The 122,371-nt window shown below is 40.1% G+C and overlaps 1 protein-coding gene across 11 annotated transcripts; it reads right to left on the bottom strand.

The window, feature by feature from the left end:
- Positions 1-16,896: 16,896 nt before the first annotated feature.
- Positions 16,897-117,297, bottom strand: RIC8B (RIC8 guanine nucleotide exchange factor B). Of its 11 annotated transcripts, XR_004286645.1 has the most exons (13): positions 116,727-117,296; positions 108,417-108,464; positions 80,283-80,891; positions 68,487-68,581; positions 58,401-58,629; positions 57,430-57,525; positions 51,910-52,054; positions 42,197-42,341; positions 34,682-34,801; positions 30,371-30,452; positions 27,107-27,245; positions 26,288-26,464; positions 20,243-20,343 (listed from the first exon to the last, which is right to left on the bottom strand). XR_004286645.1 is itself a non-coding variant. In XM_032346501.1 (11 exons), exons 1-10 carry the CDS (start codon positions 116,808-116,810, stop codon positions 31,513-31,515), a joined length of 1,611 nt encoding a protein of 536 aa, XP_032202392.1. In that variant the 5' UTR covers positions 116,811-117,295; the 3' UTR covers positions 20,237-20,343; positions 31,469-31,512. The 11 variants fall into 11 exon arrangements, 6 of the variants coding, with proteins under 6 accessions (XP_032202389.1, XP_032202394.1, XP_032202392.1 ...); XR_004286646.1 differs by lacking the exon at positions 26,288-26,464 and having other exon boundaries at positions 20,235-20,343; XR_004286644.1 differs by having other exon boundaries at positions 26,288-27,245.
- Between the last annotated feature and the right edge of the window lie 5,074 nt (positions 117,298-122,371).

Consider the following 122,371-nt stretch of genomic DNA (forward strand, 5'->3'; position numbering starts at 1 on the left):
AATACATAATCATGTGACCCTTTGCTAGGGTTTTCTCAGGCCCTTAAAGGGGCCCAGAAGCTTAATCTTCTTTGAGTTCAAGGTAAGCCTGCCTCTCTCAGGTATCAGCTACATCTCCACCTCCTCCAAGAAGCCCTCTCTGAATGGTCTCACTGAACCCATTTTTCCCTCCCTCACTGCGTCGATCACATGGTACTGTATCTGTGGGTTTTACTCCTCTGTGTCCTCTTGCCAGGTCCCTGAAGGCAAGGACCCTTGCCTCCCTAGAACCTAACACTGTATTAAGTTAGATGCTAAAGTGTGGAATTCATGGACATGCATTTGTGCCATATACAAAGTCCTGCCCTAATTACTATCTACTATTACCATTATAAAAATTTTTTAATCAGACCTGATTCTTCCCTCAAGCACATTTCGAGGGACACTAGATTACATAAAAATATACTTAAAAATTAGCTTATTACAAACTATTTCCTGTTACATATCCAGTCGGTTGCTTTTTTAAAAGAAAAGCTTTGAGGCAATTGTAGATTCACATATAGTTACAAGAAATAAGACATCTTGCATAACTATAATACCATATCACAATCTGATATTGATATTGGTATGACCCATTGAATTTACAGAGTTCACCAGTTTTGCATACATTTGTATGTATTTTTAGCTCTGTGCAATTTTGTCACATGTATAGGAGTTGCTTTTTAAAATTTCTTAATGTTTAAATATTTTTAGAAAATATTACAAGGTAATCATAAGTTGATTTGAAACAACACTGAATAAAGGTGCTTATAATCTTTTACTCTGAAGGCAGGAAAGACCCACTACAACGGTTAGAATGTACGTTTTTGAAAACTGTGTCCACATCGTACGAGATGGGCCAGTTAAAGGGGGCTACCTGTCAGACAGGGACTGTTGGCCACCTGCAGTGTTTGACGCCTCATTGAATGTATGGGCGAAGCACTGGGAGAAGACACCTGCCCCGACCTGCACCTTACTAGGCCCCGCCCTCCTACCATCAGGCCCCGCCCACTCCGCAGCCCAGCCAGGCGTTCCTCAGTTGGCCTGGGCCCACCACACTTGGCGGATTTGTGGAAGCTGCAACACTTAGTAGTTAAGAAAGCCATAAGCTGGGGCACCTGAGTGGCTCAGTGGTTTAAAGCCTCTGCCTTCAGCTCAGGTCATGATCCCAGGATCCTGGGATCAAGTCCCACATAGGCTCTCTGCTCAGCGGGGAGCCTGCTTCCTCCTGTCTCTATGCCTGCCTTTCTGTCTACTTGTGATCTCAGTCAAATAAATAAATAAATCTTAGAAAGCCATAAGCTCTGTAGGCAACTCCTAAGGGCGATTGTCAAACAGAAGGCTGTCCTCCTGCCCTGTGCCTGACGGACCCTTTGCTTGGGAGCTGCTTCCCAATGGTGGCTGTGGCCTCGTGTTTACCGGGAGTGGGTTTCTCTCTCTGCAGTGAAAGGGGATGAGCCCCGGGGCGCCGCCTGGGGTCACAGGTTTACAGGGGCGACCGAGATCCCAGGCGGGCTGTAATGGACCTCCAGTTCTTCCCCGCCTGGGTCCTCCATGGCCGGCAGGTGGCAGAGGGGCCAGTCTGGGACCTGGACAGCAACGGCAAAGGGGAGTGGGACCCAGGCAGCCTAGCCCAGGGGACTGGTTGGTATTGTGTACTCCGAGTGCCGGTACCTGCGCATCCAGCAGGACAAGGTGGAGGGCGGAGCCTGGCAGGGAGTGGGTGGGACCGTGTGTAAATGGGTGGGGCCTTGTGGTCGGTGGGCGGGGCTCACCTGTTGGCCTCTGGAGGCTGAACCAGAATTTGCTGAGACCTTCCTGAGAGCCAAGCCCTGAGAGTGGGAGCAAAAACGCTGACAGCCGGGGAGGCAGACAGTAAACACATACTCACAAGCATGTAATCATGTAATTACAAGTTGTGAGAAGAGTTGTGAAAGGAAAAAACAAGGGACTTTGTGAGTCTCCTGGGGTCCTGGGGAGACTTCCTTCCAGAAGCTTCTTAGAATTCTGGCTTTGTCACTGATAAGCTGGGTGGGCAAGGCTGGCCATGGACTTTTGGGTCAGAAATGAGGCTTGACTCTAAAGCTTTGTGTAAACTGCTCCCAGGGACTCACGAAAGAGTTGTCCAGAAAGGTTGGGAGCCTTGGCAGTTTCTTGGAATATGTGTTTATATTGATTTATATAGCTCCGTCTGTGCCCCCTATGCTATGGTCTGAATTGTGCCCCCCCCCCCCCGGCCCCAATTTCATATGTTGAAATCCTAATGCTCAATGTGATGGTCTTAGGAAGACTTAGGAAGTGGGCCTTTGGGCGGTGATTGGGTCATGAGGGTAGAACTCTCACCAGTGAGATTAGCGCCCTGATAAAGGGAGCCAGAGCTCCCTTGCCCCTTCCAGCAGCTGAGAGTACACGGGAAAGTCCACAGCCTGGAAGAGCGCCCTCACCTGCCCATGCTGCCCCTCTGATTTTGGACTTTGGTCACCGCAGGTGTGAGAAATACATTTCTGTGGGTCATAAACCGTCCAGTCTGTGGTATTTCTATGGCAGCCTGAACAGAGGCGGACCTCTTCCTTGGAGGTATTTTTTAACCTATCCCAGAAGCTGGATTGGACTGGACTGGAGTGCTGGACAGAAGGCATACTGGTGAAGAAGGCAGTTTTTTGGTTTGGTTTTTTGCTTTTGCTTTTAATCCACTCTTCACATCAGACATCTAGAGGCACGAACTCTAAAGAAGAGGGTGGTTTGCGTGCCTCTCAGGGATGTGCTAGATGATCTCAGGAGGTGTGGGAGGAAAATATTGGAATTTCTATTTTTAATTTTTAATCTTACCCTTTAAACATTTCTATTTTGGTCTGAAGTTTAGAACAGCACTGTCCAATAGAACTTTTTGTGATGGTGGAAATGTTTTATATCAGCACTTGAAATGTAGCCCTGTCCAACCAAGGAACTGAATTTTTAAGTTTTTTAAAATTTAAAGTAAGTTACCACTATATTGGATGGCACAGGTGATAGTGTGTGTTAGTACCGTCGTTTCTGTGCATGCATTGGTACATAAATAAGAAAACATTTACGCGGAGCTCAGCTTGTTGGTGGAGGCGTATGCAATCAAAAATGTTTACAAAGCACGGGGCCAGAGATCAAAATTAAAATCTAGAGCTGGAACAAAAGGACTGAAAAACCACAAAGCTGGGGTAGCCACAAGGGATTAGGCAGAGATGTGTCCAAATTTAAAACCTCTGAATTGAAAGGGATCTTGTATGTAGCTCTTTAGTTTTCCCGACGAAAGTAAGCCTTGGGCCAAGAAAGGAGGACTGAGACAGCTTCAGTCTTCGGCACGTGGTCGTCCCAGTCCAGCCTTTCTGTGTCCACCTCCTACCTCTTTGCTCGATTCTTCTCTCCAGAGCTCTTTTCCAATTTGTGATGACACAACTATGTTCACCTGCACATCGGCGGTCTCCTCCCGACAGCTGGACTGTGAGGCCCACGCTGTGTCTCTCGTGTGCCGGGACCCCGGGTATGCGATGGGTGTTCAAAGTGCATTTCCTCAATAACTGATTCGGGAGGTGGGTGCGGGGGAACCCCCGCTGGGAATACTGAGCGAGCAGGCTAAACAGATATTGGGACGTGGGGACAGAGATTGGAGACTTTGAGCAGTCAGCGCCGTGGGGCCAGCCTGGCAGTCCACACCTGGGGTCGGTAACTGTTAGTTAATGGTGGCAAGTCCAATGAACCTGGCTTAGAATTCCGGTCCTGTCACTTACAGTAGCGTGACCTTAGGGAATCTACTCAACTTTTCTAAGTATTTCATCTCTGCAGCTGTAAAGTGAGGAAAATAACAATACTGTTTCTTAGAGTTGTGAGTTGGAGTAAAGACTATAAGGTATAGATCTCAAGCACTAGTACATGGACTGTACATACACAGACCGTCTAGTGCATAGTAAAGATTCTTTGTAGTTTTTATTCAATGTCCATTAAATGAATGAATCACCTGAGCGATACCATGTGCACACGCAGGGTGAGGAAAGAGCCATGGAATCAAAGGACTGATATTCTTTGATGAAACACATTGTCAGAGCGTCGGCCGTAACAAGTCAGGTAGAAATGTGATGGTCCTTTAGAAGATATAGCGTTACTTACTGGAAAGCAGTTTGGTTGCAACAAAAGTCTTAGGAATGCTTCTTCCTTGTTTCCAGTAACTCCAGCTCTAGGAGTCTACACTAAGCAAGTTTTAAGAAATGCAGAGATTTTCTTACAGAGCCATTCACTGAGGCCATTACAATAAGGCCCAAATAATCAAGGCCGAAATAGTAAGCAACCTCATTCGTCAGCCATGGTCAGGGGCGGTGGGGGGGTGCTTAAGGGGAGTAGAGCCCTGTGAGGCAATATTATGCAAGTGACTAGAAAACCAAGTGTTTCAGAATGTGCTGTCACAGAAAAGGGGGTCATGTGATTAATAATAAGTGAAAAAAGTAGGTAAAATTCCATGCAATATGATCACAATTGTAAAATATATTTAAAAAAAAAAAAAGACGAGGAAGACATGCTAAACACTTAGCTACGATTATCTTTGGTGGGTAGGTCAGTGGCAGTGGGGTCAGTCCACTGAGGTTCCCATCCCCGTCTTGGCTCCTTGGTGCCATTGAGCCGGCCACAAGGGTACCCTCAGGGTCAGCTCTCAGATGCACTCTTGAGACTGGAAGGGACTTCTGCCAAACCACAGCGTGATTCTTCCAGAAGAAGGCTCATGCTGAGGATGGCAGCTTGGGGGAGAGGGCACAACACTTGGGAGTTTAGAGAATCTAAATTTAATCTCTGGCTTGTCCGCAAAATAGCAGTGGGATTCGGGCAACTTCCTGTAGCTCTCTGTACCTTGTTTTCATCATCAGGAAACTAGGAGTGGACTGAGGTGGTCTCCAAGGTGACTTCAGGCTTTGACGCTCTGCTTTCCTTTCATCGGACAAGTATTTGTTGAACTTTCCCTCTGTGCCAAACACTGTTCCAGAGACTGGGGATAAATAGGGACCAAAGCAAAGGTCTGTCCTCTTTCTAGTAAACTCTATACATCATAATAGAGGGTGAGCAATATTTTTTGACTCATCACTTCCTAAAATGAGATTTTTAAGCGCTCCTGCCTCCCCTTCAGCTGTCTTCTCCTCACTTTCACTTTTCAAACTTTCATTCTTGTATTGCCAAGATGGAAACATCTAAATTCTGTTGGGTAATGATACTTTCGGCTTCTCTACTTTATCTATGTATCGATTCTAAAAATTTGGAATCAATAACTATTCTTCATCAAGTCAAGTCCTTGCCTGTGATTACATTTCCTTTTGTGTATAGCTTTTCATTTCCTGAAGTTTCCGATTGGCTTTTTTTTTTTTCTGATACAATTTGCCTGTCTCATATGTTCATTTTTTTTTTTTTAAGATTTTGTTAATTTATTTGACACTCAGAGAGAGATCACAAGTAGACAGAGAGGCAGGCAGAGAGACGGGGGAAGCAGGCTCCCACCGAGCAGAGAGCCAGATGCGGGGCTCGATCCCAGGACCCTGAGATCACCACCCGAGCCAAAGGCAGAGGCTTTAACCCACTGAGCCACCGAGGCGCCTTCATATGTTCATTTTAAAAAGAAAACAAACAAAACAAAAAACTACTTCCTCGTGGCAGGTATGGCCGTTAGGGTTGAGGAGGGAGCAGAAGCTCTGTTCAGGGCATGCGAGACAGGATTTGTTATAGAAGCTGCGCCACATTCTATCTCCACCATGTGGGAAAGCTGCCTCCCATGCATGTACACACCCTAAATGTCTCTCAAATTCCTCCAGCTCCTGCATCCTCCAAGACCTACAGCCTTCTACTCGAAGTATGGTCTGCAGACCAGCTTCACTGGCTACACCTGGGACATTGTTAGAAACGTAGAGCACCAGCTCACTCAGTCCCATGGAATCAGTATCTGCATTTTAGCCAGGGTCCCCGGCATTTGTGTGTGCAGCGAAGTTGGAGAAGCGCTGGTCTGTGTCACTTTGTGGATTCTGCCATTTTCCTCCTGAATGCGCCAGTTCATTGCAAAGAAGTCCCCTGTCACCAGTGGCCCTAAAACTGTTAACTTTACTGCTGAGGGCCCAGGATAGATACTGTGCCTGTTGTTGTGATCAATGATGATGATAACAATAATACTAATAGATACCATCTATTGATTACTTACTGTGTGCCTGGTGTTGTGCTATGCATTTTATTTTTTATTTTTTAAAATTTTTAATTTTTTAATTAACAAATAATGTATTATTAGCCCCAGGTCTGTGAATCGCCAGGCTTACACACTTCCCGGCACGCACCATAGCACATACCTTCTCCAATGTCCTAACCCCAGCCCCCTCTTCCTACCCCCTATGCATTTTACTTTTTAAAGTAGGCTCTATGCTGGGCTCCAACACAAGGTTCAAACTCACAACACTGAGATTAGAGTCCAATGCCCAACGAACTGAGCCACCCAGACGCCCCCGTGCTATTCATTTTCTATGCATTTTCTCATTTCACATGAGCCTCTATGACATGACTATTATAATTATCCCCAGATACTAGATGAAAAAATGAGGTTTAAGAGGTGAAGTCATGGGACGCCTGGGTGGCTCAGTTGGTTGGACGACTGCCTTCGGCTCAGGTCATGATCCTGGAGTCCCAGGATCGAGTCCCACATCGGGCTCCCAGCTCCATGGGGAGTCTGTTTAGTTCTCTGACCTTCTCCTAACTCATGCTCTCTCTCACTGTCTCTCTCTCAAATAAATAAATAAAATCTTTAAAAAAAAAAAAAAAAGAGGTGAAGTCACTGGCCCCAAGTCACACTGCAAGTTAATTGATGCATGAAGGATTCAGTTCCAAGCTTGTATGATTCTAGAATCTGTATCTTTAAACCAGGAGGACACAATGTACACACAGGCCTGCACACATCTCATGAATACAGCTGCTCCTCCATGGAAACGAGCCCTTTTCATGCTCCCTTCCAGGCACTAGCCTTGCAAGAGGACTAGTGACTGCTGCGTGTCTCCGTGGATAGATTACCCGTCTGGTTTTGCACTTTATATACATGGATATTGTTTTATATGTACACAGAATATTCTTTTGTCACAATAGAACTGCTGAGTCAGCCCCTTGGAGTTCCAATTTTTGTGAGGTTCTACACTCCCTGGCTTCTTTTGTGTATGAGATTCACATACATTGCTGCATGTGATAGGGGCTGCCCGTTCTCTTTGTTGTGTGAGTTCACCACAACTGCCTACCTGGTCCAGTGCTGATGGGCATTTGGGCGCCTTCCCAGTTTCATGCACTTAGGAATACAAGAATGTTCTAGGGCATGTCTTATGGGGAACATCTGGGTATATTTCTAGGAGTAGCGTTGGTGCATAACACAGCACCTATTGTTATACCCACGTTTTCGAGTCCAAGAGACCACCAAGGAGCTAATACTGATGCAATCACATGAGGGTTTATTCGACAAGCTTAAGCTTGGGCCCAAGTATACCCGACACAGTGGAGTAGGGACTTGGACCCTGAGCTTAGTTAAGGCAGGGGTATTTATGGGTTCCTGTTACTAAGGCAGGGTTGGGGGGGGTCTCTGGAACCAAAGCAGGGTGGGAGTTCTTGTTACTAAAGCAGGGTGGGGGTCCTTAGAACTAAAGTAAAGTAGGGGAAAGTTCAGCCCTTGGGCACAGGGGTCTGAGATGGCTGCCAGAGCTAAGATGGCTGTACTTATGCTAAGGCTAAACCTGAGGTGGGATGGCCTTCATTTTTCTTGGCCTCCACACTATGCATTCAGCTTCAGTAAAGACTGGAGTGGAGGTACCATGTAACCACCGTCAGGGGCATATGAGCGATCTGGTCGCTTCTCTCTTTTGCCAACTTACTTGGTCTTCTGGCACTTTTCATCTTTTTCATTTCCGCCATTCTGGTGGCTGGAGAGTCAAAGCCCGTGGATTTCTTAGACCTCTTTAGTGGATGTATTTGTTTAGTGGTCACTCCTGGCTGCCTACCCCGAATTCACTTTCATCTCCTTTCCAACAGAACCCTGTTTTTTTCTCCTGTCTCCCCTCCTTACCCTGGGCTCCAGAGGAAGCTGATCTTAGCCCTGATTACATGTCTAGGCTTTATTTAACTAAGGGCAACTCCTCTCCCTTTAATAATGTCAGTTCAAAGATGGGCAGGTGATCTGATTCCATTCAAAGAGTCTTGAGGAGGTTTATTGGAAGGATTTGGGAAGTCCCTTGAGAGGGAGGCACGGGGCTAGATGACCTCAGATACAGTCACGTCTGCGTGTGACACCTGGGATGTCTGTCATCTTGCTACTAACTTGAGGTGAAGCGATGTTCTTTTTAACATCATGGAGCTGCTGAATCACACACTTCGAATTTCAGTTTGGGTGCGGTAATCCAGGAAACCTCATTTAAAATGGAGTCGGAGCCCTGAAGGGGGCGCTCTGAGGCAGGTGCTCCCCCATAGCCTGCGTCACCAGCGGGAAGAAGGAAGGTCGTTATTTTGACCAGGGAGCACATTTTCCACATAGGGATTTCATTTTCTGCCTTTTTTTTTTTTTTTAAGATTTTATTTATTTATTTGCGTGAGAGAGAGAGCGAGAGAGCGAGCGAGCACAAGCAGGGGAAGGGCAGAGGGAGAAGCAGACTCCCTGCTAACAGGAAGCCCAATTCAGGGGCTCAGTCCCAGGACCCTGACATCATGACCTGAGCCAAAGTCAGACGCTTAACTGAGTCATCCAGGCTCCCCTCATCTTCTGCTTTTAAGAAAAAGAAGGACGATCCCTCCTTGCCCAGCAACAACACATCACCCACCGCTGGCCGCCAGCAAGAAATCACTGCAACCTCCAAGTCTTTTCCCACGAACTTTTATGCAACGCCCCCACCTCCCCAACCAAGTTTCCTCCAACAACCTAATAAAAGCTGACCTTCTCTCTCTCTTCACAACAGCCTGTGGTTCACCATAGCTCGCTTGTCCCAAGTGCAACGCCTCTGCTCTTCTCAAACTCGGTTTGCTAGTAAAATAACTGGTTAATTTATTTTTAACCAGTTAACTTAAGCCAGAGTGAGGAGACCTTTCTGTACCCTGACTGCTAACGGACACGACTTGTTTTAACGTTAGAGCCCATCAGCATCAGCCCAGAGCCCGGGGGCCCAGAAAACGCAGGCCCCTCTGGGCGGCTGCCGGGGAGGGAAACTTGGGTCCTCCCGCGGAGGCGAGCTGCCTCGGAGGCTGGTAGGAACCAAGAGAAAGAGCAGGAGCTTCGGAGCCCGGGGCTCCTGGACGGAGGCGAATCTCTGCTTTGTCCACCTGGTAGAGGGTGACCCTCGCCGGCGCTCCGGGAGCCCTAGTTCTTTTGCCCGTCAGTTGGGGGCTGGGAATCCCGGAGGGCCTCCCCGGGTGTGGGTTGGAATGAGATCTTAGTAGGCAGAGTAGTAGGCTGCTCCCGCAGACCTGCTTCTCCCCAAGCCTGCCGAGGGGTGCGGGTGGGGGGCGCTGAGCCGGGACGCCCTGCCCCTGCGTTCTCCTGACCCCCCAGTGCGATGTTTTCTTTATCCTAACGTGACTCAGCCTCTCCGCCGCCCTGCGGAGGGATCGGCTCCTCTTTCCCGGACGTTTCCCTACATGCAAGGCTTAAGTGGGTCCTGAAGGAGATCTGGGTCCGAGTTTCCTGGGTCATTTCTCTCCACCGGTGTCCCCCACCGCACTCCTCCGGGGGCGGGGCTCCCGCGAGCCCAGCTCTGTGCCGGGCTCCTGCGGGCCCTGCCGGTGGCCGCCCGGGCCTTTGTTCGGCCGCACAGCCTCCTCGCCTCTGGCCACTTTTGCCTATTTCTGTGGGCTGCCTAGCTGCAGAGAAAGGCCTTTGGGGGCCCTTCTCTTTTCAGCCAGCCTTTATTGAATTTCACCTCCATTTTGTCCCGTTGCCAAACAGGGACATCATTTATCTTGGACTTCACGTTGCAGAGGTCTCCAAGAGCTCTCGCTTTCCCAGCGACGATTGTTGACACACAGTCAATCTGCTGCTTTCCTCCCTTCCTCCCCCTCCCCTCCCCCCCAGCAGGCCATAAAGTGTCCACAGCTGTGCCCTTGATTACCCCGCCCTTTCTGTGCCCGCACCGGCGAGGGGACGAGCTGCAGCAGAGCACAGCCATTACCGCCGACGAAAAAGGACAATTTTCAAACATTTTTCTTTTCATCAGGGAACCCGACGGCACAAAGAAAGTGCATCATTTTATTCTAAATGCTTTTTAAATATGGGTCACTTGGCCATAATCAGCCCCAAAGGATGGAGAAGTTCAAAGCCTGAAAGCAATCACACAGATCGGCAGGTTTTTGTTTTGTTTTGTTTTGTTTTTCTCCCTTGTAAATTATGTGACTTGACACCAGGAAGAAACGGGGGGGGGGGGGGCGTCTGTCTCCAACCAACCCACGCCCCACCTGCACCTCCCTCCTCGCCCTACAGTGAGCGGGGAGCAGGAGCTCTTTGCCCAGCCAGGAATGGCGGCCTGCAGGCCAGGAGTGTCTTTTCACTTTTTGCTCCTGTTTCGGGAAGTATTAGGATCAGGGGGCTTGAGGTCCGGTCCTTCCGGACCGGGTGGCTTTTCCCGCCTGGGTGGAAAGGAAGCCCTCGCAGTGTTTGCAGAAGAGTCGCGGTGGGGGCGGGAGGTAAGTCCCCAGGGCTGTGTCCCGCCGGGGCAGGGAGTGCACCGGAGAGCGGGCGCGCGCGCGGAATGGGGGCTCCTCCGCCGGCTGCGGGCCCCCCGCCCCCGCCCTCTTAGAGGCTTGGCCCCGCGGGGACAGTGGTTGGGGAGGAGACCCGCAACCGGAGGCCTGCGCTCCGGTCCCCTCCTGGCCCAATCCGGGCCCGAGGGAGCGCGCAAGAGGGGACTGGGGCGGCCTCCGCGGTCCAGGAGAGAGGTGGCCGGAACTGACCCCGAACCCGGAGGTGGCCCCAGGAGGGCACCTGGGCTCCATGAGGGCTGGTCAGTTTCCCAAGACATTCAGACTGGAAACTAGGGATGGTATCAAGGGGCGCTCAGCAAGCCTGTCTAGAGATGCGAGAAGAAGAGGCGGCTCCCTTTGATGGTTCCCTTGGACTGTGCAGGGCTTAGGGTCTGCCCCTGTGCCCTTGAGACCTTTTGGGCTGCCAGCAAGCTAAGTAACCTAACCTTTGACTCCCATCTCCCCTCTGTAAATTAGGAGTCAAAACAGTGGCTATGCCTTAACATGGTCCTGAGGACGGTAGTGGGAATGATTGAAGCTAGGTGCATCTCTGTTGGTTCAGTTGGAAGAAGGAGCCTTAGAGGTCATCTCTCTCCCCCCAGGCACGCTGGGCCAACTGAGGACCCTGTAGGAACACAACCCCACTAGCTTGCAAGTCAAGGTATTTTTCAAATTCCAAGTCTCTTGAGATGGAAAGGACCTCTGCGGGACCAGACCAGGTGGCACTGGAGCACAGATCAACAGTGAACCCCTTCTCTGGGGACCCTAGCTCCAAATTTTGCTCTTAAAAGCCCGCTCTTGGAAGTTATTAGGGAACTGGGGACTTTGGAGCATTGGCTCCCTTTCTCCTGGGTGGGGACAACCAGTAAAGAGCCTGTCTTTCTTCCCTGCCAAATCTGGGTGTCTGTTCTTACTGGTTTGCACGTATAGGGTGGGCCTACTGGTTGGGTCCCTTTGGGTGATCTTACAAATCATAGCGTCCTAAAGTGAGTGCTTACTGCACTTAGTCTACAGTATTGCTGAGCATTTAGAGGTGACAAACGGAGATCGGGAAATGGTGGCTTCCCTTCCCTCTTCTTTCCTTCCTTCCCTCTTCTTTCCTTCCTTCCTGCCTCCCTGACACACGCAGGGAAGACTGGTGAGAACTTAAAAAATCCACCTGTTGAAGAACTGGGGCAAACCACGTGCCGACAAACACAGGGAGTGTCAGAAGCCTGAAACCCAGGGGCCTCCGTGTCCCCACCCAGTCCCGACCCTGTGCCGCTGGCTTGCTCGCGCTCCAGTGTCCCCCACCCCCACCCGAAGGCGTCGTGTGCGCTGCGTCCAGGCCCCGCATACCGCTGGGGTCTTCGAGAGACCCAGCCACACTGAAGGGCCAAGCCTCTCGCCACCGAGCTTCCCGCTTATCAGTTGATTCTACCTTGTTGTCTTGTTCTGCTCCAGATTTATTATTTATTTTGGGTTATTGCGTAATCTCTATTCTGATAACGGAGTTGAAGTCTGTAATGATAATTCATCATAGTCTGCAGGAGTTTTCTGGGCGCCCCGCTTTTGTGTTTGTTTTGGTCTGTTTCCCATGTGAGGGTTTCCTCCAGTATCTATTGTCCCTCGACTGTCCCTTCCTATTTCCGAGCAAGTCCATGAGCACCAGCTGCGGGCTCCGCCTGAGCTCGCTGTGCGCCCTGGAAGGCCTCGGAGCTCTGGCCTCATGGTCTCTCGGACTCTCGCCTTTCTCTCTGCTGCCCGCTGGATGTGTTGTTGCTTTGAGGCTCCGCGCTGGCTGTTCCCACTGCCTGGAGAGACGTCCACCCCCCCCCCCACCACGACCCCCCTCTTTTCACTTCTTTCAGGTCTCTGCTCAAATAACCCTTTACCACAGAGGCCCTCCCTGCTGCCCTGTGAGAAGGGCAGTGACCTTCTACGTGACCTACCTGTGCTTTAGTTAACGCACCTCGTAGGGTGCTGTTGCGGGGGGTGGGGGTGGGGGGGGCGTTTCCTGTGATGCTGTAGTTGTCTGTCTGTTTTCATCCAGAGGCGGCACAGTCCATGCAGTCAAGGTCTTTATTTTGTTCACTGTGTGTCTCTGCTCGTGAAGCAGCCCGGGGCACATTAGTAAGTATCAAATGCAAGTTTGATGCAGGCAGGAAGGAGAGGTGTCTTCACTGAGCGTGGAAGGGCCAGGATCTGGCCATTTTCCTGGAAGAGCCCTAACCTTCAGTCTCTTTAGATCCTTTTTGCGGGTTTGTTCCTTCAGCTGCGGGAGTCCTCGTTGCCGGTGTCCTTGGAGTTGACTAGGAGAAGGTCCTTTTTCGGATCCTCCTGTTTACAGCAAAGTACCCCAAAGTACTTCCAAGCTGCATTACCTTACCCTGGGAGCTAGAATAGCGACCGCCTGGTTGTGTATGTATATAGGGGCACAGGTGGGGGAGAGGAGCCCGACTGACGCCAGTTTTAAGCCCTACCCACACCCATATCTCAGAAGTGCCCTGCATCTCGGAGTCCTAAACCGTCTGGGGTTTATCACAAGCACGTGCTGGTAACCGTTTCATTGGCTCACCAGGGAGGAAAGCCCTGGCGTGCAGTGTTGGCTCATTGTCATGGTGTAAGTCCTCCCACCGTAACTGAACTTAGGCTACCGCCATGACATCAGTGAACATGGACTTGGGAAGAAATGTGCGGTCGGGCACCAGTGTCACACCTTCTAGACACAATAGATGTGAATGACTTCAAGAGGGTAGATGGTAAGACCTAGTCCCTAGTAACATAAGGGGGAGGTGAAGACTTTTGAACAGCTCTTACCTTTGTTTTATTAAATGTTTGAAGTTTACATCATTTTTAATGATGGTTCTTTTTAACCAGCTTGTAAATTTCCTTAAAATTTGATAGCTCTAGTGCGCTGCCGAAAGCTGGTTCTAGCATACATCATCATGCTTTTGGGTTCCCCTACCCTTGCACGTTTTAGTTTTTTGGTCTCCGGTATCTCCTTTCTATGTCAGTGATCCCTGGTTCATCTGATTTCCAGTTTCTAAAATTTTGTGAGTGGCTCTTTTCTGCTTGTCCTCTTCTGGACTTCAATCTTACTGTCCTAAGCCTTCCTGAAAAACATCCTTTTACTTGCAATTTCAGTGGTTTTCAGAATGTGGTCAAGGTAAATGCAGGTGTTCAAAGTGCTTTGTTTAACCCGAAAGGTCTGCAGTTAGAATCACTTTGAACTTACTGCACATGCAAGTTTAAAATTTGACTATGTTCTTTGGTTTATATGGACTCTCTCTTTTTTTGGCTGTTGAATAGTTAGTAACCTTATATGGCTCACATGGACTTTTAGGATGGAATCTACTTTATTTAATTTCCATTGCTTACTGAGCTTTCGGTATGAAAATGGATCCCTTACAATACCACGGGAGTAACTTTTCTCTTAACCACCTAGAAATCAGACATTAATCCATAGTCAAGATTTTGGTTTCAGGGGTCTTTGTTTTGGGTAAAATGAGGTAGTGTTTTTTAAAAAAATCTGTCAACGTTTGTTTTTCTTTCCTGAGTTTGACTCTATTCCCAGCAAGCTTATCTATCTGGAGGGAGAGGGTGGAAGAGGAGGGAATTAGAATTGTTACAGCAGGAAAGAAGGAAATTCATGTTGAGGTTTTCTCACTTTGAAGACAAAATAATAGGCTTAAAAGTCACTTACTGTGAAAAAAGGATTTTATAAATTCCTTTATCTCCTCCTGCGCTATAACAAGACTCGGATGTCGGTTGTTACTGAAACGCGACTTCATCTCTGTTCTCTGCACAGCTTTGTTGTTTATGGCTCCTTCCTTTAACAGAAAAATACCCTCGTGTTCTTCCACTACGAAGCTAGTTTGACTTTCTGTTATGTGTTGCTAAGAGTTCTAAGTCTTTTCAGTTACGAGAATTTTTTTTTAAAGTCTGAACCTTGTGGATCTCCGTTCCCCATGATGGCTGTTTTATCAGCAGTCTGTCTGGTCTCACTTCCTGCTGTCCGTCCCTCTCCAAGCCGAGCTCTGTACTGCAGGTGTTTCTCGCTGTGTTCTCCCCTTGCCTGAAATGTTGCTACTCCCCGTGTCCCGCCGGGGTACTTTTGTTTCAGTCCTGCTTAGCCTATGTGTCCTGCAAACACGTCCTGTGCCTTTTGCTTATGACCTTTCGTTTGAACCAGTTCTTCCGGCTACAGCAGTGTCCTCCTATACATGACAAGCTCGTGTTCAGCTCAGACGTCACCTATGAGATTTCGTCAGTCAACCCCCACAAGCCTCCTGGGCCGTGACAGCCATACCTTTTCCAGGAATCCTGCAAGCACTTGAGCACAGGCTCTGGTGATGGACTTCTCGGAATGCAGGCACCATGGGGAAAGGAACAGTCATGTTCGTATCTCCAAGCGCCGTAGTGCCTGGTACATAGCAGATGCCCAGTAAATGCTTCCTGAACAAACTGGTGTGGGTTGGTATGCTTATGAGGATAGGTCTCTTGCAGACTAGATCCTGAAGAGGAGTCCATGTGTTTTACTATAAAGCCATAGAAATGGAACAAGAAAAACATGTTAAAATTATTTTCTCAGGTCTGGGTTTTTTTTTTTTTCCCCATTTCAGTCTCTTTTGACATTTTTTCCCTCCCAATAAGGCTTTATTTCGTCTGATTGCAAAAGCAGCACATATCCTGGTATTTACATGGACATCAGACAGACTCACATTCAAATTTTGCTACTTAGTAGCTGTGTGCTTGATCTCTGTATGCCTTCGTTTTCTCCTCTGAATAGCGGAGATTATTATGATAGTTCTTCCTGAGATGGTCACGAGGATGAACTTAGTGTCCGTAAAGTGCTTAGCGGGGCACCTGGCGCAGTGATGTTTCCCTAAACATGCGCAGCTGAAATTCTGGCCCGCGCAGGAAAGGTGGTCTGAGAGCGGGGGTACAGCCGGACTCCTTGGTCCAGGATCGTCACCGCGGTGCTTTAAGAGAAAACCTAAATCTGACTCCAGAAGCCTTGCATTAGAGTCCATTCTTTTTTTTTTTTTTTTTTTTTTAAAGATTTTATTTATTTTATTTATTTACTTGAGAGAGAGACAGTGAGAGAGAGCATGAACGAGGAGAAGGTCAGAGAGAGAAGCAGACTCCCCATGGAGCTGGGAGCCCGATGCGGGACTCGATCCTGGGACTCCAGGATCATGACCTGAGCCGAAGGCAGTCGTCCAACCAACTGAGCCACCCAGGCATCCCTAGAGTCCATTCTTTAGGCCGATCTTTCTCAGCCATGGTTCATGTGAGCCACAAAGCTCAAAACAGCCAAATGACTCCTCTCTCCCCCGAGGATGCACGTATGGACACCATTCCGGGTGCCCGGGACTGCTGGCTGGCGGTCCGCAGTGCTTGATGGAGGACACTGGGGCGCGGGCCTCTCCCTACCCCTTCCAGAAAGGCTGCTCCGCTGCTTCTTGAAGAGCCGGGGCAGGGCTCAGAGGTACTGCCCGTCTTCCCTGAAAACCTCACTTTCTCCCGCCTTCTAAGGACCGCGGATAAAACTCTCTCCCTCCCTCACCCACGCAACCTGTCCCTCCAACAGCTTTCCCTGGCTCTTACTGGGTGCCGCGCTCACCACATAGCCTGTACTTCTGACAGCTGTCCCCGTCTCTTGAAAGAAGAACGCGTGTCTCCCCACCCTCGTGCGCCCCTCTTTCCTCCAGGATCGCGGCGAAGAGTATTGCCAAGAAATGTATGTCATGCCTGGACTCTACAGCAGGGAACACTGACATTTTTTCCTTCACACACAGACTTGTGAAAAGTCCTCTGGGAACCTTGCTACTGCCAAATGCTTCTCTTCCACAAAAACTATAGAATTCTCTGGGCACTTAATCTAGGCGTGTCATGATTGGTGCTGCTGAGGCTTCTAAAGATCGGTGCTGTATGGCAGAGCAAATCTGTGCCTCTTGGAGCCATTCCTATGTCCTGTCACTCTTCAGTGCTGACGAAGGTCTTGCGGCCTCCCAGGAAGGCAGCAGACACCTTCTTGCAGGGGGCAGGGGGTGGGGACATGATATCTTCTGTGTTAACAAGGAGGAGTAACACTGGGTAGGCAACTAGCAGTGTCTACCGCAATCCATATAATGGAATATCATGTAGCCATTACTTTTTGAAGAATATTTATTGACATGGGAAAATGCTCACAATATATTAAAGAAGAAAGCAGGATACAAATCTGTAAATACAGTATGATCCCAGTCTTGTAATAAAATAAATTATATATGCATAGAAAAAATACAGGACAGAAATACACTAAAACATTAACAGTGATTATCTCGGTGGTGGGATTTGGGAGAATTAACTTTTTCTACATTTTCCAAACTTTTCATAAGGAACACATATTCATCTATTACTTTCATCATGGTGGGGGGGAGACGTCCATACTGGTGACACGTGACCCCTAGTATTGGGAGGCAGTGAGACCGACGTGGTGTTAAGGGGATGCTCAGTACGTGTGCCACCTCAGTTGGTGTCCCCATTTATAAACAGGGCAGATAAGCCTTGTCTGCCCACCTCCCTGGACCACAGGTGTGGGGAAGGGGCCCCAAGTGTCTTCCTGTTACTCTGCAGCAGCAGCTCGGGTGCCTGGTCGTAGGATGCCGGCACGCCCTGCGTCAGAGGACGGGAGGGCTGCGGACACCCGGGCCCTCAGTGCACGGATGGCCACGGTGTCCTCCTCATCCTGCTGCGGGCCATCGCGGCGGGCACCTGTCCGGGGGAGGCCTGCAGCCCTGGTCTCTGACCTCAGGGATTCCAGGTCCTTGTTTGCAACCCAGTCCTGAGCAAGTCTACTCACAGATCACTCCGGGTCACCTCCCTGCTTATAAAGGTTCTTCAACTGGTTCTGCTGAAATGGTTATTGCTTAGAACGGCCCGAGAAGGCCTGCCCTGCAGCGCTGCAGAGTCCTGGGAGGCCTGGCGAGGACCCAGGTGGTCAGGGTGGCGAGGGGAGGGAGGTAGGTGTTGGGAGTCAGGCCAGCCAGACTTGGACTCCTGTTTGCTGTGTCACTGGGAAACCGAGGCCTGCCAGGGATGGTCTCTAACAAGAGATGTGATGAGGTTACTTGCGACGAGAGACATGGAAAGCCCAGCACGTAGTAAGCACTCAGCAGATGTTAATTTTCTTTCCAGGGGCAGAATGAGGTCCTTCCTCTCCCCCTGCAAATGCTCTCTTCAAAAACAAAGCTTAGTGGCTAGTGCCCAGCGCAGGGAAACTCAGTCAGACAAACTCCTTGAGAGCACAAGAGCACAGCTACTTAAGCAGGACTGAATAGCAGATGCTATTTCAGTAAACATGTCTTCATTTAGGTAAGCGAACACGCATGCCAAAGCTATTTGATTGTAGAAATTATAAAAATACTTTAAAAATGCATTTGTAGAATGAAGTAACAAAAATACTTTTTCTAAACTTTTTTCACATCATCTAAATTTATGAATTGCTGAGTTTCATTTTATTTACTATTAAAACATGGGTCATGTTTTAATGTCTAACTATCTGGATGAAAATCCTGAAGCGTACTGTATTCTTCCTAGCCTTTTATTCTGGAGTATTCTGGACTTACTCAGTTTTGTAAAATAAAGTCCAGGTCCTCTCTCTGAGAATCTGTCTATGGGCCATACTGTTGGTACAGACCTTTCTGGGTTTACCAGTGTCCTTTGGGAAACAGACCGTCCCAGACTTGCGAAGCCTGGTGTAGACTTCCTCCTTCCTGCCTTCCTATCTGGGTTTCAGCCGGCCTTCAGCAGTTTTCTGTCCACCTGCCTTCTATGGAGCAGCCGCCTGATCTGCCTTTCTTTTTTTTTTTTTCCTTTTAAATGGGCTTGAAAGACAGACAGACAGACTCAATCTGTTAGAAATGTATGCAAATTTTAGTAAAGGGGTAAAAGGAGAGATTCTTGAGGATCTCTCCTCTGAGTAAATTACAAGAAACTCTAATGATCTCTTTGGCAGCTCAAAGGCCTTTAAAAACTCCATCCTTGAACCGTTGTTTTGGCAGAGAAGGGATATCTGGATAAATGACATTTTCCACCAATACATGTACTTTACCTATCTTTAGAAGGGGATTATGGTGAGATAATGGATGTGAATACACTTTAAAAATGCATGAACTCTGAAATATTGTTTGCCCCATGTATCTATAAAGAAACACACACAGATGGCTAAATTGAATCAACCCCAATGTTTTATTTAATTTAAAGTTTTAAAAGGCAGTGGTTAAGCACATTATCTACGTGTATATATGTATGCATGTATGTACGTACGAATGTGTACATACATGCGTACATATACACAAGGAAACCAACCCCTTTCAGCTTTAGCCACTGAAAACTAGGCCCACTGTCTATTGCAGGATTCATATTCTACTTCTTCGTATGACCAATTCTAAAAGTAAAAATAAACAGCCTTAATCAGTTTAACAGTAACTATTTGTGTTTCTTTTTTTTAAATAAATAAAGTTACCATTAAACTGATCACATATGGTAGAAAGGTCGAACACACAAGCGCACACACAGTCCCCAATGTACAACCTGTGACCTATGAATGACCTATATGTACAAATGGGTGCCGCTGACCCCCTCCAGCCCCAGCAGAGGCCGCTCCCAGCACGCTGGGAGTCCCCCCCGCTCTGCTGGGTTGGAGGACGTGTGTCCCTGGCACCCCGAGTTAGACCTCAGAATGCATGCTCCCATGCAATGATACAGATGGGGTTCAGTTCTCTGGTACTAGTGTTAAGGTACATAAGGAAGAAACAGGCATCTGTAGCTGCCTCAGAACTAAACCATCATTTATAACCCTTTATAGGGAGAAATGTATTCTGAAGTTCTCGATAAGGGACCTACAAACTTTTAGAGTGTAATCAGTTTGCAGGCCTGGGGCTGTGCGTGTGTGGGTTTGTGTGTGCATTTCCACGTATTTGTACAAAACTGAAATGAAGAGTGGGACTAGGTTTATGGAGCAGCTGCTCGGCTTCCATGTAGTCAGTCCTGATCTAGCAAGTCACTTGCCTCAGCCCTTACAAGGAGGCTTGTTCTGCTTCTCCCGGGCCTCCTTCTGCTGGAGAGATTTGAAGAGGCAGCTTTCACAGGCGAGAGGAAGGCCACGATTAAATCTTCCAAGAACCTTGGCGAGCAGAACGGCCGGATTCAGCCAGGGCTGCTTGATCAGATGAAGTCCTTCAGTTCCATCCTGATGAAACGGAGCTCCTCTCTGTCCGCGGTCAGCCCCTGCCGCTCCGTCCGAGTGCAGCTCTGGACGAATGCCTCGGTCTCGCGAAAACACAGGATCACCTCTCAGATAAGCTGGATTCTCAATGAGTAAACCAGTTAATGTGTTTCTAGCCAAAGCAAGGGCATAAATGTTTTAGAGAAAAGACTCCCCTGGAGCTACAGAGAAAAGATGCTGATAAAAGCAATATTGAGTTGGGCAGGTGACGCTTTTAGTCTGTGTCAGAGCTGGTCTCTTCGATGACAGAGTACTGGTTGAGTGCTTCCTCCAAAGGCGTTATTGTCCCATCAGGTTTTAGTCCCATTGGTTTAAGCAACTCCTCTCTGGAAAAAGAGATAAAAGAGAGAAAAAAAAAGTATTCACCAGCATCACACACACACCCCTCCCCCCCGCCCAAATCCACATCCTTTTAAAAAGAAAAGTCTTTAAAAACCAAAGTATTTTTCCTCAAGCTCTCTGTGTGTTTGTAACAGGAAAGATGAAAGGGGCATGGAAAGAAAAAGAGGGAGATAAAAGACTTCATTCACACAGGCCAAACCTACTAAGCCAATTAAAAGTATGAAAAGTCAAGGTCTAAATGGGCTCAGGACAAGGAGCAGGTCTCTTCTGTTTTAAATAATTAACTTTTTTTTTTCCTTTTGTGGATTCATTGTTTTAGTGAAGTTGAAGCTGCCAAAACTTCATGGGTCCCAGTGGGCCCAGCGTACAATCAAGTGGCTGATTTGATCCGTATGGATTTCGTTCAGTGGAATAAATCTGTCAGATTTGGTTTCACCTCTCCAGCCTCTAGGGATACATAAGTACTTCTCAATTCAATCCAAGTCAACTGGCCTTCCCCAACTTTCTCCCGCCCTTTGATTTCCTTCTCTCTCTCTCTTTCCTTCTTCTTTTCTTTTCTTTTTTTTTTCTTTTTTAAACACCCCTGCTTTTGTTTGTGGCAGTTTAATTACGGGATTGACAGCCATTTTAATCTCTTCAAAGCTCCCCAACTGCCTCTTTTCAGCTAATCCAATTACATCTACTCCACAAGTTACAGCCTCATCTAAAGATGATTAATTATTGATTAAGTCAATCAAAAAGCATTAGGAAAGATTTATTTACTCTTTGCATAGGCTCTTACTTATTACATGGAGATTATGGCAAATGTACCTGTTGAGTTGCTGACTCCAGTCCTCCCACCCCCAAAATGTCAGCGGTGGACTTTAAGAGTAGCCTCAAAGGGGCACAGGAGCTGCTTAAAATTCATTTCTCAAGGAAACGGGCATCACCCCCCGAGAACAGGTCTATAACCAGGGACCCGCACGGCGGCAGCTGTGATGCGGTGGGATCTGGAGTGAAGGGCTGTAGGGGAACAGTAAAGCTGCTTTCCCTCTACCTCCCTGCTGTTGTCCCCGAGGACAGCACAAAGAAGGGCTCCCTCCGGGAGGCCTGGCCACACAGTAGTGTGAGGTTAGGGGCACCCCTGGGAGGGGTAAGAACAGCTCAGTGGCCCCTGGATATACCTAAGCAAGCAGCTCTGGCGAGCACCAAGACTATGTGAGTAATGGGAGGGCTGCCGGGCTGTGCTGAGGCTCCTGAGTTACAGAGGAGGCGATGTGGCTCCTGGTCCAAGAAATGGGGTCCGAATCACGGAACTTGAAAGGGCCTCAGAGATCATTTAGTCCAACACCCTTGTTTACTAAATGAGACTGAGTGACTTACCCAAGGTCACACACCTAGTGCCAAGCAGGGCCTGGGACACAGGTCTCCTGCATCCCAGGCTAGTGCTCTTTGCAGTGTACCACATCTGGATTAACTGCTCTAACTGCCCCGCAGGAGCGCACTGAGTTCAGCGGTTCAGAGTCCGCTCAACACCTACATGCCAGAAGCTAGGTCGTACCCGAGGCAGGGAAGGGAAGAGGGGGCACGGTGGTCCTCGAGGAGCAGGTGAAACACATGAAAAATAACTCAGAACATAACGGGGTAAATGCTGTCACAGAATCATGAACAAAGAGCTGGCAGCTCCGAAGATGAAGCACAGACCGAACTGCCTGGGGAGGGAGCGACGGCATCACGAAGGAGGTACCCGATGCCGGGCAAAGGAGGCACAGAGCCTTTGAGGCTAAGGAGACCGTGTAAAGGGCTCTGCATGGACCCACCTACTTGTGTGTTTTGCATCTTGTTTTGGGTTATGTCCATTTCGCTGTGCTCCCATGAAGCTGTGAAAGGGCCCAGTGTGTGGAGAGTGGTGAGGTTCAATGAAGGAGGGACAGGAGGGTAAGGCTCAAGGGTAATTTGGGGTCTAGCAGGTAAGTGTCTTAAAGGTAAGAGTCAAGGTGAGGAGTTTGGGTTTTTCTCTGTAAGGGATGTCCCTTCTGTTTTATAGGGCAGGGTCTCTGGCAGCAATGTAGAAGGCGCACTGGACCAGGGAGAACCTGGTGGCAGAGAGCCCAGTCATGAGGATGGCACCGTACAGTGTGGATGGGATAAGAGAGGGGATAGTGGGCTTGTGGGGCTGTGACCCACTGGCAGGGAGAGGGCCGGTGAAGGAGAGACGGGGGTTGGGGCCGTGGGTAGAATGTCCCTGTGGCCTCCGGCTCAGATGACCAAGAGGATGGCGATACAATTCACTGGAGCAAGAACACAGCAGATGAAGCAGATTGTGGTGGGGAGATGTGGACATCTCTCAGGACACAAAGAGCCTGAGGCCCTTGCCTGAGAACCAGGTAGAAATGTTTAGTTGAAAGCTATAAACAACCCGTTTCCATGAAAACTTCCCTCTAGCACTGATATATCTCCCTTACCTACATTTTTACAACATAGTTGCCTACTGCTAAGTGCGTGTGCTGAAGGATTTTGTGATACTAGACGCTACTCCCTAATGACGTAAAAGGACAAGGGGGTAACCTGCTGGGAATAAAACACTGATGCATAAGAAAGTTGGAAGGTCTAAAGGGGCCTGTGGAAGAGGGTATAGTAAGATGGGGTAGGGAGTGAAGGGTCGGGGTAGATGGAAGAAGGACCCTGGATGGGACTAGAGACGCCATGAGACGCTGGGTGGATAGGCCCCCACCCCACCCCGCCACCAACACAACTCCGTGTCTGTGATAACAGGACGATGCTGGGCTAGCTACCAGCTGTACAAAGTAGCTCTCACCTTCTCCAGACCTAGGAGGAATATTTTCAATCAAGTCCATTGGTTTCATCCCCTGCTCCAGTTTCATGATGGAAATAATTAAGAACATTACAGAAGTCCCATGGCCAAGTTATAGGAACTTGTCTATGGGATAAAGGGGCCCATATTTTAATTCTCAACTGCAAACTATTCTTCTCAAGCATTTAATTTTTGGGCCCTTTGTATCACCCTCTGAGGGCACCACAGGATACCTGGACTTAACGGAAACCTCTGTAGGAGAGGTGGCAGTGATAACTGGCCCTATGACCATATGCATTTGTGCAAGTGACATAAGACAGCGATGTGATACACTGTACAAAAAAATATCTGGAGTCAAAACGTCTGTTTGGAACCTTGTCTCTTCACTTACCAGTTGTGTGATCTTGGGCAAGTCTGAGTCTCAGTTTTCCCATCTGTGAAATGGGGATAATGCTAATACTAGTTCTCCCTACTTCCTAGTGATGATGTGAGGAGTAACATCATGATAACAGAACCATAACAGAACCAGTGGTGGTAGCAATAAAAACAGTGATGCAGATCAAAGAGTTCTATGAACTGCAAATATGTCCTAAATATTAGTTGTTGTTGTTACTGTGGTACAGTGAAAGGTGCATTATAGATTCTGGAGTCGGGCAGACCTAGGTTCTAGTCCTGGGTCCACCAGTCACTAACAGTAAGACCTAGAACTCTCTGAACTTCAATTTCCTTATCTGTAGAAATGGGATAGAAATACCCACCTCACTGAATTGTCATGAAAAGGTCACTATACATATAAACCGGAATGTAATGGCCGGAATGTAGGTGGAACTGCGGGTTGCATTTCCTGTCTTTATGTGCTATGGGAGGCTTCCCCAAGCCGGGTGCCAGCACTCTGGGAGTAAGGCGGGGGAGAATATGTAGAGGCAAATAAAAGACATGGTCCCTGTCCTCAAGAAGCTTTTAGTCAGTTCAGAAGATAAAACACACACACATTAAACAATATTAAAAGAATTACAGAACAGCAGATCAACAAGCTCGAGATGATTAACAGGCAGAGCCCTGCTTTCCCTACCTTGACAGTTTACCAATATACTCTCATTGTAATTAAAACACGTTTAAAGAAAATTTCTTGCCCTGTTTGGGAGTGGAAGGAGAGAGGATGTCTCACAGCTATGTGACTGTTTTTTTCTGCAGGACTCCAGGCTTACTTGTCACATTCCCATCTCAACGTTTCTAATCTTCCCTCTGTCATGCAACTAACAGCCCACAAATACCCAAATGAAATCTTTGGTATAGAGACTCACTCCTAAAAGGTCTGATGAATGACCTGGTTATACTAGACTGTTTCACTGAACTTATTGACTGAGGAAGATATTGTATCTAGATATCTAGATCAGCAAGATGTGGACGGAGAATGGGAAGCATTAATGAATACCACAGAAATGTTTTCCCACCATCCTCTGGGTTATGTACATGTGGGAGGGACACAGGAGGAGGACAGGATGCTGATCACAGGCTCCTTGCAGGATATGGACTCAGGGCCAGACTGTAATGGCAGGGATGGACATGGATTCATGGGGAGAAAGGCATCCTAGGAGCAGAAGAATTAGTCAAGCAAAGGCACAGAAGCAAGAGTTAGTTGTGTGCAGAGATTGGCAAGCAGGCTGGTTTGGCTGAGGTAAGGGAAAAAGAAAGCTCAAAACAGATCTGGGGTACAAAAGAGGATCTGAATGGAGACTTTGAAATCCTAGGTTGACAAGTCTGGATTATAGTTACAGAGGTGTTTTTGTCTTCTATTTCAAGGGCCCCACATCTAAGAATACTTATTAAAATAATTCTCATTACAAAGTTTGAAAGCTATGAAACCGTATTGCCCTGACATTAAAAAGAAAATGTTCTATGCTATAAGTATTCAATTTTCATATTCTTATGTGTCTAGCACAGCACCTTGCCAATAGCGGGTCCTTCATAAGTGTTTATGGACTAAACTCAATTGCAGTTGATGTTATCTTGTTTTTTTATCTTGTTATCTTGTTTTTTATCTTGTTATACAAGATGTTATCTTGTATTTTATGGGGCTCCTAATAAATAAACCATGATCATGAGAAAAGCTAGATCTTTAAGTAGAAAATTCATTTTCATCATCAAGCTCGACAAAGTTAGGAAAGACAGCAGCATTCTACAGGAAGTTCTGCATAATGCTTTCCAGGGATTTCTTGTTCTCTGCTAAACCATGAGCAACTTGAGGGCAGAGTCCATGTCTTATCTGGCTGTGATGTGCACTATCTAGTATAGTCTGGGGGCACACAGTAAGTGCTCAGTAAATGCTTATTAAGAAGCTATAATACATGGGTCATGGCAAAAATGGAGAATGGTAGAGAACCATTTGTCAAGAATACTTATATTATTTTAATTATGATTTCCCTGATGAGTCTATGTCATTAGACATTCTGACAGCGCAGCAGAAGTCAGGCCCCCTTTGTACCACACAGCCTGGAATTCCCAACCACTAACTAGTGCAGACTCAGCTTCTTACATATGTGGCATTGGGAGGTCTAGATTCTAGTCTCAGATCTCCCTCTAACTTGCTGGGTGTCCTTGGGCAAGTCATTTCCTTCTCAGGGCTTGAGTCTACCCATCTATAAAATGAAGGGGTTGGACAAGATGATCCCCAAGATTCTATTCTAAGAACCAAAATATAGGCTACTAATTAATTTTCTTCCATTTAAAAAGCTGCTAGGTGTTTAAGACACTAAAAGTCAATGCTGCTAAGCCTTTGTTTCTAATCAAGATATATATTCTAAGCCTAAGAGTCAAACACAGCATCCTACCTGTAACTGACCGATACCAAGATGAGAAATCCTTTCTGCAAAACTACTGGCAGATGATTAGAATGATTACAAAAGTAAATCAAAGCAATGGCAAGTGTTACAAGGAAGGATCTAAATTCAATCATGGCCCTCAGTAAACAGGCCATTTCATGAAGAGCTACTGGCCCTAAATATGAAGGTCACATCTAAAAAGGATGGCTAGGTGTCAGATAATATGTACATTATGGTTAAACGGAGATACTATATATTGAAATGTGCATCAGGATTAAGATATTCACATAGCAACAGCTCCTTCATACTTACCTTCAATGCTATACACAGGCCTTAACACAAGTTAAGACTGCCCTCGTTATCATCAAAAAGTACAGTGATGTCTACTGGATAAAGAGCCCATTCTAGGCACTGTGACAGTATCATGGCGGGCTTCTCATCTGATCAGGCATCTGGCCAGGGAAGAGATAAGCCTCCAAGAATGTTCAACTGGAACGAAACATCATTTAGAAATTTGATCTTACTAAACGATAAGGAACCATAATCTATAAGGGCTTGGCCAGGCACGAGGACATAGATAAAACACGTCCAAGGAAGGAAACCCTATTTTGCCCAGCCTAACCCTTGGGGCTGCTAATAGAAACCAAAAAATACTTCTTAGATTTGGGGGTGGGGTGGGAGATTATGGAATTTATACCATATTTAAATTTTTCATTTTTTTTTTCTTCCCCCAGAAATATATTAACATTTTCCTGAGCCACCATTTCCCTGTAAGGATGGTCCTCTGCAATGCCTGGGCTTACATAATTTCTCAGAACCGAAGGTTCTATTTCTTAGGGCTTCTGGTCCTATATAAGTCTTTCCCCCAGAAATGACAGTGCAATATTGGGGCTCAGACACTAACATACCCAATCGCACACTACAGAATAGGCCAGATGTGTATGTGTATAAAACACCTTACTTGACCTGGAAGCAAGAGAATACTCTTGCCCACAGCACATGTTTTTGTGCAATACAAACAAAGCATTCAATTCAAGTGTACTTGTTGAAAACCAGGACATAATTAAGCAGTTGGTAAAATGCATTCTTGTTTCCCACTTGCAGATCTCCCAAGAGTCCCTTCGAATTTACCTATACGAGTTTCAGCTTCCCGCTTGCCACTTAGCTTGATAACGACTCAAAAATCATTCCCTTGTTTTCAAGGGCTCTTCTTTCTTGTCTGCTCTGTGTACTACAGGGCAGTATTGACACATGGAATTAATGACAGGGTCTGTAATGAAACAACAGTCATGCAAACACCAGTCTGCTCTTTTGATAAAACAGCATGTTAGAGACCTATTCACCTCCCTCTAATTGAGTACTGCATAATAGTTCCGATCCTTTTATGTAATATATTTTGTTCTATGATTAGAAAAGAAGAAAGGGGGAAACCTGTGAGGCATTGCTTCCTTCAATCGCCCCCTGATTAATTCTCTGTTTCTAATGAGGGTGGCTGCTATTTAGGCAGGTTCTGTTACATACTTGTTTTGTTGACTTCTGTACAATGTATAACAAAACCCACGATGGGATAATTGGGAACCATTTCTGTGGTACAGGGACTCCTGCTCTTAATGTCAGGTCGGCTTGGAAAAAAAGAACCCTGACATTTAAAATTAGCCATTTCATAGTTAATTCCTTTTCACATTTGAAAGATAGGATGAGAAACTGGTAAATAAAGAAAACATTTTTAATGAACACAGAGCTTTTCCAAAAATGCCTGCTAGAGTGGAGCCTGTGCTAGCCCAGAGAAAGCAGCTCTGTAATCTTTGCTCTAATTCCAAGTCTGAGAGTGCATCTTATTTCAAGATTTCGGCGTTCCCGCAACAGTTCATAATCCACCAAAGTACAGTGGACTGCCTAATAACCTGTTGATATGCTTACAAGTGTTTATAACCCCTTTTTCTCTTAGAAAAATATTGTAACTTTGGCCATTGCTTAACAAGTTGAGTTACATGCTGGGCAAGAATGTCCTTTGGGCTTGGACCCTGATCCTTCAACTTTTGTGATTTTCCATCTAATGGCTTCCTAGTGCCGACTGGGTGCACTGATCTTTCACTAAGGCACGAACCCAGTACATTTGAAGGGGTATGGTGGCTTTTCCATAGCAAATTTGAGGTCTTCAGGCTGCTTCTTTCAAAATAATTCTGAGATCTTCCCTCAGACCACACCATTGTGCTTTGGGACTGGGTGCAATTAGGAAGGTAAATATGTCGCATAAAAATATTTCCATGACAAATGAGTGTGGCATAATGTCCACTACTTTGGACTACTTTCTGCTTTACAAAGGAAATTAGGAGTTGCCTAAATAGTCCCAATGGAAAGCCTTTTTAAAGTTAGAGTTTCTTAATGTGATTGTAGTAAGAATGTTAGAATACCTGTAATCATTCTCTTTTTAAAATAATTAAAATAACTTACATTAACATAGAATCACAGCAATTTTACTGGTTTCCTTCATATAAAGGGGTGTGTGTGTGTGTGTGTGTGTGTGTGTGTGTGTGTTTGATATCAACTATTTATTTTAGCACCTCAACTGAGAAGACCTCAACTGTGGAATGAGAAAGCAGGAATACACGTCTTCCAAATCTTAATCCTCTTCTCAGGTAAAGATGCTTACTATCGGTCTTTGTGCTTTGCATTTACTTAAAATTTAGACCATCTTATTTAAAATCAGACTGACACACTTCTGATTTTCAAAATAACCTAAGTTCTAGCGTCATAAGACTGAGAACGGAGTCCTGACTATGTCATTAATCAGGTGCCTGATCATGGGTCAGTCACTTACTGATTGGTCCCATTTATTCTTCAGTGAAATCCTCCTTGCCCTATCTAATTCAGAGGGCTGCTTCATGATCATTGGAGATCATATATATGGAACTACTTTTTAAACTTGAAAGCACTAAATAAATATTAGTTTTTTATCCTCATTTCTGTTAGAAGATCACATGCAAAGCTTCTAAAAATCTGTTACCTACCTCACATTAAATAGCATGGTTAAAAAAAAATATGTAGAAAGAGATTTAGGGACAGTGCTAAAGAATCAAATTTAGTTTTATTCTTAAGTGAGGGTATTCTTTTTTCTTGGGAATTTCTCTATAGAATCTTTCTATCGTGTTGTCCAAATTAGCAAAATAAATATTAATAAGAGGTCAGCATGCCAAGTGACACTGCTGAATAAAGCAGGAGAAAAAGGAGTTCTTACATGCTTTCCCCAATTAGAAAGACTTAAAAGTTGAAGGAGGGTAACTAAGAGCACTAACAGCCAGGGACATTCTTACGTGATGTTTCTCTAATAGATAGAAGCTGTTTCAGCTAGTGCTTAAACCAAGAGCTCAAAGTAGTCATTCCCACTACTGAGGTTGAAGGACAGTGATTACCAACTTGCAGTACAAAGGTCACATGAAATCCTACCTGGAGGTGCCTAGCCGGTGGAAGGGCCCTCTATAACCTAAAGATACATAATATCAAGTTTCTCAAATCAATGTTTCCTTTCCACTTTAAGGGTCTATTAATTTTTTTTTTTAATTTTTTATAAGGGTCTATTAATTTAACTGGGTCCAAGTTCCCTTGATGGAACTTCCAGGCAACCTTACAGTGTATTTTAATGAGGTAGAATAGTGCTGCCACACGTAAATATAATGAAAGCTACAAATGCAAGCCATATATGTAGTTTTAACTGTAGCCGCATTGAAAAAGATAGGTAAAATTGATTTCCATATATTTGGCTAACACAGTATATTAAAAATATTATTTCAACATAAAATCCATATTAAACAATTGAGATATTTACATTTCTCTTTTTATACTGAGTTTTCGAAAGCCTGAGTTTTTAACCCTATTGGACATCCCAGTTCAGACTACCCACATTTCAAGTGCTTAGTACTCCTATATGGCTTGTGGTTACTATATTGGACAGCACAGATCAAAAAGATTTTCTGGTATACACAATTAAGATCTGTACATTTTTGTACTTACACTATATCTCACAATGCTTAAAAAATAGGATGTTTTGGAAACATACCTGAAAAACATGTCCCTGACTAACTTATCATAAAGGTGGATATAATCACAATTGTTGATATTTTTGTAAGCAGAGTAACTTATTCATAGGGAAAAAAAATAGATATTACTTTTCAGTTAGCCCATCCCAGCTTTAATAAGTCTAAAAATTATCTCTGGATTAAAGAGAACTATTCCCATATTTGGAACCTACATTTATTAAGAAAGCCATTCCCAAATACTGCACAATGGCTGGCAAATATATATATATATATATATAAAATATATAAGAAAGAAACGGGAAAACAATTATTTAAATTTTAGATTCTGATAGAATATGTAAGCAAAATGGCAATGCACCTTGTTAAATGTGACTGGGGCGGGGCTGGGGGACAGCAATAGATTAATCCGCGCCTGGTTCCAATTAAGGAAGTGAAGGGGCCTAGAAAAGTCAAAAGAAAATTGAAACTTGAAATATTTTTTCCTTTGGTTAGTTTGAGCTTAAGCCAATCAATCCTCTCTCCCTTCTTCTGGAGGAGGCTGTGTGACTGTACGCGAGCTGTATGCTGTAGCTAAGGTGAACGCAATTGTATTAGCCGCCCTGGACTTGCTTAACCACACAGTCCCCATTCTAATCTCCCACTTAAGTTGTGGGGGCTTATTTTCTTTTTTTCCAATTCAAAGAAGGAAAGAGGAGGTGGAGAGGAAGGCAAATTTCATCCCCCTTTTCACCTCTGCTCTCATATAGAAAGCTTCATTTAACATTTTTAATGTCATGCTTCAGGACTTAATGTTTATGATATACATTACAGTGATCACTTTAAAGAAATTATGTACCCTAATATTTAAATGAGTCAGTCGTAGGCCAATGTACTTTTATGGAATTCCTTTCCAGTCCTGAATTTTATCATATCTGGCCAAGAAATGGAAATGACAAAGGTGTTAAACCATGTAGGCTATTTTATAGAGCAAAAAACTGGTCTACAGATTTGGGGATCAGCTGTGCTCATTATTTCATCATCACACACTAGGGGAACCACAGGGTACAAGGCACTGTACTAGCTAGACATGATGGGATTTATAGGGTTCAGATTATTTTCAAACTCTTAAGACCTCTAGGTCCACAGCCAATCCCCTTACCTACATCTGTCACAAATACAATCCTTAAACACACACACACACACACACACACACACACACACACACACAGAATACTACTGAGTCAGTTGGTATTTAATGGGAAGAAAATGTTTGAGCATGAATTTCTCCAGTGTCCTTGGAAATATAGTTATAATAAAGCTGCCGAGGTAGTGAGCTGCTTGCAGTGGTCGCTGTGTCCAGCATGGAGGCAAAGTGGAAATGTAACTTTAATTTTTGCATTGGTGGTTTTGTAGTTTTGGGAGTGGGTGACATCTATACCCTACACCAGGCTCAGTAACAGTACTTGGCATGACCAACCTTAGTCATCACTTTGGTAAGTGCTTTGGCACGGGCCACTGTTGCTAACCACCATCCTGGTGCAGGTCCTTCACATCTGCTCTCCTATGGATGGAAAAAAGGAAGTGTCTAGTGTCCATTCATTGGCCACGTCACCTCCAACCTAGCCTTTACTCACATGCCTTTCAATTCAGGCCCAGGAGAAAATGATTGCATTTTTGAGAAGAAAAGTTAATCCGACAAAGCTACAGTACACTCTTGGCACAATAAAGACTTGGTGGGATGAAGAACATCCTCAGAGGACAGTTGAGGGAACTAACTGGTAGCACAATGCTGAAGAGGATGATCAGGAAGTGTTCTGGCAAACACTGACTCTAACAGACAGACACAGTAGCACAGTGGACAGAGCAAAGGTCTTGAGTTCTGGAAAATGAAGTTCCTAGTCTCACTTTGGTATGAAGCTAGAAAGAGAATGTACGTGGAAGTGTTTTGTAAACTGTTAAAAGGAAATGGATTATCACGGCATTAGCTTGGAAATATTTGGGGCAATTCTTTGGGTCTTCCCCCAATTAGAAATCTGGTAACAGATTATATTAATCAAATAATGACAAAACAACCTGAGCTTTTTGGAAGAAAGATGCAGTATGTGAATACCAAAGTTTATCTTATCAACAAGAGTAGATTTCCCTCTACCTGGAATGAATGGTCAGTTCTCCACATATCTGTTAAATACATTTTAAGCTTCAAGAATCAGCACAAATGCTATCTTCCTTGTGAAATCATCCCTGATTCATCCAGACAGAATGAACTGCTCCTTTTCCTGGGTGTTTACAGTTCAACATAGACCTTATTTGTCATCATTTTCCATCTACCTTGTATTTTAGAACAGATTATAGCCATTTCCTTCACTAGAATGTGAGTTCTAGGCGGAGCCTGTCACATTCTCTGAATCTCCCTCATCTTCCTAGCACAGTGCCTTGCACAGAGTAACTGCTTAATAAACGTTCCCTGAATTATACTGAACTTAGTCTACTTTGGCTCTATGCCATATCTTCTACCTCAAAAAAAAAACCAAAAACCAAAAATCAACAGTGAAGAGAGAGAAGAAACTTAAGACAAACATACAAGACGCATAAAGAATGGCTTCATTCTTTGCATTCCTGCTTCGGAATGCCCACTGCTGGTCTCCGTGCAGTGTTGTCATTGATTATTAGTGAGAGCAAATGTTAGAAAGCACACACACAAAGGCAGACAATGTAAAAAACCCACCACACGTCATGCAAAATATCAATGATTTAGGACTATTTTTAAAGTTGCCTTTCGCTTCCATTTTAATGGCAAAATTGGTCCTATCAAAGCCAACACAAGACATACTTGCTCTGTTTTATACATGTGAAATCAGTATCACCTTCAGATTGAGCTGGGCATCTGCTGGGTGTTTCTGGGTGAGTACACATCTTCTTTGAGGCATAGTTTAAATCAAGTGGAAGCTTGGATATTTCAAACTTGACATTTGTGTATTTATTTGTTGGCAGCTTCTAGAATATGTGGATTCCCTTGGGATTAAAAGGAGAAGGACCTAGCACCGTTTTCTGTCCCTTGTATAGGGATGTCTTATGAAATGACCTTGTCTCTTTCAGTAAGTCAAGTAGTTGGATTATACTGTCTTATTTTAGGCAGTCTTTTTCCCATCTCCACTTTCCTCATTTGGAGTTTACTCATTCAGGGTATATAGGCAGTTGAACAACATCTGTGTTCTCTGAAAGACTCAGATTATTGGAGTGAAATGTATGAAACTTGCTTACTATCCTAACCCACTGATGGGCTCCACATAGGTCCTCATTAACACTTCCCTCTCCAGCTTCTACTAGATGGATCTGTTGGTTCTCATCCTAACTTCTGTACTTATACCACTGTTTCATTAGCTACATCAGATCCTTTCAGAAGTAGCCAAGCAAAAATCTCATGTTTAACTACTCATTCAGAGCAGTTATTTTCCTTCCTGTAGGTTTGCCTACAGGATCTTCTCTGATTCTAATTCCTTTGTTAAAGGAACATGTCGGCTCTACATAAAGGTATGAAGAATGTCATTTGCAAACAGAGGTTGTGAGCATAGTTCGCTGTAGATTCTAACCTCTTTGGGCAAAGATGGAAATTTAAAAGGACTAGCTGGAAGATACTGAATTCTAGTCATACTAGCTTTGTAGATGTGATCGAGATGACGAAGTTGTTTATTTCTATATAACTACTACCACATTACCAGCATCATCAGACTCTGCAGTTCTCCCATATGTCACACTTCCCATGTCAGTCAGCCTCCTGCTCTGCCTTCACCTCTACTTGCTTCTTTGTTACACCTTCTGGCTTTCCCTGGATTCCAGCTGCTACTTCTGACTGAGGGGTACTGGCCTTTACATATAGTTGCTGTGAAAAAGGAGATGACCGGAAGAAATACACCTGTAAGTGGCGGCTGCCACTGACACACAGAAGCACTCACTCAAGATGGCTTAAAGGAGACAGTGACTCAATGTATGACTAGAAAATAGAGCAATTCAGGCAAGTGTGAAAGGAATTAATATTTCCCAGTATTCCTCAAAGATGACTAGTTGCTGATTAGTATATATTTGACTTAAGAATTTTCAAGACTGGCTATTTTGGGAAGGGAAGGCGGTGTGAAGCAAGAAGGGAAGGGCAGATTGTCTTTAGAACCCCTAATTAATATAAGCACTTGCTTTCAGAAAACCCTTAATTTGAGCTATTCCTTTTCACTTTTTCCTGGGTGCATGACATTTTACAATTCTCGGTTTCAGCAGCAACCCAAAAAGACAGAATTGCCAACTTGCACATCAAAAATGAGGGGGGAAAAAAAACATAATGATTTGGAACAAAAACCAAAACAGACTAAAACAAAAAATACAAGAAGCAGCAAAATCATTGAACCTAACTCATCGCATCTTTTTGAAGACAGGGAGGTTAGTTGGTTAAATATCACAATGATCTAGTAGTTACTGTCCTAGCTCTGAGAGTTTAAATGTTTAAGAATGCACATCCAGAAGCGGCACATGTAGAAAAACCATGGTAGCCAAGAGAGATCTGAACTACTGCTGCCCAGGCCACCCTGTTCCAATTAACATGGATTTCCAGAGTTGCTGTTCCATGATAACTCTCAGTAAGAGAGACAAAGAAATAGAACATTTTTAGAAACCAAGCAGAAAATGGATGGGAATACAATACCTGGAAAGTTTATCAAGCATGTTGACAAGTTTCATGGCTTCATATTCTTTTTGTTCTTCTGTCATTTCATCTATGGGGTTTGGCATTGGTTCCTCTAAATGACCAGTGATAAGATTAATGCTACAAAAAGAAGAAAAAGTTATGCTGTATGTTTTAAAATTATGCTCTTTCTATACTTTCTGGTCCAAGTTGTAAGTTATAATAAGAAAGAGTATAATAGCCAAAAATGGGCAATAATAGCAATTTTGTAGTATAGAACTACTACAGGAATTTTTAAAAATTTACTTTTTCTATTAATTTGCTTTGGGAAACGGGTGGTAGTTTTACTTAAAAAAACAAAAACAAAAACAAAAACAAAAACCAATAGCTGACTTGCCAACTTTTTGTTTTTTTAAAGGCATGGCTGCTTTTAAAAAATGTGAAATTTGATTGGTGCCGTTAGGATAAATATCCTTGGATGCATAGTTTATTAATATAAGGGGACAAATGATTTCAGAGTAGGAGAAATCCATTTTGTGATACAGCATAAAACAAATGTGTCAAAAAAAAAAAAAAAACCGGAAAAATGATGGCAGAGAGGCTGAAATCTGAAAATGAAAGCATGCCGATTTATCATCTCAGGAAATTAGTCCATTAGTGAGACCACAGAAGGCAGTGAGTGTTCAAATAATAAAAGATAAAGCAGAAGAACAATTTTAATTAGATTTGATGTGACCTAGATTTAAAAGAAAAAAGAATGAAATCTAACCTACCAAGAGACAGGTATACACCATTTGACTTTCTAGAGAAATAATAAAGTACTTAAAATGTGTATGTCCCATAAACTTTGTAAGAAGTTCTAATACCAAACAAGCTACCCTCTTAGGTGAAAGCCACACTTTTTTTTTTTTTTTTTAAAGGAGATGAAGAAAATTCTTCAATGGCTGCTAAGTTATCTATAATTTAAACATCTTTCTAGAAAAGCAGACAAGAGGTTACGGTATTTTGTTTCAGCCAAGTATGGACAATTTGCAGGGATATTTCATTCAATCATTAAAAACAAAGAGCAAATTGCTAATAAATTGCTTTCTAGGGTCTACAAACACAAATGCTTTCAGTGGCCAGGTCTGTAGGATAAGCAAATGAGTGAACTGGTCAGCTATGAACAGTGGGGAGTGTTGGGGACTGAGGTAAACTTGAGGACAGTGCCAGTCTAAAGTGGCAGGAGGTACAATCCTGTAGGCCAAAACAAAGGCCCTGTGATCAATTAGGTCCTCTGGAAGCTAGCTTGCAAACCCTGCTTTAGACTTTGACTTGGGCAGGTTAACAGGGATTTCTCATTTGAGTAGTAAAAGGGCTAGGCCACTAGGTACTATTATCTATTACTAAAAGATTTCCTTCTGTTTTTCTATATTCCTCAGAGGGCACATGATATTCAGATTCTTGTGGAAGGACTCAGTGCTCAGCATTCTCAAAAACCAGATCTAAAACATCTGTTTTAACAGTCTTTCTTAAGACCTACACCTACAGCTATGATTAAAAACTTTTTTTCCCCTTCAGAGCAATGGATCCATCACCAAACGCCCCCTGCCTTTTTTGGAAACAAATGAAATCTACACAGAAAGCCATATATAAAATAGACAAAGTGGAACTAATCAAGCAGAAGAGGGGATGGGGGGCCAAGCAGAGTGGAGGCCTAAAGCCTCTCCTGTTTGTCTATACTTACTTGTTTACTCTTAAGTTTGCCCCTGAGACAATTTTAGGAACTCTGGGACATAGTTTGAAAACTCCTGGGCTTGTCAGTCATTCTCAGCTTTGGCTGCACATTAGAATCACTTGGTAAACTTTAAAGAAAAGGCTTAGGCCTCGACTGAGAGGAACTAAATCTATGTATTTTATTTTCCTGGTGATTCAGATACACAATGAGGTTAAAAACCACACAGGGCTAGAGTGCCAACTTCAGACACTTCACTGTGTGCTACTATTCCCTCTTTTTTTTTTTTTTTTTTTTTTTAAGGTGCTCATAATAGAAGAGAAAAAGTCCTCTAGTTAGTGGTCATTTATAAAAAAACACTGAACTAGGGTCATCAGAGTCCCCAAAAGTCAAGAACAAAGGGGACCCAGACAAGGCTTCAGAGAACTACAGCGTTTTTAAGATGTATCCAGATGCCACACTGAAAATGTGACTCCACCACCCATCTATTATTTGCTTAAGCTTGTAACAACAGAATGTTTCCACTGGTTTCTTTTCTGCCACATGCTAAATTAGAAAACAACGAGTCTTATAAATAAATTAGTAAAGGTACTTATTATACAGCACATACTACTTCCCAAGCAGACAAAGGAAATCAGGCATTAGAAGGAAGTACAACGAAGGTAGACGGATTAACTATGTAAAACACGTTCGAGATTTGTCTCTAGAGAGAAGGCTCCTCTTCTCAAGTTCAATGGAGGAGTGATTTAAGAAATCAGATCCCCAGACTGCTGTATTCTATAATGACATTAGCACAAGCCATCATTTGCCTCGGGGGTAAAACGTGTCAGGAGGATGCACTGGTAAGCTCTGTTGTATCCACAACGTAAAGTCAGGACATGAATTCCTGAATCAGGGCACATTTGATTCTTTTTTTGGGTTCTTTTAAGGGCTTAATAGAAATGACGTCCATTTTCCACAAGCTGACCTCAAGTCCTCTGCTGCTAAAATGATTTAATGGCTTGCTCTGAAATTAGCTACTAAAGTCACAAAATCCTTTCTTTGCTCAAGGAGCATAAAAGCAATAGGCAGAAATTCATTCTTACAGAGTAAGAATTTATCATCCTTTACTGAAGCAATAACCCCCACCCCCAGTACACAGAAGAATGTACGCAATATCACAGAAAACACAACTTAGGGCACCAAACTGTGCCATTCTCATAGGAAAAATGCCAATGTGCTCGGGGTCAGGAGGCAGACTTGGACATGGTCTCCCCTCCTGCTCCCCACTTGAAACAAGACTCCTTTGGTTTCCCTTCCCAGAGAGGAAAACAAATTGTCACTGTAACAATGATGTGAGGTTTCATAAAAGAGATTATTTTCAGTTGAACATCCACTTGCTACCTTTACAGAACCTCAGATAATACAGTCTAAGACTTAATTTTGTAGGTTTTAGGATCTTGACACTGAAATTCTGGGGTTAGTTTTATCTTGTTCTAAGACTGAGTCTTAAGATGTTTAAGGTACACTAATTGTGGCAGATACTATACTGGGTCATTTTCTCACCCTGTCTGCTCCCCTACCCCATCTTTCCAGCATTCCAATTCTGTGATTATATATGTCTTGCAGTTAGGTGACAAGAATTATTTAAACTCATTTGTAGTATCATTGAACATGTATTATATATAAGGTCATTATATGAACTGACCACAGTTATGAACCTGGTGATGAAGGGATTAAGACATAAAAAGGTATAGACCTATGAATATATATGCAAAAGCTGAAATATATTTCAAGACTTTTGCTTTTCAGATTGTTGCTACACTTGGCCAACATCAACAGTACTAGGTCACTTAACAAAAAAGCTATTAAAATTTCTCTGAGCTATATTAAAGTTAACGTCAGTCTCTAAAAAGTAGGGATTGAATTTTACTCAAACCATTCTGGTTAAAGGAGGGCCTGGGAGGGCAAATCACTACAGGGGCTAAGCAGGTAAGAATGAAAAGGATCCACTGTCAAACCAGAGGAGCTTATGCCTGGCATGACGGGGACCACGGCCACTCAGCTCCATCCGCCAGTTGTCTGCCATGTGAAAATGCAGGCTTCATGTTATTAGAGCTTATTGAAAAGAAGTCTGAAATCCAAATTTGCATCTGAAATATCTGAATTCTAAATGTTGGCAACTAATTAAGAAGTACTATGTAAAACAGAAAATAAAAACACAGAACTAAATAATCGACGATGCAACACAAGAACTAAATAACCAACGATCCAACAAGCCCAGCAGCAGCTAACTGTGGGCTAAGTCGAGCCTCTGGGTGGACAGTCTGCAACCTCTGAAAATAGAGGGATCAGGGTTTTCAGGAAAAGGCACTTGTGAGCCCAGAACCAGGATAGGGGGAGATGGGGTGGAAAAGCCTATGCAAATAAGGCTAGAAATGTCTTTCCAGGAAAAACTCCCCAGAATACTTGATCCCCAACAAAACAATAAAAAGAACAGTAGAAAGTTACTATACCCTTGTTCATTTACTTCAAGAAATATTAAAAATAAAGGTTTTCTTGGGGGGTACATCTTCAATATATGGTGACAATTACAAAGAGACTTAAAGCAACAAAACAAAATCTTGACGAAGAAAAAAAGTCTCTTGTCTCATGCTGGAGAAATTATACAATCGCTGCCACAGCTACTCCTAAGAGTAATACGGCTGAGAAGGAAACACCCGAGTTGCTTTTGCAATGATTTTAAGCTTCTGTATGTGATTATGAACTAGTGTAGGGTATGAAGAATCTAAGTAGGTGTCCTCGAGTTCTGCCTACCTTGGCTATCCCCTCCTCCTGCCCTCCATTTAGCAGCCCTTTAAAGACACTCCCTGGACTCCTAGGTTCCTATACACTCAGCCTGACAGCCACTGGTCTAAAATGAGCCAAATGCCATTAGGTACACGTCTTTCGATTGCTGTTCGGAATGATGTACAAAACCACATTAGTCAGTTATACTTTACCCTCCTATACACGCAAGGGGCCTCCATGCTCAGAGGCACAAAAGAAACTGGTATAAAAGTTAGAATTTAGAAATTTTTCTCTTTGATTCAGGACCAAAGTTTATCTGAAAACTTTAAACAAGCATGGCTTAGATTTACACCAAAACCCTGTGTGGCATGTAACTTGATTCTATAAGTATATTTCTGCTAATTGCGGAAAGCCATTTCCAGTCCATTAAATACACTTACTTTGACACAAAAAAGATTGTTGTGAAATTAACGGTCTCCCATAGCCTGAATGTAAGCTCCACACAATGTTGGTTTCAGATTCCACTAAAGGATTATAGGTTACCTTGGTGCATCAATCAGAATCCACTTACATTTTTGACAACGGGACTAGGGCCAACTGGATAAAGGGTAATTTCTCTGCTTCTGCCAATACTAGCAACTGTTGTGAATAAATGCATCATAAGAAAAGCATACTGTGATCTTGAGAACACTGATGATGAAGGGTCATCAGAGAGTAGGGGAAAAAGCAATTCTTTCAGGGCTGAGTTTATAAGCTTGACTAGATTGGTAAAGAGTTTTCATAATTTTTAGGGAAAAAGTTCTTCGAGCATTATCGATCACTCCCCAGAGCACAAAGGGTTCTCTTGCTTGTAAAGTACTTTGTTTCCCACTACTTCCACAAGGACCATTTGAATAAGCATTTCTTTTTTTTAAAGTAGGCTCCACACCCAACATGGGGCTTGAACTCACAGCCCTGAGATGAAGAGTCGCAGGCTCCGATAACTGAGCCAGCCAGGCGCCCCATGAATAAGTATTTTAAATTAACAAATATCCCACTAGTGTTTTACCTGAAGGAGGGAAGATATAAGAAAAAAAACATGCAAGTATATCTGAAGGGGAAGACGTAATGCTGTGTGAGAAACACATATTTATATCTGTCACGAGTAATATTTAAGAAACAAAAAGATTTCACAATGGTGACTATTCTGATGACACTAACACACCATTCCTATGAACAATATAGGCCAGGTCCAAAGCTGATGAAAATTCCAACTAGGGATGTCACAAGGTCTAATATAGAAACTTCCTAGCCAAGACTACAACAATACCAAACATCATGGTCCTCGATGCAAACAAAAGGTGCTCTCCTGAAATCTAAAATCACTTTCATAATCTAACACATTTCTATTTCCCATTCTATTAGGAGAGACCCAATGTTCTTATATTTTCTCCAAGCAATTTCTTGTTATAGTAGCATTCCGGTGCTTATAAGATATGTGATCATTACCACTGGTAGAAGTCATCTGTCAAGCAAAATCAACAATATACACCGAGGTATAAGGATATCAACCACCCGCGAGTATTTAAGAGTTTGTTTGTTTGTTTGTTTTAAAATCTTAGTTGATGTGTCCACATAACTTGGGACACAATGAATGCCTAAAGTAATTTCTACTTTCATTTAAAAATATGAAGGTATACCTCAAGTGGTATTCTTTAATGTCTCAAATGGAGGGAGAGAAAATACTAAACTGATGAAAATATAGTTCATGAAATAGAAAAGTCAAGAGCTAGTAAAACTAATTAGAATGATGACTTCTATAATACGGAAAGGTTAAAGTATGATTCCTCTAAGCTTCAATTAGATGACCGAGCTGCCGATTTATAGCATCTAAATGGTGGCAGTCTTAAGAATTGCTTAGAGTCACTGCTAGCTTTTTTTCCCCAAAAGTCTTTTTTTTCTAGGACACACTCTACAAGATCCTGCTGAGGCTGAACTGGAAATACTAAAAGTAATGCTATTTACCCAGGCCCAATTTGCCAAGGAATACAGGCCAAATAAGTCTTGTCTAATTAGGAAATGATCTTTGCTTTTACCTTCTGATAACCTAGTACTTTCATGTTAACAGGGCACGATTTATCCTTTAAAAAAAAAAAAGCCCAATTCTGAAGATAATGATTTTCTGTCCTTCATCAACTACCACATGTTCCTCACTACATTCTAGAAAATGTCAATAGAAAAACTAGCATGTCAACATCATTGGCAATGCCAAAAGGAAAGGGCATACCCTTTTAACATTTAGTAATGGAAATGAGAAAATTGAGCTCATATAACTTCTAATAAGTGGAACTAAGAAATTTACCTGGGATATGGGGGGTTAAGAAGGGGACGAAAAGGATGAGGAGGAAATAGAAGGAAGTAGAGGTGGTTTGTTTTGGGATAAGAGAAGAATTAGTGTCTTTGATTTCTAAGCACTGATTCAGGCAAGACTTGATAAGAGTCTCTGGTCTGCCTCAGTGCAATAACACATCTGTTAAAAGATTCTTACCCAAGTGTTGGATTGAAATTTACTGTGGAGCTATACTTCTTTCTTTTTGCTAATAAGGTACCATTTTACTGACTCATAATGGCTTTTATGCAAGAGGGAAGATCAGAATTCACGGAACGTATGTTTAGATTTCTGAGAAAAACTGAAGCATGAAATAACCAAATTAAATACTTGTTCTTAGTTATACCCTATAAAATCTCAACCTTATGGAAAAGAAAGCAAAAATTGGGCAATACTACTTTTTAAGTATATGATGGCATATATCTAAAAATACCATCTCTCCTTCGGAGAGGGTCAGGAGCATGCAGCAGAATATTTCTTGCAATATTATCCTTCCTCAATCACCTGAAGTCACTCTTTAAGCCACTAGCTATGAAACTGCCTCTGAAAACACTATTAAACGGAAAGCTTCCAAATCCACAAAAGAAAAGAAACACTTGGAAAATGAGAGACGAAGGAAGTGAGAGGCAAATAACCAAATCAAAGGCACAGACATAGTTAGGTGAAAAGAAACTTGATACTATACTTTGGTTTTGCATTTTTGTATTCTTCAGTGTCTGTGTCCTCATCCTCTGAGTACCAGTTATCGCCTCTTCCTCCAGCCAAGAGGCCCCTGGCCGCCAACAGTCCTGCAGCATTCCCATAGCCAGTGTATTTCAGCAGGCTGTCCACTGCAAAAACAGAAGAGGTGTTTAGAGGAATCCGTGGGTACTCACTGTCATTACCGACTATTCCCCAGCACAGGGAAGTGGGGAGATTCATACCATGGCAGTAAACCTTAAAACTGAGAGGTTTTCAAAGTATGCTAGAGGTTTTACTGAACTACCTACAAATTCTCCTACATGCTCTGAGGACCAAAAGTCTTTTCTTCAGGCATCAGAAAGTCAAGTGGAGCTGTTTGGAATATACTCTGTGGAGTGGAGCCTCTGTGACCACAATGCTGTTGGTAAGGGTGGTGTTTTAAGTTTCTGGTCACAAAGCTTTTTATCCAGTTTTAGAGAAATCATGACTAAAAACGAGAATTAATGAAACCCAGATTGGAATTTTACTAACACAGTCATTATCTAAAATCTTTCTGGTACACTTCATAGGAATGATAGGGAAAGAGTACCAGAAATCACAAAACTTAAGGATGTTTGCAAAAAGGATAGCTAAGTCACTACTTATTCCAAAAAGTCAGCAACAGTACATAAGCGCATGATACCCACTTTAAAGGTAAGGTCCAAGAGTTAAGACTGGCTGGATTTTATTAATGGTTCTACCACCTAACTAGCTGGTTGACTTGGGAAAGTTATCTTACAGCTCTGTACCCTACTTTTTCTAGTCTAGAGAATTGGAATAATAATCTACTTCACAACTTAATACATGCAAAATGTTTAGAAAAGTATCTGGCACACAGTAAATACTCTTTCTTTTTCCCTGGTAATATTAGGTCAACTGAGCACGGTAGACTTCTCTTAGTCAACAACAATAGCAACAGACCAATGAACCATTTGGTGCAGGTCAGTATTACCCTGTCATCAGTGCAAGGTGATAAGTCTAAGATAAGCAGACACATAAAACTTTTGCAGGGTAACTGGAAACTACAGGAATTCTTTGTGTGTCTGTGTGATTTGTAAGAACCTTTAAGGAAGATATTAAACAATTGTTAGCTTTATTTAAGAGCACTTCCTTTTCTTGAGGTACAGTTTCAAGGTAAACACTAACATATTCAATCTAAAGATAAAAATTTTATTTAAGGCTTTCAACAAATGTCATCCTAAAGGCAACTATAGGAAACAACACTATTTTTTTTCATGTATAAAGTTTTAGTAAAACCTACATCTTGAAATACTGTTGTAATTCAGAGCATTTACCTCGAAAAAGACAAAATAAAGTTGAAGAAGATTCAGAGAAGGGCAATTAAAGTGACTTTGGGGTCTGAAAGGGGCAGCAGATAGGGAAATAGGGTAGGGAAAGGGGATATATGTGATCGGAGTATGAAATCATTAAAGGCATCAACAGGATGAATAGTCCAGGAGTGAATTGTTCATTAAATTTTTCAAGTTCTTGAACTAGAGGGTACCTTCCTTGACACTGAAAATAGGTACTTTGGGGACAAATAAAAGGAAGTCCTACTTTCAACAGATATGGCAAATTGGTGACATCTGTGCAAAAGGAAACATGGATTAAATAATAAAGTAGATTAAAGTTTATTCTCTTTCAACCATTTTCTACCTTAAAACCTATTGGTAACTGCTGTCTCTTTGGTAATAATTCTCAGTAGATGCTAGATAGAATCATATTAGAATTTAATGAGGGGTCAGTGTGGTATACTTTGAAAGCCCTTGGAATAAATCTGAATATGCTCCCTCTTACTCTCAGTGCCTCTGCAAGACTGGAAAGGTTTACCTAAATTAATGAATTCTTAATGGATAATTAGAGAAGTGAATATCCAGTGCATACAGGACATTTTTAATATTCATGGGGATCAGACATGACTTTAAAGATTTTATATTTATTTGAGAGGGAAAGAGAGGGCATGTAAGTGGGAAGAGGAGCAGAGGGAGAGGGAGAAGCAGACTCCCTGCTGAGTAGGAAGCCTGATGTGGGGCTTGATCCCAGGACCCTGAGATCATGACTTGAGCCAAAGGCAGACACTTGACTAAGCCACCCAGGTGCCCCCAGACATGACTTTAATGACATGGTCAGACACAAAGTCAGTGAGGCGAAGGATCATAATCAGAATGCACATGGCACTGATACTCTCACTGTAAGCATTTTTGATAAGGCTTTTAAAAAAATATATTTTATTTATTTATTCAACAGAGAGAGAGAGTGTGTACAAGCAGAGGGAATGGCAGGCAGAGGGAGAAGCAGGCACCCTGCTGGGCAGGGAGCCAGATGTGGGGCTCGATCGCAGGACCCTGGGACTGTGACCTGAGCTGAAGGCAGATGCTTAACTGACTGAGTCACCCAAGCACCCCGCTGATAAGGCTTATTTTTTAACAAATAAAGAGGTTTAGTAGTTCCAGGAAAAAAAAATTCACTAAAATTACAAATGTCTAAGTTGAGATACGAATATACTTAAAAAATAACAATAATAAAAAAGACATAAAATATAAATAACCACCTCAATGGCTAAACATTAAAATAGTTGAAGAATGCAGAGTTTATGAAAGGCCAAAATAGGTTAAAAAGAAGTAAACAGAATATTAAATAGTCTGCTTTCTTAATCACACAATCCTCTTAGAAGCTAGTTAATAGTAAAAAACACCTAGCACTTTCATGAAAATAATACTTACTGTTCATTCACAGGAACAAATGTGTCAACTCTGTGACAGTTTGGGTTACAAAGGCTATTTAAGACACATTTTGCCTTTAAAACAGGTAAGGTTATAGCCAATAGTTATAAAATCAAATGAGCTTAATAGGATAAAATACTTAAAAAATGGGGTTTGGGGTAGGGAGACAAATGGACTATGAAATTTTCACAGTGAGAAACATTTTCTTTGTAAAGTGCTGACTGACATTATTTGGTGGAGTGTTTTGAGCTACTTTTTAGCTATTTTCAAATATATTGCACGATATCCTGTTCAGTATTGGGAAGGTAGTAAAAGGAAAATTGGCTGAATTTAGATGTTAAAATGAGTTGCTAAGGCAAGGAAAGGTTTTCTGGGTGGCCCTTAAAAACAAAAAGAAACAGAGCACTGGGTGGCTCAGTCTGTTAAGCATCTGCCTTCAGCTCAGGTCATAATCCCAGGGTCCCAGGATTGAGCCCCGCATCAGGCTCCCTGCTCAGCACAGAGCCTGCTTTTCCCTCTCTCTCTGCCTGCTGCTCTGCCTTCCTGTGCTCTCTATCTCTTTGTCAAATAAATGCATAAATAAAATCTTAAAAAAAAAGACCCCCAAAAAACCAATATAAAGATATTTAATTTTTTTGTCCCAGTAATCAACCATGCAGTTAGTTTTGTAAAACTGCTACAGAAATGAGACAAGTCAGCATTCAGTCAGACAGTTGCATAAAGTATTTCAACATTATCAAGATGCCAGAGGGCACTATGAACAGAGGAAAACAACCACAGAAGTACACTGCAGTTAGACACGCACTGGTAGTAATGATATCATTGCTTACACAAATGTGGGTCTTATCACACTCTATCATGAAAACAAAAAGAGGTTCTGCTGTTTACCAAAGACAGAATGGCAGAGCCAGATTCTACCCAGAGAACATTCCCTTTTCTCTGTTATGTAGAGGATTTATAATCCTTTTCCTTCCAAATACTGCTACTTTTGGAAATTTTACACTAGCAACTTCCTCTAATTAGTCTCCCTATTTCTAGTCTCACATCCTTCTATTCCTCGTTCCACACAACTGCCTCACAGATGTTTGTAAAACAAAAATATGGTGTTATCACCTTTGTGGATAAAACCTTTAGGATCTGCCACAAAGGCTATGGATCCTTCATTTTCTGGCCTCTGTGGCCTTTTCCAAACTGATCTCCTATCATTCCTATTCTTCTCTTCTTGAATTAGTCTCTTTCTTATAAATACCAAGTGTTTCCCATTTCTCTGTGAAGACTTTCTCTGGCTGTGTCCACACTACCCAGTCATTCCCTCTTTCAGGCTGTCATTTCTCTCTTATAGTGTACTGATTATTCCTTGATATGGAGAGATCCACAAGACCATATAGTCACTACATTCCATTCAGACAGCAGAAAGGTTTACTTTTTTATAACCATTTGTAAGGTACTTTGTTAAAATTAGGAATCCAAAGATGAAGGAGACACGATCTCTGACCTAAAGAAACTCAATTCGTTGAACTTGCATTCTAGACATTAACCGAGAATGAGAACATAGCAAATGTCAAAAACACTAAAAACAGACTTAGGTAAAAATGGTACAAGGAAGAGAGAATGATTAACTCTGCCTCTATGATGAGCAAGTCCTCACAGAGAAGATACTTAAGCTGATCTTCAAGAATAAAGCTCACCACACTAACAAAGATATTCCATGTAAAGGGAACAGCATCTGCCAAGTCGTAGAGAGAATGCCAATGGTAAAATATAATTAGGCAAGAATAAAAAATTTAGCATGACTAAGCAGAAAGAATATAATAGCAAACTGAATTTAGAATATAGAGGCAGGCCATGAGGTTAGTATCTAATAAAATTTGGATTCTACCAGGTGTCAGGAAGTCACTGACAGTTCTACAGGGTGGTCATGGCAAGACTATATTTTAGAAGAATCCCTCTGTTGGCCATGTGGGAGACAGACTGAAGAAAACCTGACCAGAAACAGAGGGCTATGAATATTTTAATAGTTTATTAAGAGATACACAGATTTGGGAATCCCCAGCAAATAGGCTGAAGCAGAAGCCAAGGGAGAGGAAGAGATGACTAAGGAAACAATGGAAAGGGAGAACAGGGGTCAGATGAGAACTCTAGGGAACATTGGCAATTAAGTGTGGGCAAAGACAGTTGGTAAGACTAGAAAGAAAGGTCAGAGGCAATCTAGGAGTGCTTGGTAGCGCGGAGACAGAGAGCGGTCAACAGTAAGATAAAGACCAAAAAAAAAAAAAGAATCCATTGCTTATGAACATTGGTTACCTTGTGAGCTTATGGAGAACACTTCCAGGGGGGTTTGGAAGGGAGGGATTGACAGTGGAAAACCTAACTTGCAGCAAGTTGAAGCCTGAGTGGCTAGTAAGGATACCAAGAGGAAAACCAGACTAATCTTTCAAGACGCTAAGATGTGAAGGGCAGTGACATGGAGATGTATATAGGTTGAGGAAAATACATAGGGAGAGTTACCAAAAGAACAGAAGATAACTGCTTTCCAAGAAGATGAAAAGATCAGCAGGCAGGAGATGTTAGCTTCAAGCTAAACTGACCCTTCTACCTGGGAGACTGAAATAAAGGAGACAAGGGCAAGCTCGCAGTTGCGGGGCTATGTGCTGAGCTGTTCCAGCCTTATTTCTCGGTGTGGTTCGGCCCCAACCACAGTGCCTAGCACATGCTGGGAATTAATGAATGTGTCAACAGGGGGAGGATTGTATTATAAGTTAGTTTCTTTTATTAGATTATATAAGGCCTCTGTTTAGGTACCCTGGAGAAAGTATACAATTTGCAGAGCAGGTAACAGAAGTTTAGATTTGGCTCAACGCAAGTTGGTAGGCATGAGTACAAGTTAACCTGTGGGCCACTGTCCACTGAGGTTACAGTTTTAGCCTGGCATAGATGGGTATTTAAGACACTTGAATGACTCTTTCTGTGCCAAGTCTGCCATGAAATTTTGCCCTTTGTATCTTGTACCATTTCAGTTTTCATTCTTCATTTAGTCTCTGCGTCCCTAACCTAATTTGATTGCTGTTTGCTGTTTCTACTTAGTGTGACGTGACTCTTGAGCCTTGATCATGGTATCTTCACCTTTAAGCTTAGCTTTGAACGTCCTTAAAAAGGACGTTCAACACTGATGAATTATTTGGAATTTATCTCATTTTAATAGAGTTTCCCTCCAAACCTAACGCTAACTCCAAAATCTAATGACTTACAAGCTGAATGTAGACTACAAACTTTTCTTTCTTTCTTTCTTTTTTGGTTAGATGGTTTTAAATTAGAATACGTTGACAGCATTTAAAAACTGGGAGATTTTATATAAAAATTCAGAGCCCTGGCTTCTCTCGAAAAACCTGCAAGATTTGGTAACGTTGGCCATATGTTTCTTCATGGTAACAATCAATTGGAGCTAAGTAGCAGTGATGTCCTCTCTCCAATTCTGCACCATCTCCTTGTTCCCCTACTCCCAACCCGCTGCCTTCCCAGCAATGAGGTTAAGTGTCAGTTTCATTTACCTTCTTATGTCCGGTCCATTTTTATTACCAACTTGGCACTTGTAGGCACATGAGTTGGTAACCCTTGGTAAGAAAGTAATAGGAGAGCAGAGACCTTGTTTATCTTTATACCTCTGTATTCCCTGGCTCTAGCTTTGAAGTTTTTTGTTAAATAGGTAAATTTTTATTCCAGAAGAATATATCTACTAAACTTAAAATCAAACTGGAAGGAAAAGTGGACGAGTATATATAGAATTGTTCAAGGTCAAATGAAAATGATACACTTCTGCTAATATGGGTTGGCTTTGGGCTCAAAGTTAGGATTATAAAAACCTTAAATAGACTAAGAGGGAACAAAAGTAATCCTTTCAAATGAAAAACAGTGAGCAAATTCATTTATAAATGCATATGCCATATTTACTATCACACTGACACATTAAATGTAAAGTGATTATATTTAGATATGTTAATTTATGTATTTAGATATGTAATTATATATGATATGTATTATATATTATTAATCTTAAAAAAAATTGTCATTGTAGAAAAATTGTAAAATACACAGAACTAAAAAAAGTCACCAGTCATCCTAGTGAGAGGTAACAATGGATAAGATGTTAGTGTATATTTTGATAAACTTCTTTTGACTGATAGATACAGTGTGTAATTTAGATTTATGTATACATACATAATTACACTTTAACATAAAAAACAGCTCATTTCTTTTTTTTCCCTCTTTTTTCTAATTTTTTTTTTTTAAGATTCTATTTATCTATTTCACAGAGATCAAAGCAGGCAGAGAGACAGGCAGAGAGAGAGCAGGAAGCAGGCTCCCCACTGAGCAGAGAGCCCAATGCGGGGCTCGATCCCAGGACCCTGGGATCACGACCTGAGCTGAAGGAAGGCAAAGGCTTTAACCCACTGCGGTGCCCCAACAGTTCATTTCTGATCTTGGAAAAACTGATTCAGTTCAGTCAGTATTTACAGATTACCATATGACTATACTAGTCACTTAATTCCAAGATGCTACATCAATCTTTTTTCAGAGTCATGAAAGAATTGAATTGTTTAAAAGCGCAGATATGAGGACAGTTGGTGAAAATTACTATAAAAGGAAATGTGGCAGAATGGAAAGAGGACTCAAATTTGGGCTTTAGCCCTCAAGCAATTCTGTGACCTTGAATAAGTTACTGAAAGTGCCAGGTTAATTCATTTATGACACTGGAGGGTCTTTATGAGAAATAAATGAGCTTATAGCATAGAATGTTTGGAACATGACACCCCCATACATAATAGTTGTGTTTATTATCATTATTATTATATTGACCAAATTATGTTTTTAATATACCATCTTAACAGGAACTGAAGTGGAAATAAAGTCAGAAATTAAAGTTTAAGAATTCTGTGGATACAACTCAACAGCAAAGACCCCAAATAATTCTATTAAAAAATGGACAAAAAGCCTGTAAAGACGTTTTTTTTCAAAAAAGACATACAAATGACCAACAGGTATTTTTGTGAAAAGGCGCAACATCCCTAATCATTAGGAAGACGCAAATCAAAACTATAATGACAGATCACCTCACACCTGTTAGGACGGCTTTTACCAAAAAGATAAGAGATGGTAAGTGTTGGCAAGGATGTGGCAAAAAGGGAACACTTACGCACCACTGGTGGGAATACAAATTGGTCCAGCTACTATGAAAAACAGCACAGAGGCTACTCAAAAATTTAGAAACAACTACAATATGATCAAGCAATCACACTTTTGGGTATATATCTGAAGCAAATGAAGTCTTTATTCCCAAGAGATGTCTACAGTTCCATGTTCACTAAAGCATTATTCATAATAGCCAAGATATGGAAAAAAGCAAAGAGTCCACTGACAGATGAACGGATAAAGGAGATATGTGTGTGTGTGTTTATTTATTTCAGCCATGACAGAGAATGAAATCTTGCTATTTGTTACAACAAGGATGAACCTAGAGAACATTATGCTAAGTGAATAAGCCAGAGAAACACTAATACTATATGATCTCACTTAAATGTGTAATCTTTAAAAAAAAAAAAAAATTAAACTCCTGGAAACAGAGAGTAGAGTGGTAGTTGGGGATGGGGGAAATGAGGAGCTGCTGATCAAATGCTGTAAGCCTTCAGTTATCGTGAGTTCTGAGGATCCAATGTCTAGCATGGTTAACTAGCATGGTTATAGTTAATAGTATTAACTATAGTTAATACTATTCTATCTACACTTGAAATTTGCTAAGATCAGTCTTCAGCGTTCTCACCATACACACACAAAAAACCAAAAAGTAACTCTGTGAGGTGGTAGATGTCTTAACCTGTGTTAATCACTTCACAATGTATACATGTACCAAATCATCATGTTGTATAATATACTTTAAATACATACAACTTTACTTGTCAATTATACCTCAATAAAGCTGGGTAAAAAAAAAGAATTAAACTAACTTAAGATTTTGAGAGAAGTGAGTTTTCTACCTCCAAATTCTGTCTCACAAAACGGAGGTACTTTAAAAAAGTGGAATATAAAATCTGCTTAGATGGGATTTTCATACCAGTACATTTATAAAACTAGGAACTAAAGAAAAAAATAGGTAAAAATATCTGGGTATCTTGAAGTTCCTTGCTTTTGCAGGGGAAATAGCCCATATAATTTTTAAAAAATCTGAAATTGTTAGGTGTTATCTCAGAAGACAGTTACTTTATAATTGTGTTTATTACACTGTAGTATAGTTATTTTAAAATTTCTCTCTACCTCTATCTTATCCTTATCTCAAGGGTAAGGAATGTATCTTTGCATTCTTTGCACTTTCCATTTTCCTTTTTTCACTTCCATATTATGTTATATAGCTCACATCAAATAATTATCTACTGATAAAGTAACTTAGTGAAGAAACCATAACTCCTATAGCTTTAATTCTAAGAGGAATTAAAAAGGGGAACTAACCCAGGCCTGTGTCTGGTTATAAAATATTAGCACCTTGGGGGACCTGGCTGGCTCAGTTGGTGCATGCACGAGCGTGCAACACTTGATCTCAGGGTTGTGAGTTCAAGCCCCACACTGAGTGAGATCCCTTATAAAAATAAAATCTTAAAAAAAAAAAAAAATAGTAGTACCTGAATTACTTAAGCAGATTTTTCATTATGACTCCAGGTCCTGACTCATAAGATTAAGAAGCGTGGGTTAAGGATACAGAAGGCAAATTTTAATGTGAGTGTGTTTGCACAGAAGCATACAGAAAATGTTTTTAAATGATTAATTTTTAATATATCCTCAGGCCCTCTAACAGAAGATAGGAGTAAGCTCTGGAAAGAGTGGAATGAGATGGCCACTATTAACAGAAAGATTTCTCAAATTCCCTCTGAAAAATAAAAACATAGAGAGCAAAGAGAGTTTAACCTACCTCTCTCTTTGCAAAGGACAAAAAGGAATTCAGCAGCAATTTGCTTGACTCCAAGGTCAACATGTGTCATGAGGCGCACCAGCTTATTTCTCACAGTTGAGCCAACTTCAGGTCGATTTGTCACATCCCTCAATGGTGGTAAAACCTAATGGCAGAAATGCAAAAACCATCATCAGTTGTGGGGTCCTAGAGTAAGTGAGGATGGTACCATGCAACTGGTCAGTCTTACAATGTCTATGAGCTCAGTTTTGTAAGAATGGAAAAAGCTTTTAAAAACTAAATAGGTTTGCTTCCAAATAAGACAAAACAAAAAAAACCCCTAAAGTGATTTCATGGTTTTAATGAAATTTCATTTGAAGAGAAACAACCCTTCACTGTACCACCATGAAATACTCTGATTCATTTGGAATTTTTAATCATCAAAGCATCTGGAATGCCTTTGCCTGCCTCTATCAAAATCCACTGTAAAGTCAGGGTCAAGTTTCTCCTTCTTCCACGGGGCCTTCCTTAAAACTTTGACTCCTATTGATTTTTCCCTTCTTGTAATTCCTGTAGCATTTTCAGTATTTACTAAAAAAAAAAAGTCTGTACTTAGGTTTTCTTATTTTATTTTATAATAAAAAATGGCTATTCATTATTGAATATTTTCTAGGTGCTAGTTGCTATAATAGAGGATATACATACATTCTGTATAATCAGTCTCCACAGTAACCTTGCAAAGGAGGTAGTAACATCATTATCCCTATTTTATCGATTGTGATCTGCAGAGGACTTAGGACACTTCTTGGTTTGTCTGTCTTTTTGCTCACTCGCTCACTCAATTCATCCACCCAGACCCCTCCCTCTTCAGGGTCTCCTCCTATCTCAACTGGTTGCTTCATCTCAGACTCTTCTGCCAATTCTTTTATTCCTCTTGTTTTCTAAGTATTGGAATAGTCAAGGGTTGAGCTCTTGGGCAACGTTCTTCACTATTTTCACTGAAGCTACTGGTGATCTCATCCAGCTTTATGGCATTAGATGGTCTCTATACACTGAGAACTCCCTAAATTATATTTCTATCTTGATTTCTTTACTGACTTTCAGACTTTTATAGGCCTCTCAAATTTAGCATGTCCTAAATACAAATCTTCCATGCTCCCACCAAAGCTGTTCCTTCTTAGTTTTCCATCGCATTAAATGGTAAGTCTATTTTTCCAACTGTTTAGTACAAACACCTTGGAAATAGCCTTTTCTCTTTCACACCCCATATCCAATCCACCAGTAAATTATATTGTTTCTACCTCTGAAATATATCCATAATTCAGCCACTTCTCACTGCCTCCTCTAAAATTATCACACCCAAATTACTAATATGTCTCACCCAAACTGGTTACTACCACAGCCTCCCAGTGCTCTCTGCTTCCATCCCAGTTCTTCCGTGATTTATCCTCTACAAAGCAGCTAGGGAGCCTCTGAAAGTCACATCATGTCATTTCTGTTCTCAAAGTCTTCTAGTTCCCAGTGCTTGTCATCTTACAGTGAAAAACAATGTCCTTACAACTCGCTTAGGTTTCACATAATCCAGCTTCCTGCTCTAACTTTATTTCTACCGTTCTGGCCGACACTGCTACAGCCACACAGACCTCCATGGAACTCCTTACGTACACCACCCACTTTCCTGTCTCATGGTCTTTGCATTTGCTGCTCCCTCTGCCCAGAAACTCTTTCGCTAGAAACTTGCATGGCTCATTCCCTTACTTCAGGTCTGTGTCCAAATGTTACTTATAGGATGACATTTCCTGACCACCCTATATGACTTCTCTCTCTTTGTATACCACCCCCTCTAAGTGCTTTCGTTAGCCTTCCTCATAGCACTCATCACCACCTGACACAGTATATATTGCTTTACCATTGGCCCTTCCTCCACAAGAGTCAGTGCCAAGGGGGCAGGGATGTCTTTGTTTTGTTTATTCTTCTCAGTTCATGGCATATTACAGGTATTTAATATTTGTTGACTGAAGGAGGAATGGATTCAGATATCTTTTTTTTTTAAAAAAAGGTTTTATTTTAAGTAATCTCTACACCCAAAGTGGGGCTCGAATTTAAACCCCAAGATCAAGAGTCATATGCTCTACTGACTGAGAAAGCCAGGCACCCCTTGGAATCTTTAAAAGCACCTTCTGTAAGCTAGGCACCATGAGAGGAAATGGGGATAAAAACCAAGTCAAATAATAATTTACCGTGCCAGACCCTTCATGTTTATATCATTTTATTTAATCCACTCAACTGACTTCTTTCCTCTCTCCTTCTATATTGAGTGCCTACCATGTATCAGGAGGTACTGAAGGTGCTGTGAACACAAATGGCAACTAACCCTCAGAAAACTGAATAATCTACTTCAAGTGTTTATAGAAGCCATATTTCTAATATCTGTAAGTACAAAGTCACTGCACAGTAAAGATTCAGCCAACCATACTGAGTTTTATACGGTCTCTATATGCTGAATATATTGAAGAATGAGATCTCGAACAAGGGATTTCATGTAGTATGTGCCTACTGTTCCAGAGTAAAGAATCTATTAACAAAGGTTATCACCCCAAAGTTTTGTTAGCTGTGTTTTGGGTTTCTTAGAAACAAGTTTTTTTTTTTTTTAAATAGAAGTTTGTTGCTTTTATTCTTATATATCACTCCCAGACAATCTGCATTTGTATGGACTCATTCTACTTTCTCCCAAATATTACCCTCCAACAATTTTTTTTCTTTTTTTTGACAAATCTTGTCCATTTCCTCTTTCAAATCCACAAAATCTCGTCTCTTCTGTAAGTGCCTCTCCAGACTAACCCAACCTGGGTCAGTAATTTCTACCATGTTCTCTTTCCACCTGTCTAAATACTTAGGACCAATTTCCTCTGGGTATGCGTGAGTTGGACTTAATCAGGTATTAACTATAGGGCGTAATAATTAATTAGCTATTTATACTATTTGTTCTATTTATACTATTGCCAAAGTTAATCATCGGTTACTTTACATTCTGCCCTTCTTTCTTTGACAGAGAGAGAGAGATCACAAGTAGGCAGAGAGGCAGGCAGAGAGAGAGGGGGAAGCAGGCTCCCTGCCGAGCAGAGAGCTCGATGCAGGGCTCCATCCCAGGACCCTGAGACCATGACCTGAGCCGAAGGCAGAGGCTTAACCCACTGAGCCACCCCAGCGCCACATATTCCGCCTTTCTTAGACTGCATCTTTCTCAGAAGGAAAGTTGATTTTATTGTGTGTGTCTTATATCTTAGTCATCTTTACTTGTCATGTTTCATCTCTTTATACTGTAGTGCTTCTTTGAGGACAACAAGTGGGTCTTATAATTTTTGTGTCCATATAATATGTGGCCCAAGACCTTCATACAAAGTTGTTAAGAAACAGGTTTTTTTTTTGGACTACCTTGGTCAGAGACAGCAAAATCTAAACAGTTCAGTTGAACCTGCATCTCCTATGAAAAAAAGCTAAAATACAGAAAACTTAAAATATTTTTCATTCATTATTCTTTACCAAGTATTCCTAGTCATGGTAGAATGTCTTAAAATAATCAAACTGGAAATTATCTTAATTCATTAACTATTTCATTAGATTTAAATGATTATTCATGTTTTCACGGCACTCCTCTCTTCTTCCAGTGAACTGTAAATTCCTCAAAGAAAGAGTCTCTACTTTCTAATCTCTCCTTAGCAGCAGTATCTACTAATGTGCCTCACATATAGTAACAAGCTTACTAAATCTTGACCATAAACATTAAGGGGTGAAATAAAGCTGGCTCATTGAACAAGGGAAATTCTACAAGGCAGAAAAAGAGCAGTGGGGTGAATGATGGGACCATATACTGAGATGTGGAAGAAGGAAAGAAACAGGGTGAAGGGGTGGGAAATCAAGAGCTTAGTTTGGGATGTTAAAGACTTCTACATCCAAGGGGAGGAGATGAGTAGGCAGCTTGTTACATTAGTCTGGAGCTGAAGGGACAGGTCAGGGCTGGAAATATAAATTTGGGAGTCATCAGCATATAGATGATTTTCAAAACCATGACTGCTGAATGAGATCACCAGGGGAGTGGGAGTGGAGACAAAGACAACATTGTCTTGGGGCACTCAGACATTGCAAAGAGGTTCCCCCATTGTGTCCTAGAAACCAAGTGAAGAAATTATTTCAAGAAGGACAGAATAGTCAGTTACATCAAAATGCACTGGGGGAATGCATTAAAAAAAATATTTGAGAGCTATCAGATTTGGCAATATTGGGTTGATGAATTTTGATGAGCACCTTTGCAGTAGGGTGGAAAGCATGAAAGCCTAATTTCGGTGGGTTCAGGAGAGAAAGACGTGTAAAAAGAATAGAGTACGGAAAACTCTTTTGAGGAACACTGCACTAAGAAGAGCAGAGTGATGGGGAGGCAACCTGAGAAGAGAAATTGAGGGAAGGTTTTTGTTTTGTTTTTAAGATGGTAGGTGTGTTTGAGTGAAGGCAGAAATGACCTAGCACATTAAAAAAAAAAATTAAAAAAAAAGATTAATTCAAAAAGAGAGGAAATAAACGCAGGAGAAAAGTTCCTGAGAAGATGAGAAGGAAAGGAATCCAGGACACAAGTGCAGAGGCTGGGCACAGAAGGAAGCAGGGAAAACTCACCCATTATGACAGAAGGGGAGACAAAGATAAATCATAAGGGCAGATGGGAAGAATTCTTACCATGAACTCAACCGTCCTACCCCAGACCTTCACCATCAGCTCTCTTTTCCACTGGCCTCCTTGCATCTACTCACGTCCTCCTAGTCTATCCTATATACAGCAGCCAGAGTATTTTAAACTATAAATGGGATCCCCTTCATCTAATTCCCCTTCTCAGAATGGTTCAGTGCTTTCCCATCTCACTTAGAAGGGCATCAGAAGTCCTATACAACCTTAGGCATCTGGTTCTTACTTACCTTTTTTTTAACTTCATCTACCACTCTCCTTGCCAGTTTGGTCTAGCCTCCTTGCCCTTCCGCAAGCCCACCAAACCAGCCTCTCACCTCAGGGACTTTGATCTTGTTCTCTTTACATTCCTCTTCCAGGTTTTCTCAGAGATCCTTTTCTTATCAAATTTTCTGCTCAAATGTCATTTTCTCACAGAGGCCCTCCCTAGTCCCTTAAGTCTCCCCTTCTCCTTCTTTTTTAAGAACACATCTCTACATGCCATTATATCATACATACATTCATTTCCTTTTTGTTCTGCCACTGTAAGGTAAACTCTACAAGGCAAAGACGTCATCTTTCAGTGCTTAGAAGACAGCACAAAGTAGATCTAAAATGTTTGTTGAATAAATGAATGAATGACTCAGAAAAATACAAAGGGTCACGTTTTTCTGGATTAGGAAGATTTCAAAGATTAAAACTAACTTTTCTGAGTTTCTGATTTTATGGGAGAAAACCATTATGAAAGAATGCAACTCATTAATTCTACTTTTAAAAGCCACGTATAAGAAGATTAACTATGAGGTGTAATTTGCATTAAGCAGTTACCTGATCTTTGAGAAATTTTCTGATGTTTCGATGGGCTCGGGAACATTCTGTTAATAAGCTGAGAACTGGAGTTAGACCTTCTCTATAGCTGCTTCCCTATAAAGAAAACCAGACATACTGTATTAGTTTCTAACAGTATTACTTTCCTCTGGATAACTGAGCATGTTAATATTCCTTTTTTATGTTATTAAAGCAACATAAGCTTCCATCCCATCACTTAATTTCACGTTTATTATTGTGGGTTTTTTTTAAGATTTTTTATTTATTTATTTGACAGACAGATCATAAGTAGGCAGAGAGGCAGGCAAAGAGAAAGGAGGAAGCAGGCTCCCCGCTGAGCAGAGAGCCCGATGCAGGGCTGGATCCCAGGACCCTGGGATCATGACCTGAGCCAAAGGCAGAGGCTTTAACCCACTGAGCCACCCAGGTGCCCCTTAATGTCTGTTTTTATCCTCCCTGGATTTTCCTATATTGGGCTTAAATGAATCAAAAGTTTTGATGACCCACCCACACTACCTTGCTACCTTTTAATATAATTAACCTGAAAAAGCAACTGAGAGATAAGAAAATAAGCAACTCACAACAAATGAAAAGTTGATGATTTTTTAAAAAGATAGCCTTTTGGTATTATGGAAAGAATTTATCATCAAGTTTTTTGGGGGGATAATTTTTACTTCTAGGTCTTACAAAATACCTACATGGAAAAGTAATTAATTTTTCCTTCACTTTCAGGCACCAGTCATAGTTTTAGTCTTGGATCAACACAATTTTTGGCTTTAAGCAAATAAATTTGTTTTTTGTAATTAATCATATACTGTAATAAAATGATTTACAGGATATAGCTACGTAAAACATTAGCTACTTAAAAAAAGCTTATATTTAAAAATCATGTCCTTGTGATGTCTGCATATATGGCACATTTACATTCTTTAGAAACATCTTCCCAAGGCCTCCCATTTTATCAGTCTTACCTTGTCTATTCTCTTCTCCATAAAACTGAGTAAAACATGAATGGCTTCCATATTCATACCATTGTATACCATGGTATTCTTTTTCAAAACAGTTTCTTTCTCAGCCGTTTTATCACTGGGCAGTTCATCTAGTGTTGTTGCCTCTTGGGCTGTTTCTTCATGGGTTAATGGACAAATGAGAACATCCAAACAAGAGACCGGAACATTGCTTAAAAGGTTGACTGCATTGCTGAAAAGCAATTTAAAAATACAATATTTTAATTTCATTGAATAGTCTTTTAAAATGCAAACATAAGAAGAAGTTCAGAAATGACTTCTAGGAGTCAATTAAAATTTTTCTTTTTCAAAACAAGCCTTTAATATTACTTGGCATTTACTGACTAAGAGACAGAAAATAAAGAGAACTGTTTTAAATACACATATGACAAATTAGAAAGAACAGACGTTAAATGGACACACACAATCACATGATGTCATGTCACTTTCTGAAATGCTAAAATAGGAATTAGCTTTAACACCAGCTCTTTAATTTTACTATGACACAATGCTAGCTTTATATTTTTTCCTTGGGGTTTTAAATCCTTTTGTGGAGCCACTGGTGTTTTATTATTCCTTAGATTATAACCTAAAGCATTTGAGAAGCTGTATATAAGCAGCTTATCACAGGCAACAACATTAAAAACCAAATATTATAGGATTAAGTTTTGTTCTTTCTGGACATAAAAAATACAATTTTAGATCATCCCATTTTTTAAAAAGACATTAGCAGAAAATGGGTAATGGTGCTTTTTCTTCTTTTCTCATCACCAGGTCTCTTTAAAAGAGCCCAACATAGCCATTTCAAATCTTTATCCCCTAGGCCTTTCTGCTATGTTGTTAATGAACACAGGCACCTGGGATGCACACCAGTAGGGGGAACCCAAACCTTGTGTTTTTGGTATTCCTTAAAAATCTTGTTCTGTTGCTCAGTGTGTTAGAGATTAAAGTGACACTAATAATTTTAAAATTAGATATGTTCTCAATTAACAGATTTTCCTTCAGGCATTATTTCACATTCTTTCATCTAAAAGGAGGTGGTGTTCTCTGCTAACTGGATCTCCTAAGCCTGTGCCTCAGAACTTCCTGATAAACAACAATGGAAAGACAGGCATTACATTTCCTAGTGACAGAGAAGCAGATCTAAAAATAACCACATCCTGACTAAAAATAAACTCTTGCAAATGCAATGGAGAAGTCTAACCACTTGGAAACCAAACTCAGGGCTTAATCTATCTGATGATGTCTTAATTTAGACCACAGTAGTTCTTTTTAATTTAGATTATAATGGAATCCTCAAAAATAAAACAAAGTAAGCAACAACAAAACAGAAATAATATATACATTTGTTTTCTTTCTTTCATTCAGAAGTGTAGCTCTCATTTCTCCAAGAATGAGTATATCCTTCCTCTCTTTTTATATCATGGAATAAATACTCATAAGAAATCAAAGTTTAAGAATTAGACAGTGCAGAACAATGACTAGTAATGTAAAAGGTATCAAAACAATCTGAGCCACAAACAAAAATAAGAATCCTATGGATGAATGAGTCCTGGCAGAATACAAGTTATTTGGTGGTCCCCATGAAAAATCTGTTGCTGCTGCTGTGATTACTACCTGCTACTGTTAAACGATGACCCTAATTTTGGTTATTCGTAAAAAAAAAAAAAAAAAAAAAATCACAATTCGTTGAAACACAATGCTTTCCCCACAAACTTTCTTTTAAAAATTTTTGCAAACATCTGTAGTTCCTTATCTAGACTTAAAAATGTTTCACTTCTGACTTAAGCATTTGGAAACTGTTATTAAATATCACAGATTCACTGGGGATGAAAACAAATAAAACAAAAGAACCCTACCATAGAATTACTTTCTACAACTGTATAAACCATTTTGAAATGTTAGGATTTTTTTTTTCAACACATAAGGCGATAGGCACTGAAGTCCACTGATAGTATGATTCTCTAAATCCACCATAGAGACCACACTGAAAAGTTTAAAACGATGCATTTCATTACAAAGGAATGTTTCCCTTTAAATTCATTTAAAATAAGCAGTTTCTAGGAATCTGGTAAATTTAAGAAACCAAATGTAGAGTTTGATTCAACAAATATTTGGAGGTTTTAGGCTTTTCAAGGAAAGTTCCCATTTTCACTTTTCTTATTAAACAACTGGGTTTCCAAACAACTACAAAATTAATTTTCTGGCTCACTGTGTTTGAGCTATTCTTTTTAAGTAAGGAAGGCCCGCTTTTTGAGCTCTGTCACTTCTCTGACAGTTTTATTTGTGGTAGAAGAGTGTATGAAATTCTCCAGCTACCAGGAAGTCAGTGACTATGCACAGATCCGCACAATGGTGTTTGCATTCCTACTCCAGGGGGTAGAAATACTGTGTATATTACTCTCCCCTTTTCAGCTTCCTAGAGATCATTAATCACTGGGACATGACATCCTCCTACTCATGCTCCCAGCCCCCTCCTGATATGCAGATTCAAAAGCAATGCCTATTTAGAACTCCTTAATGCCCTGATTAAAGCCTTGTTAGTTGTGGGGGAGGGGAAGCAATCTAAAAATCAGTCCTGTATCAACCACTGGACTAAACATAGTTTAATGCCAAATGACAATGAGGGACATGATAATGGTACACGGAGACCTACAGCCATTTACAAATCTTCCTGGTTCAAATGTATCTTCTTTATTTGGGTCTCGCATATCTTTTCTTTATGGCTGAAAACTTACTTAAATGAACCTTCAGACCTCCAAAAGACTTCCTCCAAAAGATGTAAATTCCTAACTTTAGCTTGATTCAGTAATTATTTATTACTTGTGTCAGGCATTGTTTTATGAAGAAAAGAGACAAATCCCTGCCTTTGGGGAGCTTATTTTCCAGCATGGAGAGGACAGTCAATGAAAAGTAAACAAAAGAAATAAGATAACTAAATAGCATGATAGAAGGTGATAAGCAGCCTGGCAGAGAAACCCAGGAAAGTAAGATAGAACAGGGGGGTTATAATTTTGAATAGCGTGATTAGGCTAGACCTCACTAAAATGGTGTCATTTAAGCAAAGAAATGAAGTGAGGTAGGGAGCCATGTCACAATGTGGGGAAAGAACATTTCAGACAGAAAAGCGAGAGCAAAGGCTCCAAGGTAGAAGCAGTGGCATAAATGAAGAACTGTGAAGTTGGTGTTGCCAAACCACTATATATATAGGAAAAGGAGTAGGATAGGAGATCAGGTATGGTCAGATTGGTCTTGCAGGCACTTAAAATTTAATTTTATGCTCAGTGAAGTGGGAGCTACTGTAGGGTCTTTCATGGTGATATACTCTGATTTACCTAAAAAGGGTCATTCTGACTACTGCATTGAGAAAAGAATGGCAGGACATCAAAGGTGAGAAGAATCAGGGTATCACTATAAAATTCAGGTGACTGAATATGATGATAATAGTGAAGCGGTTATATCTGGATACATTTTGAAAGACATTGACAGGCCAGTTGTGAAGTGTGAGAATCCAAGTTCAAGCCTTAGCAAGTGGAAAGTTGGAGTTGCCATAAACTGAAACGGAAAACACTGCAGGAGAAGCAGCTTTTCAGGAGAAGACTAAGAATTTAATTTTGGATATGTTAAATTTGGGATATCTATTAGACTTCCAAGGGGAGATGTTAATAGGAAATTAGTGGCAAGAGTCAAGTTTGGAGAGGGAGATCTGGATTAGAGATAGAAGCTGAGGGACCATTAGCAGATACATCTATCTGAATGTATCTGTATTTGTCTGAAGACAAAAGGTTGATTAAATTAGGGAGGGAATGCATGTGAACTAAAAAACTGTGAAGGTTGAACCTGGGGCACTCTATTGCCTAGAAGCTGAGGAACTGAGGAAAAAATTACAACTAGTGAGGTAGAAGGAAAACCAGGATAGTATGGTATCCTGGAAGAAAGTACATATGCAAAAGTGGGCTGTCAAATGATGTGGGACAGATCAAGTAAGATGACAGGAAGTGTCCACTGGGTTTTGCAAAATGGAAGTCACTAGTGTCCTTAGTAATAGGCATTCTGGTAGAGCCATGGCTCTAAAGCCCAAGTAGATAAAATTCAAGAACAGTAGAAGAACCAGATAGTTAAGAGAAGACTGGGGCCACTGCAGGTGAGAAGTGTCCAGAAAACTTTGGATAAGATATGATGTAAAGACTCCTGAATGCTGCTCTCAGCAAAGCATAGCTTTTTAACCCATAGTGACCTGGTCATTGTTCTCTACATACGCCATAGACACAAACTCTTTTCTGTGTTTGGCCCTGGGTTCTCCTGCCTAGAAGAATAGTCTCATTCTTTAAGACTAGCTTAAACCTCACTTCATTCTCAACAAATACTTAATATGCCTTGTGCTAGGCCCTAAGTATACCGTGTAAAGCAAAGGACAAGGCAGGGAGCGGCCCTGATAGACAATGAGACCAGAAAAGTACATGTATGTCTGTGGGGAGTGGGGTAGGAGTATTATAAAGGGGGCTGCCATGATAAGATGTAGGTTATAGCCAGATGGGTTACTGACGACCTTAAACCAGAGTTATTCTGGCAAAGAAAAAGGTACAGAAGCCAGGGAAACATAGACTTCCCTGATAAGGAGGCAGATTATTAATAAAAGCAAAATGACAACACAAGTTTGCTCCTGAACATAAAGAGAGAGGGGAGCCAACGAGGATTCTAAGCAGAGATCTTCTTTTTTGAGAAACAACTCTAAATGCAGTGGAGAGGATGGATCAAACTGTTGGGTTAGGTAAAACTGTCCCACAGATCAGAGCAGCCTGAGTTTAGAAGTAGAAAAAGAAGGTGGTCTGACAGATCTGGGGTTGGGTGCTTCAAGACTAGCAAGACATGACAATGAAGGCATACAGATAGGTTGAAATGATAAACCAATGCTTTAGAACAGAAAGGAAAGAAGGTAAATCCATAGAGGGCTCATAGGTAGGAGAAAGGGGAATCACCAGGAGACCAGAGGTCTGGATGAGAACAGCTATAGATAGTATGAGTAAGGAAAACTTTACTCATCATGTTAGACCACAGTGAGCTAGTCTTTTAAATTCTATTAGCAATTATTATTTTTTAAAAAGATTTTATTTATTTATTTGACAGAGAGATCACATGTAGGCAGAGAGGCAGGCAGAAAGAAAGGGGGAAGCAGGCTCCCCATTGAGCAGAGAGCTCAATGCGGGGCTCGATTCCAAGACTCTGAGATCATGGCCTGAGTCGAAGGCAGAGGCTCAACCCACTGAGCCACCAGGTGTCCCTCAGGTGCCCCTCTATTAGCAATTATTATTTGGATAATTAAGTCACTGGGAAACTACTCTAAAACTATCTTGTGATAGCTCTTCTATTATGGTCTTGAATTATTTTAACTTTTCATAATATTTATGCCTTGTCTCCTCATTTAGACTTTACGTTTCTCTAGAGTATGCACTGTGGATATCTCTTCACCTAGAAGAAAGGGGGAAGCAGTATAAACAGTATAAACTGTTTTTGGCAGTTTATACATAAGTTTACTGATTATGGACAAGAGGGTTGAAAATACTTTCAGGAAGATAACAGAGATGAACTGAATTAGGATGTCCTTTAATGTATCAAAAAAGATGACTCGGTTATTCACAGTAAGAATCAGGTTAAGGAGCTAGGAGCTTTAATGATAACAAAAAAATAAAATAAGAACCCCCTTCTGCAATCTCTCCAAAGTAAACTCTCTTGTTTTCTGTATATCTGCATAAGCTTGTCCATGTCTTACATAACACTCATCAAAATAACTGTACTTATTTACTTACATGTCTGTTTTACCCCCTAGCTGGTAAACCCTAGAGAATACAGATTATACTATATTCATCTTTGTTGTCCTTAAGTTCCACATAGTGCCTAGCATATAGTAAGTGCTCAGTTAATAAGTAGAAGCCAAAATGATATCATCTAATTTTCAAACTTCTAACAAAATTTTTTTTATTGAAGTACAGTTGATATACAATGTTATATTAATTTCGTTGTACAACATAGTGATTCAACAATTCTATACATTACTCAATCTCAGTGTTCACCACAATAGGTGTAGTTACCACCTGTCATTAAACAACATTATTACAATATTACTGACTTTATTCCCTATATTGTACTTCTCATTTCTGGACTTATTTATTTTAAACTAGAAGTTTGTACCTTTCAATCCCCCTTCACCTGTTTTAACTGTTCCCCCATCTCCTCTCCCCTCAATTTTCAAACATTAATTAAAAGTTGGTCATGTGTAAGACATATGCCTAGCTAATGCTGTGGTGGTAATCATTTCACAATATGTAAATCTATCAAATCAACAACATTGTATACCTTAAACTGAAACAATGTGATATGTCCACTGAATCTCAGTAAAGCCGGAAAAAAGACATTGCTTAGGATTGTAATGAGGTATCATTAGGTACTAAATTGTCCCCAGTATATGAGATAAATTAGTCTAAGCAAAGAAACAACAAAAAAGGCAGGGAGGTAAGTACTTTTTAAAGACACACAGGTTCTTTGAGTGTGGGGGAAAAAAAAGAGAGAAAGCATTTTGTAGATGCCAGTGTGCTAAGTGAAAGAAATGAGTTGAGAGGCTAAAATAAATTAATCAGATCTGGTCCTCCACTCTTCTCTCCTCTCTAGCATTTAGGCCATTCCCATTTCCCTCTTCTCTCTAAAATAAAACAAGACCACAACCACATCCACATGCAACTGTTTTTGGCAGTTTATACATAAGTTTACTGATTATGGACAAGAGGGTTGAAAATACTTTCAGGAAGATAATAGAGATGAACTCAATTAGGATGTCCTTTAATGTATCAAAAAAGATGACTCAAACCAACAATTTACTTGTTACTTTAAGTATAGACAAAAGGAAATGAAATAAGTAGATTTTAAAAACTATCTAAGATGCTGATTAGTGGAAATAAAGGTGAAGGTCAACTTCTATGTGAGCTAACTCATTTTATCTCTTATCTCCCTGTCCTCTTGATTGCTCTGCGGGTGGGGAAAAAAAGGAGACCGCACATCAGAAAAAGCTGTTGCCTAGCCTTGTTTCTACTCACTTGTCTCCTGGAGGAGCCTAGTAGACTCCTGGCATGCACGTATCCTAGAACATCCCTGGCTTGAGAAAAACAGATGAATGGAAAATAGATTTCTCTACATGATCATAGGATATACATAAAAATCCTAACAAAATATCAAAATCAAAAACAACTTTTAAAAATATATCTGGAATTAAGTATTGGACCTAAAAGCCAGTGTGCTTATTGTAATAATAGTAAAAGAAGTGGCAGTGGTAGCAGTGTGACAGCAGAGGTGACAGCAGTTCGCACACTTGCTGAGTGCTTCCTCAGTGCAGGGACAGATTGCTTTATTAATTTCTCATTTAATTGTTACCACAACTCTTTGAGTTTTAATGCATAATCATACACTATCCAGGTTTACCTATTTTGTTACATTTTTCCTTAACATGTCAAAAAGAAAAAATAAACTTACAAAATAACTTAAAAAAAAATGGAACAAATTGTTACTTTGAAAAACATTCCGATTTTTTTTTGTTTTAACTTTGCCTTAAACACACACATGATTTTCTGTAGAAATACTGAAGTATAAATATGCAGAATTTAGTGGGTATTACACTATAAATAAATACGCAGAATTTAGGGGGTATTAAAATCCTAGTAAGTTTCCTAATATAGCCCTTTGAGGTTAATGCAGTTTTCTCCGTATTTAAATGGCTTAGCCTAGAGTCACTACTCTCAAATGATACTAATCACTTTAATTCCGATTAAAGGGACAGGCAGGGCCATTCCAGATAAACTGTCAAGTCAGCAGCAACTTTGGTCTCCTAGGAAAGGCTTTGAGCTATACTCCTATATCCTGTTTATGGCTCTAGGGAAATCTTATTTACAGTGTAGCTAATAGATATTTTATCAGAACAAGTTTTAAGATAAAAGTAAATTTAAAGTAAAATGTCTTTAAAAAGAATATTTAAAGTAAATATTATCAGAAAGAAAATAAAGAAATCTGATTACTTTTTTAAAAATCTGGTTCTTAAAACCTCTCCTCTTGCTCTTTTTTTGATAAATACTGGGTGCTGTGTTAAAATATTAAATTTATCAGAGAAATCCTTAGCAATGTTTTTTTGTAACCAGTGTAACAACTCCCAAAACACTTTCTCCTTATTCTTTTTTTTTCTTTTATTATGAAGACTTTATTTTTTATTTTTTTAAGATTTTATTTATTTATTTGACAGAGACACAGCGAGAGAGAGGGAACAGAAGCAGGGGGAGTGGGAGAGGGAGAAACAGGCTTCCCGTGGAGAAGGGAGCCTGATGCAGAGCTCGATCTCAGGACCCTGGGATCATGACCTGAACCGATGCTTAACGACTGAGCCACCCAGGTGCCCCTCTCCTTATATTCTTGTATGAATGCCATTTAACTTACAATAACTGATTTCCAAAAGAAAAAGCCATCAATTTACTCCTGTTCTTATTGTAAATCCATTTTTTAAAAGTTTCAGCATCTGTATTTCTAGTGTCTCAATTATGAAAAAAATTATGAGTCAGAGTGTTTAAATTGTTTTAGAGACCATGATTTATTGCACTTAACCTGATTATTTTTAAAGGCACAGTCTCAAGAAAATTAAAGGAACTTTTGATCTGTACCCGAAGGAAAAGAAATCACACTTTAATTGTGAATAAAATAATCTTTTGAATGTTTGCAGGGCAGAGTACATAAAGTAACCTAACTCTGTAAAATATCAAATAATAAATTGCTGATCATAACTAAAATAATAAGGATTTGATTGAAAAATAGTAAGGTTATGCTCCATTTTTACACTCTGTTGTGTTTCTATGAAGTTTTATTTAAGCCATATTTAAAAAAATAGAATACTGTAAATGTAGGTGCTTTCTACTATTAAAAGAGGAGTCCAAATTTATTTGTAAAGCAGAGTTAATGCCAAAGGTAATTGCAGATTTGAATTTATTTGAGTTGTTTAAAATACCCTTTGTATTTGGGGTACCTGGGTGGCTCACTTGGTTAAGCATCTCCTTTCGACTCAGGTCAGGATCCTGGAACCCTGGGATTGAGACCAGTGTGTCAGGCACCCTGCTCAGTGGGGAGTCTGTTTCTCCCTCTCCCTCTGCTTCTCCCTCTCCCATTGCCTCTCCCCTGCTCATGCTCTCTCTCTCTCCAATAAGTAAATAAAATCTTAAAAAAAATACCACTTGTATTTTTAAAGAGTAAAACACCATAAGCAGTCTTATGTTAAAATCAGAAGTGTTGTTATTGCAAGTCTGATCTAGAATAGAAAGAGGACTAGAAAAATGCATGAACTCAATTCTTACAGAATGACACATTTTAGCAGTAGTCCACCAAGAGCTCCAACAAGCAAGTCACAACACTTGAACTATTTTTTAAATATTAATACTTGAGACTGTGACCCAATTTTTATAATAAGTTTTAAAAATTTAATTAATACATATTGCTTATGATATACTTTTTGGTAACTACTCTTACAGTGAAATCAGTGAGATTATTGAGTGCAGTAATGAAAAGCAGGGTTCAAATCCAAGTCCTGTCACTTACTAGGGCTGTGTAATCTCAAAGAAATTGCTACATTTTCTCTATGCCCCAATTTCATGGCCTACTGAAAGGGAAGAATAGCAGTAACCTCATAAGATGAGTATGCTGATTAAAGTAAGTTAATCTTTATAAAGCACTTAGCATCGTGTCACACTTAGTACTCAGTAACTACTGAATTGTGCTATTATTACTGTTACTCTGGGTTTTATTGTTGAATGCAACAAATGCCAAATTCTCTTTTGTTGGACTCAATTTAATAAAATCAAAGGGAATAGAATGAAAATTTCTCATCAGGGCACAGTAATGATTTCTCAACAGTTATCAGACTTACTGTAATATTTTTACTTTCTTGTGCTTTTAACAACAAAAATTGGATGCATAAAAACAAGAATTGATGATATTCTTCATTGAGATATCAACACAGAGGTTACCCACCTGTGCAGCTCTTCTGTTTTGTCTTCGGTTGGACCTACGATTAGTAAACAATGGCGAAGGACAGCTGCCATGACACGGAACTGATGAGAATCACTCTACAGCAAATAAAAAAGACAAGAGGAAAAATTTGGGATTGAATGCCTTAACGAAGGAGCTTGGTGTATTACTACCTTCCTCGGAGTTATCTTCTGGCCCACCTGCCTCCCCCCCACAACAGTCAGTCATTCTTATACCATACATAATAGAAGTCAGGTTACTGTAGAAAAAGTTCTCAGTACTAAGTGAATAGTTACTGTCTCATATGAAGAGCTACAACCACCTCCAGAAATGGCTGAAAGCAGACGGTACTGGTCTAGCTGCTCCCTTAGGGCATGCTGGGCACAGAGATGCATGATCAACATCCATGCATGTCCCACTCTGTTTTACAGTAAGATTCAATTCACCTAATGATCTTTGCCATTTCCAGAAAGCCTAGATTCTTTTGATAGTATACTGTTCCAGTCTGCTAATTGTTAGAAAAGTTTAAATAGATATAATGCTATCAGATATTTTAAGAGTGGGTTATATATCCTTAATGCCTCATTTCTTGATTTTCAAAAGCAATTAAGTTAAAATCTATAATTTATCAACTTTATTTTAATGCGTCTTCTTAATCTCCTAGCTTCCCCAAATCTTGCTAATTCCTCCCAAATTACTGGCAAGTGATGAAAAACAAGTGATCTGAGTTTAATCTCCTATTTTCCCAATGTTTACTCACCCATTGGTATTATTTTTTTTTTTTTAAAGATTTTATTTATTTATTTGACAGAGAGAGATCATAAGTAGGCAGAGAGGCAGGCAGAGAGAGAGAGGAGGAAGCAGGCTCCCTGCTGAGCAGAGAGCCCGATGCGGGACTCGATCCCAGGACCCTGAGATCATGACCTGAGCCGAAGGCAGCGGCTTAACCCACTGAGCCACCCAGGCGCCCACCCATTGGTATTAAAGACACATAGAGAGTCAGAGAGAAAAAGGCAAGCAGTAGGAAATAAGCTAAGTTATGAGTAATCACTTAGTTTACCCCCTCTTTTTTAGTGAGCTCTTGGGCCACTACAATTTCTTTAGTCACCTGTATCAAAGTCATCTCTCTCTTTGTCCAGATTTTTAATAATTAGAAGACAGGGGCTGCCTGGGTGGCTCAGTGGGCTGGGCCTCTGCCTTCAGTTCAGGTCATGATCTCAGGGTCCTAGGATCGAGTCCCGCATCGGGCTCTCTGCTAGGCAGGGAGCCTGCTTCCTCCTCCCTCTCTCTCTCTGCTTGACTGTCTGCCTACTTGTGATCTCTCTGTGTCAAATAAATAAAATCTTTAAAAAAAATAGTAATTAGAAGACAGATAAAATGAGTGATAATTATAAGAGATCCTGTGTATGCTATACTTCAGGAAGTAACCAATTACTTCAAAAACTATTTAAAAATTCAAAAAAATTTATAAAAAATTTTAAAACTTTAGTATATATTGATCTCATGTCTATGTAAAGTGAAATATACTCACATTATTATACACATATTCATATATGTTCTTATATTCACATATAGGTGAGAAGATGTGTCTTAAAAAATCTAACAAACAAGAGAGCACAATTTCATTACTCATAATGCAGAGGACAGAATTTTAAGCATAAAATTATTATATGTTTATTTGAAGAGAGGAAGGCCTCAGTGGCACAACGGAAAAAGCACTGCATTTGGGAGTCTAGTGGCTAAATTGTGACCTTAAACAAGTCATATAGCTTCTCTGAGCCAAAGTTTCCCCACAGGCATCTCCACACGTATGTGACTGGTAGGGTCATAAAAGAATTAAAGAGGATGATACACAAGGAAGTGCTTAGCACTTGCAATGGAACATTTGAAGATGAGGGGAATAATGAGGGAGAAAGGAAACAGAAGACAGAGCTGAAATGAGTGATAATGAAATAATCGTGTGCTGGGGAAGGAAGAAAGAAAAGGGGAGGAGGAATCCGTGGAATGTCAGAGACCTGAAGACTGGCAGGGTTGACCCAGAGACTGTCCCATTCGCCATCCATTTTCAAACGCCTGAAACAAAATTCTCTAATATGTAAATACACATTTACTTACCCCAAATTACATGAAGCACATTGAAACACATGTGAAATTCTTCCAGATAACTTGTTTTTGTTTTTGTTTTGTTTTTTACGATTTATCCGTTTATTTTAGAAAGACAGAGAACAAGTGTGAGCAGTGAGCAGGGACAGAGGGAGAGAGAAACTCTGACTCCACACCTAGCCAGAACCCCACATAGGGCCCGTGACCCTGAGATCATAACCCTAGTCAAAACCAAGGGTCTGATGCCCAACTGTCTGTGCCATCCAGGTACTCCTTCCATTTCCTAACTCTTAATTAGATGTTTTCCTTGGTTTTGAAAATTAAGTGGGAATGCACTTCCTTTAAAAAGAGTTTTAAGATTTTCCTTAGGCACGTGAGTTAGGCAGTCAGTTAAGTGTATGACTCTTGATTTCAGCTCAGGTTATGATCTCAGGGTCAGGAGACTGAGACCTGCGTCGGGTTCCATGCTGAACGAGGAGTCGGCTTGGGATTCTCTCTCTCTCCCCCTTCCCACCCCCACACACTTGCTCATGCATGCTGTCTCTCAAAACAAAAACCAACACTAGATTTTGCTTTATTCTAGGTTATCACAGTTGCTCTCTTCTCACACTGATGTTGATAAGCTTCTTGCAAAACTATCCACTTTGGTCTTTTTACTTGCAACTGTAAACCAAAATCCTACTTCTTTCCATCCCATTTCCTTGTGTCCCAACTTGTATAACACCAATTCCCAAGTTGTACCTATGTCTGCAATGCCCTTTTACCATAAATCCACTAAATTCTCTTTATTTCTGTACCCAAAGCAACTGGTGAAATCCATGGATTGTTTCCCCCACTCCTGGCATCACCAATTCTTTTTCATCTCCTAGGTCTCAGCTAAAACATTTTATCAGAGAAGCCTCTTCCTTGTCCACTTAATCTAAGTAGGCTTCTTCCTTCATTATTTTCTATCACTATCTCATTATGATTCCTTTCATAAAATCATAATTTGTAATGCCACACTTGCATTTCCATTGCTTTCGCCACTAATCTGGTAACTTTAGAAGTTTAGAGTACATATGTTAAATAGGTGTTCAATATTTATTTATTTAGACAGGGAGAGAGAGAGGAAAGAGAGAGAGGCAGAGGGAGAGGAAGAAAGAGAATCCCAAGTAGGTTCCACACCCAGTGTGAAGCCCATGTAGGGCTCAATCCTACTGTTCCGAGACCATGATCAGACCGAAACCAAGATTTCGATGCTCAACTGACTGAGCCACCCAGGTGCCCCAATATTCAATAATTTTTAATGTAAATTATAAGTAAAACAAAAAAGAGATGCAGTCATCAGTGGGCAGCTAGATAAATTTTCACAAAATGAGCACATCCATATAACCAACACAAAAATGATCCAATGTCAAGATCAAGAACTGCAGAATTCCCCTCATGGCCTCTTCAGATGACAGTCGCCTGTTCTTCAAGGGTAATTCTAGTTTCTAACATTACAGATGATTTTTGTTGTCACTCAAGTTTGCTTGAATGGAATCATAAAACTTAGGCCCTTTTGTGTCTGGTTGTGAAATTCGTCCAGGTTGATATGTGTAGCTAGTCTACGCATTTTCATCACTTGTGTTCATTTTCATCACTTGAGAGTAGTGCTATTTGAGGTGCAGTCTGTGGACCAGTGTCGATCCACACCCTGTTTGCCACTGACCTGCAGGGCCCCCTGTGCAAAAAGTATGCATGAGCATTTAGAGACTTTTCCACTTTGACAATGTATATAATATTGTGTTATACAAGAGTTTTATTCTGATAGCTAGGGCAAAAAAGAATCGGGTCCTTCACCACAGTTAAAGAAAGCACTGCTGAATGCAGTGAATATATTACACTTTACTTACCTATCCTACTCTGGATGGACACTTGGGATTGTTTCCAGTTTGGGGCTATATTGACGGGTACTTCTGTGAATATAATTTCTTTCTTTTTTTTTTTTTCTAAAGATTTTATTTATTTACTTGACAGAGAGAGATCACAAGTAGGCAGAGAGGCAGGCAGAGAGAGAGAGGAGGAAGCAGGCTCCCTACCGAGCAGAGAGCCCGAGGTGGGACTCGACCCCAGGACCCTGAGATCATGACCTGAGCCGAAGGCAGCGGCTTAACCCACTGAGCCACCCAGGCACCCTGTGAATATAATTTCTTACGCCTCATATGCTGTGTCAAGCTTTAGAGTATACTGCCAAATAGTGTTTCAAAGTGTTTATACCAATTTACACTCCTAATAGTTACTCTACAGTTGTGGCAACACTTGGTATTGTCAGAGTTATAAAATTTAGTCATTCTTTTGGGTGTGCAGTGGTCTCTTATTACGCATTTTCCTGATGACTAATGAAGTTTCATATGACTACTGGTCATTTGGATACCTCTTTTGTCAAGTGCCTGTTCAAGCCTTTTTGCTGATTTTTTTTTATTGGGTTGGCTCTGTATGGATTTGTAAGGCTTTTTAATGTATTCTGTATAGAGTTCTTTATAGATGTGTTGCAAATAACTCCTCTGTTTTGGTGGCCTGCTTTTTTACTTTCTTCTCTTGATGAGCTCATTTTAATGAAGATCAATTTGTCAACTTTTCCTTTAAAATTTGATTTTTGTCAGTTTTAGAAATCTTTGCCTACTTAAGAAATGTTTGATAGATAAAGTCATGAAGATAATCTGTTTCCTTCTTAAAGCTTTATTATTTTACCTTTCATATTTAGGCCCTTATCTATCTCAAATTAATTTTTGTGTATGGCATAAGGTAAGGATTCAAATTAGTTTTTCTTCCATAAAGAAGAATACAATTGATCCAGTACAACTTATTAAAAAGTCTACTCTTTCCCCACTGCACTTCAACATTACCTGTATCATAAATGAGTTGACTATATATGTGTAGGTTTATTTCTAGACTCTATTCCATTAGTCTGTCTCAGTCAAAGTTTGCTGAATGAATGCTACCATTTAAGAAGTATTATTTAACAAAGGTTAGAGTAGATATTATTTTCTAGTATTGGCTATTCTGCTGTATGACTTTCCATAAGTAATTTAAACTCTGAACTTTCATGTCCTTTTTTTATCAAATGGGGTTAATGCTCTTTTGTCACAAAGATGCTGGATAGATTAAATATAACTATTCTTTATAAAATATTACACAAATACAGTTTATATAACTATAACTTACTTGCTTCATCTTAGTTTTGATATCTTTAAGATATCTATATTCTCTCCTCTGAAATCATATCTTTCAGATATCAATATTCTGTCTTCTGAGATCTTTCTCTCCAAAGATTGAGAAGAAAAAAAGCCACGAGGGATGAAGGGAGGAGGAAGAGACAGAAAGCAAACAGGCTTGCTGTGATAGTGGAAATCAAAATAAAGTAACACTCAATTAAAAGGGAGATAAAAACTCAGGAAAGTCTCTGGGATCTCTTTATATAGTCCTTACTTCTTAATTACAAATTCTATTACTATCCTGCTGCCTTTTTTCTCCTGTGCAAACTGTGGAAGATTTCACTTTTGTTTGGTAAAGGTATGGACTTCCTCATATCTTTCCATTCAAAGTGTCAAGTGATCTAATCAATGCCTGTGAAAGTCTGAAGGGAGAAAACTGCACACCAAGTCCTAATATTGTATTGTTAACCCAGGACAGTTCTAAGTTCTAGTTTCTTCAAGAAGGTTTAGGAATGTGTGAAAATTTGATTTCTTCAAGAAGGTTTAGGAATGTGTGAAAATTTGGTTTCAATTCCATAAAAAGTGAAAGGCATTCAGACACAGACATACATACACACAGAAGTATACACAAATTTACCTAGAAATAAAGCTGTATCTCAGGTAACATTTGAGGCTGTTTTACCCTAGCCCTTCTGCTTTACCTTTACCAAGGTTATCTTTCCTGCCAAATTGTATATAATCAAAATCTCAGTCTCCTCACAGGCAAAGATAATGTATTTTACCTCTGCATCTTTTTCATTGAACATGGTGCTGGGCACAGAGTAATAATATTATGCTTTTTTGAATTAATTTATGAGGGAAGATATAAATGTTATAAAGTAGAATGCCGTAACTCTAAAAAGGCTAGAAATCTGCTGCTCTAAACAATGTTCTTAAATCTTTTAGGCTTCTAGTTAATTTTGTAATAGCTTCGACTCTTTTTTTTAAAGATTTTATTTATTTATTTGACAGCGATCACAAGTAGGCAGAGAGGCAGGCAGAGAGAGAGAGGGAAGCAGAGCAGAGAGCCGGCTGAGCAGAGAGCCTGATGTGGGGCTCGATCCCAGGACCCGGGATCATGACCTGAACCGAAGGCAGAGGCTTTAACCCACTGAGCCACCCAGGTGCCCCAGCTTTGACTTTTTAAAAAAGATTTTATTTATTTGAGAAAGAGAGAATATGAGCAGGGGTAGGGGCAGAGGAAGAAGGGGAAGCAGACTATGCAGAGTGGGGAGCCAGACATAGGGCTTGATCCCAGGATCCTGATATCATGACCTAAGCCTAAGGCAGATACTTAACCAACTTAGTTACCCGGATGCCCCAAACAGCTTTGACATTTTAAAAGGTATCATAAACTTTTCCTTCTTCCCTGCTTACTTTGGATTTTTTCTCCTATATATTTCTCTATATCACACTTAATTTTTCATTAAACAAATATTTATTGAATGTGTACTCTGTCCTGGGTTATGTTGCTTGGCAGAAAGACTATGCCAGTGAGGTCAGATAAACCCTCAAAGATCTAGAACATATGGTATTTAAAGCATCTGTGCATTACGGAGGTGAATCTTTCTTATTTTTAAACATACAGAAAATATAGAGAAGAAAAGTAAGTAATGTAACAAACAGTTGTATATCCATCTCTGTTCATATGTCTGATTTTCCTATTAGACTGTTAGTTCTTTGAGGGCAATGATACTTTCTTCATCTCGTATCTTGTATGACTAATGTAGAACTCAGCATATATTGGGCACTCAATATTTACTGAAAAGATGATTCAGCAAAAAAAACATGGCACAGCTTGAAGCTTTATTTTTATTTAATTAATATCGTGTCCTTTTCCCACATTCCCTTTCAAGTCTCTAAAATAATCATGGCACTAACCTCTTCTGTTATAATGTGACATTCCCAAATAACTCCTATGGACATTCACTGTTTTATCTGACTTAAATGCATCTTTTGACTACTCACATACTTATATTACTTCTCTGTTTGCTCTTGGTTGTCTGGCTCTACCATGTCTGTTGGTCCTTGTGTCTTCTCGTCACAATGTACTGATAACCTGGAAAGCACTGCAGAAGGGAGTGTGTGCTAAGTGAGGGATCTCTACAGTAACATGCTTAACTCCATCAACAAAGAGATTTAGCAAAGTGTTAAAGGAGGAGGAAGACAAGACCATTTCGGTTAATGTTTCTAGAACTGACTTCAAGTCCTGCTAAAGGAGCCTCTGACAATCTTAAACATTACCCATTCCCTTTAAGAAAGGGAAAGAATGAGACAGAGAGGGAAGGAGGAAGTGAGGGAGACAGAAGGACACCGTGTGGAAATAAGCCAGCTACATTTCCTACTGAATGGAAAGGAATCTCCAAATTAATCTGCTGATGGTATCAGCAGACAGGCAGGAATTCAACACTGAGGCATGAACCTAAAATGGACAAACGGCACTAATCTGGTAAGCCTCAAGAAAAACCCAGTCATTAATTTTCTGGTTTTGATGAACTGGAAGTGAACAGTGATTAAAAATACCTATGAAACATTTAAAACTCAAACCAAACATCTATATTTTCTGTAACAGTTGAGCTGTCTAATAGATAAAGATCTTTAAAGGTGAAAGCCCAGGGTCTGGAAAGGTATAAACTAGCACTCTTCTGAAGGGCAGTTTGTCAATACATATCAAAAACCCTTAGAGTTTTAAAAAATCTTTTGGCACAATAATTTCAGGAATTTATCTACAAAATTTTCTAATAAGAAAATTCACTGCATTACCATGTAAAACAGCAAACAAATGCAAACAATCTAAATGCCTACACATAAGGAATTTGTTAAAGGTTGAGAGATCTTTATGAAGGAATATTCACGTATAAAATTACATATTAAGTATAAAATGACTTATGAAGATTAGTTCTTCATTAAGGATTTACCAACCTTTGACAGAGAGAATAAATTGGCAGTTAAATTATTTTTTTGGGTGGCACCTGGGTGGCTCAGTGGGTTAAAGCCTCTGCCTTTGGCTTGGGTCATGATCCCAGGGTCCTGGGATCGAGTCCCGCATAGGGTTCTCTCTCAGCAGGGAGCCTGCTTCCTCCTCTCTCTCTGCCTGCCTCTCTGCCTACTTGTGATCTCTGTCAAATAGATAAAATAAAATCTTAAAAAAAAATTTATATTTTGGTTGCAGAACTCTTTTTATCCCCACTTGAAATCTAGTTACAACCTACTATAAAGAGAAAAAACAATAGCAACTGCAACAATCAAAGATGCTCTTTTGAAAGTGAGGGTGGAGAACCTGGAACTCATCCTATTCCTAGGAACTTTATGGCTCCAAGGAACATTTTGAAAACCACCACTCCTCAAGAACATTTACTGTGGAAAAAAGATCAAGATTACAAAATGACTGCGTTTTTATAAAAACAAATTACACATATGTTTATATTTACATACTATACAATGAAGAATGGTTAGAAAGGTATATATCATATGCAAACAGTGATTATCTTCGAGTGGTAGTTTTATAGGTGATTTGCAGTTTTTTATTGCCTCTATACTCTTCCCCTTAGATCTATGATAAGCATGTATTTTCATTATAAGGAAAATAATATTAGTTATTTTTAAAGTTAAGTTTTAAAGTTGGATTCTTCTGTATAATGAGTTTTCAATGTCCTTTTATTTCCGTAGCTATCTTCAAGCATGAACAAATCTTCAGGTGCTTGTTTCATTGGAGAAAGATGCCATTTGCTGACAATCAAGGTGTTATTAAAATTCAAGTAAATGGGCTCTTACTGGCAACTTTCTCTGCATCCTTTTTACAGATTTTCCTTATGTTAAGTTCTGAGTCCCTCCCTATGCTCTGATTTCTGGGTCTTTTCACATGCTGTTCAATTTCTGAGAAACGTTCACATCCCCAGTTGTCAAACAGTTCCATCGTTTTGTCATCCTATCTCAGGAGACACCTTCACAGCTCTTTCCTGACCATGCTAACTATTCGCAGTCATTGCACTTTTCTCTCCTAGCATTTAACACAATTTGAATTATATATTTGTTTACTTATTTATTACCTATCCTACCAATAAAACTGAAGGCAGAGACTATGCCTATTATTTGCCAACATATTACACAATACTGGTATAATATTTAGTAAATGGCCATAAATATTTATTGACAGACTGACTGACTAAATGTTTGCTAAAATTTGAATCTGGAGACTCATGGAAACTGAATTGGTTAAAACAACAACAACAAACCTTTCCCACACTCTTGCCTAAATGAGTTGGCAAGTTCCTGGTTTCAGTACTGTTCATATTTCTGATAACTTCAGTAATAACCCGAGTCACAATAACTGGGCACATTTTTATAATGGCTTTATCTACTGATCCACAACTCACAAGAAGCCCTAGGTCTGCACAGATGCCTGCTTCAGGTCCTTTCTCACGTATCTTTTGGAGAATAAACCTTCTATTACCCAGAATGAGTAATTGCTGCTTCAACATCTTCAAGGCTTCTTCCAGACCCACTATTAAACTGATGAAGGCTAATCTCAATTTACTGATATATATTACATGTCATTCCATACTTATACTGATGTGCGGCCATTGAATTATAAAAAACCCTTTTAGTCCGGAATTGGAACAGTGTGAGCTACTATTTTGGGCACAATTTAAATAACAGGGGCTCCAACAATGGCAAACCAACAGTCTCAGAAGAGCTCTTGCAACTAAATGGAGAACTTAAAAACACCAAAACAAACAGTGTAAGAAAAATAACCATAGAAGGTACCAAATAAGCACAGAGACATAATATTTTAAATACTTCCAAATATTTGGTTTCAAAGCATAAATGGAGCATGTGGGCTTTCCACATCTTTTCCTGCCAAGTCTCAGGAAAAACTGACCATACTACAGTCATCTAAAACAGCTGTTAGGACTGATCTTCAAATATTTGGTTTCAAAATATAGACCTATTTGCACTTTAAAACTCAGATGCCTGCATATTCCCACTATAGCACTGTACAGAGATAATCCTCTCAAAGTAGGCTGCTGGCAAAAACAGATCTGTATTCATGGTGAGCACTGCTTCAAATGGACACAGCAAGATCCTAGCCTAAGTCCTCAAGTCAGCTGTCATAAAAGATAATTTACTCCGGCACCAAAATACTCCATTTGTTTCTTTCCTTCTTCTTCTTCTTCTTTTTTTTTTTTTTTAAAGATTTTATTTATTTATTTGAGAGAGAGAGAGCACAAGTAAGTAGAGCGGCAGGCAGAGGGAGAGGGAGAAGCAGGCTCTGCTGAGCAGGGAGCCTGATATGGGACTCGATCCCAGGACCCTGGGATCATGACCCGAGCCAAAGGCAGAGGCTTTAATCCACTGAGCCACCCAGGTGCCCTCTTTCCTTATTCTTTTCTTTTTTGCTTTCTTTCTTTTCTTTTCTTCTTTTTTTTTTTAAGGCAGGGGCTCAATTTCACTCATCATTTAAGGTTAAAGAAAGAATGTAAATGTGAAATGTTAAGATTCTAGAAACAAGGAGGGACGCCTGGGTGGCTCAGTTGGTTAAGCAGCTGCCTTCAGCTCAGGTCATGATCCCAGGGTCCTGGGATCGAGTCCCACATTGGGCTCCTTGCTTGGCAGGGAGCCTGCTTCTCCCTCTGTCTCTTCCTGCCACTCTGTCTGCCTGTGCTCGCTCTCTCTCCCTCTCTCTCTCTGACAAATAAATAAAATCTTAAAAAAAAAAAAAAAGATTCTAGAAACAAGGAAAAAAGTTTATGTCCATTTTGCTTACAATTGTTGCCTTCCTTAAACTAAGTTTCTTGTTTAGCATATCGTTCTTGTGGGTACTTAGATATAAACTATCAACTCTGCCTTTGGCTGCTGTAAGGTCTAAGCCACAGAAAAGGATCTTAGTCCAGAAAAAACCTTTCCCACACTGTGGTGTAACTGTATTTTCTAGAACTGTGTAAAAGTATGGATATCTAGTTATAGTCCTACATTTCTGATAGTTATCTCATACTGTAACACTCTAGGGATGATAGGGGATACCCAAAAGATCTTTTGCTCTTCTGAACAGACATGAATTCTGATTGATCAATTTTATCTGGCCTAATTTAGCTTATCTTTTCTTTGAGATGGCAATCATTATAAATGCCTATAACATTATGAATCATATTGCTTTATTTCCCTTCAAATCTTCTCATTTAAACCTTGTTACTGAAAGAGGCACTCAAAAAAAAAAAAAAAAAAAGGCAGGTGATAGAACAACTGGGAAAAGGAACTATATTTGCCAACCTTACAAAATAATAATCCATAGTTAACTAACTGGAATTAAAAATTTAAAAATCCATAAAAAACAAAAATAATGAAATAGCCCATCTTCATCCTATTTTTCTGGTAAGTGTTACACAAATGGGAAGTAAGGATTCCGCCCTTGTAGGCAGCTCTAGAGATGGCCCAGACCAATTAAGTTATAGGTAGATAAGAATATCCTTCTCAACCTTACCTCTTTATGCACCTTCCAACTGTCTACCGTCACATTGAAGAGAGCTTTGAGGGCCTCAATGGCACAGTCTGTCTCCTGAGGTGAGAGAGGAGGTCCATTATGGTCTATGGCCGATTCATATTCATCGGTCCACTTGATGCTAAAGGCACTTTCCAAGATCTGGGTTAGCAGCGGTAGTCCCTGGAGCTCATAGCGCAATTGTGACCTGATGTCGGTGTGCAAAAGTGACAGGAGGAAGAGCAAGCGCAAGTCAAAGCACTTAATGTCATTGATAAACTTTCGGTCCTTGCACTTTCTCAGGAGGTTACAGAGCTTTGCAGCAAGGTTAAGTTCCAGGCTGAGCTGCTGTGCCATCTGACTGTTGAACACTATGTTACACAGACATTTTAATGACTCCACAATAACTGGGAACTCTGACACCTTCTCCAAAGAATCATCCGACTCATTTAGCTTGGCTAATCGCAGCAGTATCTGCATATTTTCCTTGGTTGTTACAGGAACTAAAACCTTTTTGTCTCTGGAGAGAATGCGGAGAACTTCCAGGCAGGACACTTGACATGTTGTTGGGATATCCTTTACAAGGACTTTAAATATGCCTTCACAGAGTTTCTGAAAAACAAGAACGAGTATTCAAAAATCATTATTTGGCTTAAATGATTTAAAACAGAATACTTCTCTACCAATGTATGTAACAGCAATCAGATTCTGGCTAGAAAAGATTTTTCTTTTTTTTTTTTTTTTAAGTCACACAATGTTAGAACTGAAAGAGACCTTATATTTGCTGCACTTCTTTCACTTACAGATATGGAAATTAAAGGCCAGAGAGGCTGTACTGGGCCAGAGTGAATCAGTCGGGTTTTACGTTCTCAACAGATTTTGTTCTCAACAGATTTTTAATATCAGAATACACAGACTATCAGGATAAAGGCAATGAGTCTGAATCATAGCTAATGGCTCAAAGTGTACATATCCATTTTGCATTTTTTGAAATTTAATTATTCCTATTATTCCTAAATTTAAGAACCACTGATCATTCTTTCAGAATTCAACAGCAAGCTTTCTTGTCCATAAACTGCAGGTCTGGATCTCTCAAGCTCGCACCGTACATGTGAAGCAAGCAGGTATAAACTACTCTCTTGCTGACTATTTTTGTACCTGTTACATCTTACAAAAACAACAGCAACAACCAGGACTAACATCAGATTTTACAAAGTTTGTATTTACCTATTATCAGACTTTAATTCTTATAAAGAGGCTATCTTTGGGTCAAGCATGATGATAAGAATCCCAGGCTGTGTGTACCTTCTTAGTACCTCCTAGTTGTACAGCCATGAAGTGGCAACTTTAAATGTATAGTTGACCATTAAACAGGGGTTTGAACTGCATGGGTTCACTTACACATTTTTTTTTTTATAAATACAGTATAGTACTGTAAATGTATTTTGTCTTCCTTATGATGTTTTTAATAACACTTTTCTCTACCTTACTTTATTGTTAAAAAAAGGATACAATAATATATAACAAATAAAATATGTGTTAACTAAGTTATTGGTAAGGTTTCTGGTCAACATTAGGCTATCAGTAGTTAAAGTTTCTGGAGAGTCAAAAATTGCATGCAGATTTTTTGACTGTGCTGGGGACTAGCACCCTAACCTCTACATTGTTTAAGGGCTGGCTATACTACGTTCTGGAGGTGGGAAGGAAATTAACTTGACAAGCCGAGAAAAATTTATAATATTGTCAACTCTAACCCGGCCATCTCTGATAACTAGAAGGGACTTTCATTCAATGTCTTATTATTATCGTTAAGGCATTAAAAAAAAAATGAACACAAGTTTGGGGGGGTAAGTATAATGTCCCCATTACAGAAATATAAAAAACAGGGAAATTCTTCTCCAATGTCTGATCTTTCAGATCCAAGACAAAAAACAAAAACAAAAACAAAACCACATTCTATATACTACTTCCTATGCAGTGTATTTCTGGAGGTGGAGTCAAATAACACTTGTTCCCATATAACTTTACTCAGGAGAGAAATCATCTACACTGCTGCTTAAGTTAAGAAACATGTAATAAATAAGGTATTATAAAATATTATATATGTGAATTTGGAGTTCTACATATTGAGTTAAAAAGACACCGTTACCTCCTTCCTTTTTAAACCAAAGAGAAGAGCAACAATAAAATACCCCCCAAATTTACAGACGATATGGGTCCTTTCTTGTTCCACCTTCAGACTCAAGAAAGAAAAAGCAAAGCATGAATACAAATAGGAACCGACAAAGCTATAAATCAAATGGATTGAAATTCTCAGACATAAGAAGGCTACATGATAGAGATTAGAGAGCCTACGAAATTTATAGTTAAAAATTTCCTCATCTACAGGCTTCCTGAAGTTCAATGGGCAACCAAAGACAAGAGTTCTAGTTTTAAAGCACAATTTTCAATCATAGTTGTTCTTAAACACACATAGTTGTTCTTTTCACAGATCTGCCTCACATAATGATCACTAGGTAGGTTTTTGCTATAATTTCAACATATTTTGAAAATTAAACCACTTTTTGGATAATGATTCTTTTCTCTCTCTTTTATTACAACCCGCCAAAAAAATCAAGACATACCTAAAATACAACAAAAGTGATGCTTAATAGACACACTTACTGCTATACTCAACATAATCATTTTTTAGTCAGAGAACATTTAAAGAGCAAATTAATAAATCACATACATTTGGATGAACCAGAAAAATCTTGTTTTGCATACATACGTACACCAGGCAAGAAAACTGGAGAAGGAGCATCCTTTACACTTTTCCAACTGCTGAGTGTATACTCTACCTGTTTCAAAGGTACGCTTGTATTTCACCTTTATTTTTGCTCTAACGGTATTTTTCTGTGCTGTAACTATTTTTTTTTTCAACTGATTTTACTCTTCCTAAAACATACTTTCCTCTCTTTTGAAACACTTTCCACAGCTCCCTGGTGCCCACAGAATGCAGCTGAAATGAGCCCACAGCTCCCTTTTCCACTGCTCTCTCTGTCCCGCACGGCTCCCCTTCTTTTTCACGTGCTTCAAACGGATTCCCAGGCCTCTGGCTACACGTCCTAGCCTCTCCCCTGCTCCTCCTCCCACGGCAGGCCCTGCTACCATGTCCACCCGTCAGGAACCCACTCTTTTTCTCAGGTTTAGTTTGAAGACTGAGGCGTCTACATGCTTCCCCTGTCGCTCCCTCTTTTGCTGTTTGTGCTTCCAACTAAAACTAAGTTTTTGCTTTTGTGTAGAGTAAATTGTTGGAGCATCTCACTCCTTTTCCAGGCTCCTTAATAGAGGCTATGTTTCATCTATATCCCTGTAGCTGGCTCAGGTGTGCTAGAACTTTTTTTTTTTTTTTTTTTAAAGATTTATTTATTTATTTATTTGACAGACAGAGATCACAAGTAGGCAGAGAGGCAGGCAGAGAGGTGGGGGGGGGAAGCAGGCTCCCTGCTGAGCAGAGAGCCCAATGCGGGGCTCGATCCCAGGACCCTGAGATCATGACCTGAGCCAAAGGCAGAGGCTTAACCCACTGAGCCACCCAGGCGCCCCTAGATCTATTTTTAAGTGCAAGATAACCACAAATTCCCATCCTTAAAACCTAACCCCTGACTCTCCAGCATCTTCTAAAGAATGATTCCTTCATATGCCTCCTCCACCAGGCATCACTATCAAGTCTTCTCTTCCTCTTCCTGCAAGTACAACAGACTGTCATTACATTATATGTTAGGTACAGACCGTTTTTATTTACTTTCAAAATATTTATACAGACTCATTCAACTGACACGCGCGTGTGTGTGTGTGTGCATGTGTGCGTGTATGTGTGTGTATTTTAAATATTTTATTTGAGAGAGGGAGACAGAAACAGCGACAGAGAGCATGACTGGGAGGAAAGGGAGAAGCAGGCTCCCTGATGTGGGACTCAATCCGAGAACTCTGGGATCATGACTTGCTAATCAACCTTTACTCTGAAAATTATTTTGGTACCTTAGGTTATCAGGGAACCCAATTTTTTCCATTAAAATTAATGGAAATATTTTCTGGTTAATAACTTCCACTTAGAGGTCTGTTTCTCTGTAATGAACTAAAGTCATAAGGCAAAGTCTAGGTATGCTTACAAAGTATAACTACTAAGAATCAAAGAGTCTGAGGAAAAGCCCTTTTAAAATGCTCACTAACTTAGCAAGCCATGACTACTTCTATAAAGTCAGACTGCAAATCCAACAGCATAAATTCAAGAGTAAGATCCCAAATGGTTCCCCAATGTTAATACTAGTACTGCCAGAAAAGGTTAGTTTGCTCCTGAACTGAAACCTGGGAGTCTACTACAGCAGTGGTTCTCAAACTTCATCATGCATCATAATCCGCTAAAGGAATTGTTAAGACACACTTTTTGCACTTCACCCCCAGAATTTCTGATTCAGTAGGTCTTGAGTGAGGCTCTGGAATTGGGACATTTAACAAGTTCCTAAATTCTGCTGATGATTCAGGAGCCACACTCTGAGAACCACTGAACTATGGTTAATAATGGACTGCTGTAACTTGGATATGAGAGGGTAGGGGTTAATTGAGAGCAAGGAACCAGGTAAATACAGAAAAGTAGGCAGAGTTGAAAGCCATTAGCACGAATACCTTAATTTCTCCTTGACTGTACTGAAGATGTACAAGGGTGGAAGGGATAGGAATGGGGTGTCACTATCTGGTCACATTACTTTTCTTATCTTAAATAAGGTAAGTGGTCCTGGGCTTGAAATTTGTTTAATTTACCATGGACTCTAGAACCAGAGCAGTTTGTGATTAAGGGCATAATTTCTGGATTTAAATTTCTTGTATTCAAACCTTGGCTCTTCTACCATCTTTTAATGGTGAGACTGTGGCAAACTTGGCCTCCCTGGGCCTCATTTACTGTAAGAGTTACATGACATCCACATGTCTAGCACTTAGAATAGTGCCTGGCATGTGGCGAGTGTTCAGTACAGGTTTTACAACTTAGTATATCTCAGTGAATCTCAAAGTTCACAGTTTGGCATTTAAGATTTTCCAACCTGCTTTTTCAGATTTCTCTTTCATACTATGCTCCCTTAAACCCTCCTCTCTAGCTATATTCCCTTCCAAATTATCTCACAAGGAGCTCTTTTTTTCTTTCTTATTGCCTCCCATCTCCCTGCATCCATTCCTCTTCAGCTATTCAACTTTTAACCATTCTCCAAAGCTAATTCACTTTTGATATAAATTTTTTTCTAACCACTTCAGCCCCCAACATTCTTCCTCTCCAGGGAATATCCAAACCACAATTTGCTGCAGTCATTTGGTGCTCAACACATCCTTCCTGTTACTAAAAGCTCTCTAATAGAAAAACATTCGTAATTACACTAGCTAGTATATTTTACGTGCAGTAGACAGAAGGATTTATTCTTAGTCAATCTACTGATTAGCAGTAACCCATGCATATTGTTTTGACACAGCTACAATCATCTTGTGTACATCATTCTGTTCTTTTTAATTTTTAATTTAATTACCAGCATTTTTCCACATTGCCAGAATACTTATAAAAATAATTTTAGGGCGCCTGGGTGGCTCAGTCCATTAAGCATCTACCTTTAGTTAAGGTCACGATCCCAGGGTCCTGGGACCAAACCCCATGTCAGATTCCCTGCTCATTGGGGAATCTGCTTCTCCCTCTCCCTCTGAGCTCTCTCTCTCAAATAAAATCTTTAAAAAATGTTTAAATCGATGCATTATTAAATGACTTCTGTTCTTAGTAAACCTCTAGAATGATATACAGCAGGATCCAGGAAGAAGAGTGGACTTATTAGCATCGGAAGGGGTGGTTTCATAATTTTAATAATTATGGTGATATTGTTTGCTTAATGTGGTGTAAAGTTTACAAAAGAACTTCTCATATATATCCTTCAATCTAAGAAATGCTCACTAAATAGTTACCAGATTATTGCCTAAGGACACTTAACTAAGAAGTAGACCAGGCCTCTATCTAGATCATCTGACTCCAGTGTGATTTCCACTCCAAGTCAATGATTGTACCATTAGTGACCATTTATTAACTGTATCTTGAGCATGACACCCTATTAGGCCTCTTTATTCATCTATACCATGCATTAACTGTTTAAGGCAGTGTTTGCTTCGGCAGCAAACATACTAAAACTGGAAGACTCTCTAAAGCAACCTTCTTCCAGCTCTAAAGTGATAAGCTTTTCACTGTGAATCTGTAAAACTAAGATCAGCTTTGGCTTTAGCTATGAAACAAGTAGAACATGCTATAAAGCATGTATGAACATTCAAATGATCTTTTTTGACTTACACAGTTTTAAAAGGTGATTTCTAAAAATACTTAAAAAAACTCAATGTCAAGTTCTATACATAAAAAAGTCTTTGCTCAAAATATAGGCATCATAATTTACTATACTCTGGCAACCCAAAAGGTAGATGCTACTCTAAAGTGTCTACAGATTGGTGCCAGTTCACAAACTATTTGTTCCCAGATTACTGAGATAGTTACACAAATTGAAATAGGTATAAAAGGGGCGCCTGGGTGGCTCAGTGGGTTAAGCCGCTGCCTTCGGCTCAGGTCATGATCTCAGAGTCCTGGGATCGAGTCCCGCATCGGGCTCTCTGCTCAGCAGGGAGCCTGCTTCCTCCTCTCTCTCTCTCTCTGCCTGCCTCTCTGCCTACCTGTGATCTCTCTCTCTGTCAAATAAATAAATAAAATGTTTAAAAAAAAAAAAAAAAAGAAAGAAATAGGTATAAAAAACTGAGTTTGCATTTAGAAATATTTATGGTAATCCAACTTTGCTGTGACTGTTGAAGGATATGATTGTTTCTTTTAATGTTTCACTTTCATTGTATTTTGTGAAAGCACTAGTCTACCACAAGTTCGGGAAAAACTGCAAAACAAACAAAAAACTCTTGGCCCTTCAACACAAATAATTTAAGAAGCACTGTTCAGAGAATGCAATTATTTTTAAATTTTTTTATTTTTAATTTTTTATTATATTATGTTAGTCACCATACAGTACATCATTAGTTTTTTGTTTTTTTTTTTTTATTAGAGAGACAGAGATCACAGGTAGGCAGAGAGGCAGGCAGAGAGAGAGAGGAGGAAGCAGGCTTCCCGCTGAGCAGAGAGCCCAATGCGGGGCTCAAAGTAGTAAAACAAACTCTGATCCCAGAGTAATAAGAGAACAATATATCTCAAATATGCTTATCTAAGATTTAGTTTAATTGCTGGGCATTGTGTTGAAAACTGACAGCTGTCCACCAAAATCCATTCTTTCCTAAGAAGGAATGCCCAGTAAAAGAACTGTGGCAAGGCCCATGACTGCCTGGCTATACCACATTCCTCAGTGCTCTTCATGGCCACATGCCTGAGTTCTTGCCTATGGAATGTATGTGGGCATGTGACATGACATTTTCGGGTTTGGGTCCCTACGACAGTAGGCATACCTTCTCCATTTTCTTGTCCCATTCTGTAACCTGGAAGTGGCAGCCCACTTCAGGCATAACAATGCTCAGATGGTGAAACATAACTTCACAACTTAGAAGGAAATAGGGCAACTGAATAAATTTATGCAGCAGAGTCACTCACCCATCCAACTAGAACTAATCAATCACCTTAGAACTATTACTTGAAAAGGTAATAAAACCAACATTCCCTAAATCACATCTATCTTGGGGCCCCTTTGTTGCAACAACTTAAACTTAAAACGCCCTCTGAAATAGGACGTTTCATCAATAACCCATATAGAACCCCTTGTTCCATCATTTCGTAAGTGACAGAAGTTAAATTTCACCTCAATGACCCAGTTGTGCCATGGCTAGTTTGTATCTTCATTTGTTTATCTATTTATTAATTCACCAAAAAGACCCAAGTGTCTATTTAATAAATCCAAGGCAATGTCCTTCATACTGGGTAGACAATGGCAAACTTCTAAGGAACTTAAAATTGAACATAGGAGAATTACAAAGAAATATAAGCCATGGATTATTGTGACAATAGGTCTGATAGGTCTATGCTAGAATTCCTCAGCCTCAGCACTACTGACACTTTGGACTGGGTAATTCTCTGAGGATATGTATCTTCAAAATATTTAATAGCATCCTTGGCCCCTACCCACTGGATGCCAGTAACACCCTCTCACTACCTCTGCTCAGTCACAGCAATCAAAAATGTTTCCAGAAACTGCCAAATGTCTCCCGGGGAACAAAATCACCCCCTACTGAGAATCACTGATTTAAGTGTAAAAAACTATGACGGTACAAATCTAAATTCTATGGGAGGAAGTACACCAGTTCAGGGAAAGACTTCCTAAGGAAGTGGCATCTGAGTTGAGAGCTGAAATGTACATGTTTGATTTCCATTCAATCATTTAACAAACACTTGAATGCCTACTGTATTACTGTGTCATGCGATAGCTGTATACTGGTGAACAAAACAAACAATTCTTTTATGTGTTATGGGGATGGCAGTATAATGGGGAAGATAAATAAACAAAAAATTTTATTGTTAAAAGAGAAATAACAGGATGGTATGATTGAAAATAATAGGGGAAAGGATCAACTTAAGAGTGATATTTAAGCCACCTAATGGTGAGATGGTGCTAAAAGTGCAAAGAGTACTGCAGGCAGAGCCTGGTGTGTTTAAGGTCATGAAAGCCAGAATGGATGATGTTAGTGGCTGAGTGCTCGGATATATAACTGGAAAGCAAAACGGCACCAGATCACGTGGAGTTTTATAGGCTTCGATACAGAGATTAGATTAGACTTTTAAAGATTTTATTTATTTATTTGACAGAGAGATCACAATAATGCTATGAAGTCACTAGAGGAGTTTAAGCAAAGGAGAAATACAACTCAATTAAAGATTTTTAAAAAAATCACCCTGGTGCGGAAAATGGAAGGGAACAAATGCAGCTTCAACTAGAATGGAAACAGTAGAGAGAGAGAGAGAGAGGTGGATGGATTTGATGTATATTTTTGAGACAAAACTTGCCATTTGTGGGTGAGAGCAAAGTTTCTGGCTTGAGTGGTAGAGTGCCATTTACTAAGAAAGGAGTGACTGCAGGAAGAATGGATTTTGGAGAAAATTATGTATAGATACATTAAGTTTGCAATGCTTGCAGAGATGTCAAGTAGAAAGTTGAACATATGTGGCTAAAACCTTAAGCAGCCATCAGGGCTATGTCTTCTCTATGAGTAAAGGTTGTTTGGAGCTATAGGAACAGATGGCCTGAAGTAAAATATATAGAAAATAGAGGGACTAAGGTAAGAGTCCTGAAAAATGCCCATACTTACGGGCTGGGAGGAGGAGAACTTGATAAAAGAGATTAAGAGTTGCAGCTAGAAGCAAGGGAAATTTAGGAGTGTGGCAAGTAGTTTAAGGATCTGGCAATGCTAGATCACCTGTGACCTTGATAAAAGCAGTTTTTGCACAGTATTTGGGAGATGAGAAAATGCAGAGAGAAGTACGGATCTTTCAATACATGTGACTATAAGGAAACAGATAAATAGGATGGTAATAAGAGAGACTATAAGATCAAAAGAGAGTCTTTTTTTCTTTTTTTTCCTTCCTTCCTTCCTTTTTTTTTTTTTTTAAAGAGAAGATATATTAGTCCATGTCTGGATACTGAAGAGAATGAAGAGTTGGAATTAATCCAGAGGGAAATGGGGAACTTATTGCAGGGTATTAAGCAGGGGGAAGACATTAGATGAGTGCTTTGGAATCATCATTCTGACAGTAATATGGAGAATGCACAAGAAAGGGAATAGAGCCAAAAATGGTTAATAAGGTGAAAAATGAGGGTAGTGTGAACTAGGGCAGAGAAATAGAAAGCTGAGAGATTTTTAAGGGGTGTCTGACTGGCTCAGTTGGTACAGCACGTGACTCTTGATCTTTGGGTCCTGAGTTCAAGCCAGACATTAGGCGTAGAGCTTACTTTAAAAAAAATGAAATCAAAGAGATTTAAGGAAGTAGAACTGACTGACTGGCAGAATGACTGGATGTCAAGGGTGGAAAAGAGACAATGAGCCAGATTTCTAATCTGGACCACTTGGTTGATGGAGGTATCAGTCATTCAGTAGATAGGGGAACCATTTCCTAAAGTTGGCAGCAAAAAGAAAATGATAATGCTTGGTAGACATTTCTCCATAATTGTTCCACAGTTGTCACCTCAAATAAAATACACCTAAACTCATTAACTAGGAGGGGGTCAGATCATAAGTCCCCCATAGGTCCACCTTTCCAAAACTCATACTCAACTACTTATTGTCACAATATCCTTGACCTGGGCTAAGAAACCTACTCTCTACTACCTATGTGAACATAAGTGCCTTTTCTCATGTTAATTCCTGCACTTAGAATGTCTTCTTAAACCCTCACCTTCCCAATACTTTGGCTTATATCTTCAAGGCAAATGTCATCTTTGTAATATGTAGAAGTAACCTCTTCTACATCTACCAGTTTTATAGCACTTAACACACTTCTGACCTTGAATTATATTATGGCGATTTCTTATCTCTTTCATCACTTTTGGGGGGGGCAGGATTTGTCCGATACTATTTCTTTTTGTTCCACAGGTATAAAGATGCTATCAAATATGCTGAATATATACCCATATATATATATATATATATATATACACACACATACATAGTAAGTGCTACATCTTCAAAGCACCATGTGTTAAATATAGGGTATTAGGTCCAGATAGGTCATTAAATCTCTAGGCTTAATTCCTAGGTGCCACTTATTTATTTGTATGATTTAGAATAAATTGGTCAACTTTTAAAATTTCCTTATCTGTAAAACAGGTATGATAGTACCTCTTTCATAGGGTCGTTGGGGGAATTAAATAAGACAGTGTGCATGTGCTGCCCTAGAATAAAATAAATACTCAATAAACATTATTTAACATTATAACTAAAATGCATATACCATATATAGTATTACTATAATTTAGTGAGAGGCTACCTGCTGTAATAAAAAAATATGACTTTTAGGGGCTCCTGGGTGGCTCAGTTGGTTAAGAGTCCGAGTCTTGATTTCCACTTAGATTATGACCTCAGGGCTGTGAGATCCAGCCCAACGATGGGATCCATCCTGGGTGTGGAGCCTGCTTAAGATTCTCTCTCTCTCTCCCTCTGCACCTACCCCATCCCCTACCAGCTCATATGAGCACTTTCTTAAAAAAAAAAAAAAGAATATGACTTAAGACTTCCAGAGTCAGTCTTCATTGTTTTTACCTGTAAAATCTGGGCAAGTTACTTGGTTTTTTTGAGCTTCATTTTCATTATGTGTAAAATGGGGATAATATATATTACAGTGTTGTTTTAGTAAATGAGATGATGGTACACAGTAAGAGCTAAAATTGTATGCTTCCAGGAACAAGACCTCTAATTAATAATCTCAGCCAACAGCAATATTTTGAAGGCTTATTTTTCTGATTGAAATAATAAGCCTATATGTATATTTGACATGTAATTTTCTCTCTAACGTCATTACTTATCAAAAAGATTAAATAAGCTGAGATTTTAAAAAATCTTTACTATTAGTTGGGAAATACAGGTAAAGATTTATAGATTAATTTAGAATAAAAGTAGGCCAATCAAAATGAAACAACAGTGAACAGAGAAAGTGAACATTGCCAAAAACATGGACTAACATCTGTCTTATCTATAAGAAATAGGAAAATATAGTAACTTTCCAGTTCAGGATACACACACAGAGTTCAACTTGGCAGTAACCATACGATAACTACAGGTCAGAAAACAGCTGAAGAGCCAAACAAAATGAATGTAATTGACAGATCAGAATATTAAGAGTTAGAAGGGGCTATAGGGACTATTTAATATTAGCAAACATTAGCAGTGCAAAAGGTTCTATAAAAAAGTGGATACTGGGGAGAGTAAGTTGGAGAAACTTATAAAGCTTAATAAAGTATTAAAGATTCTCAGATGTACTATGGAAAAGAAACCTTTTTAATTTTTAAAAACTGATACTTCCTTTGTTTGGCCACAGAATTCTTTTTAAAAATAATACCTAATAAGGTACTCAGGATTAGGGAATATTTCTTTTATTTTACAGATAGGAAACCTCCAATGGAGGCTACATTGTTTGCTTAATGTAGCACAGAAAGCTACAATGGGAAGGGGGACTCAGATTCTTACCTCTCAGTCCTCCTCTTTATTTATTCAACTGGTATCAGATGATGTATAAGAAAATAAAGCAAAAGTGGGTGTTCTAACATTCAAAGCAATTCTGTGTTAAGCTAGGCCTGTGAAAGGAATTATTGAGGACTGATTTTTTTCCTCCTTCAATAAACAAACTTCAGTCCTTAAACATGGTTCTATTTATTATCACTTTTTTATTATTAATGTTTCTGCTCTTCTATTTTCATGGTAGTGAATACCTATTCTTAGAGTCTACTACTTTCTCTTTAGTAAGAATGGACTCCCGCCCACTCACTTTTTGTCCATTATGTCCACAACATTAACCACATGCTTGATTTATGCTCTCGCTCCAACCAATGCTCCTATAGTGATGGGATAGGACACTGCTCTTAAAATAGACTATGCATATTCATCTGGGAGATGTGGCACAGTGCCAAGGATACTTAAAGTCACAGGACAATCTTAGTACATCCTCTTTAACCACTGGTTTACTAAAAGATTTAGTCGGGGCAGGGTGGGGAAGAATTTCTACATGAAAATAAATACATTAAAACTCACAATACAAAAAGTCACAGGAATTTTTAAGATTAGAAAATAAGAGATGAAAGGAATATTGTAGCTAAGGCAGGGTCCATTGGTTGACACCTCCCTGGCCTCTCAAGGTTGTGCCTACTCTCTCCTCTGATGGATGTCACTGGATATATATTCCACAGGGATCTAATTTTAGTTCTTAACCGAAGTTGAAGGTCAGACACCTAAATCTGATAGTTCTAAACTTTTGCCCTCTGTGTACAGCACACGTGAGTGTGTGAGTGTATGTGTGCGCATGCAAGACAGACGAGGGGGGGGTTATTAAATTCTAAAATAAGCTTACTATAATTAACAGTTGGAACAGTGTGGTCAGTTCTACAAGACAGACCTATTAAAAATTTGTATTTTACAAAAATATTAAACAATCACCGACTCACTGCCAGAATTTCTAACTGTGCTTTTAATAAAGGTTAGAGAAGGGATTCTGAAGGTCAAATTTGGCATTTCTTTATTAAAAGCTAAAGATGAAATTTTCTAAATGAATATTCATGCAGCTGGGTCCATTTGATATTTAGCTTACTATTTTATCTGTGCACTCTTGTGTGTTTCTTTTCCTGCTTGTAGTACGGGGGGTGATGGTAATTCTCACTTTTTATGTAATGGATACTGTCCTTGTGAGTAAGGTTTTATCTCACTGCCTAAATTTCACCTCTACTTTCCCTTATGCACATGCACACTTTTCAGTAAGACAGTCCTTCAGTTATGTTCTATACCATAGTAATTCTGCCAAAAAGACTGAAAAGAGTGCAGAGGAACAACAATTACATAAGTTTGGCTCAAGCTTTTTTGCTAATTAGCAATCCTGAGAAAGACATGTTGCACCATCAAGAGTTCATTAAGGGATAGGAAAGACTGCTTAGGTGTAAATGGAAACACAACATCACTCAGCTACCCATCCTTCCTTGACTGAGGGCAGAAATGGGGATGTCAAACTTTTTATTTCTCTTCAAATATAGTACCAGCCAACTCTGCTTCTCTTAGTACTTAAGAGTCTTTTAATTTTTCAGAAAGTCCTTTTCTCTACTACCTACGTAAAACATATTTTAGTGCTTTAATACACTGGCAAATACAAAGTATCATCGTTTGTTGCTTATTATAATTTACCAAATAAGGGTCATTATCTCATTTAATCTTCAGCAAATTCTTAGCACAAGCTGTAGTTTGATTATGCAATGACTAACAGGGCTGGAAGATGGACATTGCTACAATGTATACCTCATAGCTTAGTGGCTAATAGAGATCATGGTCCCATGGATCTCTACAGCTGCTTTGCCTTTTTGCCTTTTTCAGTTTCTCAAAGTCTTTTCCTATATAGTCTCTTTGGGATTTCCTTGCTTCGTGTCCAGTGCCATCTACCCCATGACATTGAACTATTCACTCTGTACTAATTACTCTATCTCCGAACCCCTGGTTCTCAGCTGTAATGGCCCAGGTATGTATAGTATGTATAGGTATGTATAGAATGGCCCAGGTATGTATAGAAGATAGGGGCATTCTGATGGTAAGCTGATGTTATGGACTGAATGTCTGTGTCCCCATTTAATCTGTCTGTTGAAGCCCTAACCCCCAATGTGTTGGTATTTAGAGATGGGGCTTTCAGGAAAGTAATTAGGGTTAGGGACCCTCGTCCAATGGAATTAGTGTCTTTATAAGAAGAAACACTAGAGAGCTAGCTCACTCACAGTCTCCCCCGACCCCCTCTCTGCCCAAAAAGGTTATGTGAGCACACAGTGAGATGGCAGCCATCTACAAGCCAAGAGAAAAGGCCTCAGAATGAAACCTGCTGCTGGCATCCTGATCTTGGACTTCCTATAGCTCCCAGAACTGTGAGAAATAAAATTCTGTTGTTTAACCAAGCCACCCAGTCTTATGGTATTCTGCTAATGGCAACCAGAGCAGACTAAGATAGCTGAGAAGAGGGACAACAGAGAAGTTAAGGTGTCCCTGTGTGACAGTTATGAGATTTTAGAGATCCTTTAAGGTACACGAAGACACTAATGACGTAGCAGAAAAAGCAGAGAATAGTGTATTGTTTTTCTCTCTATTTCCTAGTGCTACTATTTTCTGAACCTGGATCTGGAGCAATTTTCTTAATCTACCTAAAGCTAAATTTCCTCATTTATAAGACAGAAATGTATCTGTATCACAGTTAGTCATTAGTTAATATAGATAGCATCTAAGAGAACATACAGTAAGATGTAATTCACCTTATATGTCACTTATTGGGAAACAGCACAATTGAAGTGAAGAAAGCACCTGGCTTGAAGTACTAGCTTTGCCCTTGTGGCTATGTGATCTTAGGCAAATTTCTTGAAATCACTTTTGCCTCATTTCTTCATCTCTAAAAATAGGAATAACATCTAGGGCTTTTAAATATTAAATGAGATTATATATTTAAAAATCTTTAGCTTGAAGTAGAGTAGAGGCTAATACATCTTACGTCATAAAGACGGCCAGATGAACAAACAGTTCAAGAAACATTAACAGGCATACTCTACACAGGCACAATATGGCTAGGAAATTGTTATCTGTATTTGTCTTAATGGCAAAGCCACTTGAAAAAGGAAAATGTTGATGTTATAAACATAAAATTGCAATTATGTATTAATTTTATAGATTCTGTGGTGTTCACTTGGAATCTATGGTGTTCACTTGGAATCTATAGTGTCCATTACTGAGCACTTGTGTATTCAGCCCCCATATAGGCACACAACTCAAAATGTTCCCAACTTAAAATTCAAGTGCAAGCAAATTATTCAAGAGAAATAAATTCTAAGTGACAAGAAGTCTATTTTGGGTTGGGGAGCTAAAAAGCGCATAACTTAAGTTGTTTATATATTGGGAAGACTGAACATGTGTAAAATGAATAAATAAGGAATGTAAATGTTTCAATGTATAGCAATTTAAGCTGTGTATTAAAAGACTGAAGGAATAAACTATACATAATTCAGCCAGAAAAATCTTCTTGATAAATATGAGTGTTAGGGGCACCTGGGTGGCTCAGTGGGTTAAAGCCTCTGCCTTCAGCTCAGGTCATGATCTCAGGGTCCTGGGATTGAGCCCCACATCAGGCTCTCTGCTCAGCAGGGAGCCTGCTTCCTCCTCTCTCTCTCTGCCTGCCTCTCTGCCTATTTGTGATCTGTCAAATAAATAAATAAAATCTTTAAAAAATAATATGAGTGTTAGGCAGTAAGTGGGGAAAACATGATAGAGACAGTATGGCAGAAAGGAGGTAGGAAAACATATCAAACAGTGGACAAAGGTAGAGGCAGAGAGGGATATGTGTAAAGTAGGGGGATCAACCAAAGCAGATTTAGAGTTCATATAATCAAAACCTTTCTAACAATTAAAGCTATCTGACAGCAGCGGCTGCTGTGGGTTTCCTGCTACTGAAAGTATTGAGGGTCATTGAGTGTGATGACCCTTGGTGCAGGATACCTTACTTAGAAGGAATCCCACAGTACTGGAAGATATTCTGGGTCCCTTACTACACTGTGAGTTCCCTGAGGAGGAGCACTGAAGGCAGAAAAGGAGACAGAGGACATGGGTTGAGTCTTAGCTCTTCCATTCATTAATTGCGACCTTCGGCAAATCAACTTCTCAATTTTTCATCTATAAATGGGGAAGCTGGGAACACTGGAGATGTCCGTTCAGTCAGTAAACTCTTTCAGGTCCCTAAGAATTTTTAATTAGTCAAAGGCAGACATGCATGTTCTCCCTTTCCTTAGTACACAATCAAACTTTGTAAGGAAGAAAAGAGCTAACTGCTAAGAAAAAGAAGCAGTACCTTTTTGGAAAACAAAAACAAAAACAAACAAACAAAAAAACCCCCAAAACTGCAGGATGCCCAATCAGAAGGATGCTCCTTCTGATCAAGTACTACACGGCTTAAGGGGAGAGCTGACACTACATACTACCCTATCCAGTCCCACTGCAAAGCGTGCTCTTCTGTTTCCTGTCAGTGCAGATAATCAGCTCAGTGTCAAAGCTTTGCTTATGCTCTGCATCAAGTTTCGAATTTTAGAAGCCTAAAATCAGAAAATGAATAGAATCAATTCCTAAGCTATACAGCAGGTCAGCTGAATTATTAATGAGTGGCAGTAAGGCGTAGCACACGGGCTGTGGAGCCAGACTGCCTGGGCTTGGACCATGGCCTCCCACATCACTAGTTTAGGCAAGTAATTTCCTGTGTGCCTTTGTTTCCTCATCTGCAAAGCAAAATAAAAGAACCTACTTTATAGCCTGGTTGTGAGGATTAAACATGTTAATATCATACACTGCTTAGAATGATGATGGACAGGGGCACCTGGTGGCTTAGTGCGTTAGAGCCGGCTCAGGTCATGGTCCCAGGGTCCTAGGATCAAGCCCCACATCAGGATCTCTGCTCAGTGGGGAGCCTGCTTCTTCCTCTCTCTCTCTCTGCCTGTCTCTCTGCCTACTTGTGATCTCTGTCTGTCAAATAAATAAATAAAATCTTAAAAAAAAAAAAAAAGAATGATAATGGACAGGTAGTGTGTGCTACCTACTAGTATTTAATAATAAGCTTTATTGAGCTATAGTTCATATATCATAAAGTTCACCCTGTTAATAAGTGTACAATGCATTGGTTTTCAGTATATTCACACATGTACAACCATCATCATCACTGTCTCATTTTAGAACATTCTTGTTACCAAAAAAAAAAAAAAAATCCACTAGTCAGAAGTTAACTCCCCATTCCTCTCTCTCTAGCCCCTATGCAACAACTCATCAATTTTGTTTCTACGGATCTGCCTATTTTAGACATTTCATATAAATGGAATCATACATTATGTAACCTTTGTGTCTGGCTTCTTTCACTTAGCATAATTTTTTCAAAGTTTATCCATGTTGTAGCCCTTATCAATAACTTTTTTTTTGGCTGAATAATATTTCATTGTATGGTTAACACGTTTTGTTTATCCATTCACAAACTGATATATTTGGGTTGTTTCTACCTTTTGGTTGTTATGAATAATGCTGCTGTAAACATTCACATGTAAGTTTTTGCATGGACAAATATCGTTTCTTTTGTGTAGATACCTAAGAGTACAATTGGTGAGTTTAACCTTTTGAGAAACTGCCAGACTGTTTTCTAAAATGGCTGCACAATTTTATGTTCTCACCAATAAGGTATGAGGGTTCTGATTTCTCCACCTCCAACACTTGTTATTATCTGATTATTTTTATTCTAGCCATATCAGTGAGTGTGAACTGGAATCTCACTGTGGTTTTGATTTGAATTTCCCTAGTGATTAATGATGTGCTGTTATCATTTTGATCATGTGTTTACTGGCCCACTGCATGTCTTTGGGAAAATGTCTATTTAGATCCTTTGCCCATTTCCGAATTGGGTTGTCCTTTTATTGAATTCTTTATGTAGTCTAGATACAAGTCTCTTACCAGATATGTGATTTGAAAGTACTGTCGCCCATCCTGTGGGTTGTCTTTTCATTTTGTTAATAGTGTCTCTAGAGGCACAAATTAACTTCGATGAAGTCCAATTTATCTATTTTGCTCTTTTGTTGCTTGTTCTTTTGGGATCATATCTACAAATCCACTGCCAAATTCTGGGTCATAAAGATTTATCTGTTTTCTTCTAAGAGTTTTATGGATTTAACTCTCACATTTGGGTCTAATCTACTTAATTAACTTTTGTATATGGTAAGAAGTAAAGGTTTAACTTCATTCTTTAACTGGGACTAGCTAGTTATCACAGCACCATTTGTTAAATGACTGTTCTTTCGCCACAGAATGGTCTTGGCATCCTTGTCAAAAATTAGTCCCAGAGACACAGGGGTTTATTTCTGGACTCTTGATACTCTTTCATTGATCTACATGTATATTCATATATTTAATCTATCTGCATGCCAGTACCACACTGTCTTGAATACTGTGGCTTGGTAGTACATTTTGAAATTGGGAACTGTGAGCCAAATTTGTTCAAGATTGTTCTGGCTATTCTGAATCCCTTTCAATTTTGTATGAATCTTAAGAATTGTCTTGTCAATTTCTACAAAGAAGCTACATAGAATTCTAAAAGGTAATTCATTAAATTTGTAGATCAATATGGGAACTACTGCCATTTTAACAAAAGTCACTCATCCAATCCATGGACATGAAATGTCTTCCCATTTATTAGATTTTATTTAATTTTTTTCAACAACATTTTGTGGTTTTCCTAAAATTGAGTTATTTCTTGAGTCTAAGTTTTCTTGGTTCTTGCTCAAGGGCTTACTTCACATATACAACTTTTCAGAATCAGCTCCAGATTTATATTAACTTAATTCCAGTAAGATACAGAAACATTATTTCTACATGATACTACTCCCTTTCCCTCTTTTTGTAGCATCATTGTTATATATGTATCTACAAATGTTGTAAACCCAACAATATATCTTGATAAATATTGCTTTATATAATTTTGTCTTTTAAAGACCCCGAGGAGAAAGAAAAACAAGCATATACTTATAAATTTTGTTATATTAGCCTTCTTATTTATCATTTTGAATTCTCTTGATTTGTTCTTGAGGATGTGAGTTACTATCTAGACTCACTTCCTTAGTCTAATACAGCTTCACTCTTATCCACTGTTGTGCCATTTAGCAAATATATTACATTTCTGTATGTTATTGGCTCAACAATGCATTGTATATTGTTTTATACAAATGTTTTTAAAAACCAGTTAAGAAAGGAGAAATATATGCATTTATATAGTCTTTTAAAATTACACAATTACCTTTACCAGTTCCTTTTCTTTCTTCATTAAATTCAAACTGTGGTTTGGGTCACTTGTTTTCTGTCTAAAGAACTTTTAGTATTCTTATAAGGTGGGTCTGGAACAAATACTCGCAGTTTTTCATTTATCTGGAAATGTTTTTATCTTCCTCGCAATGTTAAAAGATAGCTCTGCTGGTAACAGGATTTTTCTTTGAGCTGAATGAGTATGTTATCCCACTGCCACTGGCCTACATTTTTGAGAAGTCAGCTGTATGTTTTGTAGAACTTCCCTTGTAAATGATGAGTCATTTTTCTCTTGCTGCTTTCAAGATTTTCTCCTTGTCTTTGGCTTTTAGCATTTTTGCTAATGATGTATTTGTTTGTGGATCTCTGACTTATCTTACTCAGAATTATTAAGCTTCCTGGATGTGTAGGTTGTTTTCCAATAAATTTGGGAAATTTTTAGCCATCACTTCTTTCAGTATTTTTTCTTCATTCTCTCTCTCCTCTCCTTCTGCTACTCCCATTATATATAATCTGTTGGCATTAACGTTATCCCATATTTCTGAGTCTTTCTTTCTCTTTATTCTTTTTTCTCTGTTCTTTACCTTGTATATTCTCTACTGATCTATCGTCAAATTTGTTTATTCTTTCTTCTCCCAGTTTCAACCTAATGTTGAGCTCCTTTAGTGAATTTTTATTTGTTACTGTACTTTATTATACCTTTCAACTCCAAAATTTCCATTTGGTTCTTTTTTTCCCTTTTAACAATTTCTCTCTTTGTACTGATATTCTTTATTTGATGTGACATTGTCATCAACCCTTGCATTACTTTTTAAATCATGGCGTCCTTTAGTTCTCTGAATATAATTATAATGGCTATTTTGAAGTCTTTGTCTATTAAAGCCAACATCTGGTCATTCTCATCAACAGTTTCTGTCACCTGCTTTTTCCTCCAGTGTATAGGTCATTCTTTCTGGTTTCTTCACATCATTCATACATATATGAATATATATATATATATATATATATACACACACACACATTTTTTTGGAAACTGGACATTTTATGTAACATACAGTAGCAACACTAGATATTGCATCTACCCTCTAAGACTTGCTATTATTATTTGCTCAGTGACTGGATGAGTTATTTTAATTAAGTATATTTTCCCTCTCCCTATCTACAGATGTTGCTCTGCAGGGGGCTCACCCTCAGTTATGCCACAGTCATCGTAAAATGACAGTGGGTTTGGCTGGCCCCTCTTTGACCTTCTCTTTCCCTGACCACACCCAGCTGTTAAGTTCACTAACTACCAGATGATTGATCTATTGTCTTGAACAATGTCCTGGGTATAAATTGCTCCACAAACTGAACCAATCTATTAGGGCTCCTTTGAAGGGACAGTCCCTGAGGTCAGTATTTAGGATTTGTTCTAACTACCCCATGGCTCCTCCCAGCTGCCTCTTTCCCCTTTTCTCTCTAGCAAACTAGCTAGTCTTCTGGTTAGCCTGCATCTCCAAAGACGTTCTTTCGCCACAACCTGCATCCTCAGGCATGCACTTCACACTCTGTTGCAAATGATGTTGATTTCCTTTTGGGAAGGATTCAGAGATCTCTGCAATAAGGTCTACTTGTTCCTCTGGGCACAATTTCTGAGCTCTGGTTTTGATGCTGTGGGCAAAGACAATGTCGTGCTTCTCTCTGGGTGAGTTTGATGAAGGGACAGAGAAACAGCAACCCCAGCTGTTCTCAGCTTACCTCTCCCAGAGTAGAATCTGCATCCCACAGGTGAGGGCAAGGGCAGCTGGGGCTCCTCTATAAGGAGGGGGACCCCGCCATTCAACTGCATTCACCTAGAATTTAGTCTCAGCAACAGGTAGCTGGGCAGGATGAGAAATGCTGATCTTACATCCCTACTGGGAAGATAGCCTTCCACCTGAGAACTGAGGAAAGAGAGAGTTCTATGTTCTTGATTCTTGAACTCATCAGTCTGGAGAACAGTTTCTATCTCACTCAGCTAATACAGCAGAAGGGAGCAGGTCTCAGTTCAAATACCATAGACTTTCATTTTTCTTACTGAGTTTTAGTAGATTTTCTTGAATAAGTACTTCTTATTGTCTGTATGCTCTTAGGACTATTTTCAGAGACTTTAAATGATTGTTTTTTAAAAATAATTTTCACCAGTTTCAGTGGGGAGCAGGTCTGTAGAACTTCTACTGTCACGACTGGAAGTGGAACTTCTTGATGAGTTTTTTGTTGTTTTTGTTTGTTTGTTTTTGGTATGAGAAAATGAATCTGAAACTCTAAAGTACAAATTGGAGATATACTCTTATTATTCTGAAAAAGAAATCCTAAAATGTAATCCAAAGACCATATGTGGGCTGCTACATCTATGGCCTGCTAAGTTGGAAGAGCTGTTTGATTTTTTCTCCCTACACTTTGTCTCTCAATGCCTTTGTAAACATCCACGATAAAAAATGGAATCTGAAATGAAATTAAAATTATTTTGAACTCCTATGAAGCATTCACCTTGGCCTATGATACAATTCAGCCCTTCTAAGTCAAGTTTTATGCCAGATCCCAGCTGGACTAGAACTTCAGAAAGTAAAAGGTTTAGGATGCTTTTGTGTGTGTGCGTGCACACATGTGTGAATGTGTGTTTTAAAGAAATCAAAATGATGAAAATGATTATTTTTAAAGTTACTGTCTTCTAAATAAGAGTTGTACTAGTGTCATGTAACAGAATATTCCCTAAGGTGAGACATCAAATAAAATTTGACTCAAATTTACAAGGCATATAAAGCTCATTCTGTTTTAGCAAAAACTGGAGTTTAACAATTTCAAATAACTAAAACAAGTGTAAAGGGCTTTCAGGATAAGTATCATACCTTGAGTTATTCCTAAGTATGAATTCACAGTATAGAATCAATGGTTCTGTCTTGGCACATTTTCCTTAGGGGAATCTAATATGGAAATTTACCCATTCATTTTCTAGAGTCTACAATGGCAATCTTTAGTATGCATCTGTAGCTGAGAAAATGCCAAACCACACACCACAGGCAAATAGCCAACTTAGCAACCAAGGTCTAACACAGAACTTGGCACACAGGAATTACTGAAAAAATATTTGTGGACTACAGAGATCTCTACTACTATGCCAAGCACATTCAAGTCTGGGAGGAAAGAGTAAAATGAAGATTTCAAATGGTAGAATGAACTTTCATGTTCATATAAATTTATTTTGCACAATAAACTGGCTCCGTGTGTGATATTATTTCTAAACCAGTAACGTTTTTTATGTTCCCTTCCAAAAGCATATATAAGATAATCAAGAAGGCTCCATTTTAGAGAAAATAGATGATTTTTAAAAAAGCATTGGTCTTTGTTTTTGCCCCTAATCACGCTATTATAGAAGAATAGAATATATAACATAGGCTATATAACCATATTCTTATAATCTACTGTAATTTTCTACTTAAATATAGAAAAGGTAAAGAAAAATAATTATATTCAGATAGCCACCACTTAGTAAATTTCCTTTGTCATTTTTCTTTGTATAGTTATTACTTTTACATGATTATGATCATACTGTATGAATACTTTTGTATCCATTTTTTTCCAGTAAACATTACACTGAGATTCTGCTGTATAATTAAGAGAATATCAAATTCAGAGTCAAACAATATGTACAAGTCACAGGAATTCTGGCCTCCACTCAATCTCCAAGTTCCCTCCATTTATTTAAGAGGTGTTTACTATATCTAGGTGCCTATTTTCTGTTGCAGGCGGGGCTGAAATATATAAAGAAAACTAAGCCAGAGTTCTTGTTCTTCAAGAGTTCTCTACTAGCAATTACTCTCTGCCTTATAAAAAATGGGCTTATCTATGTGAGTTTAGATGTTATAATATAAATGCTCAAAATTTGGCTATTTTTAACTTTACTCTCTTGAGGAAAATTGCTATGTACATAAAGATTTATCTCAGACAACTGAGGTTTTCCACATTCGATATGGCTGTATTCTCTTACCTGACAGGTGAAAGAGCTGCAATTCTTTTACTCTTTTACGACATGTATTTTTAAACATTTATTACTATTAGTACTCTTTATTGGTCTTGAGATCAGTTGTGTTTTAGAAGCCAATATAAGAGATTTTATTTCCTCAAGATGTAAATGTTCAGGTTATTCATCATACTTCCCCCCCCCCCCACCATCCTACCTATTTGCATGATGTATTTGTTTATGTGCAGGTAAACAATCACAGCCTAGAGGTAGAGGATGTAAGGCAAATGCTTCAATAAGCACAGGTGCTTTTATCCAACCATACAACAATCCACATGTACCTGGAACTATCTGCATTATATGCAAAATTTAACAGTTGTATCTGACTTAGCTTCTCCCCAAAAACTTAAACCCTCCTTGTTGGTAATTTCCTTTGCTATTTTCCAATTAAGTCTAGTTGCCTAAATGGTGTCTCAAGGAATGAAACAAGAGATAAAACAAGGTAGTGAGTCATGACTTCAAAACCTCTGAAATATACCTCAAGTGGTAATGAGTGGCAGCTATGGAGCACTGAGCAGTGGCGGGGCTGCACTTATCAGTCCGAAAATCCATTCTCTATTTGAGGACCTGCCACTTACTAGTCATGTGAGTGGTAGCAAGTTGTCATTAACGGGAGCCTCAGTTTTCTTATCCATAAAATAGGGTTGGCAGTAGTCTCACCATACTTACATCCTTACTGCATTACTGTTGCAATACAAATCTTCGTAAAAAATGTAGACACTACCTAAGGGTTGGGTCTTTTATTATATATTATATAAATATATTAGCTATATATATTAGGTATAAGGATCATTATTTTATAACGATTTCCTTAAAAGCTCAGTATAATCAAGTTTTATTTTTTGAAAGGCTCTGTCTATTCATTTACATTTACTTCTAAGTCGTCATTAAAGTTCTTAGAAGAAAGGGATTGTGTTTTTCAGAAAGATAACACCTGTAGTTTATTGAAAGGGGTGCTGCTGTTACCAAGGAGCTATTGGAAGAAGGCTCCAGAAACATGTTTAGGAAAGAGGAAAAGAGAACTGGGGCAGCAAAATAAATTGTACAGTAACTTGAGTTACTACTTGAGTTCCTCTTATTTTCAGATTGGGTTTAATGTGGAGTCATGCCTATACTATTCTACATCTCTATAGAGAGAACCTAAAAAGCTGTTAGGATATAGATCCTTTAGAGCATTCCAATAGTTTTAGGGCCTCAGGCATGAAAGAGTCACTAATGATTTTAACCCTTGGAGACTAACATGGTTTTGTTTGCCTATGTTTTTCCATTAATAGGATAGCTAGCTAGGTCCCTAAGGGCATATGTTTATATCTGACCTCCTAGGAAGCAGGAATCTACCTACCATCACTGATACAGAAGTTACTATCTCCAAAGATCTGGCAGGCAGTAAAAGACAATACTTCGATGTGTTACATTTTGCTACTATCCTACAGAAAATACACATGCTTTACTAACAACTGAGTAGGGAATTATTCTGCCTCAACTGAAACCTACATGGAGTGGGGGGAATCTCTGTCTTAATGTACTTATTTTGACCAGTAAAAGCACCATCAGATTCTAGTATCAGATTCTCAAGGCACCTTGAATCAAGAGATATAGTATAGATTCTCTCAAAATAAAAGTAGCAACTGCCTCCCTAGCCTGAATACCTATCATGAATGTGTCAAAAATTATTCTTTTAAACACCTTGCCCCTTCTTTTTTTCACTTAACTCTGTCCCCTTAGCATATACCTGTCTCTCTCCTCCTCCTTCCCTTCTCTCTTTACTACGTCATAGTATTCCACTATGCAGATGTACCCTAGTTTCTTCAAATACCCCCTAGACATTTATTTGTTTCTAATCTTTTGCTATTATGTATAATTTTCAATAACTAACTATATTTATTTGGGTTGAACCTATTCACAGAATAGATTTCTAAAAGTGACGTTGCTTGGTCAAAGGGCAAAATGCATCTGTAATTTTGGAAGACGGTGCCAGTTTCTATTCCACAGGGATTGTGCCATTTTGTACTCCCACCAAATGTGTAAGTACTTATTTCCTGAAGACTATTTATAAAAATACACGTGCCTGGATTCCACCCCCCAAATTCTGACTCAGTAGATAAGGGGTCAGGCCTGAGTAGACCTTTTTAAAAAAGTTTTTATTTCTTTTTATTTTTTATTAACATGTAATTTATTATTAGCTCCAGAGGTACAGGTTTGTGAATCGCCAGGTTTACACACTTCACAGCACTCACCATAGCACATACCTTCCCCAATGTCCATAACCCAACCACCCTCTCCCCTCCCTCCAGCAACCCTCAGTTTGTTCTGCGTGATTAAGAGTCTCTTATGGTATGTCTCCCTCCTGATCCCATCTTGTTTCATTTATTCCTTTCCTTCCCCCCCAAACCCCCCACGTTGCCTCTCAACTTCCTCATATCAGGGAGATCATATGATAATTGTCTTTCTCTGGGCAGGCCTATCTTGAAAAGGCTCTCCAACCAGCATATCCCTAGCTGAGAATCTGTTCCACAAGGTACTCTAGTCTTGTTTACATTGTTCAAATCCAAAAGAAAACTTAAATCTTAAATCTTTACCCTTCAGAGTCTATACCCCATGTCACTAATTCAATAAATATTTTTTGAGTACCTATTATGTGCTGTTCATTCTAGATGTTGAAGATATAAATATTAGTATCTATCATTGGAGTGTGCAGAGTTTATCAATGAGAGACATTAATATATAATTGAAAGATAATGTGGGGCACCTGGGTGGGTCAGTGGGTTAAGCCTCTGCCTTGGGCTCAGGTCATGACCTCAGGGTCTTGCGATGGAGCCCTGCATGGGGCTCTCTGTTCAGCAGGGAGCCTGCTTTCCCTCCCTCTCTGCCTGCCTCTCTGCCTACTTGTGATCTCTCCCTCTCTCTGTCAAATGAATAAATAAAGTCTTAAAAAAAAAGAGAGAGAAACTATGTGCAATCATAATGTTAGAGATTTACATAGAATTTTATGGGAACACTGAAGAGGGCTACTCCATCATAACAGAATGTCAGAGGAAGCTTCCTGAAGGTGTTCCTGGAGCTGAGCAGGTGAAAAGAGGAAGTGGTATACAAGAAGGAGAGGGCATTCTAGGTAGAAAACAACTTATGCAAAGTTAGGAAAAAAGAGACAGAGGGATGTGGATGCGTATGTAGCTGGAAATACTTCATATGACTAAGGCATAAAATATAATATAGTACCGGACAGATATCAGATGACTGGACATGTATAATATCATGTTAAGATGCCTGACCTTATTCTATAGGTAAAGAAAGTCACTCATGGGTTTTAAAGTTGGGAGTGACAAGATCATATTGTTGTTTTAGAATTAGGGACAGTGGACTGAAAAGACACATAACTGGAAAAAGCAGGAACAGTCAGGAAACTGGTACAGTAACTCAGGTGAAGGCTTGAATTAGGTCAGGGATTAAGAAGATAATGGACTGAAGGAGTCTTAAGAGGTAGAATGAGCAAAATATAGACATACATGGGGGTGGAGGTAAATAAAGGGATGATTTCAACATATTATCAAACCATTCCCAGCAGAGCCCTGGATTTAAGCTATTTTTTCAGCAGCAGTGATAGGTTTTCACTGGTTCAGTCATATTCTCTCACTTGGTCTTGATATTTATATGGCCAGGGATAAATGTAGGGGCCCAGCAAATGCTCAGGGGAATCTGGTGAGCTCCTCCTTTAGCATCATGCTCTAATCAGCTAAGTAAAGCAACCACAGGCAACCCCAACAGGTAAACATAACATTACATGGTCTGATCTCTTATGCACCCTTTCTTTATTTTTATTTTTATTTTTTTATTGATTTTAGAGAGAGGGAGACAGGGAGAAAGAAACTTAAGTAGGCACTATGTGCCCAATGTGGAAATCGACACAGGGCTTGATCTCATGACCCTGAGATCATGCCCTGAGCCAAAATCAAGAGTCACACACTTAACTGACTGAGCCACCCAGGCACCCCTCTGATCCACCCTTTCTTATAACTCCTCCGCTGGTGAGGCTATTGACTCCATTTTCCTCTATGCCTGTGAAGTCAGTGACCAAGACAATTGCTGACAATATAAATAACTGCCAGTCCAGGAAACAATGTGTGGTTGAGGGGCAGCACCACCAACAGCTGCTTTCCCAAAACCTAATCCAAAGCCAAGTTTCCCAATATTAGCAATGCATTTTTGGGCAGCCTACATTTCTGCCACCAAATAAAGTCAATTTCTGGAGGTGAGGAGACATGGGAAGAGTCCCCTCTAAACTCTTCCCATTTCCCCGATTTACGCAAGTATAATGGTCCTGTGAGGATGAAACAGAGAAAGTTGGGTGTAATCCATACCACCCCTGGTACTGTCGTCTTCTCAGAGTTCCTAAAAACAAACTGAAGGGAAACCAAAAACTAAATAATCACCAGATGAAAACAAGTTCACTCTTTAGAGTCCATGAATGAAATACACACACACACACATATACATACAAACACACACACACAAACACCAAAGCTTACCTTTCTTTTATCTTCATCTGTTGATTCAAATTTGAAAGTAGCCCTATGCTGAGGGGGAAAAAAAGGGAAACAATGTCATTTTAAATATACAGATTTTTAATTTTGGTTATATTTAAAAACACGTCTGTAGAAATGTTGCCTTCCCACATTGTATTTCAACAATCATATTAAAGGAAGAAAGATTAGCATGTAAGTAAATAATTACAAAGCAGTATGAAAGCCTACAGCAGAAAAACAGACAAAAAGAACAGAGTACCAAGCCACTAACTCTGCCTGAGGAAATCTGGAATACTTTGCACAGAATATAGAGCATTTAAACTGGATCGTAGGGGATGAATAGGAGTTTGCCGGAAGGCAAATGGAAAGCACTGTAAGGACAGAAACAAAGGCTCAGATGTGTGAAATGCTATGATATATTTGTGAAATAAACAGGTCTGTCAGAATGAAATACAGGACACATGTGAGGGGATGGGAAAGTAGAGAAAGAGAATGGAAAAATAAAATGGACAGAAATTTGGAAGGGTCTTCAGTGTTGCTAAGACCCAATGTTGCTTTCTTTTTCATACGCACTTAGAAATGATCAGAGAATTGTAGACAGGAAAGAGATTTAAGAGACTGGTATTTCAGAAAAGTAATTCTCTAAGAATTAAGGTTTAAATTATTGCTCCACCACTAACTAGTGGAGCAGATAATAAAATCTTTATTAGTGGATTTCTCTTGTGAAAAGAGGGAATACCTAGTTCACAGAGCTGCTGTGAGGGTTAAAATAGCTAAGGCATGTAACATACATCTCAGTGCCTGGTGCTGAGTAAACACTCAGTAAATATTAGGATTATAATGATGATGATGCCAATGATATTGACAAAAAAAATAACTGGAAGAGAACAGAGCGCCAGGACTCTTTAAATTTCCGATCCAAATGATTGGCAACACTGTTTTCCTTTCTGTAGCTGAAACAGAGGATGGAGTAAGTTACTTGCCCATTGTCAACAGAAACAGTGATATTACCCAAAATAGAGCACAAAGCTTCTCATTCCCTTTCTCAGGTTTTATTCAGGAGAATCAAGTGCTCTTATGAATCTTAAGTTTTCCTTTAAAAAAATATCCACTGAACATCTCTGCCTTTCTTCTGTATTTTTCTCATTGGCCACAATGACACTTATTGGCAACTCATCAGGAGTTAAGTACACAAAGTACCAAAGACATCTTGATTACAGGTGGTTCTATGTTGTCAGTTTTACAGAAGAAGCAATTTTTGAAATTAAATGAGATGGAGAATGTTGACAGAGAAGCAGTTCTGAAGAAATGGTCAGGGGGAAGACTTAGAGGTAAGAGACAAGGCTGTTTGAAGAAACTGGAAAGAGGCTGCCTCACATATGGTTTGTGAAACAATTAAAATGGATGATGTCAGGTGGTAAGATGGGCTTGAATTTAAAAATTTATACCTGATCTAGCAGATAGGTGACAGGCAACTAAAGGAAGATTCTGAGGGAGGTATAAACAATAGAGCATTCTGGAAGAATATTTTGGGCAGCTGCTTACAGGCCAGATCAAAGGAGACCAAGACTGAGGACATAAAGCCTTCTAAGAAATAGGCATCAATAATCCAGGTGTGCTATAGCTGGCAGCAGTATAAACTGAAATAAACTCTAAAAGTGAAAGTAATTTGGCATCATATACTAGAAAATATAAAAATATTCACATCCTTTGACCCAGAACTTCTACTCCTAGGAAGTTTATCCTAATGAAGTCATCCAGAAGGAGAGAAAAATTATATACATAATCATATTTGTTGCAGTGTTATCTAATATTATGGAAGAAGGAGACAGTCTGAATATCCAACAACAGGAGACTGAGGAAATAAACTGCTGTGCATCCACTGATAAAATTTTACATTGCAATTAAAACAAAAGATGGCTAAAAATATCTTAACAACATGGAAGATTACTTATAATGGCATCAAGTGGAAAAATAGTAAAACACCAAGCTAGATGTCTATGGTGACAGTACCTGTTTAAGTACATGGATGCATTCGAACAAAGGCTTGAGTGTTAAAATGCAAAAATAAAAGCAACTGTATAGCGGTGGTAGGATTTCTGGTGAGGTCTGACAAGTTCCATTGTTGGTATATTATTTTCATAATTAAAAGGGAAATTTAAAAAATGAAAGAAAAATGAATGAATGAACAAGGAAAGAAAGAAAGAAAGAAGAGAGAAAGGAAGAACAAGTTGTAACTCCGAAGTCTGTAACTCAGGAATTTATAGGCAAGGTTTAATAAAAACTAACTTTAGATAAAGAAGCAGCAGACATCAGGCTAAAGTTTTAAACTGAAGCATAATAAAAGTCCAATACATATGATAATAAATTGCACTCAGAGACCAAGAAAGCTGATTTTTTCCATTATATGTGAAATATTAAATTGATAAATTATCTGGGATAAATGAACCTGGTTGCCAATATAATGGTTCTCCTCAACTTTTTCTGGCATTTGTGTTAAAGGAACAGAGAAAGAAATCATCTTTTGGAAAAACCCTCATTAAGTTATAAAAATATCTTTCAGACAATTTCTACATAGAATTCATCTTTTAAGGTGATAATTTAGAATAGTACCAAGGACTAAATTTTCTGTTGCTTTTAAATGCAAGGCTGATCCGGTCATAAAACCAGAACATTAACAAAGAAAGAAAGAAAAGCTTTCAAAAGCCCTAACTAGCATGAGGGCTTAATTTAATTAGAAAATATACTCGCATATGAGGCAATACAAATTGAATTTTGAATGTGCCAATCTATTCAGAAGCTCAGCCCTCTATGATTATTTGGATCCAAAGATGTTGGCTTCTCTAGGGCTGGTTTCTTTTATACAACTTAGATTGTATCTAATCTGTTTAGTACTTCTAGCCCTTATTCTATACCTTTTCAAAGACTGAAAGGAAGGGAAGGGGAACTAGCATTTCTGGCTGTAAATACCTTTATAGAACTGCTAGCCAAGAGCCAGCCACCTCACCTTCTTTATATGCTTAATTTCCAGATGAACAGGAGCAACAAGTCAAATATAAGCTAAAGAGTAAAACCATTGTTCAGTTTAGAGACCAAGTAAACTAGGAACAGCTCCGTGATAGATCAGATTTTTAAGAGGACTCCTCCCTGTAGGTTTTATATCCCATGAGTAGGCTCTAAAAAGCTCAGGTTTAGGAGTTAGACGGCACTGGGTTTGAGTACAGTCCTGTTGTTTACTAAAAGTGTGACCTTGGTCAAGTTATCCAACTTTACTACCTGTCAGAGTTTCCTTATCTTTTATGTATGGCACCTTGCACATTGCAGGTGTTCAATAAGTGGCCACTATTGTTATTATAGCATGGCCTATGATGTGGCATCTAGCCAAATACTGACCTACTAGAGAACTAGGAGTCATTTCATATTTTAGAAGATATACTCAAACAGTACTGATACAAGGGAATTAGCCTACTGGGTGTGTGTGTGTGTGTGTGTGTGTGTGTGTGTGTGTGTGTGTATTGTGCTGTATTTCACGAATAGAGATTATTCCTAGAACTAACCGCCAGTAATTGAGATTGTATAATTCTCAGTTACTGAGAATTATAAGTCTGGAAACAAGAATAAGGTATAACAAAGAACAGCTCACTAAACATGCTCCTCTGCAAAAAATCTGTGGAACAAGCTCAAAGAGTCAGAACTTAACCTCAAACTGGAAAGCAAAAAGTCCTCTGACATGGTCCAGGATATTTACATACCCTATTCAAATGTGTAGCCTGTATTTCTAGAACTGGCTCAATATTAGGTCCCTATCCATCAGGTTCTTATAGCACATAAATGAAGACCTTGCTGCGATCAGTATCATTTTCTTTTCTTATGAGGAGTACTCTTGGAGACCTACCTACTTCCCCAAATCTTATATAACTTTTATCTTTAATTTGGTCATAAATTTGTCATATTTCCAAAATGGAATCCTGTTGGAAATTGCTATGGGATAATCATAAATCCAGGTAGTCTCTACGGCTACCAAGCCATCTCTCTATCATCATAGTTGATGACTCTAGGCTCAGTCTCTTCACTTATTAACTAAAGGGGACAGATCCAATTACCTTTGAGATTCCTTCCAGTCTAAATATCGTCTGATTCAGGGAGCTAAGATAATACTGTATATCTCAGGGCCGTTGATCACTGTTCTGATAATCCTAACAACACCATAAAGGTGGTAATCTCTCTACTATATCTGTTGGGTTTTTTTAAAAGATTTTATTTATTTTGACAGAAAGAGAGAGAGCAAACGAGTGGGGGGCGTGGGGGGAGAAGAGGCAGAGGCAGAGGGAGAAGCAAACTCCCCACTGAAGGAGCCTGATGTGGGACTTGATCACAGGAGTCTGGGATCATGACCTGAGCTGAAGGCAGATGCTTAACTGACTGAGCCACCCAGGCCCCCCTCTAGTAAATCTGTTACCAGAACAAGACTTGAAGGAGGAGGAGGCTGGACAGCCTACACTAGACCAATCCATATGTCCCATAATTAATAGCTCACTCTATAACTGGAGTGGAGGTGATTAGGACCCAATGGTAACCAAAGGAAGTACTGTATTAGTCCTGAAAACATTTTTCTCTTCTGTGCTCAAAAACACAGAATAGACAGGGTAAAGGCAACATGACCTTGCACAAAGAGTCCTGGACATGGAATCCAAAGAATATGGATATGGAATCTGCCACTTCTAGCTATACGCCCTTGAGCCCATAGGTAGTCACTTGTCTTTCCTATTCCCTGTGAAAGAGAATACTTCTATCTTTCTCATAAGTAATAATGTAATAGAATTATACGTGATGACATGTGAAAATGCTTGGCATAGATAATACATAGAACATAGCAAGCACTCAATGAAGGTTAACAGGTGAATTGAGACAAATGAAAAAGAGTAACCATTCTCTCTATTTGTTTTTTAATACTTTCCTATGCTAGGTCAACTTGCATTATGCCCTTGAGAAACAGACAAATTTCATTTTTTTCTGGGATAGATAGATCTTCCCTCTCCCCCAGAATAACAAGGGTCAGGGAATGAAGGAAGAAGGCTTGAAAATTAGAGTCTCAGTAATACAGTAGAAATTAGATGTTGTTACCTGGAGCCAGATAGGTAACTATGCTCTAAACAAGGTACAAGGTATTTTGCTACCCATTAGAAAATATAAGTGTCAAGGAAAAAGAAAGGCTAGAGTATACTCCCCTAATTTTTTGTTAAATCAGGCTACATCAACTCAGTGCTGCAGGTTTAACTCCTGCCTTCCTCACTGCCAGGTACTGTTTTAAGTGCTTTAGACATATAACTCACTTAACCCTGACAACAAACCTATGCTGTAGGTACTATTATTGTCCCTGTTTGACAGGTGAGGAAACTGAGCCACAACAAAGTTATGTAACTTGTCCTAGGCCACATAGATGGTTAGTTAAAAATCAGAGTCCAGGCAGTCTGGCTCCAGAGCCTGTGCTATGCCCACAGAACGTCCTCAGTACCTTGATCACTAGAACTGTAACTCACTGAGTAAGCGCCTCCTAGGTGCACTGTGTTCAGTGTACAGCATTAAACTTCAGTTAATTTAAGCCACACGATAACTTAGGTAATAGTATCCCTATTTTACAGATTAGTAAGCCAAGACTCAGGCTTAAAATAACATCCATAGCCATGAAGCCAATAAAAGGCAGATTTGAACCAAGATTTATCTGACTCTAAATTCTACCTTCTTTCCACTATCTGGCAGGAAGAGCCCATTAAACATGCTCTCTGCAAAAATCTGTGGAATGAACTCAAAGAGTTGGAACTCAACATCAAACTGGAAAGCAAAAAGTCCTCTTACATGGTCCAGGCTATTTACATACCCTACTCAAATGTGTACACTGTGTTTCTAGAACTGTCCCAAGTTCTAGCTTTATTAGAGAAACAAGGTAGCATAAAGAACCTCATCCCCCAAATAACCTGTCACTTTCCCTATACATCGTTTATTTCCATTCTTGGTTAGACTCCTCAATGTCCCTAAACATTTCTCAAATCTATTTTTCCAGATGAGGAAAATGAAGCACACAATATTCAGCTACGTTTTAAGGGTTTTAGACTCCATATCCCATACAGCTGGGTAGTTTAATTTCACCTCCCCATTTTTATCGCCAGACCACCACAGTCATACTTCCCCTTCCTATTCATCTGCCTCCAAGGTCTCCCTTGCCTTGACGGGCAAAGCCCCATTGTCAATATGAACCTTAGCTATTTTCTTTGTACGCTAGCCCTACTATAATCAGCATTAAACACGAGAGCTCTTTTCTGAAGGAGCTGACTGATGGGGCTTGTGTCAAATCAGAGCATTCTCAGGCATGGCTCAAAGAGTACTTCAGGAATACCGCCTTAAATAATATACACCGGGCACTATAACTTTAAAAACATTCCCGATGTGAAAGGAGAGCTGGAGATGTCCAGAAGCTAAGCTCTGACAGCACCTGGCCAGGAGTAGTTAGTGGAAACCAACCTGGAGGGAGATCAAGGAGAGGAAGAGATAAACTCAAGGAATCAAATCTGGAGTTCTGGTCAGCTTAGACATGAAGGGAAGGAGAAATACTGAAGAAAGTGGTAAGATCCAGTTGGGGGTTTTTCCCTCCTCCCTTCCCTAAAGAAGAAAGTTCCTATTTATTGCTGGATATCTGGCATATAGTAATTGCAAAATAAATACTCATTGATTCAACACTCTTTCTTTTGAAAATCAGTTGGTAGCTGCCTCAATTTCTTTTTGGAAAGGAGTTACAAATCGGGTTAAATGAATTTAATCTCCACAATATGTACACCTATGCCTTAAATGAATTTCTCCTAAATTAGGCAGATACGCAATAGTAAAGCGTATCAGAGAGTGGAAGAGCAAGATACAAACAGAATTTAATCAAGCCACACATCCTCCCAGAGAAAGCAACATAGTAGTGTAGAAAGAGCTGTCAGACAACCTATATTCAAATCCCAGCCCCATCTCTCAGTGACTGTGTGGACTTAGGGCAACCTTATCCTAAATGTCATTTGGGAAATGGGGAATACCACCACCTTCCTCACAGGGTTTTTGGGAAGATGAAATGGAAATGAAGGTGTCTTATCTTGGGATCTTCTCCACCCAGGGCAGAAACAGCACAATGGCAGCTCAGTCATACAAAGTACAATAAAGTGCAGTGGTGGGCACACAGCAAACCCAGAAGGGGAAACTATGAGTGGGAGCAAGTGAAAGGAAGAAGATGCGGTATCTAAGGTGAGACTTGGTGTTGGCTGTTTTCACACTAGTGAAGAGTCAGTCAATTCCTATAAAGTAGTCTCCTAAATGAAGAATAAAGGTGTGATGTGCTACCTTTTGTAGTGCGCATGTAAAATTCCTGGAAGGAGAAGTAATGGAGAGCTAACGGTTCTTGGAGGAAACATTCAGAGAAGTGACTGGGATTTATAACAAGATACCTTTTTACTGCACAGTTGTTAAGTGGAAAGAACAATTAATGGTTTGAAGACCTAGGTTGGAATCCCAGCTCACAAGGATGACCTTGGGCAAGTTACTTAACAGAAACAATCTCAATTGCAAAACGAAGATAAAACCTCACAGGACTGCTGTGGAGATTAAATGAGATGATGGATGGGAAAGCTGTTAATCCGATACATGTAATAGGTATTATTCGGAGTCAGAACCTACCCCCAACTTACAACATAGTACGTCCATGACCTTGGCATGATTTCAGTTCTTAACGCCTCGGTTTTCTCATCTATAAAATGGGAAGGATGGTACCATCTACCCTATAAACACCCTGAGAATCAAGTTTGACCATACAGGAGACATCAAGCCCTGAAAGTGTGCGGTGCTGTAGGCATACAAAGAATTGCCATCGTGGCTGATAGGTTTTATGCCTATCAAGGGCCGTGTTTAAGCACGGAAACACGGATTTTCATGCTATACAGGTGAGGAAGCCTCGCGTGCATTTAGGCATCCCAGAGCGGGGCACAGGGCACAGACGCACATCTACGGATTCCGGGGGTGTGACTTGCACGCTTGGGAGGAGGACCACAGGACAGCCTGCTGGGCCGGAATCAGAGGAGTGGGCGCCAGAGTGGGGGCAGGGGGATGCAGGATGCACGGACCGGGAAGGCTGGGGGCACAAACACGCATGCCCGAGCCGGAAACGTTTTCGGGGGAGAGTAACGCGCATCCCCGGAATGAAGGGGGTTGGGAGGGATGCGAGGTGCAAGCCCCGAGGGCGGCCCGGGGGTGCTCTACCGCACGCCCGGGTCCAGGGCTCTTTACCTTATCGCTGTAATCCCTCAGGACCCGCTCGATAGCCCCCGCCTCGCCGGCCCGGACGATGTAAAGGGCGCGCTCCTCATCCATGGCCGCAGGTGCGGGGGAGCCGCGGCCGCTCTGCGCGCCCAAGCCGCTGCCTCCAGGTAAACGCCTCGCGCCCCCGCTCGCTCGCTCGTTCCCAGCTTCCTTCCTTCCCTCCTTCCCTCCCTCCCTCCTGCCTCCAACCCGCCAGCCTCCGCCCGGGCTGGGCCGACGTCACCGCCCCTCAACTTTCACCCCGCGACGTCACGGTCCCCCAGCAACCGGCGCCTCGCGGCCGCCCCCGTCAAGGCCCAGGACTCGATAGAGGCCTGACGAGCGGCCTGAGGCGGGGTCAGTCCCGAGGCCTGGCTTACTCTCCAGCCTCTCCCTCCCTCGGAGAAAAGTCCAGCCTTTTAAGTGCGCGCTTGCAGACAGAACTGTTTTTCTCTCCTGACCCTCCTCTATGAATCATTCTCCTCAGCTGACGAGAGCGACCCGGCTCTTCTCCTCCCCTCTAAGAGCCAGCACCTAAATGGACTACAATTCCCTGCGTTCGTTGGGGGCATTCCCCTCTTCCATCTAATTTACTCGTTTGCCGAATGGCATGCCGGGATTAGTAGTCATCCAGCGGGAAAGACTTCCCTCCAAAGGCATGCTGGGAGCTGTGGTCCGGCCAGGGCCGGAAACGGGAGTCCCGGGGCCGCTCGAGGCCGGCGGCGAGGAGACCGTTAGGGGGAGGGTGTAAGCGTCGGCTCTGCCTCCTTTTTGTTCCTATCGGAGCTGACTGTCCTGCTCTAGCCTTGGCTGGTCGGGCAGGATGACAGTCGCGGAAACTGGCACCCCTTGGTGGGAACTGCCGAGCACCGGTATAATTCCCTCTTTTTCTCGTTTAGCGGTTTCGGTCTTTCTGAAATTCTTTCCTTCCTCCCCTTGTTTGCGGTCATGTTATGTATTCAGCCGCAGTAATGTGGGAAATTGCAGGCACTTCTCTGGATAAAAGGTCCTTTTTTTTTTCCCTTAGTAATAGTGGCTGCCACGTATCGCGCGCCGCGGGGGCTCCAGACTCAGTGATAGGTGGTCGCCATGCAGCTTCTGATTCTCGCGACACGCAGATTTTTGCGGAAGCAAAGGAACCCCGATAGGTTAAGTAATTTGTCCTAAGTCACATACATAGCTGGTAAATGGGAATAAGAGACTTAAATCTGGATCTTTCCCCCAAAGACAGCTGCTCTACACCCTCCAGTCGTGTAATAATACTGATGTCCTAGTGATGATAGTGGCGATGCGGAAAGTGAAGGTGAAAGAGGCTCAGGTTTGCTAAATGTTTTTACTATGGGCCATGTTCCTGTTACACGCTCCACCTGTGTCCTCTCAGTCGGTGTCTCACAAAGTCCACAAGTACTTGAGAACCTGCGTTGTGCCCGGCACTCTATTCAGTAAAGTTCAGTACTGCTCAGTGTAGGTACAGTGGGCCCCAAATAACGCCCCTGCTCTTAGGGGGCTTCCAGTCTAGTGCTTAACCCTTTGAGGGAGGTACTGTTCTCTTCTTATTCTCACTTTAAGATGAAAAAAACAGTCTTGGAGAGGTTAATAGAGTAATGTACCAAGATTGGGCAATTTGGAAACAACCTGAATCTATGCTCTTTTTGCTCTCCCAAGCTATTTGTTAGAGAATGAGTGAATTTCCCGAGAAATTCCCGAGTGAATTTCCCAAACAGAAATCTGTTCCTCTCATAATTATTTTATTTCTTCTATGTGTCAGATGCTGTGCTAGCTCTGGGAATTTGGCGATAAAAAGGAATATGGAATCTAAGCTCATGGAGCTTTTGGTCTTTCTGTGGATTATACTTTTCATGCGGCATTTATTGAGCATATTCGTTGAGCCAGGCCCTGAGTGCATGCTGTGCCCATAATAAACTAATTCAAAAAGATTTTAATCTATCTTTTGAAATCAAAAGTACAGTTCTGGGGTGCCTGAGTGGCTCAGTGGGTTAAAGTCTCTGCCTTCAGCTCGGGTCATGATCCCAGGGTCCTGGGATTGAGCCCCGCCTCCGGCTCTCCACTCAGCGGGGAGCCTGCTTCCCCTTCTCTCTGTCTCTGTTGGCCTCTCTGCCTACTTGTGATCTCTGTCAAATGAATAAAATCTTAAAAAAAAAAAAAGTACAGTTCTTAGAGGTGTTGCGGTAATAATAAGCTACATTCCTTAGATAATAGTAATATCTTGCAATTGTTTTTAACAGTTACAAAACATCTTAATATACACTGTCTCAATGGATTATTGAGAAAGGTACTGTTCCCATTTATAGATAAGAAAACAGGCTCAGATGAGCTAGGTAACAAGAGCTAGGACTCAGACTGAGAGCTTTAAGGTAACAGTATTTGGGTTCCTACTCTGTGTCCTATTACATGCCTTTTGGGTAACCATATATTTATTTTTGGAACAAGGGCACCATGACAGGATACTAACAAGCATGAAGTATCAGAGTTGAGATGTTTCTTTTAGAGAATTTTTAAAAAGACTTTATTTGAGAGAGAGCAGGAGAGAGCATGAGCTGGGCTGTGGGGAGAGGCAGAAAGAGAGGGAGAAGCAGACTCCCTACTGAGCAGGGAGCCTGATGTGGGGCTCTATCCCAGGACCCCAAGATCATGACCTGAGCCACCCAGGTACCCTGAGATGTTTCTTTTAAAGAGGGTCTTAGACATGGATTCAAAATATCTGTTTACCAGAAATAGGCTTGTGTTTTTAGCCTCCGACCCTGTACTTCTAAAAAGAGATTTTAAAAAAATGTAAAACCACATCAATTAACAACTTGGGAAACTGCACTTTAGTAATTTTAATTAAGCACTAATATTCTGATTTTATAAATCAAAAGGATCTTTGACTCTAATTCAAGTCATCCTTTGACCACTGACGAGACTCTGGTCCCAGAAACATTAAGTGACTTGTCCAAAGTCAATAGTTAAAAGCAGACTCTGGGACTAGAGCCTAGACTAGCTAAATCCTGGTCACTACATCACTTTACCTCGCTGAATATTTAGTTATGTGATACTTTCAGTGACTAGAGCTTCTAGTCCAGCATAGCTCCAGTTCCTGTTGATTCTTGGGTGGCATGTACTGAAGAATTAGGATTTAGAGCCCAGATAATAAAAAAAATACATAAGTACTCACGAGTCGTTGCTCTGAAAGATAGTAATATAATGATTTTATACATATATTTATTCTATTAATATGTATATTCTATACATATATTCACATAGTGCTTTACTCTTCTCAGATATCTCCAAATAGATCATCTAAGTTAATCCTCCTAATGGCGGAAAAATGCAAGGTCAATAGGACAGGCACTATCTTCCTTTTTATAGAGAAAAGGGAAGTTCAGGGTGTTGATTAGCTTGCTCACAAGCAATAAGTCTACTAATAAGTGGTATAGTTAAGGGTTAAAAGTGCACTGGGCTCTGAAGCATAAAATGTTATGGACCGGGGCCAGTGAAAAAAACCCGCAAATACATACTAGTCATTTCTTTTAGACTTTGATATATCCCCTTGTGGCATTTCCTCTGCTGTGACAATGGGCTCGATGGAATGTGCCAGATTGGTCTTTAAGGAGTACCTGGTGCTAACAGCTTTAAAATCCAAATCTTGTATGTGCATGGGTGAGCGAGTGCTCAAACTTTATACATTTTATAAATGTATACACACACACTTTATACATTTTCTATAGAAGAAAGCAGAAATTTAAGAACAGAACAGTTTGGTCTACTTGCTACAGTCCCTGAACCAGAGAATTCCACTAATTCAGGACATGACCTGTCACACAGGAATCACCTTGCCACTGTGTCAGGCTACTTGCTCAATCTCTCTTAAGTCACAGAATCTTCAGATATAAAATAAAAGGGTTGGTCCAGATAGTATCTTAGTTCTCAGTTCCAAAACTCCATGATTCCAAGAACAATAAAACCATATTTGATCATGCTCAGTCTTTAGAAAAATCTGTTAATCAGGGTGAGGTTGTAGGAATCAGTATGTGCCGCTCAAATACCAATGTATTACAAATCATTGCAAATCATTGCTTGGGGACACCTGCAAAGATTCTGATTCAGTTGATCTGTGGTGAGGTCTTGGTAGCTGTAAATGCTTCCAAGTTGATTTGAGTGAGCAGTCAGGGTTGAGAACCACTGAGCCGAGATTTTTTTTTTTTTTTAAGATATTTGAGAGTGAGGCAGTGAGAGAGAGCATGAGAGGGGAGAAGGTCAGAGGGAGAAGCAGACTCCCCGTGGAGCTGGGAGCCTGATGTGGGACTTGATCCCGGCACTCTGGGATTATGACTTGAGCCGAAAGCAGTTGTCCAACCAACTGAGCCACCCAGGTGTCCCTGGGCCAAGATTTTGATAGAGTATCAACCACAACTAGTTTTTCCATAAGTAGACTTATCAAACTCGTGTGCCTGTGACCCGTTAGTCTTTGAGAATTCAGAATAAACTAGCAGATAAAAGTGATTTTTATTTCATTTTCTACCAATAATCCCCCTTTTGTAGTGAAGCTAATTAACATGGTCTGTTCCTTTAACAAATATTTGGTGCTTATTGGAGCACAGTGTTGTGCTAGGCACCCCCCCCCAAAAAAAAAATAAAAGTGAGTGAAAAGTGAGTAGAAACCATTTATCTTGTCCTTTGGGGGGTCTAAGAAACAGCCAGGCAATCCATGAATCTATTCTAGCAGGAAGGGGAGAATTGAGTACTGTGCAAATCAAAGCAAGATACACATTAATGGGAAGACAAGGAAGCAGAGAAGCCTTTCTGGCGAAGGTGAATTATATAGAGAGAATAGTGGAGAGAGCTTGGAGGGCCAGGAGACCGGGCGGTTGGGGGGGGTGGGCGGTGGGGGGGGATGCCTTGAGAGGAGTTCAAGAGACCAAAATTAGTGAGACACTTATTGAAAAATACCAACCTGGTTAAACTTGAAAGCCAGCAGTGGAGATTTCTTAAGAGGTCAGTTGGTCAGTGGGATAAGTAAAAGTTAAATCTGAGAGACAGTTCATTATCAATGATGACCCCACAGCCAACCAGTGCAACTTCAGTTTGTGGAATGTGATGTTCCTGAAAACATTCTCTTACCATGCCATATGACAAAGATAAATAACACTGGGAAACAGGAGAGGGTCTGTTGCCAGCTGGTGTAAAATAATTGTGCAGATTATTTTAATTTCTCAAGTATCATAAAATTAGTTGGACTGGATGACTTTGAAGGTTGTTTTTTTTTTTTTTAACTCCTAAAAATCTGGGGCACCAGGGTGGTTCAATGGGTTAAAGCCTCTGCCTTCAGCTCAGGTCATGATCCCAGGGTCCTGGGATCGAGCCCTGCATCGGGCTCTCTGGAGCCCTGCATCGGGCTCTCTAGAGCCCTGCATCGGGCTCTCTGCTCAGCAGGGAGCCTGCTTCCTCCTTTCTCTCTCTTTGCCTGCCTCTCTGCCTACTTGTGATCTCTGTCTGTCAGATAAATAAAAAATTTAAAAAAAAAAAGAAAAAAAAAAACCTCCTAAAAATCTATGATTACTCGATCCAGCCTTTTAGCACCTTTATTAGGTTCCTCGGGCATATTCCCAGTATTTTAATTGCTAAAATTGAAC

The sequence above is a fragment of the Mustela erminea genome, chromosome 6 (genome assembly GCF_009829155.1).
Source record: "Mustela erminea isolate mMusErm1 chromosome 6, mMusErm1.Pri, whole genome shotgun sequence".
NCBI classification, from domain to species: domain Eukaryota; kingdom Metazoa; phylum Chordata; class Mammalia; order Carnivora; family Mustelidae; genus Mustela; species Mustela erminea.

Coding starts and splice junctions, on each gene's coding strand:
- RIC8B (XM_032346497.1), bottom strand. CDS start 116,810: ATGGATGAGGAGCGCGCCCTTTACATCGTCCGGGCCGGCGAGGCGGGG. Junction 108,465..116,726: donor TGAGGGATTACAGCGATAAG/GTAAAGAGCCCT, acceptor TTTCCCCCTCAG/CATAGGGCTACTTTCAAATT. Junction 42,342..51,909: donor TGTCCTTTGCAAAGAGAGAG/GTAGGTTAAACT, acceptor CTGTTTTTGCAG/TGGACAGCCTGCTGAAATAC.